The 136,874-nt window shown below is 46.7% G+C and overlaps 1 protein-coding gene across 1 annotated transcript; it reads right to left on the bottom strand.

The window, feature by feature from the left end:
* Positions 1-25,229: 25,229 nt before the first annotated feature.
* Positions 25,230-120,696, bottom strand: PAOX (polyamine oxidase). Its single transcript, XM_068255325.1, has 7 exons — positions 120,367-120,696; positions 98,176-98,659; positions 74,483-74,676; positions 67,997-68,252; positions 67,573-67,685; positions 29,208-29,365; positions 25,230-25,509 (listed from the first exon to the last, which is right to left on the bottom strand). The coding sequence occupies exons 1-7, from the start codon at positions 120,629-120,631 to the stop codon at positions 25,360-25,362; spliced, it is 1,620 nt and encodes a 539-aa protein (XP_068111426.1). The 5' UTR covers positions 120,632-120,696; the 3' UTR covers positions 25,230-25,359.
* Positions 120,697-136,874: the final 16,178 nt, after the last annotated feature.

Raw genomic sequence — 136,874 nt, 5'->3', positions numbered from 1 at the left:
AAACTCGGGTTCATTTCCTGTGTCCATTTTCAAGATACTCTAAATGTGCATGTTTGTGAATCAACTCAAAATTATTTGCTTTTCTCTTACCATCCCTAAATAGTTGTTCTGTCGTTCTCTTTTTCCTACATTTTGTATTGTGCCTGCACTGCCTGGATGGCATAGGCACAGTTAGGGTGAAAGATACATCACTAAGTCTGCCCAAAAATGATATGAAATGATTCTGGCAGTAGAAAATAATCTTCTACTGCCATAAAAGGAGTACTTTTGCAGCAGGAACCATCATTAGTACTACCTGTGGAATATGGGAATCCTGTGCAGTGCTATTATGTATGTTGACACTGTTTTCAGTACATGTGCATACCTCCCAAGTTTTTGAGATGAGAAAGGGACACTTAAGCCACACCCCTTATCACGTCCCCATCACACCCCTAGCCACGCATACCATAAAGATTTCATAAGAAAAATATGTTGTTTTATAATTCAAACCACACTGGTCCTTTCTATCCTGGTTCATTTTCCTTTATATTAACATTTTCAAATTAGTAATATATCAATTTAAAGGATTGGAATAAAGTTTAGAGTCAATCAAACATTTTTAGTAGACAAAATATATATATATATATATTTACATAGAAAGAGGGACAAAAAGTCCTGAAAGAGGGACAAATGAGGAGGAAAGGGGGACAGGGCTCCCAAAGCGGAGAAGTGCTTTTCAGCGCAGGTAGATTTGGGCGCAGCCGGCGCCACCATAGACTAGAATAGGAATTACTTCTATTAGGCTCTCAGTGAGTAACGTCGGCTCCGTCAGAAGACGGAACCGAAGTTGCTTTTAAAACATAATAACTCAGCCTCCAGCAATAGCTGGAAGCCGAATTATATCATTCCCCCACTATCCATGGTGGCCTGGAGGGGGAATAGTAGTTAACACGGCATGGACTTGTGCAGAAGCAGGATCAGCCATATACCGGCTGTATCCTGCGCCCAAGTCTACTGGCGCCGATTTCATATGTATGCCTCCCAAAGAGGAACTGTCCCTCCAAAAAAAGGGACAGTTGGGATCTATACATGTGGGGGCAACCTCTGTGCAATGCCAGTACAGAACCCATATATGTACTCTCACAGCACAAAGAGGTGACCACACGTACTGATACTACAGACACTTTACTGTGTGCTCATTTACATGCGGACACAATTGGGTGCCCTCGTACCGATGTACAGATGCTTTACAGGATGCCCATATACTGCATATATACTACACCCGATGACTACAGTGCAGATGTCTGAATCCTGGATCTGCAAGTGGCAGTATATACATGAGCACCCTGTGTGATATTAGTCTTTATGTGGGCACCCTGTCCAGTGCCAGTATTTCTGTGGGCACCCAGTGAAGTGTCATTACATATGTTGGCAACTGTGCAGTGTAGGTTAATATGTGTGGGAATCTTGTGTAGTGTCACTCAGTATATAAAGTATGTGGGTGCCCTGTGCAATGTCAGTATGTAAGCGAGCACACTCTACAGTGTCAGTATGTATGTTGACTCCCTGAGTGATGTCAGTACATGCATGTGGTTGATAGGAATTAAAGGGGCACTATGGCAAAAAATTGTAAAATTTAAAATATGTGCAAACATAAATAGGAAATACTTTTTTTCAGAGTAATATGAGCCATAAATTACTTTCCTCCTATGTTGCCGTCACTTACAGTAGGTAGTAGAAATCTGACAGAAGCGACAGGTTTTGGACTAGTCCATCTCTTCATGGGGGATTCTCAGGTATTTATTTATTTTCAAAAGCACTTAGTAAATGGCAGTTGCTCTGTCCAACTGCCAAAAAACTGTGTAGCGAGCAGGGAAGCTGGCCAGCATCATTGTTTAAATTCTTTTTAGGGAATATCTTTATAAAGAATAAAAGCCTTGCTGAGAATCCCCTATGAAGAGATGGACTAGTCCAAAATCTGTCACTTCTGTCAGATTTCTACTACCTACTGTTAGTGACAGCAACATAGGAGAAAAGTAATTTATGGCTCATTTTACTCTGGAAAAAATGTGCTTCTTATTTGTCTATGTTTGCACATATTTTACATTTTACAATTTTTTGCCATAGTGCCCCTTTAAGTTATGGTGTTTGTGGATGGTGGCACGGGGAGGGAATAGGGAGTAGGTAAGAATAATGTGGTGGGAGGTAGGTTGGGATAATGTGGTGAAATAGGGGGGAGGAGGTAGGTAGGAATAATGTGGGTGTGATACTGGGGGGGCCATACTTTCTGCCCACCCAGCGCAACAAGGCTAAGCAGCTGGACAATGGAAGAGGCTTCCGATATTGCTACAAATAAGACACAATGGCAGCGCAGTGCGATATTGCGCTGCCTATGGTCTGAGTAACCAGACAAAGAATGAACAGACAGAAAGCTAGCAAGACTAAGCGCTGCCCTAGCGATTGCAAGCATTCAGACTGTTACAAGTACCTCACAGAGGTGCCTGGCTCTTCTACTGACCACATATGCTATTGCTCGGTTGTTATTGCCTGATGAGGCGGGATCAAACCTATTTGGAGTTCATAAATAAAATATATTGACTGTCTTTACTACAGTCGTTGTGTGTCTACTTGGAGGAGGTAAGTCCACCACTACCTCCTCTATTTACCAAGAATTTGGTTTTTAAGCTAATTTAGCTTCCTTTTATCCTTTTGGCGCCTCTGTTCTCCTGCATAATATTGAGTCCACCCTGGGTGGAGGGTTGAACCCCCTTTTTTCTCATCTACAGAGAGCGACTTCTTATTCCTGAGTGGGGTCAGGAAACTCTCCCCACCTGCCTTTACAGTGGTTGCCTAATGGTAACCCTGGTTTGTGAGTATTAATATTTACTCTATCTAGTAACCATTTACCAGTACATATTACACTATTGGGGCTCTTGGTGTTCCTTGTTTTTATCTGATACTGTGGTTGTCCTTGATTGGTTTTGGTGTGGCGTATCAATTGTTATGTATGGAGTGCTTGGGGGCCCCAATGCAAAACTTGCACTGGGGTCCACAGCTTCTTAGCTACGCCACTGGCTCCCAGCACACCCCTAGTCACGCATACCATAAAGATTTCAAAAGAAACATATGTTGTTTTATAATTAAAACCACACTGGTCCTTTCTATCCAGGTTAATTTTCCTTATCCATATCAACATTTGAAAATAAGAAATATATCAATTTAAAGGATGAGCAGTGGCATAGCAATAGGGGATGCAGAGGTTGCGACCGCATTGGGGCCCTCAGAGGGGCCCCCCTTAACTACAATATTAGCTCTCTTTTGGTCCTGCGCTCATAATAATCACTTCTATAGATACGTTGAATAGTGGTAATCATTACCAAGCTGTTCATGCTTAAAAACAAGAAGAGAATCGAGAGCCCAATATGGTGCAGTATTGTCAGGTAAAATGAAGAGTTCAATACAATTGTATATACTCACAAACACGGGTTACCCATAGGCAACCACTTTAAATGCAGGTGGGGAGCATTAGGACCTGACCCCACTCAGGTTAAGAAGTCGCTCTCTGTAGATAGTAGATGGGGATGCACCCCTCCACCCAGGGTGGACTAGAAGATCAGGAAAAACTCGGTATACAGAGGCGCCAGAGTAGAGTAAAACGTTTTAAAAACCACTTAAACGCAGAGGGGATGTTAGGGTGGACTTACCTCCCTCTTACAAAAAAAGAAAACTCACTTAACTCGATAAAACAGAATAGACAAATAATTTATTTAACTCCACAAATGCAACACGTTTCGTGGGAGTGACCCCGCTTCCTCAGGCAAAAATGGGAGCACATCTCAGTGGGTCAAGCAATAGGTTTGAGCGCCTCTGTGATGACAGAGGCACTCAAACCTATTGCTTGACCCACTGAGTTGGACATTTTTGTTTTTTCTTTTTAAAGGGAAGGTTCACGGTCTGTCTTAAAAACAATAAAAATACAAATCCACTTACCTGGGGCTTCCTCCAGCCCGTGGCAGGCAGGAGGTGCCCTCGGCGCCGCTCCACAGCCTCCCGGTCTCCTCCGGCGGTGCACCCGACCTGGCCAGGCCGGCTGCCAGGTCGGGCTTTTTGTGCGCTCCAAAATGTGCCTCACGGCGGCGCGCTGACCTCATCGGACGTCCTCTGGGCTGTACTGCGCAGGTGCAGTAGTTTTTTCCTTTCCCTCTCTTCTGAAGGGAAGCAAACCCCTCACCCACAGAGGAATGTCACACCTGGCTAACCCTCCTGCTGAGACCAGTTGCTGGCACAGCTCATTCTCAAAGAAACCAGATCCAACCAGTAGAGATCCCCCCCCCCCCCCCCCCAAAATCTTAGAATCAAACAAAGAGAACTTTAATGTATTTGTAATTCAAAATAGGCTTGTCACAGAAAGACAAAACATACATTTTCTGATACCCATAAACCGGTTCTATCATCCACCCGAATTGCAATTTTCCAACTGTCATGGGTCAGTCGGGAAACTGCTTTATTCAGCATGCGCAGACCAATAGGCATGTGTAGCCTCATTTGATACAGGGTCGCAGGCCGCTTATGAATATAGTCTTGGATTTGCGATACGCCAATCTGGGGCGGAGTCACACAGATGATTAATAAATATTACATTTTCTGCTCTGAGTTCTGGGGGCGGCAACCTTGCTGATTAGAAGGTAACCCCACCTTAAACACACCTACTTTCCAGGCAAAGACAGCCCAAAACTCAGTTCCTATAAAAGTTCGGGCAGGAACAAACCCGCCCAGTTCTTGATCAAAAGTGAATTGATAGATATGTTGGTTCAACAGATGACCGGTAGTTTTGATCAAAGCGATCATATCAGCCAGAAATGGATCTGAAAAATCTGTGTATCTGTGTAGCCAGTCCAGAAGAGACAGAGAAGTTGGAATCAGTGCTATGATGGAAGAATGTAACATACAAGATATTCCATCACTGCCAAGGCTCAGCAGTTTTAAAGTAATAGGAAGTTTGTGCCTGCTTTTAGGAATGAACCAAAATGCCATCACGCTGTTGGCCTTCCAAACCTGTCACTGCCAACATGAATGAGAATACTTTTAAAGTCTGGGTCTAAAAACTATAGCTAAGCCTATATCATTGGGGCCTTCTAATTTTCATTAAAGAAACTAAACCAGTATAAATGAAAAGAAAAAGGTTATATTTATTGATTTTATCAAAAGGCTATAAAGTAACAGCATTAGCAGATATAAAAAATAAAGAACAACTTCACCAGTTATAGCCAAACACAAGAGGAACATTTTCTCACTCCCAGACAGCACTCTGCCATTAATTTATTCATTAATGGCAAAATGCTGTCGGGAGTGAGCAATTGTTCCTCTTGTGTTTGGCAATAAGCTTGAAGGGTTAGTGTGGGTGAATTTCCTGGTGGTGGCAGCTCCGGGATCGCCAGCACTCCCCCTTTGGTGTTGCATGCGGTTCCCTGTCTGTCCTGGGTGGTGGCAGAGCCAGGGGCCCCCACCTATCATGGGCACCAGTGTTTGTGTGTTTTTCACCAGTTATAGGGCAGCTTAGTTAGTACAGTGGAGATGGAGGGCAGAATTCAGGATTCTAGCACTTAAAGAAAATCTGTAACGAAAAAACGTCCCCTGGGGGGTACGCACCTTGGGTGGGGGAAGCCTCCGGATCATATTGAGACTTCCCCGGTCCTCCTCGGTCCCACGGTGGTGGCGAAAATCCACCCGGAGCGGCGGCGATGTAAATATTTATTTCCATGGCTCCAGCACAGGCGCAGTATCCGCTCTTCCCACGGAGATAGGCGGAAATAGCCGATCACCGTCGGGCTGCTCTACTTCGCAGGCGCAAGTCTCCTGCGCCCGCGCAGTAGAGCGGACCCGACAGAGATTGGCTATTTCCGCCTATCTCCTTCAGAAGAGCTGAAACAGTGTCCCCGCTGGAGCCTGGAAAGGTAAATATTGAACAGGCTGTCAGATTTGTCTCGCCGGCTTTGAAGGGCTGCAGCGAGACCCCCGTGGGACAGAGGAGGACGGGGGAAGCCACATTAGGATCCTGAGGCTTCCCCCTCCCGAGGTGAGTACTACCCAGGGGACGTTTTTCTCGTTAGTGTCTCTTTAAAGGGACTCAGAGCAGTAAATACAATCAAAATCTGAACTTACCTGGGGCTTTCTCCAGCCCACCGTGGGTCGGGAGGTCCCTCGGCGTCCTTCTGGCCGCCTCGCGTCATCACGGCGTCCGGCGTGACAGTACTGCGCATGCACGGTTTAATATGGTGGGCTGGAGAAAGCCCCAGGTAAGTTAAAATTTTGATTGTATTTACTGCTCGGAATCCCTTTAATTGTCATTGAGTAACACAACGACATTATTTTTCATGACAGCCCCACAGTGCATATTGAGAACATAGTGATAGTAACAAAGGTAGACATAGAAAAATTATACAAATATTTCAAATAGAGTATTAAGAGTTTATCAGTTTATGGCAGAAGGAAAAAAGCTGGTTTTCAGTCCGTTTGTGTGTAAGCGGATTGAGCTAAACCGTCTACCTGATGGAAGGAGCCTAAACAAGGCATTTCACATACATTCAAAAAGGGCATTGGGAAAAAAGGGCGCGGGGTGTAAACGATAAGTGGCAATAACGTTTATAAAAAATAATGTGTTGTATTTCGTTTACAATAATGTTTTACAAATGAAAAAACATTAAATAATGTGTATGAGTTCGCAAATTGTAAGATGATAATCTTCCCTATTTTGGAAGTGGAACTTATAATAACATTTGTTAAAAAACGATAATATATGTATAATAATTATAATTGTATAATATTGTGTTTAACCTTCATTTATCGCTTCTTCATGTAATAAAATCTGAAAATATTGTTTGTAACAATGAAAAATAACTGTAGTAAAACATTACTAAATATTACTAAGATTTTACTACATCTAAACCTAACCCTACTCTCACACAGAACCCTTCCTGTACCTATCCTTAACCCCTAGACCCCCCTGGTGGTGCCTAACCCTAACCACCCCCCTGGGGGTGCCTAACCCTAACCACCCCCCTGTTGGTGCCTAACCCTAACCACTCCCTGGTAGTGCCTACCCCTAAGACCCGCCCTGGTGGTGCCTAATCCTAAGACCCGCCCTGGTGGTGCCTAACCCTAAATCTCCCCTGGTGGTGCCTAACCCTAACCACCCCCCTTGTGTTGCCTAACCCCAACCACCCCCCCTGGTGGTGCCTAACCCTAAGACCCCCCCAGGTGGTGCCTAACCCTAAGACCCCCCCCCCTTAGTGATCGCTTTATTGTGTGGATAATGATGTTTTACAAATAGTGACTGTAAAAAAACATTACGATTTACTCACTGACCGCTTTATTATGTGAATAATAATGTTTTACAAACAGTAAGTCATAAAATTTTGAAACAACGTTTTACTTACGTACGATAGATATGTTTAATGTATTTGTAAACGTGATTTGTCACGGGCGTAGTTATAAAACGTTAATAATCTCCAGGCGCAGGTATAAAACGTTAATAAGCTCCGGCGCCCTTTTTTCCTGTTCGGCGCCCATTAAACAATATTTATTATGGGAGTGAACGGCGGCGCCTTTTTTGTCCTCTAGCTGCCGGTGCCCTTTTTTCCTGCTTCCAGGCATTTCCAGGGTGAATGTTGTCCTTGATAAGGTTTTTGGCCCTTCTCATACAGCGAGTCTTATGCAAGAGTTCCTGTGATGGTAGTTCAGTGCCGATAATGACTTCTGCTGTTTTAACAACTCATTGCAGGGCTTCTCTAGCAGCCTTGGTGCAGCTGTTGTTACAGGCCATCATGCCATTGGTCAAAACACTTTCTATAGTGCATCTGTAGAAATTAGCCAGCAGCTTCTGTGGACAGTTAGCGCTCAAAAGAAGCATTGCTGTGCTTTGCCAGTTACACCTAAAGCATTGTCAGCCCAGGACAGGTTCTCTGCGATGGTGACTAGAGATGGCCCGAACCTCCGATTTTCGGTTTGCGAACGGCGAACTTCAGCAAAAGTTCGGTTCGTGCCAACTTTCACGAACTGCAATAGACTTCAATGGGGAGACGAACTTTGAAAACTAGAAACACTTATGCTGGCCAGAAAAGTGATAGAAAAGATGTTTCAAGTGGTCTAACATCTGAGTTTTTGCATGGATGAGTGGGATAGACGCCAAAAGTCCAGGGGAAAAATCTGGATTTGATGCAATGCAGCGTTTTAAGGGCAGAAATCACATTGAATGCTAAATTGCAGGCCTAAAGTGCTTTAAAGAGACACTTAAGCCAAAAAAATGTGTTTTACTCACCTGGGGCTTCTACCAGCCCCCTGCAGCAGTCCTGTGCCCTCGCAGCCACTCATTAATCCTCTAGTCCCCTGCTGCCAGCTAGTTTCGTTTTTGCCGACGAAACTAGCTGGCAGCAGGGGACTAGAGGATTAATGAGTGGCTGCGAGGGCACAGGACTGCTGCAGGGGGCTGGTAGAAGCCCCAGGTGAGTAAAACTCATTTTTTTTCTGGCTTAAGGTTCACTTTAAAACATCTTGCATGTGTATACATCAATCAGGGAGTGTAATTAGAGTACTGTTTCACACTTGACACACCAAACTCACTGTGTAACGCATCGCAAACAGCTGTTTGTGTTGTGACCGCCATGCTGGACTGGTGCGCACCATGGCGAGATTGCTCTTTCTCAGTGATATCAGGTAATGTCTGACTGCCTTATCAACTTTCGATGGTTCTTTCTCTACCATTGTTAAAGCTTACATCTATTTTTTTTTTAAATTACATTTTCTGCTTGCTGTTCAGTACCTTCAACGAGAATCTATTATGGAGGGCAAGTCTGCCATTGTGACCACGGGTAATGGCCGGGGAATCAGGGTTTGATTCCGGTCCGGAGTGGGAGCCTGAGAACCGGCTACCACCACCACACATCCAAGTAAGGACCCATTTGCTGTATAAGTAATGTACCTGCCCTGACCGTGCTTTGCAGACCAGGCATCTGTGATCAGATGGACCCTTGACCCAGCGCAAGACGAACCAAATCGAAAGCATTTGCCAAGAATGTGTTATGGAGGGCAAGTCTGCCATTCATTCAATTGTGTGAAACTTTCGATGGTACTTTCTCAGTACCATGGTGACCACGGGTAATGGCCGGGGAATCCTAGTTCGATTCCGATCCGGAGTGGGAGCCTAAGAAACGGCTACCACCACCACACATCCAAGGAAGGCAGCAAGCACGCTGTGGGCAAAGGAGCAGGATCAGCTATCACCACACATCCAAAAAAGGCAGCAGGCACGCTGTGGGCAAAGGAGCAGGAACGGCTACCACACATCCAAGGAAGGCAGCAGGCATGGCATGCACGTCCCGAGGTAGTGACCAAAAATAACAATACAGGAGGACTTTCGAGGCCCTGCTGTATATGAGATGAATCAACTTTAAAGAGACACTGAAGCGAGACTAAATCTCGCTTCGGCTCTCATATATAACAGCGGCACGTGTGCCCCTGCTAAAACGCCACTATCCCGCGGCTTAACGGGGGTCCCTTCACCCCCAACCCACCCCCCGCAATACTTGGTCGTAAAATGGTCGCTGGCTGTCTCTTCCTGGAGGCAGGGCTAACGGCTGCAGCCCTGCCTCCCAGCGCGTCTATCAGACGCGCATCACCGCCTCTCCCCCGCCCCTCTCAGTGAAGGAAGACTGAGGGGCGGGGGAGAGGCGGAGATACGCGTCTGACAGACGCGCATGGGGCAGGGCTGCGGCGGTTAGCCCTGCCCCAACCAGGAAGCGCTCCCCGGCTGCACGGAGGGGGTTTGGGGGGACAGGGACCCCCGTTAAGCCGCGCTATAGCGGCGTTTTAGCAGGGGCACGCATGCCCCTGCTAGCTATGAGGTCTGAAGCGAGATTTATTCTTGCTTCAGACTCTCTTTAAATCCTTTAACGAGAATCTGTTATGGAGGGCAAGTCTTCCATCCATTCAAGTGAAAGGTATGCACTGACTTGACTAATACGATGTGCAGTCATACAGGTGCAGTTAACAGGTATGCACGGTGTGGTATATCACACTGCGTGCGCTCACGTTGGTAGGTGGGTGCACTGAACACAACAGGTAGGTATATGCAGTGATGGGTATTACAAATGTGCACCTGTCACACACACGTACCGTGAACAGGTACAGTGACTGGTGGTATTAACAATGCGTGCGCTCATGTAGGTAGATAGGTGCACTGAACAGTGAACAGGTGCAGCGATTGGGATGGGATTACAAATCTGCAGCTGCCTGTCACACACACACACACACAAGTAGTCACTGAATGTGCTGGGCCTGGCAGTGGCACAGTAGGAATTACACCAAAGGCCAGCTGCGACTGACTGACAGCGCTGTATATAATGCAAGTGGGCAACACAAAAAAAAAAATAGATCACAATAACAAGATTAGCTCTCAAAAGAGCTGTTGAGGGGTGCTTTTTTAGCAATAAGAATCAGCAAGCAGCAAGCTAACAAGCCTACAAGAGCCTAACTAAGCTTTCCCTATGAGAGTCTGCAGCAGCTCTCCCTTCTCTAATTACTGCAGGCACACGAGTGAGTCCAATGCCTGACGCTGCCTGCCTTTTATAAGGGGTGGGGGGGGGGGCTCCAGGAGGGAGTGTAGCCTGTTTGGCTACAATGTGCCTGCTGACTGTGATGTAGAGCAGTGTTTCTCAACATTTTATTGGTATGTACGCCTTTTAAAACCATGTACTCACTAAGTACCCCCTAGCATAGTAAACATTATCACAAGTACCCCTTGACAAATATATATTTAATCCTAGTACATAATTGGTTCTAAACAATTCCCAAGCATTTACTATTGCTTTTAATTAGCTAAAACACTAAATTGGTGTTTGTTTAAATAAGATTTATAATTTTCTAAAACTCTAAATTTGTTACTCTTGGTTAAGTATATCAAGCCTAAGTACCCCCTAGAACCATCAGAAGTACCCCCTGGGGTACACGTACCACACGTTGAGAACCTAGGATGTAGAGGGTCAAAGTTGACCCTAATGATGCACTATGGGGGCGAATCGAACTTCCGGAAAAGTTTGCGGTTCTCCACGATCGCGAACCACGGAAGTTCGCCCGGAACCATTCGCCGGCGACCGTTCAGGCCATCTCTATTGGTGACTCCCAAAAACTTAAAGCTTGAAACTCTCTCCACAGCCCCTGCATTGACCATTATCAGTATGTGATTGGTCTTATTTGTTATAATTTACATTTATTAAAAAAACAAGCATAATAAAAACAATATTTCAAACGGATGCAGTTAAAGGCAACATCACAGAAGAATAAGCAGACGTGATTGGTCTTTTTGGTATTTCTTTAGTCCAGATTAACTTCTTTGGTCTTTCTTGTATTTAATAACAGGTTTTTAATGTTGCATCATGCAGTCAGGTTTCTAACTTCTTCTCTGTATGCAGCTTCCTCATTGTCTGATATAAGCCCAATGACAGTTGTATCATCTGCCAACTGAACAATTATGTTTGAGGTATGGATAGGCTGGCAGTCATGGGTGAAAAATGCATAGATGAGAGGACTTAGTACACACAGCCCTGTGGCATGCCAGTGCTCGGAGTAAGGGTGGAGGATGTGTGTTATCCTAACCTGACAGCTTGAGGGCAATTTGTAAGAAAGTCCAATAACCAGCTATATATGGAGGGAGCAAGACCTAGTGCATAGAGTTTGTTGATCAGGTACGATGGGAAACCGGTCCGTAACCAAGAATGGAACTTTATCCCAATCAGTAGCTGATACACCCTTTTCCATGAGAAATCGTTTCCTTTTCACAAATAGATCATCAGGGGGCTCTGTATGGCTGCTACTGAGGTGAAACCCCTCCCACAGTGTGATGTCAGGACCATGGTTCTGACATCACACTGTGGGAGCCTTGTTGCATTGTGGGAAATAACCGCTGTTTACTTTTACTGTCTCCTTCCACTGACATCACCTACCAGCAGTAAAAAGGTCACCATGTGATGAATGTCAGAATGTAAATCAGGGAGAGGAAAGAATTTACAACGGGCAAACACTGAATAAATCATTTATACATAATGATTTTAAAAAAGACACACTTTTTTTATTACATTATTTTCACTGGAGTTCCTCTTTAAATGCTGAGCTGTTTTTAACGAAGAGCATCCTTATATAGGTGTTGGGCTTTTCTATGTGTGAGAAGGCAGTATGGAGAGCTACACAGATGGCATCCTCAGTGGATCTATATCTTCGGTAGGCGAACTGGTGTTGATCTAGATTTGCTGGGATGGAGGCTTTGATGGGGCATTCCTCCTTGCCTAGTACTCTGTTGGTGTAAAAACAGTTATTCTTAAAGGAGTTATCAGGCATTTAGTACTAAAAAAAAGTGCTACTTACCCGGGGCTTCGTCCAACCTTAAGCTCCCAGCATGTCCCTCGCCGCATCTCTCCTCGCAGTTGTTCACCACCTATGCCTCCCGGTGTGCGGTGGTGACGTCAGGCCGACCTAGAGGTCGGCCTGTACTGCACCTGCACGAGTGGCGCTGTCAATCACCGCCACGTGGACCGGAGCGTACTGCACTGCATAAGCGCTCAAACCTATTGCTTGACCCACTGAGTTGTGCTCCTATTTTTGCGGGGTCAAGCCAGCAAAATGCGTCGCGTTTGTGGAGTTGAATAAATTATTTGTCAATTCTGTTTTTTAGAGACTCGAGTGAGTTTTCATTTTTTGTAAGAGGGAGGTAAGTCCACCCTAACATCCTTTTAAGCGATTTTTAAAACGTTTACTCTACTCTGGAGCTTCTCTATACCAAGCTTTTGCTGATCTTTTATGAATTGAGGCCATTGTCAGACCTAGGTTGAGTAGTGACTTACAAAACCCCAAACCTTTTGCCTTACTCAAAACAGTATAATTGTGTGTAATATCAAAGACAACAAAAAACATATTTGATAGTAGTGGTATAAAGAGGCACCCAGATGTATATACAATTGGGTTAAAAACCACTAAAATCATAAAGATGGCGTGGCTTACCTCAATAACTACAAGCTCATAAGATAAGAAATTTATTTGCACAGGGCAGTGAAAAAACATTTTTTTCTCTTATGAACTTGTTGTTACTGAGGTAAGCCACCTCATCTTTATGATTTTTGTGTGTTTTTAACCCAATTTTATATACATCTGGGTGCTTCTGTACCCCTTTATATTGCAATCACAACCCCTTATCATATTGAGGTTGGAGGGTTTTTTTCCCCCCGGTCTTGATTGGCCAACACCATTCCAAGAGGCAGTAATTTTTCACAAGAAAAGCAACTGTATCCAGGTCCATCTGGACACCCAAAGTGGAGTTGGGTTTATTGTCTCCCCCTGCTTCCAGTGGTCGGTTACCCCTCTGCAACCCTCTTTTGTAAATAACCACTTGCTTCTTTTCATAAACTCACTCCTGTCAAAAACTTACTATGCTATTTAGGCTCCCTTGAAAGTGCTAGAAATAAGTTGAAAATTTTGGTACATTGGAGGTAGGTAGGTAGTGCTTCGCTAGCAGCGCTCCATTCGATGAGCGACTAAATTGCTCTCACCTGTCCACTGTTCTGTTTACTCCCAAGTCCTGGGCACCTGTAAGACATGCATGCTAGAAGGCAAATACTACAGTTAAGGTACGTGCTATGGTGCTCTCTATAACATATGTCACACAGGCACCCCAGGCTCAGTAGTGAAGAGAGGAAGACGCAGCCAGGCGGGGAGAGAAATGACTAGAACCACACCATAGACAGGTGAGAGAAGCCCCAATGCTCCAACATGCTGCATGTCCAGGAGGCGGGTTGGGAGCTGGAGAACTGGGACCCGTAGGCACTCGGATTTTTGATCGAACTTATGCTGAAATCGATTGAAAATCTGTGTGTAGTATGTGGAGGGAGAGATCTATCTGTTGGCCATATCGAGTATATAGCCACCTTTAAAGGGAACCTTAACTGAAAGGGACATGTATGTTTCCTTTTAACCTCCCTGGCGGCCTATTAAAACCGCCAGGGGGCAGCGCAGCACATTAAATTTATTCTTTTCTTTTTTTAAGTCATGTAGCTAGCCTAGCGCTAGCTACATGATAGCTGCTGTGCAGTGGCACCCCCCCTCCCCTTCCGATCGCCATCAGAGCAAACAGGATATCCCGTTCAGAACGGGATTTCCTGTTTGGCTTTCCCCGTCGCCATGGCGACGATCGGGATGACGTCATCGACATCATTGCGCACGGGGGAGTCCCGATCCACCCCTTAGCGCTGCCTGGTGCTGATAGCCCAGGCTGCGCAAGGGGTAGCGGCGAATCGGCGGCGATCGGTTTGTACACACAGCTAGCAAAGTGCTGTACCAAAAAAAAATATGCAAATCGGCCCACTAGGGCCTGAGAAATCCTCAGCGGCGGCTTAGCCTGAACTCAGTTCAGGCTTACCGATACCGCCAGGGAGGTTAAAGAATACCAGTTGCTTGGCAGTCCTGCTGAACCCTTTAGCTGCAGTAGTGGCCTAATCACACTCCTGAAACAAGCATGCAGCTAATCTAGTCAGAGCACCTGATCTGCATGCTTGTTGAGGGGCTGTGGCTAAAAGTATTAGAGACACAGGTTCAGCAGTAGAGTCAGGCAACTGGTATTATTTTAAAAGGAAAAATCTATATCCTTCTCAGTTTAGGTTCCCTTTAAGCCTGCATTGCCTGGGATTTGTCACAGTGAGATTAGACTTTTGATGTCAAGATCATATTATCACTGATGTCATCACATGCATCATAATGCTATAGTAGTCTACAGTGGATAGCACTTGTCTCACAGCATTATCTGCACAGACTTTGTATGTTCTCCTTGCTTTTGTGTAGGTTTCACTGATAAGTTAATTGGTGATCTCAAAGTGGCCTAGACTATGCCATTGTAAGAGGGTCCCTACATTGTCTTCCTTCCCTCCCCCAGACTCCTCTCTTGTGATCCACTAGTAGTGGTCTCTTATCCTCCTCACCCTGTGCAGAGTAGTGCAATGGTGGTACTGGTATCTTACATTCTTCATCACAGATTGATACTTCCTCTCCAAATGCAGTCACCTACTCTCACTCTGCCTCTGTGTTGGTCTTCTGTATGTTATATGACATAATGTGACAAGCAAGAAGACTCAGGGCTAAGAAGCAGAGTGAGAACAGGAAGCTACAGTAGAAGAGGATGGATTGAACCTATCACTGAAGAAGGTAAAACAACTACACCAGTGTTGAATGGTGAGGATGAGTTTAAGAGACAGCTACGCACCAGGGGGTGCACAGGAGGGGACTGCACTTGTTATGGGAGAGGGTAATGGTGGCTGCACTTGTGTGGAGAATACTATCTTTATGACACCTTAGACAAGAATAACAGGAGACTGATAGTAAAGTAGGTAAGAAGACTTCATCAAAGTTGTGCCTTTTGATTTGTAGTTACACTCCTAATTGTGCTAACAATTGTATGAAGATTTAATCCCTATACACATTAGTTTACTGTAAACCTGCCTTTTTATTTTTCCAAGTGTTTTAATTCAACAATGCTTTTATTCCTGTACAGTCCCAACAGTCTAACCATGTACACATACATATCCTCTACCCTATTGTCCCATTACCACCACCCACCTACCTTTCCATAACCCTACCTCCCTGACTTTTTATGTCATTGTTCCAAACTATTACACCACATACCTTGCATACCCCTCTCTAATAAATACCCTGACAATTATATCCAGATGCTTCCTGGCTCCCATAGGCTTAAGGAGCCAAATAGTTCCATTCTAATTATCCAATCCCAGCATTCCACATGCGACAATCCCATATGAGATCGCTCAGTCAAATGGAGGAGCATACGATCTTACAGTCCCAATCTGCTTTCCCTCCTCAGTCATATGTTACTCCTCATCTCTCTCATCATTACCCAACACCAGCCATTTCAGGTCTCATGGAGCGAGTATGCAACTTTCGTGTCAAATCTCACTGCCCAGGCCCATGTTTCAAAGACACCCTTTTACCATTCCAATCTTTTATTCAACCCTCAATATCCAACAATCCAACAAATTCAGTGACCACCACCAAAATCGCATAGCTCTTCTCATCTTCCTGCACAACCTTACCTCCATCTTTACCTGTAAAATCACACCCCCAATACAGTGACCTGCACAAGCCTAATCCCTTACCAGCCCACAGCTTCTACAGTAATTCTGCCCTACCCATTAGCTTGCTTCCATTTAGGATGCCACCACATCAATGTAACTATGCCACCTAGCATACAGACACAAGCCTCCTACTCACCCACACTACTCTGAGCCCTTGATCGATTGCAATTAATTGCAACCTGTCCCATGCCCATACCAGTTACATTACAGACCTGACCCCTCTCCCCCATTCCCTACTTTGATTGATATCAATCTATGACATGAGCCCCACACTAAAAGATCCCATCCTCAATGCAGCATCTTCCATGCCGACAACACACTCATGACCATTGTGCAAGCTCCGGTCTCACACAACTCAGGCCTCCGGCCTCACACAACTTCCCTTCCAAACCCCGTCCCAGTACAGCTCCACCCCCAGCAGCATATTGCTATACCCAGGTCAAACCCCCCCACTTCTCACACACAAACTCCTTTTAATTTAAGCCATTGAATTAATCTAGTTTTTAAATAAAAACCCAACAACCTCTTACTATGCACAAACATTGGCCAATCAGAAATGTTCCCTAACTTAATACCCACCCCTTCCTCCACACCCAACCAATGGTCAGAGAGGGAGGATTTTTCAAAGTTCTCATGTTTTATTGCTATGTAACCTCTCCTTGAAAAAGTGAGGACGTACTCCTGCGAAAACATGGCATTAAAGACTTACATCACCTTGCCTGGATCCTGCAGCTAACTACCACTGTGTCTCTATTCCACATACTCCATACACAGCCAGCTGGATAAGCTTGTACCGGCCGTGCGCACCATTTTGGCATATAGTCGATTTGTATCCACTGACCAGACAATACCAGCTACTGACAACTGAAGTCAAAATTACAAAAATCCATCAAGAATCACTGCCCCCTGCAGTTTGCCACCAGCCACGTCCCCAGCTTGAGTGAGATACAAGCATATCAGCTGGCAAGCCCATACTGGTCTTTCCAGCACTGATATCTAGATTAGACCTTTCCTCAAATGACACTAGCCCACAGTTCATCTATTATTGGTTACAGAGTGCACTTGTTTTTTCTTATTCTCCCACTCTCGTAATTACAGCACACTTCACACAAGCTTCAGCAAGAAACAGGATAAAAAATGTCACCTACATCAGTTATAAATCCACCTCCAAGGTGATCCAATGTTTCAGAGCAAAGATGATCAAAAAAATCAAACAAAGAAGAAAACAGAACAGTTTACCACTCCTTAAAGCGGAATATAACCCTGCATTTCAACTTTGCTCTAAAACATTATTTACAGTATATTATATGCAACCAGCTTTTTTTTTTACTAGACCAGCATTGGAAGGGTTACACAGGGCTTTAAAGTTCCTGGAGATTTCTGCAGACGCATCCGAAGCTGAAATAGATACATTTTGTTTACATAAATGTATCTAAGTGTTGAATGTGACTCATCTCTCTGACTGAGAAGGAGCTTGGAGGACAGCCAAAGAGTGTCTAACATTTATCAATAGATACATATAACTAAATAGAATGTAACAATCTGAACTTCTGCATCTCTCCACGGAACCTTAAACCTCTGTGTTTAACCCTTCCAATGCTGGTCTAGTAAAAAAAAAATGCTTTTTGCATATAATATGCCGTAAATAATATTTTAGAGCAAAGTTGAAATGCAGGGTTATATTCCGCTTTAATGATAAAATGTAACTTGCATTCTTCAAAAAACAGATGAAAATTAATAGATGCAGAATGTAAACACACATGAAGGCACTCACTGTTCTTTTAGATAGGTCCTAGGTTGACATAAACATTGGCCCTGCACTTCTTCATGCTGTTTGGGAAAGTATAGTAAGTATATGCCTTCATGTGTGCGTACAGCAGGGCCGTTTCTACCCCCGTGCGGGGCGTGCCGCCGCCCGGGGAGCTGTTAGGAGGGGGGCGCTATAATGGAGGGGGGAGCCGGAGCCGCGGGGAGGGCAGCCCGACCTCTCCCTCCCTCTCCCGGGCGCCCTCCGTGCTCCCCCCTCAGATGCAGAGCGAGCAGCTGGGAAGCGCTGTTTGCAACTCACCTGCCTGGCTCCAAGCGCTGCTCTCTCGCCGCTGGTCTGTCTCCTCTCTCTGCATACTGCGGATACACGCGGCTTCCTGTTTAGCCGGAAGCCGCGTGTATCAGCATGTATGCAGAGAGAGGAGACAGACCAGCGGCGAGAGAGCAGCGCTTGGAGCCAGGCAGGTGAGTTGCAAACAGCGCTTCCCGGCTGCTCGCTCTGCATCTGAGGGGGGAGCACGGAGGGCGCCCGGGAGAGGTCGGGCTGTCCTCCCCGCGGCTCCGGCTCCCCCCTCCACTATAGGGGACAGCTAGCTATCTAACCTATCCTGGGGGCACCTACCTAATCTAACCTACGCTGGGGGCACCTACCTAATCTAACCTACGCTGGGGGCACCTACCTAATCTAACCTACGCTGGGGGGCACCTACCTAATCTAACCTACGCTGGGGGGCATCTACCTAATCTAACCTACACTGGGGGGCACCTACCTAATCTAACCTACACTGGGGGGCACCTACCTAATCTAACCTACACTGGGGGGCAGCTACCTATCTAACCTTCACTGGGGGGCAGCTACCTATCTAACCTTCACTGGGGGGAAGCTACCTATCTAACCTACACTGGGGGGCAGCTACCTATCTAACCTACACTGGGGGGCAGCTACCTATCTAACCTACACTGGGGGGCAGCTACCTATCTAACCTACACTGGGGGGCAACTACCTATCTAATCTATACTGGGGGGGCACCTACCTAATCTAACCTACACTGGGGGGGGGGGGGCACCTACCTAATCTAACCTACGCTGGGGGGCAGCTACCTATCTAACCTACACTGGGAGGCAGCTACCTAATCTAACCTACACTGGGGGGCAGCTACCTATCTAACCTATACTGGGGGCACTTATTTAACCTGTATTGGGGGCACCTACCTAGCTAGCCTATACAGGTGGCCACTATATTGGCTACCTATATTGCAGGCACCTACCTAAATAACCTGTACTGGGGCACCTACCTATCTAACTTATACCGGGGGCGCCTGCCTATCTAACCTATACTGGGGGCAACTATACTGGCTACCTATACTGGAGGCACCTACCTGGCTAACCTATAGCGGGGGCAACTATACTGGCTCACCTATGCCTGGCTACCTATACTGGGGTACCTATTCTTGGCTACCTATACTGGGGGGACCTATACTAAGTGCAACTAGACCTGGCTAACCTATACTGCGGGCACCCATACCTTGCTCGCGGGGGGGGGGGCGCAATTTTTACACCCTCGCCCTGGGTGCATTTTAGCCTAGAAACTGCACTGGCGTACAGTTAACATCCTTATATGGATTTTATCTAGCTCCTAAAGATTAAAAGTTAAGATTTATCAACGTGTTCAACTGAAATCTTCTTTGAATGGATTATATATTGAAAGGTTATACCAGTCACTATGATGTCCTAAGAATGATATCGGCTTGTCGTTATATAGATGTAGTCTAACTCTTTTTGGCCTAGAGGCACTTTTTGTGGTTATTATTGACCTGCTGAAGCCGGAAATGTCCGTGAAAAATGTTATCTGATCCTACTTTGTGCAATAAGGAGAGCCACTTTCAGAACACCTTCACAGACCCAAATGGAGGCAGGAAATCCTCTGCAAGCCTTATTAGTGGTTTCAGGATCTTGCAACCTGAAATTTCTGAGTTACACTCCTTTACTTCCATACTTCCTGGTCTTTCGCTCTGTCCCCTTGCTCCACTGATGTCCCCTGCTGACTTTCCATTCCTTCGGTACTCCTCTGTAGGCTTTGGAAGTACTAGCATCCTCTTCCATACTGTGCATGCGTGAGCCTGGAATTGAGCATGCGCAGTATGGCTCTGCTCCTCTTCGGAAATACTCAGAGACACAAGTACTTCTGAAGCCAACATGTAAAGTGCCAGAGGTATTTGCCCTGCAGGTAGAATAACTTCAATCTGCACAGCAGTAGAACAATGGGATAGAGAGAGTATCAGGAAATGTCTATGGGATCCAGAGCCTTCCCTCTACATAGGTAAGTATCTAACCTTTTTTTCTGCCCCACTTAATGTTTACTTTAAAAAAACAAGCGACACCCATGCTAACCTAGTATTTCTACTGTATATGTACTGTATTTCTACTGTAACACATACTGTATATAAATAGATAAATACTAGTTCTACTTACATAACAGATGTATTGTGCTATCCACGTAATATTTCCTGTGAATTTTATAACGGAAAAGCAGAAAATCCTATTCTAGGCAGTGACCATCTTGCTAAGCTAACACTGACATCATATCCTCCCTGACTCTTGTTTCCCCCCTCCCTTCTCTTGCTCATTGTGTATTCATTAGCTGCCACCCTCCCAGAGTCTTCAGACACTCCCACTGAGGTGTATACTAGGAACTGCACTGTCTTTTTTTTTCTTTTCTCCTCCAATCGCTGAGTCACCTCAGCCTTGCTTGTAAACACAAGTGAGCAGAGGATCATGTTTCAGATAGGCTAGGCAGGGAAATAAATGGAAGAGGAGGAATATATTATAGATAAAAAGAACCCCCAGCATTCAACTGTTTGGCACTGACTACTAAAGGGCCAGTGCTCCTAAAGTATGTGATAACTCCAAACCATAACAGCAGAAAAAGTTTTGCAAGTTTTGACTGCAGGATTAGCATCTTTATCACTTAATACACTCAGACCAGTTACTGTTGATTTTTATAGTGACAATACCGCTTTAAAAACACTAAAATTACACAAAAACATGTAGAGCACTGATATACTGTATGTTTGCAGCTATTTGCAACACAAGTTGGGTTTCACTTCCTCATCTCCATACCACAATGTAATCCAAAACACTGACAACTGATATTGCTCCCTGAAATTAATATATTTCACTTTTTCTTAAAATAAGACTTTCTGTTTAAGTTACCTAATTTCACAATATTAAAGTGGCAAAATTCCTCTATAGAGAGCTGCCTAATAAGAATAGCACTTTGTGATGTGCATTAATGCATTATGGTCCTTCTACAGTGGGATGCGAAAATGTGGGCAACCTTGTTTAATCGTCATGATTTTCCTGTATAAATTGTTGGTTGCTACACAGGAGAAAAAAAGAGATGTATGCTCAGACCAGTCAACTCCTGACTAAATACTGGCTGCCTCAAGTCATCTGCCTAATTAAAATAGCAAAGCGTATGCAAATTGCATTCGCCCACCAGAATATGCAGGATCTAACCTGTCCACCTAATTACCACAGGTAAGTAAATTCGCAAAAGTAGGGAAGCTATCCTTTGGGGGGGCAGCATGGGTGGTCCCCCCTGGGCACAGGCCATGTCTGGGGAATGTGCTGGCCATGCTCTCTCGCTCCCCCCTCCCATGGGGGGCGGTTGCGGTGCTCCCGGGCAGTGGATGCCTTGTGGGGGTGTCTGCGCTGCCCTTCATTTCTTTAAAAAAAAGGGGATACAAGGAGGCCTACACGCGTGGGCCAACTCCTGCAGGAAGATTAGGTGGACAGGTTAGATCCTGCATATTCTGGCGGGCGAATGCAATTTGCATACGCTTTGCCATTTTAATTAGTCAGATTAAATTGTTGGTTGTTACGATAAAAAATGTCAGTTAAATATATCATATAGGAGACACACACAGTGATATTTGAGAAGTGAAATAAAGTTTATTGGATTTACAGAAAGTGCACAATAATTGTTTAAATAAAATTAGGCAGGTGCATAAATTTGAGCACTGTTGTCATTTAACTGATTCCAAAACCTTTAGAACTGATTATTGGAACTCAAATTGGCTTGGTAAGCTCAGTGACCCCCTGACCTACATACACAGGTGAATCCAATTATGAGAGAGTATTTTAGGGTGTCAATTGTAAGTTTCCCTCCTCTTCTCTGAGGAGTAGCAACATGGGGGTTTCAAAACATCTCTTAAATGACCTGAAAACAAAGATTATTTACCATCATGGTTTAGGGGAAAGGCCCATACACACGTCTGCTTTTTGCAAACGACGGGTCGTTTGAACGTCCCGTCGTTCAGTCATTCGCCCGCTAAATCGGGCGTGTGTACAGGCTTTCGTTCGCGTGATAAGAGTGAGTTTGAGCGATCCGCCCGCCGGATCGCTCAAACTCACTCTTATCACATGAACGACAGTCTGTACACAAGCCCGATTTAGCGGGTGAACGACTGAACGACGGGTCGTTCAAACGACGCGTCGTTCGAAAAAAAACGGACGTGTGTATGGGCCTGAAGGATACAGAAAGCTGTCTCAGATATTTCAGGTGTCTGCTTCCACAGTTAGGAACATATTGAGGAAATGGGAGACCACAGGCTCAGTTCAAGTTAAAGAGGAACTCCAGTGAAAATAATGTAGTAAAAAAAGTGCTTCATTTTTTACCATAATTATGTATAAATGATTTAGTCAGTGTTTGCTCATTGTAAAATCTTTCCTCTCCCCGATTTACATTCTGACATTTATTACATGGTGACATTTTTACTGTGGGCAGGTTATGTAGCTGCTCCTAGCTGTTTTGGCTGTTAGAGACAGCTGTAAACAGCTAATTCCTGTCTATGAACATTGTTACATTGTGGCAGTTTGCCCAGAGTACCGCGGTACTCAGAGCTTCTTGTGGGAGGGGTTTCAGCACAAAATCAGTCATACAGGGCCCCCTGGTGGTTTGTTTGTGAAAATCATATTTCTCATGTAAAATGGGGGTATCAGCTACTGATTGGGATAAAGTTCAATTCTAGGTTGGAGTTTCTCTTTAAGGCTTGAAGTCGCAGACCAAGAAAAATCTCAGATAGACAGAAGCAACGAATGGTGAGAACAGTCAGAGTCAACCCACAGACCAGCACCAAAGACCTATAACAAAAGACCTATAATATCATCTTGCTTCAGATGGAGTCACTGTGCATCGTTCAAACATTCGGCGTACTTTACAGAAAGAGATGCTGTATGCGAGAGTGATGCAAAGGTAGCCTTTTATCCACCCACAGCGCCGCTTGAGGTATGCTAAAGCACATTTGGACAAGCCAGCTTCATTTTTGGAATAAGGTGCTGTGGACTGATGAAACTAAAATTGAGTTATTTGGGCATAACAAGGGGCATTATGCATGCAGTAAAAACAACACAGCATTCCAAGAAAAACACCTGCTACCTACAGTAAAATATGGTGGTGGTCCCATCATGCTGTGGGGCTGTGTGGCCAGTGCAGGGACTGGAAATCTTGTCAAAGTTGAGGGACGCATGGATTCCACTCAGTATCAGCAGATTCTGGAGACCAATGTCCATGAATCGGTGACAAAGCTGAAGCTGCGCCAGGGCTGGATTTTTCAACAAGACAACGACCCTTAACACTGCTCAAAATCCACTAAGGCATTCATGCAGAGGAACAAGTACAACGTTCTGGGATGGCCATCTCAGTCCCCAGACCTGAGTATAATTGAAAATCTGTGGTGTGAGTTAAAGAGAGCTGTCTATGCTCGGAAGCCATCAAACCTGAATGAACTAGAGATGTTTTGTAAAGAGGAATGGTCAAAAATACCTTCAACCAGAATCAAGACTCTCATTGGAACCTACAGGAAGATGTGTAGAGGCTGTAATTTCTGCAAAAGGAGGATCTACTAAATATTGATTTCATTTTTTTCAAATTTATGCACCTGCCTAATTTTGTTTAAACAATTATTGCACACTTTCTCTAAATCCAATAAACTTAATTTCACTTCTCAAATATCACTGTGTGTGTCTCCTATATGATATATTTGGCTGACATTTGTTTTATCCTAACAACCAACGATTTATACAGGAAAATCATGACAATTAACAAGGTTGCCCAAACTTTCGCATCCCACTGTAAATTAATTTAAAGAAAACCTGAACTGAACATAAAAAGTCAAAATAACCATACACAAGTCATACTTACCTCCTGTGTAGTCTACTCCTCAATCTATTTTTCCTCTCCTGCATCCTGTTTGTTCACTGTGATCAAGGGAATTTTCCGTCCTCCATTTTGAAAATGGCCATTACTTCATAACGGCTTTCTGGTCAGCACACAGTTAAACTGTAACATCGCTCACTTGAGCCATAGGGAAACATGGACACATCAGTTCTCCTCTCAGCTATAACTGACAGCAACTGATATTTTACTGACAGCAACTGATATATTTCAGTTCTGACAAAATATTGTCAGAACTGGAAGGGATTATTGTCAGAAGAAAATGGTGAGCTTCTGAGAGGAACTGATGGCGAGGTAACTATGTAATGTTCATTTGAAGCAACCTCATGTGTTTATTTTAAATAATTTTACTCAGTACAGGTTCTCTTCAAATAAGACACTTGAAAAAAGACACAGAGGGGCTATAACCATTTTACTGAAATTTAATATTTGAAAGTGCATTTTCTTTAAAAAAAAAAAGTTCAAATTAGAGTCATTCAGACACATAAGTAAATAGCTTAGAAAATGTCATCTGGATCTGCCGACAGTAACATGTCTATGAGCACTTCAAATGCATCCACCTGAGAAAGATCTCCTCCTAAAGAGATAAGTGGGCACCAGAAAGTCTTTAGCCAAATTTTTTCCTCCTTCATCCATAGTTTAAAGGGACACTTAAGTCAAACAAAAAAAATGAGTTTTACTCACCTGGGGCTTCCAAAAGCCCCCTGCAGCTGTCCGATGCCCTCGCCGTCTCCCTCCGATCCTCCTGGCCCCGCCGGCAGCCACTTCCTGTTTCGGTGACAGGAGCTGACAGGCTGGGGACGCGAGTGATTCTTTGCGTTCCTGGCCACAATAGCGCCATCTATGCTGCTATAGCATATATCATATACCATATAGCAGCATAAAGGGTGCTAATGTGTCTGGGAACGTGAAGAATCACTCGCGTCCCCAGCCTGTCAACTCCTGTCACCGAAACAGGAAGTGGCTTCCGGCAGGGCCAGGAGGATCGGAAGGAGACGGCGAGGGTACCGGACAGCTGCAGGGGGCTATTGGAAGCCCTAGGTGAGTAAAACTCATTTTTTTTTTTGACTTAAGTGTCCCTTTAAGCTTGTATGCTCAGATAACCTAAACACTCAAGGCTATACAGTAAAGAAAGCAGACACCTCTGGACAGGTGCCTGCACACCAGACCATCTTCTGATGCTTATGGATGACTTTACAGCTTGGCTTTGGTGACAGCAGCTACAGTGTGTGGATATCTGTCAATTAACCGCTGTGCCTCCCTGCGTCCGGACATCAGGGCTCCATGGGTTGTAGAGTAGAAGTTTCTCTCTGTAGCTTCTCCAGCAAAAAGTACCTGCAAAGGCTTAACAGAAAAAAAATATACATGTATCTGTTTATATTATAGGCTGCAGTAAAAAAAATGTTGCCAGGTAGTTGAAATTTTGGTGCAAATAATTCACGTTAAAACAAAAGAAAAATGTCAGTAATATTTGTCATTAATCCCCTGCTCATACATTTATGCAAAAACAACATTTTGGGGTTACAGTTGAGATACACCAATATTTCATTTTCACTGAACATTTATACCATGCTGTGTCCCCGGTTCCTGAACAAGTGTGTGGTAGTTCAAGTTCACATGTAACTTCATTTAATTGGCGCTTTCACAATTAAATAAATTATAGCATTTGTAATTGTATTCAGGTATGATTTGGACACTATATTTATAAGCAAGGCTGTGGAGTCAGTACATAAATTCTTCAGATGGGCAACCCACTTGAATACTCCTATATTACAGTCTCCCACCGGATTCCTGGGGAATAATTGTGTTTTAAATGCTTATATCCAAGCGAGCTGAAATAAATTATTCCATTAAAGTGATTCTGTTGTGAAAAAAAAATACTCACCTATGGAGAGGGAAGGCTCTGGATCTCAAAGAGCCTTCCTGGTTCTCTCTCGGTGTTCCAACGTTGTCAACCCCATTGCAAGTATTCAACCAACTGATCAAATACACCTTCAGGAATCCTCATACGTTTTTGTGAGCACTCATGTTCAGGGCTGTGGAGTTGAGGAGTCAAAGAAATTTTGGGTACCTGGAGTCGGAGTCGGACTCGGTAGTTTCATAAACATTGGAGTCGGAAGTCGGATGATTTTTTTACCAAATGCACAGACCTGGTAAGAATTAGACAAAGTCAGAGCCATTTTGGGTACCTGGAGTCAGAGTTGGATGTTTTATAAACTGCCCCGCTCGTCTCCCCGAGTGCTTCTGAAGACAGGCGGCTCTGCACTGTGCAAGCACGATTTGCGCAGGTGCAGCATGGGACCACTTATCTTCAAAAGCACTTGGGCTAACCAGTACTTCCGAAGCTTTTCGAGGGCTCCCAAATGCAGAAAATTTGAATGGAGGACAGCTGGGGGAACGAGAACACTGAGAAAGGACCAGGAAGGCTCTATGAGTTCAAGACGTGTGCGTGTACTTATTTTTGAATAGGTCTACTAACTTCTACACTGCACGCAATGCTGCATTATTATTAATTATGTGGGTGTGCAAACTCTAATGAATATAATTTTATGAGCGCAAGAACCTTTCCTAATCATAGGTAAATATTTGACTTTTGTATTTGTCGTTTGCTTTAGTATTGCTTTAATCCTTGCAGTTTATAGAAACCTGAGCTGCTCTTTTTGCAGCAGTAGAGTCTAATGCTGGGCATACATGGCAGTGTATTTCCTTATCAATCGAGCCGCTGATGGTTCGAATGATAATTTCCGACAGGTCCGATGACCCCTCTCGATCCCCGCCCGTTCGATCTCTGCGGGCGAACAATGGGCAAAAACGAAGCGGTGATAAGGAAGTGCCCGGGAATCGGTCCGCGCGCACGATGGGATGCGCCGGCATCGAGCCGCTGGCTCGATCCAGCGCATAAAACGCTCCATGTATGCCCAGCATTATTCAAAGGACACCTAAAGTGAGAGGAATATGGAGGGTAATATATTTATTTTAAAATAATGCAAACTGCCTGTCTGCCCTGATGTCCCCCTGCCTCTAACACTTTTAGCCATAGACCCTGAACAAGCAAGCAGATAAGATGTTTGACTGAGGTTTGACTGGATTTCCACATGTTTTATTCAGGTGGTTGATTCGGACAATACTGGCACATGAAAGATCAGGCCAGGGAACAGCTATTGTTTAAAAGGAAATTAATGTGGCAGCCTCAATATCAGTCTCACTTCAGGTGTCCTTTAAAGAGAATCTGTATTGTTAAAATCGCTCAAAAGTAAACATACCAGTGCGTTAGGGGACATCTCCTATTACCCTCTGTCACAATTTTGCCGCTCCTCGCCGCATTAAAAGTGGTTAAAAACAGTTTTAAAAAGTTTGTTTGTAAACAAACAAAATGGCCACCAAAACAGGAAGTAGGTTGATGTACAGTATGTCCACACATAGAAAATACATCCATACATAAGCAGGCTGTATACAGCATTCCTTTTGAATCTCAAGAGATCATTTGTGTGTTTCTTTCCCCCATGTACTGAAGTTTCAGGCTACTCTTTTCTTCTTGCAAACAGCTTTGCCCTTGTTTGTAATTCCTCAGTATGTGAAAGCCCAGCCAGCTCAGAGGACGATTTATCCAGCTGATTAGAGCAGCTTCTCTCTTATCTAAATAACACACAGGCAGTGTGCATAGAGGGGCCAGAAAGGGTGAGTTCATAGCAGAACCACAACACTGAAGAACTTGGCAGCCTTCCAGACACAGGCCGACAAGTCTGACAGGGGAAAGATACATTCATTTATTACAGAGACTGTGATAGCAGAAAGTGCTGCAGTAAGCCAGAACACATTAGAATAGCTTTTGGAACATGTAGGATGATAAAAAACAGGATGCAATTTTTGTTACGGAGTCTCTTTAACACATGTCCAACATATCCTGCACACAATGTAGCAGACACACAGAGTGACCACACTCCATTTCACTGTGTGCCTGGCATTTCTTTGTCAACTACTGGCAAGGAAAGGCAGTTTGGTAATGTTATATTTTTCCCTAGCAACACATACTCATTTTAACCTTTCTGGCGGTAAGCCCGAGCTTATGCCGCGCAGGAGGATTTCTCAGGCCCTGCTGGGCCGATTTGCATAATTTTTTTTTGGTACATGCAGCTAGCACTTTGCTAGCTGCGTGTACTGCCCGATCGCCGTGCCGCCCCCCCCCCCCCCAGACCCAGTGCGCTGCCTAGCCAATCAGTGCCAGGCAGCGCTGAGGAGTGGATCGGGACTCCCTTAGACGTCCGTGACGTCATCCCGCCCCGTCGCCATGGCGACGGGGGAAGCCCTTTAGGAAATCCCGTTCTTTGAACGGGATTTCCTGATCAAAGATCGCCGGAGGCGATCGAAGTGGGCGGGGGGATGCCACTGTACAGCGGCTATCATGTAGCGAGCCCTAGGCTCGCTACATGATTTAAAAAAGAAAAATGTAAAAAGCAGTGCTGCGCTGCCCCCTGGCGGATTCTAATAGACCGCAAGGAGGGTTAACTGATATCCCCAGCTGTATCAACAACCAGTTAGAACTCACACTTTCTTTTTAATTTGGATCTGCCCATCAAATATTTGAAGAGATCAGTCTGAATTATGTGAAATAGAGACTAAGGCCCGGTTCACATTAGCGTTTTTCTGCGGAGCCGGCAGTAAGGATCCGGCCATCAGGATCAGGAAAAACTGTCCGTTTTTACAGCCAGTGTGCTCTAAACTGTCAGTTTTCTATTTGTTACTATGTAGCTGCAAAACCTTCCGTCTCCGTTCCACTGAGCAAAACGGTCCGGAAAATTGGGTCCTGCAGAATTTTTTCGTCTGCTCAGCGGAACGGATCACAGAACTGTACGGCCAGTTCCGTTGGCAAATGCTAATGAGAACCGGGTCTTAGAAAATATAAAAATACAACTAAATTCACTTTTGAAGGCTAAAGAAAAAGGAAAAAAGAAGAAATAGAAACTCAATGGAGTTTTTTTCACTGAGCAGTACTGAAACCAAACTAATATGAATATGTTTGGCTATTGCACTTCATGTTTTACCTTCGCAGCATCTTTGTTTTCAGGTAGAGGCAGTGCGAGATTATCAATATCAATTCCAGAGCTTCCAACTGCCACATTGCTATAGGAACCAGCAGTGTAAGGATGGCTGTGCCACTTGCTTCGCATCATACTGATTGGAGGGGGGAGATTAGGGATACCTATAAAGAGTGAAACAAAAGACCGTAAAGAAACTTTGTTTTTTGTCCTCACCTCTATAAAGTTTCTACATTGTTTAGTTATAATTGGCACAGAGCTGTAGCTACATACCTATCATGTACATAGGAAGAAAATTTGCACTAATTCAGTTATAAATGAACATTTGTGGTTACCCACAATGCACTACCACTAAATATTCAAATTATCCCTTTTCACCCTGAGCTTCTTGGTTACTCTGTTGTACTGGTCCAAGCCCTATTTCATACAGCCTTATCAATCCCTGCCATGTACTGATGAGGACCAAAAGTCCGAAACAGGCTGTCTACATGTGGGTTTGATGTGGCTGTGTAAAACTAAAAGCTATAAGCTTGCTATACACCAGCGGTTCTGGATGCTTGCTTGGCTTACAAGGGCGAAAAGGGATAATTTGCATATTTAGTTGTAGTGCATTGTGGGTAACCACAAATGTTCACTTATAACTGAATTATTGCAAATTTCCTTCTGTTTTAAGAAGGCAATTACACCAAGCTTTGCTTTTTTAGTAGGAGGGCTTTTTGGTTCCTTTTATCCCCCTATACAGGGTCTTCTCAAAAAATTAGCATATTGTGATAAAGTTCATTATTTTCGGTAATGTACTGATAAACATTACACTTTCATATATTTTAGATTCAAATACACACAACTGAAGCAGTTCAAGCCTTTTATTGTTTTAATATTGATGATTTTGGCATACAGCTCATGAAAACCCAAATTTCCTATCTCAAAAAATTAGCATATTTCATCCGACCAATAAAAGAAAAGTGTTTTTAAAACAAAAAAGTCAACCTTCAAATAATTATGTTCAGTTATGCACTTAAGCTCATCCAGAGTGTTGGGTCTTGCGTCTCTCAACTTTCTCTTCACAAAAGCCCACAGATTCTCTATGGGGTTCAGGTCAGGAGAGTTGGCAGGCCAATTGAGCACAGTAATACCATAGTCAGTAAACCATTTACCAGTGGTTTTGGCACTGTGAGCAGGTGCCAGGTCGTGCTGAAAAATAAAATCTTCCTCTCCATAAAGCTTTTCAGCAGATGGAAGCATGAACCCACTTTTGAACCAGAAACAGCGGCAGAAAAGCCTGACCTGGGCTACAGAGAAGCAGCACTGGACTGTTGCTCAGTGTTCCAAAGTACTTTTTTCGGGTGAAAGCAACTTTTACATGTCATTCGGAAATCAAGGTGCCAGAGTCTGGAGGAAGACTGGGGAGAGGGAAATGCCAAAATGCCTGAAGTCCAGTGTCAAGTACCCACAGTCAGTGATGGTCTTGGGTGCCATGTCAGCTGCTGGTGTTGGTTCACTGTGTTTTATCAAGGGCAGGGTCAATGCAGCTAGCTATCAGGAGATTTTGGAGCACTTCATGTTTCCATCTGCTGAAAAGCTTTATGGAGATGAAGATTTAATTTTTCAGTATGACCTGACACCTGCTCACAGTGCCCAAACCACTGGTAAATGGTTTACTGACCATGGTATTACTGTGCTCAATTGGCTTGCCAACTCTCCTGACCTGAACCCCATAGAGAATCTGTGGGATATTGTGAAGAGAAAGTTAAGAGACGCAAGACCCAACACTCTGGATGAGCTTAAGGCCGCTATCGAAGCATCCTGGGCCTCCATAACACCTGAGCAGTGCCACAGGCTGATTGCCTCCATGCCATGCCGCATTGAAGCAGTCATTTCTGCAAAAGTATTGAGTGCATAACTGAACATAATTATTTGAAGGTTGACTTTTTTTTGTTTTAAAAACACTTTATTTTATTGGTCGGATGAAATATGCTAATTTTTTGAGATAGGAATTTTGGGTTTTCATGAGCTGTATGCCAAAATCATCAATATTAAAACAATAAAAGGCTTGAACTACTTCAGTTGTGTGTATTTGAATCTAAAATATATAAAAGTCTAATGTTTATCTGTACATTACAGAAAATAATGAACTTTATCACAATATGCTAATTTTTTGAGAAGATCCTGTACATTCCTAGTAGTTTGGGTCACCCTGAGCTTCTTGGTTACTCTGTTGTAGATAGGAATAACTTTTATTTCTACCAGTAATAGTTATTGTATTTTATCTCTCCCTGCCCTTTAGAAGTTAAATTCTGCCAGGAAAACCTTTGGCTGTAATTTGCTTACCAGTGATTTTTACTATATTTCCGACAAGATGTCGACAAAACAGAAGCTGTCACTTCCATGCCTAGAAATTAACTCTTTTAGACAGCAATATAAAACAAGTAAAACAGCCTAGTTTTTATCATGTTTTGTACGGCGTAGTGCAGTCCCCCCACCCTGGTCACCCGAACCCTGGCACACCTCAACACAGACACCTGAAACAGGTTTGACACAACCAAGAACTATGAATATGCATGTATCATGTTTGGCATGAAGATGAAATGAAAGCAAATCAAGGTGACAGTTGCACGGCTCGTTTTGATGTACTGTATGCATGGGCGTCCGCACATAGAGCCAGGGGGGTGCCGCTGCCTCCCCCTGGCCGCCCGCTGCCCCCCCCCCCCCCCGGGCCGCCGCTCACCCCCTCCTGGCTGCCGCGTCAGACCTCGATCAGGCGGCGACCAATAGTGCGGGCGCTAGGACCCAGCGCCCGCACTGATATGCGGAAGTGACATCACTTCCGCATATGGAGCGGGTGCGTCCGGCACCCGCATTACTGGTCGGGTCGCCGCTGATCAAGGTCTGAAGTTGCTGCAAGGTGAGGGGGGGGAGATCGGTGGCTAGAGAGAGGGGGCACCTGTCACACGCTGCCTAAAGGGGTCCCTGTCGCTCGCTGCCTAAAGGGGGCCCTGTCACTCGCTGCCTTTAGTGGGCCCTGTCACCCGCTGCCTAAAGGGGTCCCTGTCGCTCGCTGCCTAAAGGGGGCCCTGTCACTCGCTGCCTAAAGGGGGCCCTGTCACCCGCTGCCTAAAGGGGGCCCTGTCACCCGCTGCCTAAAGGGGTCCCTGTCACCCGCTGCCTAAAGGGGCTCCCTGTCACCCGCTGCCTAAAGGGGCTCCCTGTCACCCGCTGACTAAAGGGGCTCCCTGTCACCTGCTGCCTAAAGGGGCTCCCTGTCACCCGCTGCCTAAAGGGGCTCCCTGTCACTCGCTGCCTAAAGGGGCTCCCTGTCACTCGCTGCCTAAAGGGGCTCCCTGTCACCCGCTGCCTAAAGGGGCTCCCTGTCACCCGCTGCCTAAAGGGGCTCCCTGTCACCTGCTGCCTAAAGGGGCTTCCTGTAACCCGCTGCCTAAAGGGGCTCCCTGTTACCCGCTGCCTAAAGGGGCTCCCTGTCACTTGCTGCCTAAAGGGGCTCCCTGTCACCCGCTGCCTAAAGGGGCTCCCTGTCACTCACTACCTAACCTGGGGGCTCCCTGTCACCCGCTGCCTAAAGGGGCTCCCTGTCACCCGCTGCCTAAAGGGGCTCCCTGTCACCCGCTGCCTAAAGGGGTCCCTGTCACCCGCTGCCTAAAGGGGTCCCCTGTCACTGCCTAACCTGGGGGTCCCCTGTCACTTCCTAACCTGGGGGTCCCCTGTCACTACCTTACTGGGGGTCCCTGTCACTACTTTACTGGGAGGGGGTCCTTGTCACTTCCTAACCTGGGGGTTACTGGCGCTACCTAAACTAGGGGGCAGCATTTACTTCAACCAGCCAAGCACAGCATCACCGCCAGCCAACCTGGCCACAGCATCACGCAAGGCCTTTCAGCCCGCACGTCATCCCCAATCCAGCCAAAAACAGTATTGCCAGGCACAGCAGCCAGTAGAGGAGAATTGAGAAGCCAGGTGAGAGGTGTCTACCATATTAAGGGGGCATTCTGCCTATTTATGTGAAATGCTGTCTATTTATGTGCCTCATGACTGCTGAATTTGTCTCGTTGGGGGCCTCATGATTGCTGAATTCGTCTTGTTGAAGGCCTCATGATTTTTTGGGGGCCTCAAGATTGCTGAATGTCTTGTTGGGGGCCTCATGATTGCTGAATTTGTCTTGTTGGGGGCATCATGATTGCTGAATTTGTCTTGTTGGGGGCCTCAAGATTGCTGAATGTGTCTTGTTGGGAGCCTGAGGATTTGTTGAGGGCCTCATGATTGCTAAATTTGTCTTGTTGGGGTCCTCTGGGAAAAGCTGAATCATCATCCTATGAGACAATAGCATTAAACCTACTTTTTAGCTTTTTAAAATGGAAAATAAAACTGGGAGGTTCTAAAAAAAGAATACATTTTTCAGGAGTAGGATGAATGAAACTGTTTATCTTCACAGTTTATTTTCAACTTGGATTTTCCATAAAAAACAGAGGCGCTATTCGTGCTACTGACGAGCTACTGTTTGTCCCCTATCTTATAGCCTGATGAAGCGGGCTGTGCCTGCGAAACGCGTTGCATCTTTTGGGGTACCAATAATACATTTATTTGTTTAATTCAGACAGTATTTTGAGTCTGCTTTCCGGAGGTAAGTCCACCACTGCCTCCCAGCAAATTTTAAAATTTTTATCAATTTTTATTACCTTTTATCCTGCTGGCGCCTCTGTTCTCTTACGATAAGGTTTATCTTCACAGTTTATTTTCAACTTGGATTTTCCATAATGTTCATGTATGAGTTAAAACGTTTGTATGAAGTTTAAATTGCTGTTGCCACTTTGCGATAGATAAAGTGACTTTCCGGTTGCAGTTTGGGCACTCGGCCTCAAAGTTTCGCCACCACTGTCCTAATCTAATGTCCCACATTGCTAAGTTAATGAAAATTTGTCACCACCCATGGCCACACCCACATTCTGGTCCATGGCCGCACCCATTTTTCGGCATAACCCTCAGGTTTTTCGGCGAACACATCTTCTCAAAAATTGCGCGCCACTTCTTCCCTACCTTTTTGCCCCCCCCCCCCCCCCCGTAAAATTTTCTGCGGACGCCCATGACTGTATGCATGCTGACTTCTTTCTAGTGATATACACCGGTTGCACGTCCTTTGGCTTTTGTTCATATGCTGCTTCATAGGAGTGCTTTGAGGTGAAGATTGTGCCTTTAGAAGAGACTTATGCAAATGTATTCCTCCACTTGCCCTTTATTCCCTGTCCTACAAAAAATGCCTTCCCACCTTGGCTCTGCTGTTCCTCCCCACCCTCATCACTCCTCCTCTCTGATTGGCTGAAAACAGAGTGACGTGTTATCAGAGAGAGGAAGAGGAGCTGAAGCCAGCGAGACGCTGAGAACTTGGAGCCGCCGCCACTGATGGACCCACCGCCGGAGTGAGAGAAGCTGCTGCCGCCGCCACTGGATCCACCACCGGAGGGGAGCCGCTGCTGGACCCGCTGCCCTGAGGGAGAGAAGCTGCTGCCGCCGCTGCTGTGCCTGCCGCCTGGAGGGAGAGGAGCCGCTACCGGAGGGGGAGGATCCCGTGGAGGCAGTGGACCTGGATGCGTGGAAAGCGGTAATGTACGCATCACCGCTGCACAACATTGCAAGCGGGCACATATATACTGCTGAAACCTACCTGGCTGGTTACACTAGACTTTACACTAGACTTGGGAACCTACTTTCCTATAATTATACTGGGGGAAAATACCTACCTATATTTATCCTTGTGGAACCTAACTGCCTATACTTGTCCTGGGGGAACCTAACTGCCTATACTTATACTTGGGGGACCTACCTGCCTATTGTTATACTGGGGTAACCTAAATGCCTATACTTTTACTGGGTGAACCTACCTGCCTATACTGATACTGGGGGAGACTACCTGCCTATACTTATACTGGATGAACCTAACTGCCTATACTGATACTGGGGGAGACTACCTGCCTATACCTATAATGGGGGGACCTATCTGCCTATAGCTATACTGGGGGAACCTACCTGCCTATATCTATAATGGGGGTACCAACCTGCCTATACTGACATCTGGGGTACCAACCTGCCTATACTGATACCTGGGGTACCAACCTGCCTATACTGACACTGGGGGAACCTACCTGCCTATACTGACACTGGGGGAACCTACCTGCCTATACTGACACTGGGGGAACCTACCTGCCTATACTGATACTGGGGAAACCTACCTGCCTATACTGATACTGGGGGAACCTACCTGTCTATACTGATACTGGGGGAACCTACCTGTCTATACTGATACTGGGGGAACCTACTGCCTATACTGATAATGGGGGAACCTAACTGCATATGCAAATACTGGGAAACCTAACTGCCTATGCATATACTGGGGAAAACTACCTGCCTGCAGTGATACTGAGGCTACCTACCTGCCTATATCTATACTGGAGGAACCTACCTGTCTATACTTATACTGGGGGAACCTACCTGCCTATACTTATACTGGGAGAACGTACCTGCCTATACTGATGCTGGGAGAATGTACTTGCCTATACTGATACTGGGTGAATGTACCTGCCTATACTGATGCTGGGGGAACCTACTGTCTGTTAGAATTTAAGTATTATATGCTTGAATTAGTAGGCCTCAGTTACTTTAACTGAGTTAGTTAAAAGACTTGGGCCCACATGCAATTAATTTTTTCACCTAAGTTATCACCTTGGAGATAATTTTCGTCTTCTCTGTAAATTAAATTTTCAGCATTTTACAACTGAAAGAGTACCAAAAAGTTGGTGAAGTGGTACTATCAAAGTTATTTTTAGCATTTTCTTGCTTGCTGGTGGTTTAAATAGCATTTTATGACAACTTATGATGAAAATATCACCTAGGTGAAAACTCAGGTGAAAAAGTTAATTGCATATGGCCCTTGCTGTGCAGAATCGCCCTTTAAGGAGAATTTCTCTTAGAGATAAATAAAGGCAGTTATGATTTTCAGTAGAACATTGTACTAGAACTCCCAAGGCTGTATCAGAGATATCCAGTGCAGAGGCCAGACCAGCTGGCAACGAACAACATAAACATGAGCCATTGTTATGAAAATATTCTCACAAGAACATTAAACAATGGCCTCCTCAGAACAAGATGACAGTTCCTTGGAAAAGGGAATTGTCAGGGCATGCACAGTAAAGACTGTGTTTGTCACGGGGTCTTATCAGCCAATAGCAGGCGATGAGTTATTGATCCATCCCTGCTCAGATGATGTCACATTTAACTCTTCAGAGGTTAGTATAAGAAGAGCTAACGTGGCTCCCGGGGGGGCTACTTCTGCTGCTTCTGACTTCTGGCTGATGACTTCCACCCTCTACTCTTTTTGTGATGTATTGTCATCTTATCTAACTGTATGCTGTATATAGGCCTAAGTGCAACGTAGCATAGATGTAACATAAGAGAAAGCCTGGTTGCCAGACAATGGAACCAAGAGCTGTAACGCAAAGAGGACTTACTGCAGAACAATTACTTCGCTGTGTAGAGATAAGCATCTGTATATCTGTATCATACCTCCCAACTTTTTGAGATGAGAAAAAGGGACACTTAAGCCACACCCCTGGCCATGCCCTCACCACGCCTCTAGTCACGCATAGCATAAAGATTTCTTAAGAAACATATGTTGTCTTATGCAACCCCACACGCACCCGACGAGTGTCTAATGGTTGACACCCCACGGGAGCAATCGGATACTTTACAGTATCTCCACACTTACTCGAGGAGCTCCGACCTATGGATCATCCTCACCTCTCGATATTTCTACTTTTTCTACTTTCTCCTCCCCCCTCTCATACTTCTTCCTATCCCTTCGTCGTTCTGTTCCCCCCTCATCCATAATAACCACCTCAGGAAAAGACATATACTTTGCTTTCTAACGCCGACCCATGTCTATTAACATATTGTCCCTGAATGTTCAGGGATTTAACTCCCCTGTCAAGCGCTCTAAGGCGTTTGCCTCCTTTCGAACCAAGCACGCTGACATAGTGTGTTTACAGGAAACACACTTCCCATCTAGTCATACTCCTAAATACCTCCACAGCACTTTCCCCCAATTTTATATGGCCAACGCCAAGACAAAACAAAGGGGGGTCCTTATTGCTTTCAGGAGATCAGTCAACTTTATATGTGGTAGGGAAATTAGAGATCCAGACGGAAGGTATCTTATCTTGGTGGGTACCATACAAGATGTGGAAGTCACAATTGCGTCATACTATGCCCCCAACACGGAACAAATACCCTTTTTACGCCACCTAACAGAAGTATTAGGCACCCATACAGTGGGCACCTTGCTTCTATGCGGCGATTCCAATCTTGTCCTGCGGCCCAACCTAGACAGAGATAACCCTGCCCACACGCGATCAACAGCATCAGAGGTCCGTCAAGCTAAACAATATAGAGACTTAATACAAGCACTCTCGTTAGCTGATTGCTGGAGGGAAATGCACCCCAACATAAAAGGGTTTACCTTTTATTCCCACCCGCATAACACACAGTCCCGTATTGACCACTGTTTTGTATACACTAAATCCCTCACCAATCTCACCAAAGCTGAACTTTATCCTATCCCCTGGTCCGACCATAAAGCAATAATCATCTCCCTTTCCTCACTAATTATCAAGCCAACTGAACCTCGATGGTCTCTTAATCGGTCGCTGTTATCCGACCCAGCCACTGCAGCCACAATAGAGTCTCACATAAAGGATTATTTTACGCTCAACCCAAGCGACAAAGAAGTTCCGAATTATATTATCTGGGAAGCACATAAGGCAGTGCTTCGGGGACACCTTATAGCCCTTGCAGCTTACAGAAAAAAGAAGCACACACAAGAACTAGCCTCGCTAGAGCAAACTTATATAGAAGCAGAAGAAAACTTCAGCAGTAATCCCTCCCCCGCAAATAAGCAGGCTAGGTTTAGAGCAGAGGAAGCCTTAAACATTTTCCTTACTAGCAGAGCTGAAAGGCATCTTAGATGGAGCAAATATAGACTGACCGTTAACTGTAATAAGCCATCCTCCATGTTCGCTCGCCGCCTCAAAAGACCAGACCCAACCTATAAGCCAATCAACTTAAACATAGGTAATGGCGCATGCACCTGTAATCCCCAGAACATAGTTGACGTCTTCCATAAGGGCTTAACTAAATTATATAAACAATCCACGATGACCAACTCCACCCTACTCCGTAACACTTTGAACAACCTACCTTTGCCCACTATCGCCGAAAACTTTAAACAAATGCTTGATTTAGCTATTACCCCTAAAGAAGTCCTACACGCCATACGCACCTCCAAAATAAACAAAGCCCCAGGCCCAGATGGCTTCCCCGCCCTATACTATAAAAAATACGCAGATATCCTCGCTGCCCCACTGACCAGGGCGTTTAACAAATTATTACACGAAGAGAGACCCGGTCCAGAGTCATTGCTGGCCAGCATCAGCATGATCCCTAAACCGGACTCGGATCACTCACTATGGACAAATTATAGGCCCATCTCTCTACTAAATAACGATATCAAAATTCTAGCCAAAATATTGGCCACTAGGCTCAGCGAAGGTATCGGAGATTTAATTGGGCGAGATCAAGTGGGGTTCATGCCGCATCGCCAAGCCAGCGATAATATAAGAAGACTTATCCACCTGATATCGTCGGCAGCGACAGCAGGTACTCCCATGATGCTACTGTCACTCGACATACAAAAGGCTTTTGATACGGTGTCATGGGAATACCTATTTGAATTACTGACCATTTGGGGCTTTGGCCCTAATTTCCTCAACTGGCTCGGAGCACTTTACTCCTCTCCCAGCGCCTTTGTTAAATATAATGGATTCAAATCCGCCACATTTCCCATCGGCAGGGGCACCCGCCAAGGCTGCCCCCTATCCCCGCTGCTATTCGCTCTCATTATGGAACCCCTGGCCCTTCTAATAAACCATCATGAAAACATACACGGAGTAGAGTTGGCAGGTAGGTATCACAAGTTATGTATGTATGCCGATGATGTCATCTTAACCCTAACACAGCCTAGCGAATCCTTAAAGGGAACCTTAACTGAACGGGGGGTAAAGAGTTTTACTTACCTGGGGCTATTACCAGCCTCCTGCAGCAGTCCTGTGCCCTCGGCGCCGCTCTGGAATCCTCTGGTCCCCTGCTGTCACTTAGTTTCGTTTTTGACGACTCACCAGTCGCCGGCCGCCATGCGTATTATTGGACGCATTCACCAATGCAATTAGCGCTATTGCGGACCGCAACGCGTACATAAATACGCGTTGCCGCATATCTACGCGTGCGGAATGTGGCAACGCGTATTTTTGTACGCGTTGCGGTCCGCAATAGCGCTAATTGCATTGATGAATGCGTCCAATAATACGCATGGCGGCCGGCGACTGGTGAGTCGTCAAAAACGAAACTAAGTGACAGCGGGGGACCAGAGGATTCCAGAGCGGCGCCGAGGGCACAGGACTGCTGCAGGAGGCTGGTAATAGCCCCAGGTAAGTAAAACTCTTTACCCCCCGTTCAGTTAAGGTTCCCTTTACATTAGCAGACGTCCTACTGACCTTTGAAGACATATCTGGACTGAAAATAAATAGCCTTAAATCCAAAGCGCTAAATATCACACTACCCACGAAAGTCGTACAGGAGTTACAGAACTCCTTTGACTTCAAATGGGAACCTCAAAAACTAAAATACTTGGGGATCTTCCTAACTAAGTCTTACACTACCCTTTTTGAAGCTAACTATCCGGGGCTGCTAGCAGGAGTAACGCAGTTGCTGGAATGTTGGAAGCGATACGCAATCTCGTGGCTGGGTCGGATAACGGCGCTCAAAATGACCATTTTGCCAAAGTTTCTGTATGCATTCAGAGTTCTACCAATCTCTATACCCTCCCTCTTCCTCAAAAGAGCGCAAGCAGCATTGCGAGAATCTATATAGAGTGCGCTCGGATGGTGGCTTAGGAGTACCCAACTTATCAGCCTATTAGAAGGCGGCCCAAATCGCACAATTAACCATGTGGCACGAAGAAAAACATATCCCAATATGGTGCGAAATAGAAAGCTCCCTATGTGCACCTATAGCAACTAATAATTTGCTCTGGCTCACACCCGCTCAATACAAACCCGTCAAGCACCCAATAATTATGCACTCCTTACGCGTCTGGAATCAGGCTAAGACTAGAGACAGGCTCATCTCACCACACCTACCACTGCTATCTTTCTTAGGCCACCCAAGCTTCCTCCCAGGATTACACAGTCCATCCACTTTTAAATGGTGGCGGCTAAAAGGTTTAACGACAACCTATAGCTTAGTGAACGATGCAACCCTTAAGACACTCTCCTCTCTTAAAGAACATAAGCAATTGCCTGATACAGAGCTTTTTCGCTTCCTCCAAATCTCCCATTTTATAAATAAGCACATTAAATCTTGTAAATCGCTTCTTACCAGAACATGGTTTGAACACGTATGCGCAGCCAACCCGGGCTCCCCAGGCCTCATCTCACAACTATATAATAACGCTATATCACCTTACAATTTGCCTAAACCTCAATATATCTTGAAATGGGAAAAAGATCTTAATAATACCTTCGATATAGAAGACCTACGGCAGGTATGGAGAGCCACTCCTAACCTTTCCATAAGCTCCTCCTTAGTAGAGACCCAATATAAAGTACTCCTACGCTGGTATATGACCCCAGATCGTCTCGAAAAATTCTGCCCAACCAACAAAGGGTTATGCTTCAGAGGATGCGGCCAGCGGGGCACCTTTACACACGTGTGGTGGTCTTGCCCGAAAGTTCGCAGGCTCTGGATCAGAGTTTATCAAGTGATCTACACTACCACCCGAGCGCAGGTTCCAAAGCTACCAGAGGTAGCCCTCCTAGGTATTAGACCCCCTGAACTCACAAGATTTCAACATAAACTACTAATGCATATTTGCCTCGCCGCAAAAAGAGTGATAGCGGGCTCCTGGAGGACCCCCGCACTTCCCTTTAGCTCATTTAAAACCAAACTTAGTCATGCTCTCTGTTTCGAGAAAATGAAAGCTATTCTAGATGATTCGCTCTGGCAATTTGAAAAGGTATGGAAACCATACTTCACCCAATATTCACATTGGCTCCCAGCCTCCCTCACTAAAGTGTGACCCCCGCTCCCATGTTGTGGGGAAATGACAGGTGGGATGGTGACGGAGCGGCGGACGGTTTCCCCTTCCCTAAACCTCTTCTTTCCAATCCCCCTCTCTTACTTTCTTCTCTCTATAAATGGTTCTGTCCCATTTACCCAACAGTTCCTGTAGCCCTGTAGCTAGGAGACCAACAGAGTCTGGGACTAATTCCCCTCACTCTGAGCTACCAGTCTAAACAACCCCCAGGCTGTTCACCCAAAATAGGGTACCTTTAGTCGAGTGCTACTAGGCCGCCAAGACTGAATGGCGGCCTCTGTAATATTGTTAGATGTCTAGCTATTTGTAGACTGTCTTGAGGTGTTAGTGATTGATGCCTTGTGCCACTGACACCTATGATAATTTTATGACAAAGATCTGCCGTTGCAGAATAGAATGTACCCTATGTTGTGCACATTTCAATGCAATTGTATATTTCAGATATGTTTATATGGATCTGTTCACTTTTATACTGAAAACAATAAAAAAAATTTGTGACAAAAAAAAAAAAAAAAAAGAAAAAAAAAAGAAACATGTTGTTTTATAATTCAAACCACACTGGTCCTTTCTATCCTGGTTCATTTTCCTTAATAGTAACATTTTACAAATAGTAGCAGTAGGGTATTGTCACATACCACATACCTGAGATATGACAGTTTTCATCCTAAGCACATTAAGAACTCTATAATTTACAGCCAAGCAATAAGGTACAACCGGATTTGTTCTGACAGGATGGACAGAGACAAGCACCTGGATCGCCTTAAGAACACTTTCATTAAACAAGGTTACAGTCCTCCTATGGCTGAGGCCCAAATCAGGAAAGCCAGCAACATCCACAGGACTGAACTCCTGAAATATAAGCAGAACCAGAAAGAGGAACGTGTCCCTTTGGTTGTCACCTACAACCCACACCTGGAAATCTTAAGGAGTATTGCTAAGGAACTACATCCCATATTACACAAGGATCACAGACTGAGAACGATATTCCCTAAACCTCCACTCTTGTCATATCGGCAACCACACAATCTAAAACAGATGATTGTCAGGAGTTCTTTAAATAGGCCTCAACAAAACGGAACATCACCCTGCCGACAAAAAATATGTGGGACCTGCGGACACATTTACTCCACTGACAGGGTAATGATACCAGGTTCACAACAGGAGTACAGAGTACAAGGTACATTTTCCTGTGGTTCCACCAATCTGGTGTATCTGATCATGTGTGCTAAATGCCCCAATGTTATGTACGTGGGAGAAACTGGACAAACTCTGCGCAAACGTATGAATGGATACAGGCACACTATTAAAGATACCAAATCTGGGCTCCCAGTTGCTACACACTTTTGGTCCAACGGACACAGCATGGATGATCTTCGTGTCACTGCCCTGAAGGGTGGCTTAAAAACGTCAAATGATCGATTAATAGCAGAAACAAAATTTATAAATTGGTTCAAGGCTGTGCAGAATGGTTTGAATAAGGACAACAACTTTCTATATTGGTATGAGACTGATGACATTTGAACTTTTCTCAGCCATTATAGCTTAACTTGTGAACTAAGAATTTACGATACCTCTGTGTCAGTCCAACTCCCAGGTATGTGAGCAGGGAGTAAACAAGGATTATTATCTTGGCTTACAACCTCTAACCCCAGGTCGATGGTCTGTGTGAATTAAGGCATCTTAATGACATGTATTTATGCTTGAAAAAAAATATCTGTTTTCCCTTTTGATGTTGCATGTATATAAGCTGTCTGTACCACCAGTTTGCAAACTAACAGGATATAAGCCAGACGAAGGCTGCAAGGCCGAAAGCTTGCTTATTTTATTCATTTTTAGTTAGCCAATAAATGGTATCATCCTGATTTAAAACTTCTTGATTTTACAAATAGTAATACATCAATTTAAAGGTTGGGGATAAAGTTTAGAGTCAATCAAACACATTTTTAGTATAGAAATATATATATATTTACATAGAAAGAGGGACAAAGTCCTGAAAGAGGGACAAATGAGGAGGAAAGAGGGACAGAGGCACAGGGCTCCCAAAGAGGGACTGTCCCTCCGAAAAAGGGACAGTTGGGAGCTATGCTGTATATCTGTTTACTGAACCTTTGAGGACGTCTAAAGGGGCCCATACACCTAAGGATTTTCCCGCCGATATACAGCAGGTCGGGAGTGCGTCGATAGCAGCGTTCGAATGCCCTACGACTGACGCTAGCGGCAATACATTACCTGCTCTGGCCGGCGCCAGTCCCCCTCTGTCCCCGCGGCTTTTTCTCCGCGCTGGGTTCCGGACGGCTGCAGCTTCATTGAACTTCCCATCCCGGCAGGAAGTTTGAACAGTAGAGCGCCTTCAGAACCCAGCGCGGAGAAGCCGCGGGGACAGAGGGGGACTCAAGCTGGCCGGCAGCTTCACAGATTGTGATTGGTTTCATGCTGAAATCGATTCACAATCTGTTTGCAGTAAAGGCAGCCATACGATCTGTCTCTGATCAGATTCGATCAGAGAGGGATCTATCTGTTGGTCGAATCTGATGGCAAATCGACCAGGGTATGGCTACCTTAAGAAGTTCTATCTCCTATGCTGTTGCTGTGATGAGAGTCGAGTTATCACAATTCCTGTGATATGGTCCTGAACGAAGGTGTAGTGTTGTTGCCCATAGCAACCAACGTATAGATTCTTACACTGTCTATACAGATACTGGGGTACCAGCATGCCTGTAGTTACACTGAGGGGAACCTAATTGCCTATACATATACTGGGGATCACTACCTGCCTATACAGATACTATGAGGAATCTACCTCCCTATACTTATACTGGGGGAAACTACCTGGCTACACTTATCCTGGGGAACAGACCTGGCTACACTTATTCTGTTGTAACCTACCTGGCTATACCTATACTGGGGGAACCTATCTATCTGCCTAACACTCACCCCTCTATCCTATGCCTAAAGGTGTGACCCCTTGGGTGCTGTTGCAGGGAGAGACCGTGGACAGCGGAGGAAGAAGAAGCTAAAAGCCTGTGGACGACGCTGTCGGTGTCAGATGATAAGGACCGGATGCAGAGAGAAGACCCCAGTTGGCTGAGGAAACGCAGTAATGTATTTAACTGAATGCACCACCGCTTCACAACTTTGCATGAAAATATATAAGGGGGACAAATGTAACATTTTAAAATAATTGATTTTTATTAAACATTTTACAGCATTTAACCAACATGTAACCTCCTATCCCATGCACCAACTACCCCTCTACTTCCCATAGACAGGTTATGGCTCTTCCTTCCCAAAGGAAACCAGATGAGTGCTATTATGACACATTGACAGGATCTGCTGTCAGGCTGTCAAGCAAGTGCTCCCCTGCCTAACACTCTACCTTTCCAAATACTGACATCCCTTCTCCTCTGCCTAACACTGACCTCCCCTCTCCTTTGCCCGACACTGACCTCCCCTCTCCTTTGCACGACACTGACCTCCCCTCTCCTCTGCCCGACACTGACCTCCTCTCTCCTCTGCCCGACACTGACCTCCCTTCTCCTCTGCCCGACACTGACCTCCCTTCTCCTCTGCCCGACACTGACCTCCCTTCTCCTCTGCCCGACACTGACCTCCCCTCTCCTCTGCCCGACACTGACCTCCCCTCTCCTCTGCCCGACACTGACCTCCCCACTCCTCTGCCTGACACTAACCTCCCCACTCCACTGCCTGACACTCCCCTCTCCTCTACCTGACACTGACCTCCCCTCTCCTCTACCTGACACTGACCTCCCCTCTCCCTGACACTGACCTCCCCTCTCCTCTACCTGACACTGACCTCCCCTCTCCTCTACCTGACACTGACCTCCCCTCTCCTCTGCCTGACACTGACCTCCCCTCTCCTCTACCTGACACTGATCTCCCCTCTCCTCTACCTGACACTGACCTCCCCTCTCCTCTGCCTGACACTGACCTCCCCTCTCCCTGACCTCCCCTCTCCTCTACCTGACACTGACCTCCCCACTCCTCTGCCTGACACTGACCTCCCTTCTCCTCTGCCCGACACTGACCTCCCCACTCCTCTGCCTGACACTGACATCCCTTCTCCTCTGCCTGACACTGACCTCCCCCTCTCCTCGGCCTGACACTGACCTCGCCCTCTCCTCTGCCTGACATTGACCTCCCCCTCTCCTCTGCCTGACACTGACCTCCCCCTCTCCTCTGCCTGACACTGACCTCCCCTCTGCCTGACACTGACCTCCCCACTCCTAACTGACACCTCCCCACTCATCTGCCTGACACTGACCTCCCTTCTCTTCTGCCTGACACTGACCTCCCCCTCTCCTCTGCCTGACACTGACCTCCCCCTCTCCTTTGCCTGACACTGACCTCCCCCTCTCCTCTGCCTGACACTGACCTCCCCCTCTCCTCTGCCTGACACTGACCTCCCCCTCTCCTCTGCCTGACACTGACCTCCCCACTCCTAACTGACACCTCCCCACTCATCTGCCTGACACTGACCTCCCTTCTCTTCTGCCTGACACTGACCTCCCCCTCTCCTCTGCCTGACACTGACCTCCCCCTCTCCTCTGCCTGACACTGACCTCTCCTCTGCCTGACACTGACCTCTCCTCTGCCTGACACCGACCTCCCATCTCCTCTGCCTGACAGTGACCTCCCCACTCCTAACTGACACCTCCCCACTCCTCTGCCTGACACTGACCTCCCCTCTCCTCTGCCCGACACTGACCTCCCTTCTCCTTTGCCCGACACTGACCTCCCCTCTCCTCTGCCCGACACTGACCTCCCCTCTCCTCTGCCCGACACTGACCTCCCCTCTCCTCTGCCCGACACTTACCTCCCCTCTCCTCTGCCCGACACTGACCTCCCCACTCCTCTGCCTGACACTGACCTCCCCACTCCTCTGTCCGACACTGACCTCCATACTCCTCTGCCCGACACTGACCTCCCCTCTCCTCTACCTGACACTGACCTCCCCTCTCCTCTACCTGACACTGACCTCCCCTCTCCTCTACCTGACACTGACCTCCCCTCTCCTCTACCTGACACTGACCTCCCCACTCCTCTGCCTGACACTGACCTCCCCTCTCCTCTACCTGACCTCCCCTCTCCTCTACCTGACACTGACCTCCCCTCTCCTCTACCTGACACTGACCTCCCCTCTCCTCTACCTGACACTGACCTCCCCTCTCCTCTACCTGACACTGACCTCCCCTCTCCTCTACCTGACACTGACCTCCCCTCTCCTCTACCTGACACTGACCTCCCCTCTCCTCTACCTGACACTGACCTCCCCACTCCTCTGCCTGACACTGACCTCCCTTCTCCTATGCCTGACACTGACCTCCCCACTCTTCTGCCCGACACTGACCTCCCCACTCCTCTGCCCGACACTGACCTCCCTTCTCTTCTGTCTGACACTGACCTCCCCCTCTCCTCTGCCTGACACTGACCTCCCCCTCTCCTCTGCCTGACACTGACCTCCCACTCTCCTCTGCCTGACACTGACCTCCCACTCTCCTTTGCCTGACACTGAACTCCCCACTCCTCTGCCTGACACTGACCTCCCCCTCTCCTCTGCCTGACACTGACCTCCCTACTCCTAACTGACACCTCCCCACTCCTCTGCCTGCCACTGACCTCCCTTCTCCTCTGCCTAACACTGACCTCCCCCTCTCCTTTACCTGACACTGACCTCCCCCTCTCCTCTGCCTGACACTGACCTCCCCCTCTCCTCTGCCTGACACTGACCTCCCCCTCTCCTCTGGCTGACACTGACCTCCCCATGCCTAACTGACACCTCCCCACTCCTCTGCCTGACACTGACCTCTCCTCTGCCTGACACTGACCTCCCATCTCCTCTGCCTGACACTGACCTCCCCACTCCTAACTGACACCTCCCCACTCCTCTGCCTGACACTGACCTCCCTTCTCCTCTGCCCGACACTGACCTCCCCTCTCCTTTACCTGACACTGACCTCCCCCTCTCCTCTGCCTGACACTTACCTCCCCCTCTCCTCTGCCTAACACTGACCTCCCCCTCTCCTCTGCCTGACACTGACCTCCCCCTCTCCTCTGCCTGACACTGACCTCCCCCTCTCCTCTGCCTGACACTTACCTCCCCCTCTCCTCTGCCTGACACTGACCTCCCCCTCTCCTCTGCCTGACACTGACCTCCCCACTCCTAACTGACACCTCCCCACTCCTCTGCCTGACACTGACCTCCCTTCTCCTCTGCCTAACACTGACCTCCCCCCTCTCCTCTGCCTGACACTGACCTCCCCATGCCTAACTGACATCTCCCCAATCCTCTGCCTGACACTGACCTCTCCTCTGCCTGACACTGACCTCTCCACTCCTAACTGACACCTCCCCACTTCTCTGCCTGACACTGACCTCCCTTCTCCTCTGCCCGACACTGACCTCCCCTCTCCTTTGCCCGACACTGACCTCCCCTCTCCTCTGCCCGACACTGACCTCCCCTCTCCTCTGCCCGACACTGACCTCCCTTCTCCTCTGCCCGACACTGACCTCCCCTCTCCTCTGCCCGACACTGACCTCCCCTCTCCTCTGCCCGACACTGACCTCCCCTCTCCTCTGCCCGACACTGACCTCCCCACTCCTCTGCCCGACACTGACCTCCCCTCTCCTCTACCTGACACTGACCTCCCCCTCTCCTCTGCCTGACACTGACCTCCCCCTCTCCTCTGGCTGACACTGACCTCCCCATGCCTAACTGACACCTCCCCACTCCTCTGCCTGACACTGACCTCTCCAAATCCAAATCCAAAAAAGCTTTATTGGCAGGACCAAATACATTTAGCATTGCCAAAGCAAAACAAAACAAAACATTAACATGGGGGGGGGGGGGGGGGGTTGTGGGAATAAGGGAAGGATATAGGGAGTTGGGGTATATAGTCCATAGGTGTGTGGATGATGTAAGGGACAGCATGGGGGACTGGGATATACAGTCCATAGGGGGGTATTGGGGGGGAATACAGTCCATGTGGTATCATGTTCCTCTCAGTTGGTGGCAGGCTGTGACATATCGGGCAGCTATTTGCACGGTTGTTTCCTCCTCCCCCAGTAGGATGTAGAGTTTCCGCTCCTCATCTGTGGAGGTAAAATCCTGGTAAAATCTCCTCTGCCTGACACTGACCTCTCCACTGCCTGACACGGACCTCTCCTCTGCCTGACACGGACCTCCCCACTCCTAACTGACACCTCCCCACTCCTCTGCCTGACACTGACCTCCCTTCTCCTCTGCCCGACACTGACCTCCCCTCTCCTTTGCCCGACACTGACCTCCCCTCTCCTTTGCCCGACACTGACCTCCCCTCTCCTCTGCCTAACACTGACCTCCCCCTCTCCTCTGCCTGACACTGACCTCCCCCTCTCCTCTGCCTGACACTGACCTCCCCCTCTCCTCTGCCTGACACTGACCCCCCCCCCTCTCCTCTGCCTGACACTGACCTCCCCCTCTCCTCTGCCTGACACTGACCTCCCCCTCTCCTCTGCCTGACACTGACCTCCCCACTCCTAACTGACACCTCCCCACTCCTCTGCCTGACACTGACCTCCCTTCTCCTCTGCCTAACACTGACCCCCCCCTCTCCTCTGCCTGACACTGACCCCCCCCCCCCTCTCCTCTGCCTGACACTGACCTCCCCCTCTCCTCTGGCTGACACTGACTTCCCATGCCTAACTGACACCTCCCCACTCCTCTGCCTGACACTGACCTCTCCTCTGCCTGACACTGACCTCTCCTCTGCCTGACACTGACCTCCCATCTCCTCTGCCTGACACTGACCTCCCCACTCCTAACTGACACCTCCCCACTCCTCTGCCTGACACTGACCTCCCTTCTCCTCTGCCCGACACTGACCTCCCCACTCTTCTGCCCGACACTGACCTCCCCACTCCTCTGCCCGACACTGACCTCCCTTCTCCTCTGCCCGACACTGACCTCCCCTCTCCTCTGCCCGACACTGACCTCCCCACTCCTCTACCTGACACTGACCTCCCCTCTCCTCCACCTGACACTGACCTCCCCTCTCCTCTACCTGACACTGACCTCCCCACTCCTCTGCCTGACACTGACCTTCCCTCTCCTCTACCTGACACTGACCTCCCCACTCCTCTGCCTGACACTGACCTCCCCTCTCCTCTACCTGACACTGACCTCCCCTCTCCTCTACCTGACACTGACATCCCCTCTCCTCTACCTGACACTGACCTCCCCTCTCCTCTACCTGACACTGACCTCCCACCTCCTCTGCCTGACACTGACCTCCCCACTCCTCTGCCTGACACTGACCTCCCTTCTCCTCTGCCTGACACTGACCTCCCCACTCTTCTGCCCGACACTGACCTCCCCACTCCTCTGCCCGACACTGACCTCCCTTCTCCTCTGCCTGACACTGACCTCCCCCTCTCCTCTGCCTGACACTGACATCCCCACTCCTCTGCCTGACACTGACATCCCTTCTCCTCTGCCTGACACTGACCTCCCCCTCTCCTCTGCCTGACACTGACCTCCCCCTCTCCTCTGCCTGACACTAACCTCCCCCTCTCCTCTGCCTGACACTGACCTTCCCTCTGCCTGACACTGACCTCCCCACTCCTAACTGACACCTCCCCACTCCTCTGCCTGACACTGACCTCCACCTCTCCTCTGCCTGACACTGACCTCCCCCTCTCCTCTGCCTGACACTGACATCCCATCTCCTCTGCCTGACACTGACATCCCTTCTCCTCTGCCTGACACTGACCTCCCTTCTCCTCTGCCTGACACTGACCTCCCCCTCTCCTCTGCCTGACACTGACCTCCCCCTCTCCTCTGCCTGACACTGACCTCCCCCTCTCCTCTGCCTGACACTGACCTTCCCTCTGCCTGACACTGACCTCCCCACTCCTAACTGACACCTCCCCACTCCTCTGCCTGACACTGACCTCCGCCTCTCCTCTGCCTGACACTGACCTCCCCACTCCTCTACCTAATACTGACCTCCCCCTCTCCTCTGCCTGACAGTGACCTCCCCACTCCTAACTGACACCTCCCCACTCCTCTGCCTGACACTGACCTCCGCCTCTCCTCTGCCTGACACTGACCTCCCCACTCCTCTGCCTGACACTGACCTCGCCCTCTCCTCTGCCTGACACTGACCTCCCCACTCCTAACTGACACCTCCCCACTCCTCTGCCTGACACTGACCTCCCTTCTCCTCTGCCTGACACTGACCTCCCCCTCTCCTCTGCCTGACACTAACCTCCCCCTCTCCTCTGCCTGACACTAACCTCCCCCTCTCCTCTGCCTGGCACCTCCCCCTCTCCTCTGCCTGACACTGACCTCCCCACGCCTAACTGACACCTCCCCACTCCTCTGCCCGACACTGACCTCCCTTCTCCTCTGCCTGACACTGACCTCCCTTCTCCTCTGCCTGACACTGACCTCCCTTCTCCTCTGCCTAACACTGACCCCCCCCCCACACACACACACACACTCCTCTGCCTAACACTGACCTCCCCTCTCCTCTGCCTGACACTGACCTCCCCTCTCCTCTGCCTGACACTGACCTCCCTTCTCCTCTGCCTGACACTGACCTCCTTTCTCCTCTGCCTGACACTGACCTCCTTTCTCCTCTGCCTGACACTGACCTCCTTTCTCCTCTGCCTGACACTGACCTCCTTTCTCCTCTGCCTGACACTGACCTCCTTTCTCCTCTGCCTGACACTGACCTCCTTTCTCCTCTGCCTGACACTGACCTCCTTTCTCCTCTGCCTGACACTGACCTCCCTTCCCCTCTGCCTGACACTGACCTCCCTTCTCCTCTGCCTGACACTGACCTCCCTTCTCCTCTGCCTGACACTGACCTCCCTTCTCTTCTGCCTGACACTGACTTCCCCTCTCCTCTGCCTGACACTGACCTCCCTTCTCCTCTGCCTGACACTGACCTCCCCACTCCTCTGCCTGACACTGACCTCCCTTCTCCTCTCTCTAATACTTACCTCCCTTCTCGTTTGGCTACCATGATGACCTGATGGTAAGCGGCCGGCAGAAGAGCGGCAAGATTCTGTGCAGGATCTGGTCTATGTAAGTAGGCCAGAAGAGGAGGGGGGCCGCGTGGACATCACAGGGACTCGTGGAGGGGTCACAGAACCGGACCAGCATAGCCGGCAGCTGTCGGAAGGGGACGGTCTGGCGGCACAGAGGAAGTAAGTGCGCAGGTGCAGATGCTGAGATTCCTGGGCACTGAAGAAAAGACACACCGGTGGACGCAGCCACCTTAAGTTTTGAGAATGAGGATGAAAAAGTGACTTCTTGCTTCATGGGGGATTTTGTGGATACAAACTCTTGTGAGTAAACCTTATATTTTTGTTGAATGTCTCCTTGTTCCCTTGAAAATGTAAATGTTTTGTAATTTTTTTACTTTGTACTTAATGTAAAAACTTTTGTGCTGAAAACATTTTTAATACATTTTATTTCTTACACAACCTGTCTTACACAACCTGTAAAAACAGGAAAACTATGTTATCAATGAACTATAATTAAAATCGGACACTGACTTTGAAAACATACACCGTTGATGTCATGCAACAGTTCAAAGTTTGTTATACAGCAAATGTAGGTGACTATGTGCAGCCAGAGGAATGTTTGGCTGGAATGTATAAAGGGTACAATTTGTCTGGTGATACAACAAGACACCTTTCTTTTATGTTGACAAAATGTGCGGGAAAAATTCCTGCATCTCATATGTCGAATACAGAGAGTCACCCACTTACGCACGCCGTTCGGTATGAGGCAGAGACCAGCAGTGATGTGGGGACTCCCTGTATTGTTGCCTTGTGTCTCCTACATGCCCGTGTTGTGTTTAATTGTAAGGATACCACAGTGATTACAGAGCACCATGGAAAATGACAGACCTGCAGATCTGCATGAGACCCAAGGCAGAGAGCAGCGCAAATTATTGCAGACTTCATATGGGGAAGTGATGTCATGGCACCTCCTGCATTTGAAGTGATGCGTGTGGTTGCTATGTCACCTATGCTTCTGGTCAGGTCTGTCATTCACCTCAGAGTTAGGGAGTCTGTCATTGCCGCAATGATCTGTAGGTCTGAGACAAGGTGATTTCGGAAACCTACTACCTCAACTTGGGGGCACTACTCTAGCTGTACTGGGGGCACCACTCAACCTGTACTGAGGGTGGTAATTTGCCTATACTGGGGCCAGCACTGTAACAATAATGGGAGGGAACTTCTACCTACACTGTGGGCAGGACTATACCTATACTTGGCGCAGCATTCAACCTATACTGGGGGCAATACTCTGCCTATACTGGTGGTGGCACTGTAACTATAATTTGGGAAGGCTTCTACCTGTACTGGGGGCAGAACTGTACCTATACGTGGGGCAGGAGTCTACCTACACTGGATCCAGCATTGTACCTATACAGGGGGCAGGACTCCTACCTATCACGGAGCAATACTTATCCTGTACTGGGGCTAGCACTGTAACTATAATGGAGTGCTTGTACCTACACTGGGGTCAGCGCTCTGCCTATCCTGGGGTGAGGATTCTAGGTATTCTTGTGGCAGCAGGGTACCTACATTGGAGGCAGCAGTGTACCTTGACGGGGAGCAAGACTCTAGGTACACTGTGGCCAGCACTGCACCTAAATGGGGGGCAGCACTGTTCCTATACTGGGGCCTGGACGCTACCTATACTGGGAGCAGTGCTGTAGCTATAATGGTGGCAGCACTGTACCTATACGGGATTCAATACTCTGGCAATGATGGGGGCACTGTGCTTATACAGTGAAAGAAGCATGTACTGTAGTATGGAGAGAGAAGAGAAAGCGGTGTGTAGTGTAGTATGGTGAGGGAAGAGAAAAACAACAACATGTACTGTACTATGGAGAGGGGAGAAAAAAGCAGCAGGTTCTGTACTATGGAGAGGGGAGAAAACAGCAGCATGTAGTGTACTATGGAGAGGGAAGAGAAAAGCAGCATGTACTGTACTATGGAGAGGGGATAGAAAAAGCAGCAGCATGTGCTGTGCTTTGGAGAGGGGATGGAAAATTGGCAGTGCACTGCGCTATGGAGAGGGGAGGGAAAAGCGGAAGCATACTGTGCTATGGAGAGGGGAGGGAAAAGCTGCAGCGAGGCGTGCTATGGAGAGGGGAGGGAAAAGCGGCAGCGCGCTGTGCTATGGAGAGGGGAGGGAAAAGCGGCAGCGCGCGCTGTGCTATGGAAAGGGGAAGGAAAAGCGCAGCGCGCGCTGTGCTATGGAGAGGGAAGGAAAAAGCGGCAGCGCGCGCTGTGCTATGGAGAGGGGAGGGAAAAGCATCAGCGCGCGCTGTGCTATGGAGAGAGGCGGGAAAAGCGGCAGCGCATGCTGTGCTATAGAGAGGGAAGGGAAAAGCGGCAGCGCACACTGTGCTATGGAGAGGGAAGGGAAAAGCGGCAGCGCGCGCTGTGCTATGGAGAGGGGAAGGAAAAGCGACAGCGCACGCTGTGCTATGGAGAGGGAAGGGAAAAGCGGCAACGCGCGCTGTGCTATGAAGAGGGGAGGGAAAAGCGTCAGCGCGCGCTGTGCTATGGAGAGAGGTAGGAAAAGCGGCAGCGCATGCTGTGCTATGGAGAGGAAAGGAAAAGCGGCAGCGCGCGCTGTGCTATGGAGAGGGGAGGGAAAAGCGGCAGCGCATGCTGTGCTAGGGAGAGGGGGAAGGAAAAGTGGCAGTGCGCACTGTGCTATGTAGAGGGGAGGGAAAAGCGGCAGCGCATGCTGTGCTAGAGAGAGGGGGAAGGAAAAGTGGCAGTGCGCACTGTGCTATGTAGAGGGGAGGGAAAAGCGGCAGCGCATGCTGTGCTAGGGAGAGGGGGAAGGAAAAGTGGCAGTGCACGCTGTGCTATGTACAGGGGAGGGAAAAGCGTCTGCGCGTGCTGTGCTATGGAGAGGGGAGGGAAAAGTGGCAGTGCGCACTGTGCTATGGAGAGGAGAGGGAAAAGCGGCAGCGCATGCTGTGCTAGGGAGAGGGGAGGAAAAAGCATCTGCGCGTGCTGTGCTATGGAGAGGGGAAGGAAAAGCAGCAGCGCGCTGTGCAATGGAGAGGGGAGGGAAAAGAGTCAGCGCATGCTGTGCTAGGGAGAGGGGAGGGAAAAGTGGCAGTGTGCGCTGTGCTACGGAGAGGGGAGGGAAAAAACGGCAGCATGTGCTGTGCAATGGAGAGGGAGTTGTGAAATGACACTGCATTGCTTGGTCTGTCTATCATACTCCACACTTCCCTTAGCCTTTAAAAATCCACATCCTGTCACACAGCTCTATAAGGATTCAGCGTGCAGGAAAAAAAAAGTGTAATGACAAGGACAATCAAAAGAACTGCAGTGTTTAGGCTAGGTCACTGCTGCAAAAACATACATGCACAGAAGATAACTGTCATACTTGTGTCAGAAAGCTGAGGAGATTGCTCAGCCCCTGCAGCAATTTCTGACATCTAATCCATACAATTAAACCAGCTCTGCAGAGTCGCACAATGATGATGTATGCGATAGCACTTCCCACTAGAGAGCTGGGTGGGAGTGTCTGAGGGTGGGGGTGAGGGCAGGTAATGCATATTAAATTAGATAGATAAGGGTAAACAGAGTAAGAGTAAGGGAGGAAATTACCTCAGGATTGGCTTCACTCAGGGATCCTAAGATGGCAGCTGCCTGAAACAGTTTTCTCTTTATTTACTATTAGGCATGGGCTTAAATTCGGATTCGGGTGATCCGGATAGTTACTATCCGTATTTCACCCAGTAATGCTGTGCGGGCTGGGCGGGGGGTCAAGCTTACCTATCTGACGTCTTCTTCGCTCGTCCCTCGGCCCCTCCCACAATGCGTTCCAATCCGCTGTCACGTGACTACAAACACTTCCTCCTTTCGGGTTGAAGGAGGAAATGTTTGTAGTCACACGACGGCGGATTGGAACGCATCGTGGGAGGCGCCGAGGGACGAGAGAAGAAGACGTCAGATAGGAAAGCTTGACCCCCCGCCCAGCATTACTGGGTGAAATACGGATAGTAACTATCCGAATCCGAATTTAAGCCCATGCCTGTTTACTATATATGATTCACTGAAGTCACAATGTGGACAGTACAATACATATGTTATGTACATAGAGCCAGTATTTATCTACTTATATATGGGTTTTTGTTTTTTTAGATACCGTAATATAGCTGTTAGCTCCTCTTTAAACAATACCAGTTGCCTGGCTATCTTTCTTATCCTTTGCCTCTAATACTGTTAGCCACAGACCCTGAAGAAGCATGCAGCAGATCAGACATTTCTTATATTATTGTCAGATCTGGCAAGATTAATTTGCGTGCTTGTTTCTGGTGTAATTCAAACACTTCTGCAGCCAAATAGATCAGCAGGGCTGCCAGGCAACTGGTATTGTTTAACCACTTGCCGACCGCCCACTACCTATGGGCGTCGGCAAAGTGGGACACCCAATCACTCGCCCACACCCTCAGATCGCCATCAGACCCCCTCTGATTAACTTGCCAGTGCATTGCTTGTATATATTCTCCCCTGTAATCACATTCTGATCACCTATCAATCACCCGTCACCCCCTGTCATTGCTACCCATCAGATCAGACCCCAATCTACCCCTTGAGGGCACCCAAACTCCTGCCCAAACCCTCAGAGACCCCTCAGCCCCCCCCCCTGATCACCTCCCCAGTGTATTGAATGCATCTATCCTCCCAGAGACACCCATCAATCACCTCCTGTCACCCCCTAGCACTCCTACCCATCAGATCAGGCCCTAATCTGCCACCTGCGGGCTTCTGATCACCTGCCCACAGCCTCAGATCCCCCTCAGAACCCCCCCCCCCCGATCACCCACCTGTCACTATCCTAGTGATCTAAAAACAGTGATCAGTGAAAACTGTCACTTTTTTAGTAACACTACTGTTAACAGTAAGGCCAGTTGGGTAGTTAGCGTCAGTTAGCATCCAGCCCACCACACCGCAGTCACTAATTAGTTGCTGATTAGCATTATCACTGTCGCTAATCAGCATTGCTACTATATAGTATCTGTAAGTGATCATTACTGATCGCAGTCAGATCTATATTAGGGTCACTAGGATACACTAAAAATGCAGCGTTTGACCGATCAGGCCTGTTCATTCGCCTGCACTTGCGTTCAGCCCGCCCCACGGCAGTGACAGAATTTTTTTTCCTGATCACTGCAAAAAACACTGTACAATAGCTGTGGCGCTGTAAAGATCAGTTTTGATTTTTTTTTATCAAAACTTAGTGACCACAGCTTTCTACTTCACAAGTACTCCCTTTTACTAGGTAGGTGCTCTTTTTCCTGGGAAGTCTCAGAGGAACACCCCCTACATTTAGCAGTCCACCATGGCAAAAAAGGGGTATTCCGCTGAAGAGGCCGCTGAGATTCTGGCCCAGTGGGGTGAGTGCGAATGGGAAGCCTCCTCCGGCGAATCATCTGGGTCAGAATATGAACCGGTGAACAGCAGTGGCTCTCTGACCGATAGCAATGACGAGTTTGCGGTCCCGGCTAGAGCCAGGCATACCACACCCCATGTCACTGGACCGCAGGATCAGACTCAAGGGCAGTAGAGTGGTGCTAGCGCTGATCCGAGTTTTCTTGGTGAGGCATGAGGCATGCACCAGCAGCGTAGCATCTCCTGTACCTAGCACTAGTACTACCGTAGACCCTGGTGAAGTGGCGAGCACAAGCATGGTAGTAGAAACTGGTTCGGTGGCACGTGTATTAAGACCCGAGTCGCAGCCACCAGCAAAACGGGCCCGTACTACCCATAGTCTCCCAGAGGTGCTGGCAAATCCCAATTGGCAATCCCCTGGTTCCGCCGCACCCATACTGCCCCCTTTCCCTGCCCAGTCTGGAGTCCAGGTGGAGACAGATAATCTAGGATTGGCCCTAGACTTTTTTCATCTGTTCTGCACCGTGGATCTCTACGAATTAATTGTGGCTGAGACCAACCGTTATGCCACACAATACGCAACCGCCAATCCGAGAAGCAACCATGCCCAGCCTTTTCGGTGGAAACCACTCCCAGTTTCCAAACTTAACATTTTTTTGGGCCTTCTGCTTAGCATGGGTCTAGTCAAAAAGAATGTATTGCGGTCTTATTAGTCTACGCACCCAATACATCACATGCCCATGTTCTCTGCTGCCATATCTAGGTCACGATTTGAGAACATCCTGCGCTTCCTGCACTTCAGTGCCAATACAACCTGTCATCTAAGAGGCCACCCTGCTTATGACCGGTTCCACAAAATTCAGCCCCTCATAGACCACCTGTCATCAACATTTGCAGATGCTTATACCCCTGAACAGTCATTTTGAGGCATTTGGTTTCCAGACTACTCCTCACAGTTTTGGGCCCCTAAAATGCCAGGGCAGTATAGGAACCCCACAAGTGACCCCATTTTAGAGAGAAGACACCCAAGGTATTCCGTTAGGTGTATGATGAGTTCATAGAAGATTTTATTTTTTGTCACACGTTAGTGGAAAATGACACTTTGTGAAAAGAAACAATAAAAATCAATTTCCGCTAACTTGTGACAAAATAAAATCTTCTATGAACTCACCATACTTCTAACAGAATACCTTGGGGTGTTTTCTTTCTAAAATGGGGTCATTTGTGGGGTTCCTAAACTGCCCTGGCATTTTAGAGGCCCTAAACCGTGAGGAGTAGGCTGGAAACCAAATGCCTCAAAATGACCTGTGAAATCCTAATGGTACTCATAGGACTTTGGGCCCCTTAGCGCACTCAGGCTGCAAAAAAGTGTCACACATGTGGTATCGCCGTACTCAGGAGAAGTAGTATAAAGTGTTTTGGGGTGTATTTTTACACATACCCATGCTGGGTGGGAGAAATATCTCTGTAACTGGACAATTGTGTATGAAAAAAATCAAAAAATTCTCATTTACAGAGATATTTCTCCCACCCAGCATGAGTATGTGTAAAAATACACCCCAAAACACATTACACTACTTCTCCTGAGTACGGCGATACCACATGTGTGACACTTTTTTGCAGCCTAGGTGCGCTAAGGGGCCCAACGTCCTATGAATACCTTTAAGATTTCACAGGTCATTTTGAGGCATTTGATTTCCAGACTACTCCTCACGGTTTAGGGTTCCTAAAATTCATAGGACTTTGGGCCCCTTAGCGCACCTAGGTTGCAAAAAAGTGTCACACGTGGTATCGCCGTACTCAGGAGAAGTAGTATAATGTGTTTTGGGGTGTATTTTTACACATACCCATGCTGGGTGGGAGAAATATCCCTGAGTCCGTGGCAGATTTCATTTTTTTTTTGTCACAAGTTAGCAGAAATAAATGGAAACTTTTTTTATTTGTATTTTTTGTCACAAAGTGTCATTTTCCGCTAACTTGTAACAAAAAAATAAAATCTTCAAACTCACCATGCCTCTAAGTGAATACTTTGGGATGTCTTTCCAAAATGGGGTCATTTGGGGGGTATTTATTCTATCCTGGAATTCTAGCACCTCATGAAACATGACAGGTGGCCAGAAAAGTCAGAAATGCTTCAAACTGGGGAAATTCACTTTTTGCACCATAGTTTGTAAACGCTATAACTTTTACCCAAACAAAAAAAAATCCAATAAGTGTCTTTTTATTGATCACATTCTATCTTCAAGTATATCAGCACACCACAATTGTAGAAAATTCACGCTCTTTTATTGAGCCATTATATCCACAAATAGCCGACAATTGTTTCGGGGCCTCACAGGGTCCCCCTTTCTCAAGGCGTATGGTTACCGAGAAAGGTGGACCCTGTGAGGCCCCGAAACAATTGTTGGCTATTTGTGAATATAATGGCTCAATAAAAGAGCGTGAATTTTCTACAATTGTGGTGTGCTGATATACTTGAAGATAGACTTTTACTTTGGTATGCCTAAACCATAATATCAAGCACCCAACTGAAAAGTGGTGGTGTGCCCATCCATAACCCTCAATACATATTTTTTTGATCAAAGACATGTAGCACAATACATTTAGACAAACATTTATATAGAAATTTTACTTTATTTGAAAAATGTCAGCACAGAAAGTTAAAAAAAATAATTTTTTTGACAAAATACATGTCTTTTTTTGATGAATATAATAAAAACTAAAAATCACAGCAGCAATCAAATGGCACCAAAAGAAAGCTGCATTAGTGACAAGATTTTCAAAACAGCTTATATACCATAGCTGAGATTTGAACCCAGAACTCAGTGTGTAGTAGGTATCTGTCTTACCCTCTAGACCATGAACCACACTACATGCTAAAGCTGGCCTAGCATAAAGCATACTACCATTATGATCAATTCGATAGTAAAAGTAGCATGATTAAGGATTTGTACTTTTTGAAAAGCATGCTTATATACCATAGGTGGGATTTTAACCCAGGACTCAGTGTGTAGTAGGTATCTGTCTTACCCCCTAGACCATCAACCACACTACATGGTAGTAGGTATCTGTCTTACCCCCTAGACCATCAACCACACTACATGCTACACAGTAGCATCAATTCAATAGAAAAAGTTTCTATTGAATTGATCATAATGGTAGTATGGTACATGCTAGGCAAGCTTTAGCATGTAGTGTGGTCAGAGGTGGGACAAGGTCCTTCAGCACCCAAGGCTGAGACAGCAAAGTGTGCCCCCCCATCCCTCCCACCCCAGCCGTCACACACTGATTGCTATTACAGTAAGAGGTGCCCCAGGGCCCCCAACCCCCCCAACACCTTAATCTCTACTTATCTGGCTTGCAGTCGCTGCCATGTATCACCTTTTCTTATTTCTTTCTGCTTCAAACACAATTGGGAATGACAGCTGAATGAATTGTGCACCCCCTCCTACACTGCGCCCTGAGGCTGGAGCCTCTCCAGCCTCTGCCTCAGCCTGGCCCTGAGTGTGGTTGATGGTCCAGTGGGTAAGATAGATACCTACTACCATGTAGTGTGGTTCATGGTCTAGAGGGTAAGACAGATACCTACTACACACTGAGTCCTGGGTTCAAATACCAGCTATGGTATATAAGCATGCTTTTCAAAAAGTACAAATCCTTAATCATGCTACTTTTACTATCGAATTGATCATAATGGTAGTATGCTTTATGCTAGGCCAGCTTTAGCATGTAGTGTGTGTGGTTCATGGTCTAGAGGGTAAGACAGATACCTACTACACACTGAGTCCTGGGTTCAAATCCCAGCTATGGTATATAAGCATGCTTTTCAAAAAGTACAAATCCTTAATCATGCTACTTTTACTATCGAATTGATCATAATGGTAGTATGCTTTATGCTAGGCCAGCTTTAGCATGTAGGTAGTGTGGTTCATGGTCTAGAGGGTAAGACAGATACCTACTACACACTGAGTCCTGGGTTCAAATCCCAGCTATGGTATATAAGCATGCTTTTCAAAAAGTACAAATCCTTAATCATGCTACTTTTACTATCGAATTGATCATAATGGTAGTATGCTTTATGCTAGGCCAGCTTTAGCATGTAGTGTGGTTCATGGTCTAGAGGGTAAGACAGATACCTACTACACACTGAGTCCTGGGTTCAAATCCCAACTATTGTATATAAGCTGTTTTGAAAATCTGCAATTCTGTACTGGATGATAGAATGAATGAAAGGGGGAGAGGGAGAGATTTGGTGTTATTGTGGAAAATTCCGCCGGAATTATAAAATTTCAGCGGAATTCCATTTGAGAGGTATAGGAATTCCGTTTTGAATACCAGAATCGGAATTAATCCAATTCCGGCCGGAATCACGGAATTAATAATTCCGCTGAATTTTCCGAGCACCCCTACTTAATAACTTATTTAATGTCCTAACTAGAAGCGATGTGCCTGGTTATATGTGTTTTTTAAAGTAAATATCAGGCTAGCGACAATCTGCATGTCACTAGCCTGGCACTTTTTTTTTAAATGGGGGACAGCAGAGCCCGGAGGGGGGCTGGAGGAACAATGAAAGGACACAGTGGCAGGTCATTGTATACAGAACATGCTTCTGTGTCCTAATATGATTTGTCAAACACACCTAGGGTTCTCTTTAAAGCTACATACTCACCTCACGACCCAGCGACGTCCAACCACAACGAGCGCTCCTCAATCCATCTTCCTGGTGGCAGGTATGTGCGACGGAAGATGACGGGCAGGAATGAGAGTTCAAGCAAAGATCCGATCTGCCGTGATGGTTGTTATTGCCGCATGCCACTAAGCATCATTCGCGTAGTCGCAGAAACAAACTCACCGGTTGTTGGCGAAATCGACGGAAAAAAATCGCATAGTAGGTACGGGCCTTAAAGAGACTCTGAATTCACATTTTTAACTTTTATTAATGTTAAGCATTATAGCTAGTGCTAAACTGCTGCATCCGCGTGGCAAAACAAGGGGTTTACACCCCACAAATCCTGTCTGCTAAATCCTGGGAATGCCTTCTGCTTGAGGCAGAGCTTAGGGTTGTAGCTCTGCCTCTTCGCGCGTCAATCCCCGCTGATAGCCGCCTCTCTCCTCCCCTCTCAATCTTACTTCACTGATAGGGGCAGGGAGAGGCAGAGATCCATGGTCAGATTGACGAGCATGGAGGCAGAGCTGCAGCTCAAAGCTCTGCTTCCATGGGCAGCAAAATCCACGACCAAGAAAGTCGTGGATTTTGCAAAGGGGATTTGGGGTGTGTGAACAAAAAATGCCAGATGCACGAACACAATTTAAGTCTATGAGAACGGACAATGTCTGTTCACACTTGGTTGGTCGTCGAGGTCCAAATACCTACATGTTCCCCTACATCTTCCCCAGTTCCGCTGCTACTGACTCTTCCACTCAGTCCCGGTAAGCAGTTCGGACCTAGGAAAAAGCATGGGGAACCTCAATAGACTGTAAAAGATCAATGGGAATCCACAGCAATAGGGGGGATTTTCATTGGTTATGGTGGACCAATGAAAATTCTTCCTGTTGCTTGTGAGAATTGGTCTTTGTAATCCAAAGAGGAGCCCCATGCTCCTGCCAACCTCTGGTCTGTGAGCTTCGGGACCAAGTGGAGGAGTCAGCAGTGAGTAAATCAGTGATCGAACTCCACAAGCAGCTGTGCAACAGAGCGCAGTACTTTACCATTCAGCACATAGCAGTGGATTCATATACAGGTAATACCCAACTTACAAACACCCAACTTAAGAGACAATATGCCAATATGCACAGAATAAAAAGAAGTCCAGAAAAAATTCAAAAAGACCTTGTAGTTTTTGAGAAAATTGATTTAAAAAAAATTCAAAGAAAAAATGTTTTTTAAACTCGGAAAATTAGATCTTGCTGTGGTACTTTACTATATACAGTGGCTTGCAAAAGTATTCGGCCCCCTTGAAGTTTTCCACATTTTGCCATATTACTGCCACAAACATGAATCAATTTTATTGGAATTCCACATGAAAGACCAATACAAAGTGGTGTACACGTGAGACGTGGAACGAAAATCATACAGGATTCCAAACATTTTTTACATATAAATAACTGCAAAGTGGGGTGTGCATAATTATTCAGCCCTCTATGGTCTGAGTGCAGTCAGTTGCCCATAGACATTGCCGGATGAGTGCTAATGACTAAATAGAGTGCACCTGTGTGTAATCTAATGTCAGTACAAATACAGCTGCTCTGTGACGGCCTCAGAGGTTGTCTAAGAGAATATTGAGAGCAACAACACCATGAAGTCCAAAGAACACACCAGACAGGTCAGGGATGAAGATAGTGAGAAATTTAAAGCAGGCTTAGGCTACAAAAAGATTTCCAAAGCCTTGAACATCCCACGGAGCACTGTTCAAGCGATCATTCAGAAATGGAAGGAGTATGGCACAACTGTAAACCTACCAAGATAAGGCCGTCCACCTAAACTCACAGGCCGAACATGGAGAGCGCTGATCAGAAATGCAGTCAAGAGGCCCATGGTGACTCTGGATAAGCTGCAGAGATCTACAGCTCAGGTGGGGGAATCTGTCCATAGGACAACTATTAGTTGTGCACTGCACAAAGTTGGCCTTTATGGAAGAGTGGCAAGAAGAAAGCCATTGTTAACAGAAAAGCATAAGAAGTCCCGTTTGCAGTTTGCCACAAGCCATGTGGGGGACACAGTAAACATGTGGAAGAAGGTGCTCTGGTCAGATGAGACCAAAATGGAACTTTTTGGCCAAAATGCAAAACGCTATGTGTGGTGGAAAACTAACACTGCACATCACTCTGAACACACCATCCCCACTGTCAAATATGGTGGTGGCAGCATCATGCTCTGGGGGTGCTTCTCTTCACAAGGGACAAGGAAGCTGTTCAGAGTTGATGGGAAGATGGATGGAGCCAAATACAGGGCAATCATGGAAGAAAACCTCTTGGAGTCTGCAAAAGACTTGAGACTGGGGCAGAGGTTCACCTTCCAGCAGGACAACGACTCTAAACATAAGGCCAGGGCAACAATGGAATTGTTTAGAATGGAAGTCCCAACCAGCACCTAAACATATATATGCAAAAGTAAATTTTAAATCAAATGTTGTTCATGGCTCAGAGTGGTCTGGCTATAAATTAGTACAGTGAAAGGAAAAAGCAGAACCCATCTGCGATCCAAAGCACTCAATGAGTCATGTAGTTATCAAAAAATAAGAAAATATTTATTAATTAAAAAACACTAGATCACAAGCATTAATATCCATACATATATGGGCATATAAAAAAGCATGGGTTAATAACGTGGAGGCGTGGCACAGGTACATCGACGACATTTTACTTATTTGGACGGGAGGAGAATCACTCCTGTTGGAATTTGTTGCAAAACTTAACTCAAATTCTCTCAACCTTAGATTGACATGTGAATACAGTGAGAGATCACTGTCTTTTTTGGACCTTTGGATTGAGGTGGGAGAGAATGGTGACCTTAACACCAGACTATACAGGAAACCCACATCTTCTAATACAGTTTTACATGCTGATAGCTTTCATCCCCGACATCTCGTTAAAAGCATCCCTACTAGCCAATTTCTAAGGGCAAGACGTAATTGTTCCTCTCTTGATGCTTTTAAAGCTGAGGCAGTTGAACTGAAACACAGATTTAGGGACAGAGGTTATTCTAGGTCCAACGTTGAGAAGGCCTACAGTAGAGCCCTGAATTCTGATCGTAATACCCTCTTGGGATATCGGAAAAGGAAAGATTCCTTTATGGAAACAGTTCCTATAATTACAACTTATAATAAACAACAAGAACAGTTTCAAAAAATCCTTTCCAGACACTGGCACCTGCTTACTGACGATGTCAAGATACGACAGTGCGTATCAGATAGGCCCAAAATAATTTTTCGAAAGGCTCCCACCATAGCAAATCGAATTGTTAGGAGCCATTACACAGGGAACGCACGTACTGACCCATGTAGGGAAAGAGGTGTATTCCGATGTGGATCATGTAAACAATGCCCTTATGTGACAGTGGGGAGATCTAATACCTTTCCACATGTTGATAGAACGGTGCATCTTAGACATTTTGTCAATTGCTCAATGGAGGGCGTCATATATGTGCTAAAATGCACATGTGACGCCTTCTATATTGGCATGACAACACAAAATTTTCGTAGACGGATTTATGAGCATACACAGGATATCGTGGGGCATAACCTACGTTCTCCTGTGGCTAGACATGTTGTTGCATGCGCACATAATCCACTGAACGCTATTACTTTTAGTGCAGTGGACTGTGTGCATCAACCACTAAGAGGTGGGAACTTCGAGAAATTGGTCTTGCAACGTGAGTGTCGCTGGATATATGATCTCAAGGCCACAGTCCCACCAGGTCTCAATGATGAATTGAAATATTCGCCTTTTTTATAGTTGTCTCCTTGTCTCCCTGGGGTCCATGTAGGGGACCTACCTGTTTGCTGTTTCCGCCGGGGCAACGGTATCGCCGGCTGTCCGCCGTGCGGACCCGGCTGCTCCCCCTCTCGAGGGCCCTATTTCCCTATTTTTGCCTAAGCTGCCCTCTTTTGCGCAGGGACCAGTCTCTGCATAAGTGGGGACATGCTATTTTGATAAATCATATTTTTGATTTTGTGGTTCATTTTTTTCCCTCTATTTACAAATGTAACCATAACTTCAAGTATACTGCATTGAAAAATGTATAACAAAATGATGTTAAAGATTAACTTGTTTTTGTAGGGTTCCCCTTTAAAGCCCGTTAGTGTCGTTCCACCATGGGAGGGACCTAGATGCGCGTATGGCAAGCCAGTATTTTAATTCTTAGTCTTTCCTCATATTTTTTCATACCCCCTTCCTTATCCAGTATTACTTTCTACTCTGTTTTCCTTTTTTCCTCACCCACTTTCTTTTCCCCTGGCCAACTATGCAGGCGCTTCCTTGGTTCCCGCCCCTGGGAGGATACTGACACTGGTGCGCAGACGGGGGGGGGCACTGACTGGTGGCGTAGTACACGCCTACCTGGATTGCCCGCGGTTGACTGTCTGCGCACACGCTCAAGCCTGACTCCTGTGAGGCGCATTGGGCATGCGCCACGCGGAGGATCTTACGCTTAGCACGGGCGCCTGGAACGCATGAAGTCGCGCCTCTACGCAGACGCGGCTGACGCACTTCCGGGAAAAACGCCTTTTATGGCGTGGGGAACGCCAGCAACCATACGGGCATTCATTCTCATGGTCTGGGAGTCCTGAGGAGCCGGATTACCGGCGAAACCGGTCGACTTACAGCCTTCAGTAGCTCTAAGTGTACTGCCTTACGTCTCTTAACCTATGGACTACCATTACTCTCTATCTATGGACGCATGGATGTATCGGAAGCTCAGATAACCCAAGGACTGGTAGCTATAATACAACTTTTTACTTTGTTGGATTCCAAATAAGTTTCGATATGCCCCAACAAGGGACAAGCACCTGGATTGTTGAGACATGGTTCTGATGGATCTTTTAATCCGCTTGCATATGTGATGGTTTCTTATTGAGCATACTTCTTATTTGCACTTGGATGTTGCGATTGGACATCTGTGATCTGCATATAATATTTGATCTCTGGTTTACACTGGCAGCAGGATACTCTGGACTGCACCTGAGTCAATTACCTTATACCTTCCATGATTATCTAGAAACTCTATATACCAACTACTGGAAAATCTGATCCAATACAAACCACAGCTATACATTCACAGTCCTTATGCTTTGGAAGAGATGTAGCTAGATAGCTATTACAGCTAGCACTTTGCTAGCTGCGTGTGCATGACGATCGCCACCGCTGCCCGCCGATTCGCCGCTATCCGCGCCGCCCCCCCCCCCCCCAGACCCCTTTCGCTGCCTGGCCAATTAGTGCCAGGCAGCGCCGAGGGGTGGATCGGAATGCCCGCTGACGTCACGACGTCGATGACGCTGGTGACGTCATCGCGATCGTCGCCATGGCGACGGGGAAGCCCATACAGGGAATCCCGTTCAGAATGGGATTCCCTGCAGGGTAAAGGCGCCGGCAGTGATCGGAGGGGTGGGAGGGATAGCGGAGGGAGGGGGGAAGCATGTAGCTAGCGCTAGGCTAGCTACATGCTTTAAAAAAAAAATTAAAAATTAAAAAAAAGTGCTGCGCTGCCCCCTGGCGGATTTATTGTACCGCCAAGGGAGTTAATACATTCATCTAAAGCAAACGTGTAATCCAGTGCTGGAGCCCTCTGGAAGTTTGCATGGATTATGTAGAATCAATTTAATTTTAAAATCGTAATTATGTATAATCGTAATAGTGACATTTTGTCTAAAATTTTGTGCAAGTATAATTAGCACTTACGATCATCAATAGGACAGAAGGAGGCACAAAGGGGACAGTGGGCAGTGGTGGTTCACAGGGACACAGTGGAGGAAGAGCTGGCAGAGAGGGGGATGCTAAGGGAAAAGGAGGGGGCATAGGTGACACAGTGGGGGAGGGGGGCAGAGGTGGCACAGAGAAGATACAGGGGAGAGATGGCACACTGTTCCTACTTAAGAACGGATTCAGGTTAAGAACTAATTACAGTCCCTATCTTGTTCGTAAACCAGGGACTACCTGTACTTGGATCCAGAACAGGGTTCTTTTACAAAGAAATCAAGTAGTAATTAATTTAATTACCTGTGAACTGTCTCAAAAGAGTGGTCATTGTGGACAGGACTTCTTCATCTGATAAGGTCTCCATATATTCGGACTCCTCACCCGATATAAAACCACAAAGAACATGGCCAAGCCTGGTAAAAGAAAGAATTTAAACACTAGGACTGTTTCTCTGCTTCAATATTAAGAACTAAACATTTACATTTTAAGGTCATTTATTACATCTATATAGACACTAAAGTAGATGAAACCATTACAAGCAGTTAAGAAAAATCATTTAATGGGGAGGCGCAGAGTGCTGCCACCACCCTGGAGCGTAAACGGCACTGGAAATTTGGGTGCAGACAGCGCCACTATAGGTGCAGATGGCGCCGCTATAGGTGTGCTGTCATGATATATAATAGAAAAACTAAATTTTGATCACTGGGAGCGGTGTGTCACTTACTGTTGTGAAGTCTCTAGTACTACAAATCCAGCCAGTTTCTTCATCCAGTTTTTCTGTAAGTCCTTCTCTGGTTCCGCAAGGGGAGAAGTGCCTTCCCATATCAGCTGAATAAATGAAGTGTTTGGTTCCCAGAAGGGTTCTTCTAATTCCAGCAAAATCTTATTGTTCGTTCCAAATCCCAAGCTTTTTATTGCATGTAACTTGCTTGCAGGCAAAGATGGACTAAAGAAGTATTCAGCTCTTTTCTTCAGGAATCCTGATAATATATCAAAAAATATTTGCATATGTTATTCATGTCTGCCTACTTAGCTTGAGTTACGTTTATAACTGTACAATGATGACTATTGATTTTGCATACGTTTCTCTTATACCGGTATATACAGGAGGTTGTCTTGTAAAAACCTTGCTTTGTTTTAGTTTTGTAGTACAGTACAAGTTTATTAATCTGTAAAACATGCAACCTACACATTAACTTGATCACTGTAGTACTGACCATTCTCTTTGTGTCTCCTTTTCTTCACAGTAGTATACACACAAAGCCACCATAGGGCTAAATGTACAAACTTGGTGAAGGTGAAATAAGTACCTGGCAATACGATCGTAAAAGAGATTTTGGGGCAATACTGTAGGATTTAATAAGGAGAGTTTAAATTATCTTTTTGTTATTACTAGTATTTTATTTTATATTTTTTTACATAACACATATTTAAATACAAAATTAAAATAAAACATTTAGCCAGCCATGCAGAGCTGGCATACTTCAGCTTAGTATAACAATTTAACCATATGAGATATATGTTTTTATTTTTGTAGGCTGCATTAGTAACAGGCGCCCTGCTAAGTTTTTATGGCCCATAATACTAGGCAGACAAACCTCTCCCCACCAAAAAAATAAAAAAATTATAATAAAATAAAATACAAATAATTAGGTAGCCACCAAGTATAGGTAAGTGGCCAAGGTTCATCTCCCATTATAGGTGGTCAGCCTCATTATAGGTAGCCAAGATGTCTCCTCAATATTGGTAGCCACCCTAAGTATAGGTAGTCATTATAGGTAGCTACCCCCAGTATGGGTAGCTTATTATTTATTTATTTGTTGTATTTATAAAGCGCCAACATATTACGCAGCGCTGGACATTAATTTAGGTTAATAAGGTGTACCCTCAGTATAGGTAACCACCCCAGTATAGGTAGCTAAGGTGTCCTCCCCATTATAGGTAGCTCAGTATAGGCGACCAAGGTGTCCCATCAGTATATGTAGACATCCTCAGTATAAGTAGCCAAGGTGTCCTCCCCATTATGAGTAGCTCCCCCCAGTACAGGCATCCAAGGTGTCCCTTGTAAAAGATGTTGTCCGGCGGAGGCGACAGAGCTGGGTGGATGGGCAGTGGTGGGAGGTGGTATCGCTGGAGTTACCTGCACTGAGCAACTGGCCCTCCAATTTGCAGATAAGGACATCTATTTACTGACTGCAGCTCCCCTCATTAAAGCCGTAACTAATCTGAAGCAGGTGACCCGGACGCTGGAGGAGTTCAATGTGGAGGAGCAAGCTAGCAGCACTCTGAAGAGACAGTATCCCAACATCAGAGTCATCAATTCCGCAGTGAAGGAGCTACAGGCTGATCAGCAGAGGGTGGTGACAGAAAATGGAAATCAGTACATCTATAAGAAGCTGTGTCTGTGTGCCGGAGCGAAACCCAAACTCATTGAGGATGGCAATCCCTATGTATTAGGGATACGAGACACAGATAGTGCCCAGACCATCCAGAGACATCTTGCCAAGGCCAGACGAGTGGTGGTAGTGGTAACGGAGGCATCGGGCTGGAACTGATCTATAAGATTCAGGGCTGCCAGGTGGTTTGGGCGGTGAAGGATAAATCCATAGGGAACACCTTCTTTGATGCTGGAGCTGCAGAATTTCTCATCCCTCAACTGAGATCTGATAAGCCAGACACCCTCCTGGCCTGCAAGAGAACCAAATACACAACAGAGCCCCCTGCAGCTGTAAAGGTCGTGATTTAAAGTTTGCCACTCTAAGGCTATGCGTTAGACCCACCTGGACTTTGAGGTGGTGTCCATCTTGTGAGCTGTTATATTGGAGGGGTTCCTGTCTTATCACTGAGAGTGGAGCACATTGAATCACTTCTGCACGTTTTGGGTGGCATGTGTGTTGCCTGCAATATGAGACTACAGTAATGCACTATGTGTAGTTTTTTGTTTAGTTGTCAGATATCAAGAGGAGCGCTGTCACAACATCTTTTACAAGTTCACGTGGCTTTGTGGTAGCGAACGCTTATTGTCAGAACTGATTTTTTTGGTGCTTTAATGTCCAGGCAGGCGCGGTTTTTCACTAAGACTATATGTCCAAGGTGTCTCCTCAGTATAGATAGCCATTCCCAGTATAGGTAGTCAAGGTGTCCTCCCCATAATAGGTAGCTACCCCCAGTATGGTTAGTCAAGGTGCCCCCCCCAGTATAGGTAGCCACCTCCAGTATAGGTAGCGAAGATGGTGCTGATCTGAGGTCAGTGTATGAGTGTCAGGGAGGCAGTGGTTTCCACAAGCAGAGTGGCCCTGGCAGCATGATAGGACTTTGCTGGGAGTGAGGGCTCAAGCGGCCGCTTGGCTTGCTTGGGTGAAGCAGCACCCCCTAATTAGCATTAGGGAGCAAGGGGGCCTCTTCTAAAATGCTGTTGTCCATAATCCTCAATAAGCATATACACATATGTATGCTAGTGGATGGGAGGTATGACATACTGACAGAAGGAGCAGAGCTGCTGTCAGATCTCCACTGTGTTAGTCAGATTGCTGGGGAGGAGAGTAGGCCACATCCCCACTACAATATGGAAAACCGTTCTTTAGGGAGGTAAGATAAGAAGGGCAGTGCTTAACTCACACAGTCCTGCTGTCCGTTTAACTATTTGCCCGATAGCCACAGCTGACAAACCTAGCTTCTCATTTAAGTGAGGAAATAGAAGACAACAATAACGAAGAAATGGCCGACAAGAAGTAGAAATGTGAGGAGACTGCACACACAAAAAGGGTCATATCCTATTCAGTTTTCTGAGTTTCCTCCAAGGAGATAGTTTTTCATCTTATCTAAAAAACAATTTTTCGGTACTTAGTAAGAAAGACAATGCTAAAAATAAGGTAATATGTAATATCAATCTCATGCTGAGCATTTTCTTGCTTAGTGGGAGCTTTGAAGGAAAACTTAAGTGTCCTAAAAAAATGACTTGTACTCACCCGGGGCTCCCCTCAGCTGAACGGTGCCCTCGCCGTGTCTCTCCAATGCAGCTGGACTCGCCGGCGGCCACTTCCGGTTTGGCCGTCACCGGCCGACAGGCTGGGGACGCGGCTGATTAGCCGCGTTCCCGGCCGCAATAGCATTAAAGAAGGCGCTATTGCGGCCGGGAACGCAGCTAATCAGCCGCGTTCCCAGCCTGCCGGCCGGTGACTGCCTGGCCGGAAGTGGCCGCCAGCGAGTCCAGCTGCATCGGAGAGACACGGCGAGGGCACCGTTCAGCTGCAGGGGGCTGAGGGGAGCCCCGGGTGAGTACAAGTCATTTTTTTTTAGGACACTTAAGTATTCCTTTAAAGTAAAGTATTTTATTGATAAGGTTTAAAAATATCTACTTTGAGAAAACCCAGGAAAAAGGGTAATAGGATATGGCCCAAAGTGTATTAACCTCCTGAGCGGTATGGACGAGCTCAGCTCGTCCATCACCGCCGGAGGTTGCCGCTCAGGCCCTGCTGGGCCGATTTTCTTCAAATAAAAAGCAGCACACGCAGCCGGCACTTTGCCAGCCGCGTGTGCTGCCTGATCGCCGCCGCAGCGGCGAAAGATGGTCCCCCCAGCCGCCTAAGCCCTGCGCAGCCGGAACAAATAGTTCCGGCCAGCGCTAAGGGCTGGATCGGAGGCGGCTGACGTCAGGACGTCGGCTGACGTCAGGACGTCGGCTGACGTCCATGACGTCACTCCGCTCGTCGCCATGGCGACGAGGAAAGCCAAACAAGGAAGGCTGCTCATTGCGGCCTTCCTTGTTTATTCTGGGCGCCGGAGGCGATCGGAAGAACGCCTCCGGAGCGCCCTCTAGTGGGCTTTCATGCAGCCAACTTTCAGTTGGCTGCATGAAATAGTTTTTTTTTAATTAAAAAAAAAACCCTCCCGCAGCCTCCCTGGCGATCTCAATAGAACGCCGGGGAGGTTAAAGCCCATACATCTATACAGAATTTCATCATTATAGAAGTCATTTTGTGGCTAATTACCATTAATTAGCATATAATCATTTTAGGAAACTTGCTGGACATTATGTCAACTGTATAGATACCCAGAATTATCCTGTTTGTCACATTGGTTCATAAGTCTGTACAAATCAGAAAGTAAAACTTGCTGCATCGGGCAGGATCAGGTGATATGCTCTGTGTACTGCATGGAGTTTGTGTGTTCTAATAAGCTTTAATGTCTTACATTTTTTAATATAACATTTTTTTATATTAAATATTAGGATTTCCAGTCAGGTCATGGGACCACCACTGCTCCTTGTAATCCTTTTTCCTTGGGCCTAGTTCAGGCATTGGCTGTGAAAATGTGTTAATAGGCCTTTAAGTGAAAGGTAAACTCACTAGTCTTCAGAAAAGCCACCAAGCCTTGGCCTTCCTATTCACCTGTTGTCATCAGAAGACGGGAAAAGAGCCAGTCATATAGACAGCACTGCTTTTGCGGGTTTATGTTGTTGCTGTATCCCTTTATTTCAACAAACCAAAGAACTAAAGACAAAGAAGTCAATGTTTCACTGCACTACAGATCCATTCAGTAGTTAGTGAACATCTTTTACTCCAAATCATAAATTGCAGCTGCTTAACCAGTTTACATCCCGCATACAGTATAATCACGTCATTGCAAGTGGCTCCTGAAAGCCACATGACGTGATTATAAGTTGCTGTCATTTAATGAGCACAGCGGGCGTGCTAGCACGCTCCTGGGCTCATTAACCCCCCTCCCCCTAACTACACTACACTAGCATCCCTTCCCGGGTCTCCGATCCTCCCACCCCCCGCCCGATCCTCTGTAATACCCCCCTTCCCCCTCCATGCTGCGATCGGGCAGCATGGAGGATTACAATGTATCAATCTTTACCTGACCTTGTTCCAGCGCCGATCGTGATCCTCTCCCTGTAGTCCCGCTGTCAGCCTCACTATGCTGAGTGAACCGGGACCCGATCCGGTCAGCATAGTGAGGCTGTCAGCGGTACTGCAGGGAGGAGATCATGATCGGCGCTGGAACAAGGTCAGGTGAGAGATTCTTACTCCTAATGCTTCCCTGCGCCTAGCTCTGCAGAGGGGGTGGAGGGGACACCTGGCATTTGGGGAAATAAAATTTCTTAAAGGGCCAACACCTGGCTATCCATGGGGGGGGATACAAATTAAAAGGGGCACACAGCTGGCTATAAATGGGGGAGGGGGAGGCATAAAGGGCATACACCTGGCTATGAATGGGGGGAGGGAGGTAATAAAAAACACATCTGGCTAACTATGGGGGGGGGGGGGGAGATAAACAGGCACGTCTGGTTTACTGAAGTGGGGGGGGGGTTACAGAGGCACATCAGGGGCTGGGGAAGGGTAACGGGGCACATCTGGCCAAGTATGGGGGAGGGGGGTATAAAGGAGCACGTCTTGCTAACCATGGAGCGGGGAGGATTAAAAAGTGCCACAACAATTAAAGAAAAATACAAAGCCGCAAAATGGAAAAAAATGCACCTTTATTTCCAAATAATATATTGTCACCATACATTGTACTAGGATCATACTTTAAACCCTGTAATAACCAGGACAGACGGGGAGATCAAATGTGTAGGTTTAATCTATGGTACCACTTATTATTTTCAAATTATAATTGCTGAAAACTGAGAAATAATTCCTTTTTTCATTTTTTCCCCATTATTACCATTAAAATCTGTTCAAAATTAAATAATTTTAAGCAAAATGTACCACCGAAAAAAAGCCTAATTGGTGGCGAAAAAAACAAGGTATAGATCATGTATGTGTGATAAGTAGTGATAAAGTTATTGGCTAATGAATGGGAAGAGTGTGAAATGTAGAAAACTGTTCTGGTTTTTTAGGGGGAAAACCCCAGGGACGCGAAGTGGTTAAAGGATACATGATGCTAAAAAATAAAATCAGATTTACTTACCTGGGCCTTCCTTCCGCCCCTATGTGTCCCAACTCACTGCAGCTCCGCTCTCAGCCAGTCTCCTGGGGTCCCCTTCATAGGGGCCACGGGCTTGCGCTGAAACCACTGACCTGACCGAGTTGACGGCTGCTACGGAGGGGACCCCAGGAGAGTTGCTGAGAGTGCAGTTGCGGCGAGGGACACATAGCTGTATCCGTTAATGAATGTATACTTTTTTTTTTTACATTAGTACTTATATAATACAGTTTATATACTTTAAGATGTATTTGCACTGCATACTAATTATTGTAGTTACCTAATGGGACAGTGACAATGACATGATCTGCCAGAAACGTGTCTCCGTCCGCGCACTGCACTTCCACATGATACACATTAGCGTCACTGTCCATGAAGGAACCATTCCACCTAATTCTGTTCACTGCTTTGTTCAATATCACAGTATCATTCCGTAGATTTTGTTTGATCTCGTTCACAAGACTTTCATATCCCCTGTAAATAAAAATAAAACGTAGCTTTTATAAGTACCTTAACCATTGCTACATCAAAATGATGCCCTGTGGAACATTTCACATTTTTGTTTATGGATAGTCCTCCTTTGCTGTGTAGATGTCACACGTGAAATTCAACAATGAAGTTTTTACTTCCGTTGTCCTTTTAATATAACTGACAGAATATGATATAGTGTAAAAGGACCCTAATCTGTGTAGTATTTAGGTGTTAAGTCAATGGTGTCCTGAACTAAAAGTGTGCAGAGATGGGCAAGCTACACAGATCCTGGCATCTTTCAACAGTAAGCAAAAGATGCATGAAAAAACAGCACACTGAAAATGTAAACAAAGACACAATATAAAATATCACAAATATCACACAGCCAAGTTTGATATTCTAATAATAGAATAGAATTTGGTTCAGCCTGTGCATATATCGTAACTGCAGATCTGGACACATACTGCGCCTTTTAGTATTAAAACTTTTTTTTATTGAGTAAACATTTTTTTATTGAGAAAACAAAAATCGAATCGCGGTAGCTGCTCCCCCGATTTTTGGCGTCAGCCTGACAAAGGCTATCACTGAAACTTGAGTGGGGACAGCAGCTACCACGATTATGATGTGCTAATAAAAAAGTAGTAGCAGTAGGGTATTGTACCGTGTTAACCATCAGTAAAAGCAAGAAGTTTTAAAGGGACTCCGAGCTCACCCAAAAAAAGAAAGTTGTACTCACCAGTAGAGTTGGGCGAACTGTTAGCGCAACAGCAGCCGAACTGTTCGGCTGCCCAACCTGTCATGTGGCTGTGTCTCTTACTACTTCCGGGTCGCAATGACCCGGAGTAGTACGTCTGCGCTGGCCCGGCGGAGCGCGTCCTAGATCGCGCTCCCGTTGCCGGGCACGCTCTGCGCATGTGTGTGACGTCACTCATGACGTCACACACATGCGCAGAGAGTGCCCGGCAACGGGAGCGTGATCTAGGACGCGCTCCGCCGGGCCAGCGCAGACGTACTACTCCGGGTCATTGCGACCCGGAAGTAGTAAGAGCCACAGCCACATGACAGGTTGGGCAGCCGAACAGTTCGGCTGCAGTTGCGCTAACAGTTCGCCCAACTCTACTCACCAGGGGCTTTCTCCAGCCCAGTGCTGGTCGGGAGGTCCCACACCGGCGTCCTGGCTCCTCTCCTTCTCCCCGCTCCGGAATGGCTGACAGGCTGCAGCCCGGGCGACACTCGGCAGAGTGTCGGGCTGCTCCTTCCGCGTATGACGCGGCTGACGTCACACGCCGGCCGCCACCTCGCGTCGTCACGGCGGCCGGCGTGAAAGTACTGCGCATGCGCGATAAAGCGCGCATGCGCAGTACTTTCACGCCGGCCGCCGTGATGACGCGAGGCGGCCGGCGTGTGACGTCAGCCGCGTCATACGCGGAAGGAGCAGCCCGACACTCTGCCGAGTGTCGCCCGGGCTGCGGCCTGTCAGCCATTCCTGAGCGGGGAGAAGGAGAGGAGCCAGGACGCCGGCGTGGGACCTCCCGACCAGCACTGGGCTGGAGAAAGCCCCTGGTGAGTACAACTTTCTTTTTTTGGGTGAGCTCGGAGTCCCTTTAAATCAGGATGATACCATTTATTGGCTAACTAAAAATGAATAAAAATAAGCAAGCTTTCGGCCTTGCAGCCTTCGTCGGGCTTATATCCTGTTAGTTTGCAAGCTGGTGGTACAGACAGCTATATACATGCAACATCAAAAGGGAAATATCTGTTTTACCTTTTGATGTTGCATGTGTATAGCTGTCTGTACCACCAGCTTGCAAACTAACAGGATATACATTTCATACTCCAACTACCCATAAATCTAAATCCTACCCTATCCTCCGCTCTCTCTGCCTCCTATTACTCCTTGCTGCAGGTGACGTTTCACCAAACCCCGGACCCTCTCTGCCGGCTCGCTCCTCACTCTTGCACTCTAATCACACTGCAAACAGCCAACCACATGCACACCGAAACTGCCACAACCTTATTAATATTCCTCTTCTCCCCCCTCCTCCCCCACCTATCTCTGCTGCTCTCTGGAATGCACGCTCAGTCTGCAACAAACTTCCTTTCATCCATGACCTTTTCAATTCCAATGCCTTCACCTTCTTTGGGGTCACAGAAACATGGCTGACGCCTTCTGACACGGTCTCACCTGCCGCCCTCTCTTATGGGGGATTCCACTTTAGTCACACGCCTAGAAGTGGGAATAAACATGGCGGTGGTGTGGGCATTCTATTCTCTGATAGATGCTCCTTCAAGCCACTCACCCCCATTCCTTCTCTTTCTCTACCTTCCTTTGAAGTCCATGCAGTCCGTCTATACTCTCCCTCTAACCTCCAGATCGCAATAATCTACCGCCCTCCTGGCCCTGCTTCCTTCTTCCTAGATCACTTCTCTGCATGGCTCCTCCAGTTCCTGTCCACCGATATCCCTACCATCATTATGGGCGACTTTAACATTCATGTTGACACCAACAATTCTGCCGCCACTAAACTTCTTCACAAACTATGTCCCAACAAGGACCTAACCTATATGTACAAAATAAGTGACATGAGGAGTCACTGGTCAATCAGCTGGATTGTAGTCTTGTAAACCAGTGATCAACAGGTCTCCAAAAAACATATATACAAGTATGGGGAGAGACTTGACACAAGTGTCATAACTGTCAGTCTCACTTAAGTACTGATACACATATATATGCACGAAAGAAATAAAAATACGTTGCTGTGAGGTGCGAGGTCTTTGCTGATCCCCCCCAGTGCTGGCAATCAGTCAGAGGATACTGGGGTGTAGCTAGTCCCACCACGGCAAAGTACTGTTAAAAGTAATTGCAAAAGCACATGGCAAAATAGGAGTATGGTAACATAACTGTGATGGAGGCTAAGTGTGAGACTGCCATCAATCACAGAGAGACCTGTATGCTCCTACACAGTAGTATTATAGCCATGAAACAAATGCCTTCACAGAAGGTATAGAGCTGGGGTAGAGATGGGTGATATATACAATTTACAGTGCTAGTGTCATTCAACTAGGACTAGTTTCACTCTATAAAACAAGAGCTTCGTCAGGAAATAGAACACACAGTGTACAAATCCTAAAAAGTATCCCCCCCACCACAAGAAGTCCCACAGCAATATAGCCCAAGACAGAGCTGGAGCGCCTGCTACTCTTTGCTCTTATATACAAGCACTAATGGCTGTATCAGCCTCACCTGTGTGTGCATCCACCCACATCAAGTTCTGTCTCATCCATGTTTCAGGCAGAAGAAACCATCCCCAGGTTTAACCCTCTAAACATCAGGGCCAGGCAAACAGCATGGAGTTATACAGCCTCCTCTCCATGCTGTAGCTGTATCATAGTGGAGGAAGTGATGTCAGCAGGGGGAGTCCCGCCTAGTGTTTCACTGATTGGTTTGCAGGGACTGAGTGCTGCCATAGCAACGCTCCAAACACTCACAGCCCTGTGTAATGTGAAGAGGGCTGGATAGAGTACTGGTCAAGAGCTCTGCCTTTGACATGGGAGACCAGGGTTCAAACCCTGGCTAGGTCAAGCACCTATTCAGCAAGGAGTTCAAGGCAAGACCCCCCCAACACTGCAGGGTGGCCTCCTGGGCGCCTTGAGTCCAACAGGAGAAAAGGGCCACACAAATGTTCTGACTATTATTATTATTATCATAACAGCCTGTCCAAGCCTCCTGATTGATCACACCAGCGCTCTGCCATTTGTTTGTAAACAGAGTACAAACTGCAGCCCTATGTATACATTGCCCACATAGCAGTGCCTCAGTAAAGCTACACAAATGAGCAGGGAAAGCAGCAGCTCCCATATAGCACAAGTTGTGCAGTGTAACACATCTTTGTGCAGATGGTGAAGCTGATGCATAAGCCCAGCCTGCATAATAGAGTATATCTCTCAAGAGAGCAAGGGAAGCTACAGTTCCAATTATACACAGAATATGTGCATCCCAAAGATGTATTGGGGACCAATAAAAACATATTTGTGTGGACAGATAGAGTCACTGCGAAGAAACCCCCCGCCTGTATGCCACTGCATAAATACACCTCACAAAGAGGTGGGGAAACAGTAGCTCTAGTGATACATGTAGCAGGGCATCTGGGAATGGGCTCCTTAAGGTATCTGGCAGGGCAAAGAAAGGTGGAAAATTGAGACATGGAAACTTGGGTGGGACATGTATGGACATGGTGGTGCGTGCACAGATGATCATTGTCGTATGACGAAAACAGAAAGAACACACATAGATCACAGGCATGTAAATAAGAAATGCTTAATGATTAAAAGTAATTGACAGGATGTGTCAGGGCCTATCTCCACTACCCCGCGATTTGTGACCTGACCATGACCGCAAATCGCAAGGGACATAAACCCATGGAAACCGCGGCAGCACTCTCCATTAGTGTGATTCGATTGCGATGCGACTTTAGTCAAAACGCGATCGCCATCCTGCCGCGTTTTGGATGCGACTGAGCTATACTAAACTGAGTACAGCAGCTCAATCGCATGGTGGAAATGCGATCGCAACCGCGATCGCACCTCATAGTGGAAAGCGCCCCCACACTGCCCACACAGGAGGTACGTATGTGGGTACAAATGCATGTGTGGTTACTTTTGTATTGCTAGAGGAAACTTGACAGAGCAAAATCTTCATTAAGACCACTTGGTGCCAGGGTCTCTAATCTATAGATCCAACCTGCCTCAAGTTGGTGCAACTTCTTGTCCAAATCCCCACCTCGTAACCCCATGGACCACTTTTGGACCCCCCAGAATTTAATTTCAAAAGGTCTACTTTGATGTACACTATTCATGTGTCGTGCCACAGATGTGTCATTCTTGTTTTTTATGTCCCCAATGTGCTCCAGGACCCGTTGTTTCAAAGGTCTAGTTGTTAATCCTACATACATCAGATTGCAATTGCACTTGCAGGCATACACAAGGCCTGGAGTGTTACAGTTGATAAACGAGAGGACAGAAAATGTTCTCCCATTTTTACTCGATGTGAAAGTTGTTGTTTTTGGCATAAATGGGCAAGCCTTACAGTGGCCACATTTGTAGGATCCATTTGGTTTGGGGGGTAACCATGTTGGTCGTGCCTGCGTCTGTTCACAGAAGGTACTGTGAACGAGTATGTCCCTCAGATTTTTTGTGCGGCGATATGTAACTGATGGCCTCGTGGGTAAATATTTAGTCAACTCTTTATCCTGATGTAAAATGGGCCAATATCTTTCCAAGATATTAAAAATCTTATGGGACTGTTTCGAAAAAGAACCAATAAGCCTAGGGGCATTTCTGGTGGTCATTGGTCATTGTTTAGTGATCAATGTGTCTGGACGTGGGGTGGTCTTGGCTCTGTCATATGCCCTATCCACAACATGTCTAGGGAAACCTCTCTGTGCAAACCTGTTACGTAAAAGGCCGCATTCCTCCTCAAAGGTGTTTTCAGAGGAACAGTTCCTGCGAGCCCGCAGGAACTGACCTGTTGGTATGCCAGCTTTTAGAGATTTCGGATGGGCACTACTCCAATGTAACAGAGCATTTGTAGCTGTTGGTTTTCGAAATATTTCTGTTTGGAGTGCACCATCCTCATCTTTACTAATCCGCAGGTCAAGAAAGGAGATAATTTTTTCCTGAACCTCGAAAGTAAAGTGCATACCAATTTGGTTTGTATTGAGGACCTCTACGAATCCCTCAAAAAGGTCCCTGGGGCCGTCCCATAATATTAGCACATCGTCAATAAAACGGCCCCAGAAAACCACATGTGACGTAAAGAAGGAGAGGTCCTCGTTGAAGACCAGTGTATCCTCCCACCAACCCAGGAAGAGATTGGCGTAAGATGGCGCACACGCCGTGCCCATCGCACTTCCTCTGAGTTGGTGGTAGCACTGGCCCCCAAACATAAACACATTGTGGCGTAGTATGAAGTCAAGGGCATCCAAGATAAAGTTGGTATTCTCTGACAAGTGTGTACCCCTTGCTGCTAAGAAGTATTTCACCGCCTGGATGCCCAAATCGTGTCTGATATTACTGTACAACGATTCGACATCGAGGCTAGCAAGGAGGACATCTTGAGATAGTACAATGTCCTGTAATCTGCATAGCACATCCTTTGTATCCCTGATATAAGAGGGAAGAGACTCTACAAATGGCCTTAAAAATGTGTCCACATACTGGCTTAAAGTATCTGTCAGATTTTCACTCCCAGACACAATCGGTCTTCCGGGAGGATCTTTAAGTCTTTTGTGGATCTTTGGTAGCGCATAGAACACTGATAAAACAGGGTGTTTGCTTGACTTAAGCAGAATATCAAAGTCTGTTTTTTCTAGAGCACCATTCATTGAACCTGATCGCAACAAAGTTTCTAGGTCTCTTTTATGCTGCTTAGTGGGATTGGATTTTAATCTTTCATACTGGGAGGTGTCATTCAGTATATCCATACACATTTTGACATACCCATCTTTGTTCATAATAACCACATTTCCTCCTTTATCAGCGGGTTTGATTATTATTTCAGTGTTTTTACTCAAAGAGTCCAATGCTTGTCTTTCTGCAGCAGATGTCAGGTTATCATAATCGGTGTCTTTACATTGGTAGACCTGTTTTTCTAGTGCTCTAAGATCTCTTACTACCATATTAACAAACGTTTGTACGTGAGTGTATTGTGCTATGGAGGGGCAGTATGTGCTCTGATTCTTGAGGTTGCTCTTGGGTGCCATCGGATTAACCCCCTGTTCATTTTCTTGTAATAGTTCATTTAGGGTGGCTCAAGCCTCTCTGTCAGATATCCCAATTCGTCTATCTTTGGCCTCTTGAGTTTCGTATGTTTTTATCAGGGCTAGTTTCCTAGCAAATAAATGTACATCTTTGGTCCACTCAAAAGCGGAAAAATTTGTTGTTGGTACAAATGTGAGCCCTTTTTGTAAAACATTGATCTGATCCAGAGACAGGTCAAAATCAGAGAGATTTATCACTTTTAAAGTCGTATTTTGAGTTTGGTCAGGTATACCCATGAGTTCAGATCCAGTTAGTCTCACCACTGATGATTGGCTCTGCCCCTTCTCCTGCCCGTATACCCCCATTCTACCCGATTCCTCAGGTGTGGTGTCTGAGGTGTCACCCTTCCCTGCGGGTCTTTTCCCTGAACCTCTGGGGTTTGTGCTAAAAAAACGTCCTTTGGATGAGGTTTAGAGGGCCCTTGAGGATTTTTTGGGGGGTGTGGGTTCTTATGTTTGGGGGCTTTGGGTTTAGGATTCCTAGAAAAACAGGTCTACCAATGTAAAGACACCGATTATGATAACCTGACATCTGCAGAAAGACAAGCAGTGGACTCTTTGAGTAAAAACACTGAAATAATAATCAAACTCGCTGATAAAGGAGGAAATATGGTCATTATGAACAAAGATGGGTATGTCAAAATGTGTATGGATATACTGAATGACACCTCCCAGTATGAAAGATTAAAATCCAATCCCACTAAGCAGCATAAAAGAGACCTAGAAACTTTGTTGCGATCAGGTTCAATGAATGGTGCTCTAGAAAAAACAGACTTTGATATTCTGCTTAAGTCAAGCAAACACCCTGTTTTATCAGTGTTCTATGCGCTACCAAAGATCCACAAAAGACTTAAAGATCCTCCCGGAAGACCGTTTGTGTCTGGGAGTGAAAATCTGACAGATACTTTAAGCCAGTATGTGGACACATTTTTAAGGCCATTTGTAGAGTCTCTTCCCTCTTATATCAGGGATACAAAGGATGTGCTATGCAGATTACAGGACATTGTACTATCTCAAGACGTCCTCCTTGCTAGCCTCGATGTCGAATCGCTGTACAGTAATATCAGACACGATTTGGGCATCCAGGCGGTGAAATAATTCTTAGCAGCAAGGGGTACACACTTGTCAGAGAATACCAACTTTATCTTGGATGCCCATGACTTCATACTATGCCACAATGTGTTTATGTTTGGGGGCCAGTGCTACCGCCAACTCAGAGGAAGTGCGATGGGCACGGCGTGTGCGCCATCTTACGCCAATCTCTTCCTGGGTTGGTGGGAGGATACACTGGTCTTCAACGAGGACCTCTCCTTCTTTACGTCACATGTGGTTTTCTGGGGCCGTTTTATTGACGATGTGCTAATATTATGGGACGGCCCCAGGGACCTTTTTGAGGGATTCGTAGAGGTCCTCAATACAAACCAAATTGGTATGCACTTTACTTTCGAGGTTCAGGAAAAAATTATCTCCTTTCTTGACCTGCGGATTAGTAAAGATGAGGATGGTGCACTCCAAACAGAAATATTTCGAAAACCAACAGCTACAAATGCTCTGTTACATTGGAGTAGTGCCCATCCGAAATCTCTAAAAGCTGGCATACCAACAGGTCAGTTCCTGCGGGCTCGCAGGAACTGTTCCTCTGAAAACACCTTTGAGGAGGAATGCGGCCTTTTACGTAACAGGTTTGCACAGAGAGGTTTCCCTAGACATGTTGTGGATAGGGCATATGACAGAGCCAAGACCACCCCACGTCCAGACACATTGATCACTAAACAACGACCAATGACCACCAGAAATGCCCCTAGGCTTATTGGTTCTTTTTCGAAACAGTCCCATAAGATTTTTAATATCTTGGAAAGATATTGGCCCATTTTACATCAGGATAAAGAGTTGACTAAATATTTACCCACGAGGCCATCAGTTACATATCGCCGCACAAAAAATCTGAGGGACATACTCGTTCACAGTACCTTCTGTGAACAGACGCAGGCACGACCAACATGGTTACCCCCCAAACCAAATGGATCCTACAAATGTGGCCACTGTAAGGCTTGCCCATTTATGCCAAAAACAACAACTTTCACATCGAGTAAAAATGGGAGAACATTTTCTGTCCTCTCGTTTATCAACTGTAACACTCCAGGCCTTGTGTATGCCTGCAAGTGCAATTGCAATCTGATGTATGTAGGATTAACAACTAGACCTTTGAAACAACGGGTCCTGGAGCACATTGGGGACATAAAAAACAAGAATGACACATCTGTGGCACGACACATGAATAGTGTACATCAAAGTAGACCTTTTGAAATTAAATTCTGGGGGGTCCAAAAGTGGTCCATGGGGTTACGAGGTGGGGATTTGGACAAGAAGTTGCACCAACTTGAGGCAGGTTGGATCTATAGATTAGAGACCCTGGCACCAAGTGGTCTTAATGAAGATTTTGCTCTGTCAAGTTTCCTCTAGCAATACAAAAGTAACCACACATGCATTTGTACCCACATACGTACCTCCTGTGTGGGCAGTGTGGGGGCGCTTTCCACTATGAGGTGCGATCGCGGTTGCGATCGCATTTCCACCATGCGATTGAGCTGCTGTACTCAGTTTAGTATAGCTCAGTCGCATCCAAAACGCGGCAGGATGGCGATCGCGTTTTGACTAAAGTCGCATCGCAATCGAATCACACTAATGGAGAGTGCTGCCGCGGTTTCCATGGGTTTATGTCCCTTGCGATTTGCGGTCATGGTCAGGTCACAAATCGCGGGGTAGTGGAGATAGGCCCTGACACATCCTGTCAATTACTTTTAATCATTAAGCATTTCTTATTTACATGCCTGTGATCTATGTGTGTTCTTTCTGTTTTCGTCATACGACAATGATCATCTGTGCACGCACCACCATGTCCATACATGTCCCACCCAAGTTTCCATGTCTCAATTTTCCACCTTTCTTTGCCCTGCCAGATACCTTAAGGAGCCCATTCCCAGATGCCCTGCTACATGTATCACTAGAGCTACTGTTTCCCCACCTCTTTGTGAGGTGTATTTATGCAGTGGCATACAGGCGGGGGGTTTCTTCGCAGTGACTCTATCTGTCCACACAAATATGTTTTTATTGGTCCCCAATACATCTTTGGGATGCACATATTCTGTGTATAATTGGAACTGTAGCTTCCCTTGCTCTCTTGAGAGATATACTCTATTATGCAGGCTGGGCTTATGCATCAGCTTCACCATCTGCACAAAGATGTGTTACACTGCACAACTTGTGCTATATGGGAGCTGCTGCTTTCCCTGCTCATTTGTGTAGCTTTACTGAGGCACTGCTATGTGGGCAATGTATACATAGGGCTGCAGTTTGTACTCTGTTTACAAACAAATGGCAGAGCGCTGGTGTGATCAATCAGGAGGCTTGGACAGGCTGTTATGATAATAATAATAATAGTCAGAACATTTGTGTGGCCCTTTTCTCCTGTTGGACTCAAGGCGCCCAGGAGGCCACCCTGCAGTGTTGGGGGGGTCTTGCCTTGAACTCCTTGCTGAATAGGTGCTTGACCTAGCCAGGGTTTGAACCCTGGTCTCCCATGTCAAAGGCAGAGCTCTTGACCAGTACTCTATCCAGCCCTCTTCACATTACACAGGGCTGTGAGTGTTTGGAGCGTTGCTATGGCAGCACTCAGTCCCTGCAAACCAATCAGTGAAACACTAGGCGGGACTCCCCCTGCTGACATCACTTCCTCCACTATGATACAGCTACAGCATGGAGAGGAGGCTGTATAACTCCATGCTGTTTGCCTGGCCCTGATGTTTAGAGGGTTAAACCTGGGGATGGTTTCTTCTGCCTGAAACATGGATGAGACAGAACTTGATGTGGGTGGATGCACACACAGGTGAGGCTGATACAGCCATTAGTGCTTGTATATAAGAGCAAAGAGTAGCAGGCGCTCCAGCTCTGTCTTGGGCTATATTGCTGTGGGACTTCTTGTGGTGGGGGGGATACTTTTTAGGATTTGTACACTGTGTGTTCTATTTCCTGACGAAGCTCTTGTTTTATAGAGTGAAACTAGTCCTAGTTGAATGACACTAGCACTGTAAATTGTATATATCACCCATCTCTACCCCAGCTCTATACCTTCTGTGAAGGCATTTGTTTCATGGCTATAATACTACTGTGTAGGAGCATACAGGTCTCTCTGTGATTGATGGCAGTCTCACACTTAGCCTCCATCACAGTTATGTTACCATACTCCTATTTTGCCATGTGCTTTTGCAATTACTTTTAACAGTACTTTGCCGTGGTGGGACTAGCTACACCCCAGTATCCTCTGACTGATTGCCAGCACTGGGGGGGATCAGCAAAGACCTCGCACCTCACAGCAACGTATTTTTATTTCTTTCGTGCATATATATGTGTATCAGTACTTAAGTGAGACTGACAGTTATGACACTTGTGTCAAGTCTCTCCCCATACTTGTATATATGTTTTTTGGAGACCTGTTGATCACTGGTTTACAAGACTACAATCCAGCTGATTGACCAGTGACTCCTCATGTCACTTATTTTGTACATATAGGTTAGGTCCTTGTTGGGACATAGTTTGTGAATAAATATTACCTGTACTCCCATTCGGTTTGTTTATGCCACTAAACTTCTGTCACTTACTTCCTCCTACGGCCTGTCTCAGTGGTCCACTGCTCCAACTCACTCTAATGGTCATACACTTGACCTCATATTCACTCGTCTCTGTTCTATCACTGATTTCACTAATTCTCCTCTCCCGCTCTCTGATCATAACCTACTAAACTTCTCTCTCTCCTCCTCTCTTCCTACCACCCTGCCTCAAGCACGCTCATATACACGCCGGAACTACCGCAACATAGACATGCAATCTGTCTCTGATGCCTTGGCACCTCTCCTCACACAACCATTCACTGACCCTGACTCAGCAGCTGCACACTATCACTGCTCAATCACGCAAGTCATGGATGAAATCGCACCCCTCACCAATGTCCGCCCGCACCGTGTCAGTCGCCAACCCTGGCTGACCAAAGCTACTAAACAGCTAAAGGGGTGCTCTAGGGTAGCTGAACGCCGTTGTAGAAAAACTTATACTAATGAGGATTTCATTACTTACAAAAAAAAGAGTTGAACAAGTTTAAAACCGCTCTCTCTTCTGCAAAACAATTATACTTCTCCTCCCTCATATCCTCCCACTTGCACAATCCAAGCGCCTGTTCAGTACTTTCAACTCCCTTCTCCGTCCACCCCCTCCTCCTCCTTCTTCATGCTTATCAGCTGAAGAATTTGCAACATACTTTACAGATAAAATTGCAAAAATCCGTAGTGTGTTTTCCACGCAGACATCAAACTCCATCTCCACTCCTCTTGTTCACTGCTCTTTCCAGTTTCTCTCCACTCTCCGAACATTCGCTCTCTTCCCTTATCTCCAAATCGCATCTAACTACCTGTTCTTTGGATCCTATCCCATCACATCTCATTCCACAGCTATCCACATCCCTCATCCCTGCCCTAACATCGCTGTTTAACCTATCCCTCTCCACAGGAATTTTTCCATCCTCACTCAAGAGGGCTGTTGTAACACCACTACTTAAAAAAAACATCTCTAGACCCCACCGAACTTGCTAACTACCGCCCAGTGTCACTTCTTCCATTTGCATCTAAATTACTTGAACGCCACATTCATGCTGAACTAAGTCAGTATTTATCTGCAAATTCCTTGCTCGATCAGTTCCAATCTGGCTTCCGGCCAAACCACTCCACAGAAACAGCTCTCACCAAAGTAGCTAATGATCTCCTCACAGCTAAATCCAAAGGCTATTATTCCATACTCATCCTTCTAGATCTGTCATCAGCGTTCGACACTGTCGACCACACTCTACTCATACAGATCCTTTCATCTATAGGAATAAAGGACCTCTCTCTCTCCTGGATATCTTCCTACCTGTCTGGAAGGTCTTTCACCGTTTCTTATTCAGATCAGTCCTCCTCTTCACATCCTCTGTCTGTAGGGGTACCTCAATCTACATCTCCATCTACATGCACGGTCTTGGTAACTTAATCAGCTCATTTGGTTTCCAATACCACCTATATGCAGACGATACACAACTGTACCTCTCGGCCCCAGACCTTAACTCCCTCCTCACACGGGTTCCCGACAGCCTGTCCGCTATTTCCTCTTTCATGTCCTCTCGCTTCTTAAAACTTAATATGAACAAAACTGAACTAATAGTCTTTCCACCATCCCTGTCCACCCCTTTGCCTGATATTACAATAAATGTTAACAACACGTCTATAACATCGGTTCCCAAACCACGGTGCTTGGGGGTAATATTTGATTCTTCTCTCTCATTTACTCCTCACATTAACTCCCTAACCAGCTCCTGCCATTTCCAACTGAAAAACATAGCACGTATCCGACCTTTTCTCTCCCATGACACAACCAAAATGTTAGTACATGCTCTTATTATATCTCGATTGGACTATTGCAATATATTGCTTGGTGGACTTCCAACTAACCGACTAACACCGCTTAATTCTGTACTGAACTCTGCTGCTCGACTCATTCATCTCTCCTCTCGCTCTTCCTCTGCTGACCCTCTCTGTCAAGCTCTTCACTGGCTACCAATTAATGAGAGGATTCAGTTCAAACTCTTAACCATAACCTACAAAGCTCTCCACAATCTCTCTCCCCTGTACATCTCACTAGTCTCCAGATACCAACCCAACCGCAATCTCAGATCTGCACACGAGCTTCTTCTATCCTCTTCTACAATTACCTCCTCACATTCACGTGTACAAGACTTCTCACGTGCCTCACCCTTCCTTTGGAATGCCCTTCCACAACACATCCGCCACTCTCCCACCTTTGAAATCTTTAAACGCTCCCTCAAAACCCACCTTTTCCGACAAGCATATTCTCTAGCTTAGGCCATGCACCCACTAAATAACCTAATTACGCACTGCCTGTACATATACTGTATACTTCCCCCACCTCTTGTTTCCACCCCATTCCTTTAGATTGTAAGCTCGCAAGGGCAGGGCTCTCACCCTTTTGTGTCATGGAATGTTATTAATTCAATTGCTTGCACACTGTTAGACATTTATACATTTTAGTCATCATGTTAAATCAAGTTGTAATCAGCAGTGCTGTATCTTGTATCAGTGTTCATATTTGATGTATATCATTGTCTGTATCATTATGTATCCCTTGTTTGTTTTCTTACATTGTACAGCGCCACGGATTACGTTGGCGCTTTATAAATAAATAATAATAATAATAATATAAGCCCGACGAAGGCTGCAAGGCCGAAAGCTTGCTTATTTTTATTCATTTTTAGTTAGCCAATAAATGGTATCATCCTGATTTAAAACTTCTTGCTAATAAAAAAGAGGATTACAGTGTGTGTGTGTGTGTGCAGTTCTTTGATACACCGCAGTGTGCACTTATTCTATTTTTATTTATTAGTAGCACAGCCACTAGATAGCACAACGTTTCGGCACTCAGGCCTTTATCAAAGGTTACTAATAAATCAAGTTATAATTGCATAAACCCAGGTCGAGACCAGTCGTTTGTTCTTTTCATATTGGATTTTGACATCTGTTGCTGGGATCCGGGTGTTGGCTGGTTGACTCCCTGGTTGAGAAAAGATTTGTGTTATGAGCGATTGGGTAAATCGTTTTTTTCTGTGTGCAATATTCTATCTTTACCATCCTCTAGTCGCTTAGAGTGACAGCCAGCCCTCTATTGGCGAGGAGATGATACGGGCGGTGGAACGCATAGGACCACTGAGAGGAAGTTGGAAGCCACGTGACCAGCAAGTGCGCGTAGCGCTACATCTGGCTGTGCCAATCGTCTTTCTGCAGACTATTGCCCTGTGAGTGGTGGACTGCTCAGGATTTCAGGATAACAGCAAGTTTTCGACACCACCAGGACCCCACCACTAAATTGGTAAACCTGCCTATATGTTGGTTTGACGGTAGGAAGAGATACTGTACTATACGTTACATTTATTTTTATTTATTTATTCTATTTATAAAGCGCCAACATATTACGCAGCGCTGGACATTAGTTTAGGTTACAGACAATATTTAGGGGTAACATACAGCAAAATGACAATACCTGAATTCAGGAAAGACCAGATCATGCAGCACAGTATGAGTACAAGGTAATTTTTAGTCACTGGAGGGGAGCATGGAGATTAGGCACGTTAGGTTCACTCAGATGCATTGCATGGGTTCACAGTAATGGAGCTGCATGATCAAGCAGGACACAAAAGGAGGAGGACCCTGCCCAAAGGCTTACAAACTAGAGGGAGAGGTAAGGACACGAAAGGTAGGGGACCAGAGTTCAGCTGTGGGTTTAGAGCACTTGTGAGGGGTAGTAGGCCAGAGTGAAAAGGTGAGTTTTGAGGGCCTTCTTGAAGATGTTGAAGGAGGGGGCTGCCCTAATGGGTGGAGGTAGGGAGTTCCATAGTGTTGGAGCAGCTCTTGAGAAGTCCTAGAGGCGTGCATGGGACTGGGTGATGCGGGGGGCGGTTAGGCGAAGTTCATTGGAGGAGCAGAGTAAGCAGCTAGGTGTGTACCTCTGAGTAAGATCGGAAATGTAAGTTGGACAGGTTTTGTGGACAGATTTTTAGGTCAGACACAGCATCTTGAATCTGATTCTGGACTGTATAGGAAGCCAGTGGAGGGATTCAAGGAGGGGATCCGCTGTGGTGGAGCGATGGGAGCAGTGGATAATTCTGGCTGCCGCATTCATGATGGACTGCAGTGGGGCTGTTCGGGTCATAGGGAGACCAGACAGAAGGGCATTGCAGTAGTCAAGGCAGGAAATTATGAGGGCATGGATGAGGAGTTTGGTGGTGGCAGAGGTCAGGAAAGGGCGAATCTTACAAATGTTACGAACGTGGAAGTTGCAGGACTTTGTGAGGTTTTGGATGTGGGGAGTGAAGGAGAGTGCGGAGTCCAGGGTGACACCCAGACAGCGGGCTTGAGAGTTAGGGCGAATGGTAGTGTGGTTAACAGTGACATGCACATCTGGGAGGTTCATGGATGGCCGGGGTGGGAAGATCATAAATTCCGTTTTGTCTAGATTTAGTTTCAGGAACCTAGCGGACATCCAGGAGGAGACCTTGATGATAGTTAAAACCCATGGAGGAGATAACCTTGCCAATGGAGGATGTGTATAGGGTGAACAGTAGGGGGCCAAGGACCGAGCCTTGGGGGACTCCCACCAAGAGGTGGTTGGGGGTGGACGAGGACTCATTAAAGGTGGTCGTGAAGGAGCGGTTGGAAAGGTAGGATGAAAGCCAGGTCAGGGCGAGATCGTGAATACCCATGGACTGGAGGGACTGGAGGAGTAGGGGATGATCTACTGTGTCAAAAGCTGCTGACAGGTCAAGGAGGAGGAGATGGAGTATTTACCTTCAGCTTTAGCTAAGGCAAGGTCATTGACCACTTTGGTGAGAGCAGTTTTGGTTGAGTGGGCAGGCCGAAATCCAGATTGCAGTGGGTCTAACAGTGAGTTGACATTAAGGTACTGGGTCAGGCGTTTGTAAACCAGACGATCAAGGAGTTTTGAGGCAAAGGGGAGGAGGGAGATAGGGCGGTAGTTGGAGGGTAGCGAGGGGTCGAGGGAGGGTTTCTTGAGCAGGGGTAGTACAGTGGCCTGCTTGAAGTCTGAGGGGAAGGTGCCTGTGGATAGAGAGAGGTTGAACACAGGGATGCTCGGATGTGCCTCATCCACGAATTCGTCAATCCGCGTGGTTGCAAAAAAAAAATCCGCATTCGGCCCCGCCGCATGCGGATTTTCGTCCGCGTCCACGCAACCATGCGGATTTTTTGCCGTGAATGGCGTAATCACGCGTGGATTCCCGCCCGGAGGCGGATTTTCTTTTAACGTTAATAACAAAGCCCCCATACATGCTACAATCCCCCAAATTGCATGGATTATCGAGGTGATAAGGGGCAACATAACTTCAACATAAATTCCCAAAATTTTTTTTTTCTAGAGAAAATGGATTTTAAAGTGAAATCAACACTTTAAATGGGGCTATTAATTGGTAATAAGTGGTTTTAAAAAGGGATATATGCGTTAAGCAATCAAAGAGGTGAAGGCGAGTTCCAATGGCACTTGGCGGCGAAGGTACCGCTGGAGGAGGATGAGTGGCTGACGCCAAAAAGGCCCCAGAGAGGTTTTTGTAATTTTTTTTTTATTTTTTTTTTGCAGCAATTAGCAATGACATCGCAGCAGAGTTGTCAGTGGACACGGGCAGTGTGAACGCAGAGTGCAGTGGTGGTAGCGACTGAGTCAGGAGAAGGACTATGCGGGCGGTCAGTTCAGCAGCACAGAAGGACCATGGCAACATACTGGTGGTAGTAGTAGCAGCACAGCGTCATAGTGCTGGCCAAAAAATTAAATGCACCCGGTGACCCGGGCAGTGATAACGCAGACAGAGTGCATTGGTGGAAGCGATTGAGTCAGGAGGAGGAGGACAATGCTGGCGGTCAGTTCAGCAGCACAGAACAGAAGGACCATGGCAACATACTGGTCTGGTGGTAGTAGTAGCAGCACAGCGTCATAGTGCTGGCCAAAAAATTAAATGCACCCGGTGACCCGGGCAGTGTGAACGCAGACAGAGTACATTGGTGGAAGCGACTGAGTCAGGAGGAGGAGGACAATGCGGGCGGACGTGGAGCAGTCCCAGAAGTGGCTGAGGCAATTGAACTCCCTTTCCTCTCACCCCGCGAAACCGTGCCAGACATGTTGCTAGTAATGAATCACTGGATGCAGTGGGCACAGTACAAGGTCACTGAAGGATGCACCAGGCACAGTACAACGGCACTGAAGGATGCAGTGGGCACAGTACAAGGTCACTGAAGGATGCAGTGGGCACAGCAGTGGGCACTGGATATACAACTAGGTCACTGAAGATGCAGTGGGCACAGTACAAGGTCACTGAAGGATGCAGTGGGCACAGCAGTGGGCACTGGATATACAACTAGGTCACTGAAGGATGCAGTGGGCACAGTACAAAGTCACTGAAGGATGCAGTGGGCACAGCAGTGGGCACTGGATATACAACTAGGTCACTGAAGGATGCAGTGGGCACAGCAGTGGGCACTGGATATACAACTAGGTCACTGAAGGATGCAGTGGGCACAGTACAAGGTCACTGAAGGATGCAGTGGGCACAGCAGTGGGCACTGGATATACAACTAGGTCACTGAAGGATGCAGTGGGCACAGCAGTGGGCACTGGATATACAACTAGGTCACTGAAGGATGCAGTGGGCACAGTACAAGGTCACTGAAGGATGCAGTGGGCACTGGATATACAACTAGGTCACTGAAGGATGCAGTGGGCACACAAGGATGTCACACTGTGTAATGAGATGCTTATATGCCAGCGAGCGAGCAGTGGGCACTGGGCAAGGCACAAGGTCACTGACAGAATGAATGAACAGCGCTGGCAGAGAGTGGCGGCGCCGGCGGTGTGACTGGCTGCCTGCAAATAGTACAAGTGTATAACTGTCACTGGAATATACAAGTGAACACTGCAGCTGCACTAACCTGCCTGCCTGCACTACACACAGATAATCCCCACTCCCACTACACTGACTACACTGCAGCACTGAACCTGCCTGCACTATACACAGTTAAATAATCACTAGACTCCCACACTCCCACTACACTACACTGACTACAACTAACTACAGCAATCACTCACTGACTAGCTAACTGTGTACAGTATAAGAGCAGTGTTAGCAAAAAAAAAAGCTTTGTTTTTAACACAATAAATGCACTTGCTCAAACAACAATGGCCTGGAGATAATCCTCTCAGCACCACAGTCTAGCAAGGACAGAGCTTTTCCATCATGGCTGCCGCTTTATATTCAGGAGGGGAGGGCATAGCTTCCCTCCTGTGATTGGTTGCTAGGGCCTGACTGGGGCCCTCTGATTGGCCTGCAATGTGTCACTTCCGCATAGTTTGACGCATTTCCGCTAACCACGACTTCAGCGCCGGGTTTCACGAGCGTGAATACGGATTTCTGTCCGCATTCACGCGAAGCCGAAGCAGATTTTCGTGGTTGAAAATCTATTCACGGCTTAGCGTGTCCGAGGCGGAATGCATCAAAATGGTCGTGAATCCACACGTAAGCGTGATCACGACCTGGCGGTGAGCACCACTGGTTGAACAGGGTAGTGATGACTGGGGCCAATTACGTGAAGTGAAGCTGGAGTAAATCAGAAAGGATGGGGTCAAGGGGGGAGGTAGTGGTATGGGAAGTCTGCAGTAGGTGCTTGACTTCCTCAGTGGTATTAGGAGTGAAGGAGGTGAAGGAAGGATAGGGTGGAGGAGGAGTTGGTGGGGAGGGGGTGGGAGGTGAAGATTGAAGATTCGATATTTCCTGACAGATGGATACTATTTTGTTGGTGAAGTGGGTGGCTAAATCTGTGGCAGAGAGGGAGGAAATGGAGGGTGGGGAGTGGGTTTAAGCAGGGAGTTGAAAGTGGCAAAAAGACGCCAGGGATTGGAAGATTGTGCTCCGATGAGCTTGGTAAAGTATTCCTGCTTCGCTTGAGCAAGGGCAGTGTGGAACTGCAGCAGGTTAGTCTTGTACTGTAGGAAACCTGGTTAAGTTGAGTTTTCCTCCATTTCCATTCAGTGGCACGGGATTCCCTCCGGAGGTTGCGAGTATGGGTAGTGCGCCAGGGCTGGGGGTTGGGGGGGGGGCGGTTGCGGCGGAATATTGGTGGAGAAGCTTTCTCTAGGGCTGATGAGAGAGATTGGTGATACTGAGCTGCAGCAAGATTAGGACAGGTTAGGGTGGGGAGAGTGGAGGAGAGGGCATGGAGGGGGTCAGCAAGGACGAAAGGGTTGAGCTTGCGTAGGTCACGCTGCCATTGACCAGGTGGGTGGGCAGGTAGGTTGGAGGTGCCTTCCGTGAGGAGGTTGAAGGTGAGAAGGTGATGGTCTGAGGGTGGAAATGATGCAATGTTGAGGTCTGCAATTGTGGTGGATTTAGTGAATATAAGGTCGAGAGTGTGACCTGCAGTGTGAGTGGGGGCGTTGGTGTGTTGTACTAGGCCAAGTGAGTTGGCTATGGGGAGTAGCCGGGTCGCGACAGAGTCGCGGAGTTCATCGATGGGAATATTGAAATCCCCGAGGATGATGGTGGGGAGGTCAGAGAAGAGGATGTGTGGGAGCCAGGAGGCAAGGTTGTCGAGAAATTGTGGTGTGGAGCCTGGAGGGCGGTATAAGACCGCAACAATGGCTGGGAGGAGATTGTAGAGGCAGATAGTGTGGGCCTCAAATGATGTGAATTGTAGGGAGGGAGGTGGAGTGAGGACACAGAATGTTCAGGATGGGGAGAGGAGCAGACCCACCCCTCCCCCAGTCCTGTTGTCTGGTCTGGAGGTGTAACTGAGGTAAAGCCCACCATACAAGAGGGCAGCCTCTGCGGCAGAGTCAGAGGGGGTGAGCCATGTTTCAGTGAGTGCAAGGATGGTGAAGGATTTGGAGAAGAAGAGGTCGTGGACCGCTGTAAGTTTATTGCGGACGGATCTGGCATTCCAGAGACCACAGGGTAGGGGGAGCATGTGTTTGTGGGTGGGATGGATGGAAATAAGGTTGGGGCGAGGATGGATGTTGAGGTTATTTGTGGACAGGGGGCTGTGAAGTGTGTGAAGCAGGTCAGCAGGGGATGCTTGTCCGGCAGCAGGCTGTGGCCCGGGGATAGGCGATATATCACCAGCTGCAAGTAAGAGCAGGAGGGAGAGAGTAAGCAAATGTGAATGGGATTTAAATGTTTGTGAGGTTTTTAAGCTCCTGGGGGGAGAGAGAGATTTCAGGAGAGCTAGCAGTTCATGAGAAGCTAAATAAGGTGAGGAAAGCAGAACAGGTGAAATTGATATGGAGTGTGGTACACTGGGAGGATGCATGCAGCAATGCAACTTGTAGATGTTTGGAGACAGGCAGAACATAAGAAAAAGTGCAGTAAACATGGTAAGTATCTCTGATTATCACCAGGAAATTTCCAACCAGTAAACAGTTTATATGAATATGCAGTTAGTGCAAGCAAACCTGTGTGAATAAAGAAGCAGAGTCTACTTGGCTATGCAACATATATCCAGCAGTGGCACTTTTAGCAAAGGCATTGGAGGATGCAGAATAGTTGTTTCCAGCAAAGTCCTGTGGCTGTTGAATCCTGTTTGAATTCCCGGGTGAATTCTTGGTAAATTCTTGGTAAGTTGTAAAGCACTTTGTAATAAATGGCACTTAGGAATGAAATGGCACGAGTGACCAGGCCACGAGTGACCTCACTCCAGCATTTAAATAGGTATGATAGCTGCCATGGTTGAAATGGAAGTGATTCTCAATACAGTAGGTTCCAAAAGCTCAGTACACACACGCAGAAGCATCCTATATCGTATGGCTCAAGTTAACGAGAAGTTGATAATATATGGACTTTAATTTTATGCACTTCAGATGACCAATGCTTAACTATGTTGTGAGATACTATTTTATTTGAATGAATACAACTGTGTAATTAAGCTCTATGTAATTTGAATGTATTCTTTGTTTATGAATACTAAAAACAATTGTATATAAAAAGATTCTGGTACAGGACCCGGCTTGCAGGAGGAAGTGCGCGTAGTGAGGCTTGCAACGCGTCCAATAGGACGCGTACAAGCTATTTGGGGTGCAGGCAGGACGGTGGAATTGTGGGTAAATAACCCCTTATCATCCAGCCGCACAGCTGTGGCAAATAAAGCGGAATATAACCTAGCATTTCTTCTTTGCTCTAAAAAAGTATTTACAGCATATTATATGCAAACAGCATTTTTTTTTACTAGACCAGCATTGGAAGGGTTACACACAGAGCTTGAAAGTTCAGTGCATTGAAATCTGGACATCCGAAGTTGTAGATATTGTTATCTTGTGTTTACTTAAATGTATCAAGTGAGGAATGTGACACATTCTCTGACTGTGCAGAAGCAGCTGGAGACAGAGAGACACTGAAAGCATGTCTGATTTCAATACATAATGAATAAAACCAGTTATTAATAAAATGCAAAGTCTGCTCACAAAGCAAAAAAACTGTACTTTTGGGAACCTATAATTTCTAAATGAATAATAATACTTAAGCACAAATGCAAATTTGCTAGCTGCGTGTGCATTCCGATCACCGCCGCTCCGTATTCGATCGCCGCCGCTCCACGCTCGATTGCCGCTGTTCGCCTCGGGCCCCCCCTTTTCCCCAGACCCCGTGCACTGCCTGGCCAATCAGTGCCAGGCAGCGCTAAGGAGTGGATCGGGACTCCCTTAGACGTCACGACGTCAATGACGTCGGGGACGTCATCCCGCCCCGTCGCCATGGCGACGGGGAAGCCCTTCAGGAAATCAAGTTTCTTTGAACGGGATTTCCTGATCAAAGATCGCCGGAGGCGATCGAAGCGGGCGGGGGGATGCCGCTATACAGCGGCTATCATGTAGCAAGCCCTAGGCTCGCTACATGATTTAAAAAACATTTTTATACATTTTTTAAAAATAGTGCTGCGCTGCCCCTGGCAGTTTCTAATAGACCACCAGGGAGGTTAAGGCTCATTTTAATTATGAATTTGAGTCCTTATGGACTCGTGATTACTTGTGAGCCCATCCCTACTTTACGCTCATCTGGCCTAGAGCACACTCACATGGCCTAGAGCGCGCTCCCGGCCACAGAAGAGCGCGTATGCGCTCGTGCAGGTGCAGAAGTTGCCAACCTGATGAGGTTGGCATCTGTAGCGGAAGGGACCCGGGGATGCCAGCTGGGAATGGATTTGCGGCGAGGGCCAAATAGGCTGCCAGGGGCTGGAGGAATCCCCAGGTGAGATTTTTTTTTTAACCTCTGACCTGTCCTTTAATTGAGTTTAGTATTCTCCACAGTTGTTTTACCTAATTTATAAAGGCAGTAACAGACTTACGCTGATTTTCATGTTTTAATGCAATGTTGGTACCATCTGATGTGTTAGGTAACCACAGCTGACTACTAACAAGGGAACATTTTGCAGTCAGCTCATAGATGACCTTGTTCTTAGTGAATTGACACCTTAAAGAGAACACGAGGTGGTTTCTAAGAATGATATCCGCATACAGAGGCTGGGTCTGCTTAGATTGCCCAGCCTCTGTTGCTATCTCAATCCCCCCTAAATTCCCCCTGCGCTCTGCTAAGCCCCCATAAATCACAGCCACGCTGTCGACAAGCAGCGGGCTGTGTTTACCTATGTAGTGTCAGTCTCGGAGCTCCCCCCGCCTCCTGCATAGCTCCGGTCACCGCCCGCGTCCCTTCCCTCCAATCAGCGGGGAGGGAAGGGACGCGGGCGGGGACCGGAGCTATGCAGGAGGCGGGGGGAGCGCCGAGACTCGCACTACATAGGTAAATACATAGGTAAACACAGCCCGCTGCGACACGCTGCATGTCGACGGCGCGGCTGTGATTTATGGGGTATAGCAGAGCGCAGGGGGAACTTAGGGGGGATTGAGATAGCAACAGAGGCTGGGCAATATAAGCAGACCCAGCCTCTGTATGCGGATATCATTCTTAGAAACCGCCACGGGTTCTCTTTAAATGTTGTTTCCCAACACTCAATTATATTACATACTAAAGCTTACTTGTACTTACCTGGGAAATGTGCAATCCAGTCCTGGCAAAGTTGTATATTCTCCATAGGAACAAAGTGCTATATGATCCATTGAATGAGTTCCACTTATACAAGTCTCAACATTGATAATTCCCTTCAGAAATGCCATATAAGAGCTAACCATTGTTTTATCCCATTCCCGAGAACTGTGTATAATCTCTTCTCGCAGGAAACTTCCCACACTGGCATCTGATCTGCAGTTTTCTTTCGTGAAATTTGTTGCTTTTTCAAGCCATTCCATGTACATAGACAGAACATTCATGAATACATCTGGGCTCATTTTCTTTCCAGAACTACTATAGATAACTGGTATGCCAGGAGGGTGGTTTTTCACATCAATTTTTTGGTTCTCCTCAAGCAGAACCTCAGGCTGTAGAAGATTGTGGTGGGATGCCAGCTCAAAAACTGGGTTATGTGGAGATGGTCCATGTATCCATTGTGCACCAACCTCAGCAAGACCCTTTGCTAAAAGACAAAAAGATAAGGTCATGGCACAAACCAGCATGAACATTAGATATTTACCTACCTGGTTGCAATAGACCTACAGCAAACTAATTGGTTACTAGGTATGTTGTTGCTCTATAAATGCATTTATCTTCAAGATGCACTGTAGTGACATATAGTAGAATGCATTAATTTATTCAGAATACCTATTTTAATGGTAATTTCCCTGGTTTCAGTATCAGAAACCCTCCCTTTATCTATATATTGCGGTTTCCCTGGCAACTCCATGGCAGCATAACATATGGGCAGTTCTCCGCCTCCAACTGCCAGATAGGACCACCCTCAGTATAAGTTTGACTCCACCCAATAGTCAGCATTCCTTTTTTATGTCCTCGCAGCCGATAGGATCTGTTTTTCTCTCTGAGTGTTTACCTCATTATATTTTTAAACATAGTTTTTCCATTGCCCTTACCTCCGCGCATTTGCGGGTCCAGACAGGTTGCCTCGCCTCTCTGATGTCCTGTCTCCTAGGTTCCTAAACGGGCCGATAGGAGCAGATGTTTGCTGGGTGGTCTCCAGCCTGGCCATTGCAATCCATCTAAAGGATGGTATTGGCGCCTCCATGTCCGCGCTGCATGTGCACTTTTTCGCCGATAATATCGGCTTTTTCCCCGCAGGTCTGCAATTTCGCTCGTCACTTCTGGTTTGGCGGCCATGTTTCTGGTGGCAGGGGGATCGGCCAGAAGTGCGGCGGCGGCCATTTTGCGTATGGGCAAGGCTGCCTGCGACACTGATTTAAACAGCGCCGGATGTCCGCTCGGCGTCTAAGCTCTGTGCGGCGTCCTGAGCGTCTGGCGGACATTGGATGGTGTGACTGGGAGCAAACTTTTGCCCAAAAAGGTGGGTCTTTGTACGCATTACTTACTTTTCTACCTACATGCTCCGCAATGTACGCTCTCAGTTTCACCCCTTCCCTGCTGTTTTAATACAAGCGTTGTCTGCTTGTTTTCAGCTGCTCTGTGATATCATGGGGAAATCATCCAAAAAAGACCAAAATAAACATAGGTAAGGAGGGTGAGTTTATTTATTTAAAGAGGTATACTCTCTAGATTGAGAGTAGTTTTACATTATATTTATTTCTCGGTCTTTTAGGCATTCTAAAGACAAATCCTCACATGGACATTACCATGACAAGCCTTCAGGCTCTGCATCTTCCAGAAGATTTAGTCAGGAAAAGGAGGAATATGAGAAGGATTGCTTCTACTTCTCCTGAGGTGGATCAACCTTGATCCTCTACACCCAGGAAATGTTTCAAGAAGACGGACAGACCATCAGAGGATCAGTGCTGGCTATGTGGGGCACCACGATTACAGGATAAATTAGTCTGTGGCTCTTGCTTCGGAGAGATTTCTGGAGAGAATCAGGATTTATCTTCAGTCATTAAGCAAACTGTCCGCGATGCCGTGGCTGAAATGCGGAAGGATTTCATTCCTGGGAGACGTTCTTCTTCGAAGTCAAAACAGGAAGATATAAGTGGTGATTCAGATTGCAGTTCATCCTCATCAGAGGATTCATAGTCGACAATAGATTTCTCATCCATTCCTAACTTTGTCGCTCAGGTAAAAGAGTCTATAGGTTGGAAAGACCCTAGTTCAAGTAAGCAAGACAGGAAAAAAACATACTTTAAAGGAAAGGTTCAGGGAGGGTGGGCAAAAAATAAAAATAAAATTCCACTTACCTGGGGCTTCCTCCAGCCCGTGGCAGGCAGGAGGTGCCCTCGCCGCTGCTCCGCAGGCTCCCGGTGGTCTCCGGTGGCCGACCCGACCTGGCCAGGCCGGCTGCCAGGTCGGGCTCTTCTGCGCTCCAAGGCCCGGAACTTCTGCGTCCCACGCCGGCGCTCTGACGTCATCGGACGTCCTCCGTGCTTTACTGCGCATGCGCAGTAAAGCACGGAGGACGTCCGATGACGTCAGAGCGCCGGCGTGGGACGCAGAAGTTCCGGGCCTTGGAGCGCAGAAGAGCCCGACCTGGCAGCCGGCCTGGCCAGGTCGGGCGCGCCACCGGAGACCACCGGGAGCCTGCGGAGCGGCGGCGAGGGCACCTCCTGCCTGCCACGGGCTGGAGGAAGCCCCAGGTAAGTGGAATTTGATTTTTATTTTTTACCCACCCTCCCTGAACCTTCCCTTTAAGCAATTGGAGAAGTTGCAAGAGTCTTTTCCTCTTGTGGAGGAAGTTAAAGGGAACCTTAACTGAACGGGGGGTAAAGAGTTTTACTTACCTGGGGCTATTACCAGCCCCCTGCAGCAGTCCTGTGCCCTCGGCGCCGCTCTGAAATCCTCTGGTCCCCCGCTGTCACTTAGTTTCGTTTTTGACGACTCACCAGTCGCCGGCCGCCATGCGTATTATTGGACGCATTCACCAATGCAATTAGCGCTATTGCGGACCGCAACGCGTACAAAAGTATGCGATGCCGCATATCTACGCGTGCGGAATGCGGCAACGCGTATTTTTGTACGCGTTGCGGTCCACAATAGCGCTAATTGCATTGGTGAATGCGTCCAATAATACGCATGGCGGCCGGCGACTGGTGAGTCGTCAAAAACGAAACTAAGTGACAGCGGGGAACCAGAGGATTCCAGAGCGGTGCCGAGGGCACAGGACTGCTGCAGGGGGCTGGTAATAGCCCCAGGTAAGTAAAACTCTTTACCCCCCGTTCAGTTAAGGTTCCCTTTAAAGGTATCAATTTTGATGAGTGTAATAAAACCGTCAAGAAGCCCCCAGTGAAGAATAGACTCAAGAAAATGTACCCTCTTTCTGAGGAAGATGGTTCCTTGGTGGATAGTTATCCTGTGGTGGACGCCTTTGTGGCTAGATTGGCCAAGAATGTCACCTTACCATCAGAAGATGTTACATCATTCAAAGATCCACTGGAAAGGCAGATCGACCAAGACCTCAAAAGATCATATATGTCGGCTGGAGACGCGGCCAGACCCGCAGTGGCCTTGACTTCTATATCCAAGGCCATGAAGGTTTGGTCTAATTCTCTAATAGAGGCTATAGAAAATGGGGCTGATAAAGAAACTCTGATTTCTTGGATTAACGACATGAAGTTCACTTCGGATTTTGTGGGAGAGGCTTCCCTTGATGTGATAAGAAATTCAAATAGGTCCATGCTCTTTTCAATAATGGCCAAGAAGAGAGCTCTTTGGCTTAGGCCTTGGATAGCAGATCCCTCTTCAAAGGCAACATGGACTAGAATTCCTTATGATGGAAAGAATCTTTTTGGCCCCAAGATGGACTCCGCGATATCCCGTGTTACCGGAGGAAAATCGGGCTTACTTCCCCAAGACAGAAAATTTAGAGCTAGGAAATGGGGTCAGCAAAGACAGCAAACATCACAAAGGTTTAGAGATTCTAAATCTTACAAGCACATTAGAAAGTTTGAGGGTAACTGGAGACCTTCTCAGTCAACTTTTTTCAGAGCGCCAAAAATAAGTCATCGACCATGGCAGGAGGCGCCGCAAAATCTTTTTGATATGAGGCCCGCCCAGGTGGAAATAGTAGGGGCAAGACTAAAACAATACTTTCCTGTCTGGGCGGAAAAGGTATCAGATCCGTGGATCAGAAATGTGGTATCAGTCGGACATGCCTGGTCCTTCATCAAAAAGCCAATTTTGCCTCGTGTAATGGAAACTACAATTCCGAAATCTCCTCAAAAAAAGAAAATACTATTGGACTATGTGACCTCCCTGGTGTCGCAAAGAACGGTGATTCCAGTACCAAACGACGAAAGATATCTCGGCTACTATTCACCAGTCTTCCTAGTGAAGAAAAAGTCAGGCGAATGGAGGCCAGTATTAGACTTAAAGTCTTTGAACGCATTCATCAAAATTCAGAAGTTCAAGATGGAATCTTTGCAGACGGTCATAAAGACAGTAAGAGCTGAGGATTGGATGGCCTCCCTCGACTTAAAGGATGCGTATTTTCACATCCCGATAGCTCCTTCACATCAAAAGTACTTACGTTTTCTCGTGGGAGGCGTCCATCTTCAGTTCTGCTGTCTGCCCTTCGGTCTGTCCACCTCCCCAAGGACATTTACCAAAGTACTGCTGGCAGTAGTGGCTATTCTCAGACTGCGGGGAATAAGGTTACTACACTACCTAGACGATGTGCTTATACTAGCAAGATCAAGGGAAACGTTGATCAATCATCGAGATATGGTGATAGATACCTTCATAGAATTCGGATGGCTACTCAACCTGAAAAAAAGCCAGCTGGAGCCGACTCAAAATCTTGTTTTTCTGGGTGCTCTTTTCTCAACCGATCGAGATACTGTGTTGCTGCCCCAGGACAAAATCGAATCATTGATACAAAAAGTAAGCCGGATTTGGAGCAACTTGGTCCTGTCCGCAAGGCAGTGTATGAGGATACTGGGGCTAATGTCTTCCACGATCCCTCTAGTAAGATGGGCACATTGGAATCTTCGGAAGTTTCAAATGAATTTCTTGCGTCGGGGGAAGAATCGGAGTCTGAACGATCCAATTTTAATTCCACACGAAGTATGGAAAAGTCTACTATGGTGGAAATCTCAGACAAATCTCAGCAACAGCTACTCGATCAGGCCCCCTCTGTGGGAGGTGGTAACATCGGACGCAAGTGCCTTAGGCTGGGGAGCAAAATACAGGAGCTGGGCGGTGCAAAGGACTTGGGCATCTCCAAATACCCAGTTGGTTTCCAACATCATCGAGCTCAGAGCTGCCCACCAAGCTTTGAAAGCCTTTTTACCGCTTCTGAAGGGATGCTCGGTACTGTTCAGACTCGACAACAAGGCTGCAGTGTCCTACATCAGGAGGAAGGAGGGAAACACACAGCAGTTTGTTACTAAGGGAGGCCACTCCTATCTTGACTCTGGCTCAAAAGAATTTGATGGACATTACGGCAGTATACCTTCCGGCTGCGGAGAATGTTCAGGCGGACATGCTATCAAGATGCTCCCTTTCCAACAACGAGTGGTCCCTGAATCCTTAAGTGTTTCTGTCTGCAGTAGAGAAATGGTGTTATCCACAAGTGGATCTATTCGCGAGTCAGAACAACAAGGTACCGATCTTCTTTTCTCGCTTTCCGATGAATGGAGCTGCAGGAGTGGATGCTCTAATACAGAAGTGGACTTTCAAAAAAGGCTATGCCTTTCCCCCTTTTCCATTAATTCTGAGGTTTTTACAGAAGGTTTTGCTATCCAAAGTGGAGATTCTGGCAATCATACCAGACTGGCCGAGGAGGCCTTGGTACACACTGCTCAAGAGCCTACTTGTAGACCGTCCTTTTCGCCTACCACTAATCCCGGACCTTCTGTCTCAGAACGGATTTCTGCATCCGAACCTCAGCAGGCTAAAGTTGACGGCATGGAGGTTGAGAAACACAGACTGTTGACCCAGGGCTGTCCTCAGATTGTTGTTCGAACTTTCTTGGCAGCAAGGAAACCAACTACAACTGCCATTTATAATAGAGTTTGGGATAAGTTTGTTTCCTTTGCTCAATCAGCCTCTTTTGACCCCTTGCATCCACAGGTTGCCCATGTACTTCTCTTCCTTCAGAGGGGATTGGAGTTAGGCTTGGCCTACAATACGTTAAAATCTCAGATGTCCGCAATCTCGGCAGTATTGGGCTTTCCATGGTCATCTAACGTCTTGATTAGGCAATTCTTCAGAGCAGCCTTGAAAATTAGGCCACCGAGAAAGCCAAGATATCCGTAGTGGGATCTCCCTTTAGTGCTGGAATATTTGGCTGGCTCCCCTTTTATGCCAATAGACAAGTGTTCTCTCTTCAATCTAACCTTGAAGACAGTCTTCATCATAGCCATCACTTCCGGGAGAAGAGTATCGGAAATACAGGCGCTAAGCTGTAAAGAGCCATTCATGTCCTTTTTTGGAGATCGTGTCGTCTTAAACCCAGTGAAAGCTTTTGTGCCAAAGGTATCGTCTTATTACCATTTTAATCAGGAGTGGATGTTGCCTGCCTTCACGGATCCTTTGGATTCCTCTAAAGTTCACCCCTTGGATCTGGTTTCAACTATAAAAGTGTACCTGAGGGCCCTTTTCCACCTGCAGTCGCTAGCGTTCACGCTGAACGCTAGCGATTGCTGAATCGCAAAACCGGCGATTCCCCGACGTTTTGCGGCCGCGATTTTGCTATGCTATGCACTGCAGAGCAAAATCGCAACAAATATCGCTCCGCCGCGCATTCGCGTTAGGGTAAAAAACGAATCGCGGTAGTGGAAATGACCTACCGCGATTCCTATGTTAAAAAGCAAACCGTAGCGATTGTAAAATCGCTAGCGGTTTGCGACTTTGCGATTCAGCGCTGGTGGAAAAGGGCCCTTAAAGCCACTGAGCCATTCAGAGCAACAGACAGACTATTCGTGCTACCTTGGGGGCCAAACAAGGGTAAAGCAGCTACAGTAAGGACAATTTCAAAGTGGATTGTTATGATCATCGGGAAATCATACAAGGCAAAGAATCTGTCTCCTCCTCAAGTACTGTCTGCCCATTCAACCAGAGGCATGTCAGCTTCTTGGGCGTCAGTAGGGAGAGTTTCACTTGAAACTATCTGTATAGCGGCTAATTGGGCATCGAGTCACACCTTTATTAGGCACTATAAAATAGAGCCGGCGACTCTGTCTACTTCAGCATTTGGAAAGGAAGTTCTTTCTTTAGCTGCTAATCAATTATGTTGATTTATACTTCTGTTTGACTTATTTCATTAAATACACTTTTTTTGTTCAGCATACCCTCCCTTGTTGGCTTGAATTTTTTTCTCTAGTTATTAGCCCATATGTTATGCTGCCCTGGAGTTGCCAGGGAAAACGGAAAATTGAATACTTACCTTCGAAAGCAATTTTCCTTTCTTGGCAATACTCCATGGCAGCATACATTCCCACCCATTTTTGGCATTCGGCGGCTCGTCCGTCAAGTGGAATGCTGACTATTGGGTGGAGTCAAACGTATACTGAGGGTGGTCCTATCTGGCAGTTGGAGGCGGAGAACTGCCCATATGTTATGCTGCCATGGAGTGTTGCCAGGAAAGGAAAATTACTTTGGAAGGTAAGTATTCAATTTTCCGTTATATTGAATGCAGCCCTGCCCTTCCAGTGTTAGAGTGGACCTAAACTCTTGCACAGGACACAAGGAAAACATAACAGAAATGCACCCTTTGTGTATTTAAAGAGTGTAGCCTATGTAATTACCCCTCATTTGTGTCTAATCACTAGTTGTAATTTGATCTCCCCCTTGTGTCTCATGACTGTCTATGGCAGATAAGCACATCTGAAAGTACAGACTGTAAACAATATGTCTGCTTCCATGAATCAGGAAGTAGAAACTGTGCAGATTTTTTAGGATTTTGTATCGGCTTTTTACAGAGACATGTTTTTTGTTTAACCACTTGAGGACCACAGTCTTTCTATCCCTTAGGGACCAGAGCCTTTTTCTCCATTCAGACCACTGCAGCTTTCACGGTTTATTGTATATACAACCTACCACCTAAATGAATTTTACCTCCTTTTCTTGTCACTAATACAGCTTTCTTTTGGTGCTATTTGATTGCTGCTGCAAGTTTTAGTTTTTATTATATTCATCAAAAAATACATGAATTTTGTCAAAAAAATTACTTTTTTAACTTTCTGTGCTGACATTTTTCAAATAAAGTAAAATTTTCTATACATTTGAGCGCGAAAGTTATTCTGCTACATGTCTTTGATAAAAAAAAAAAACCATTCAGTGTATATTTATTGGATTGGGTAAAAGTTATAGCGTTTACAAACTATGGTGCCAAAAGTGAATTTTCCCATTTTGGAGCATCACTGACTTTTCTGACCACCTGTCATGTTTCATGAGGTGCTAAAATTCCAGGATAGTATAAATACCCCCCAAATGACCCCATTTTGAAAAGAAGACATCCTAAAGCGGAAAATGACACTTTGTGACCAAAAAAAAAAATTGGAAAAAAGTTTCCATCTCTTCTAACTTGCGACAAAAAAAAAAAATGAAATCTGCCACGGACTCACTATGCTCCTCTCTGAATACCTTGAAGGGTCTACTTTCCAAGATGGGGTCATTTGTGGGGTGTGTTTACTGTCCTGGCATTTTGGGGGGTGCTAAATTGTAAGCACCCCTGTAAAGCCTAAAGGTACTCATTGGACTTTGGGCCTCTTAGCGCACTTAGGGTGCAAAAAAGTGCCACACATGTGGTACCGCTGTACTCAGGAGAAGTAGTATAATGTGTTTTGTGGTGTATTTTTACACATACCCATGCTGGGTGGGAGAAATATCTCTGTAAATGACAATTTTTTGATTTTTTTTACACACAATTGTCCATTTACAGAGAGATTTCTCCCACCCAGTATGGGTATGTGTAAAAATACACCCCAAAACACATTATACTACTTCTCCTGAGTACGGCGATATGACATGTGTGACACTTTTTTGCAGCCTAAGTGCGCTAAGGGGCCCATCATCCTATTCACAGGTCATTTTAAGGCATTTGTTTTCTAGACTACTCCTCACGGTTTAGGGCCCCTAAAATGCCAGGGCAGTATAGGAATCCCACAAGTGACCCCATTTTAGAAAGAAGACACCCCAAGGTATTCCATTAGGTGTATGGTGAGTTCATAGAAGATTTTATTTTTTGTCACAAGTTAGTGAAAAATGACACTTTGTGAAAAAACTATAAAAATCAATTTCCGCTAACTTCTGACAAAAAATAAAATCTTCTATGAACTCGTCATACATCTAACAGAATACCTTGGGGTGTCTTTTTTCTAAAAAGGGGTCACTTGTGGGGTTCCTATACTGCCCTGGCATTTTACGGGCCCCAAACCGTGAGTAGTCTGGAAACCAAATGTCTCAAAATGACTGTTCTGGGGTATAAGCATCTGCAAATTTTGATGACAGGTGGTCTATGAGGGGGCGAATTTTGTGGAACCGGTCATAAGCAGGGTGGCCTTTTAGATATCAGGCTGTATTGGGCCTGATCTGATGGATAGGAGTGCTAGGGGGTGACAGGAGGTGATTGATGGGTGTCTCAGGGGGTGGTTAGAGGGGAAAATAGATGCAATCAATGCACTGGGGAGGTGATCGGAAGGGGGTCTGAGGGTTTGGCCGAGTGATCAGGAGCCCATACAGGGCAAATTAGGGCCTGATCTGATGGGTAGGTGTGCTAGGGGGTGACAGGTGGTGACAGGAGGTGATTGATGGGTGTCTCAAGGTGTGATTAGTGGGGGGAATAGATGCAAGCAATGCACTGGCGAGGTGATCAGGGCTGGGGTCTGAGGGTGTGGGCGGGTAATTGGGTGCCCTAGGGGCACATAGGGGTCTAATCTGATGGGTAGCAGTGACAGGTGGTGACAGGGGGTGATTGATGGGTAATTAGTGGGTGTTTAGAGGAGAGAACAGATGCAATGCACTTGGGAGGTGATCTGACGTCGAATCTGCGGGTGATCTATTGGTGTGTGTGGGTGATCAGATTGCCCGCAAGGGGCAGGTTAGGGGCTGATTGATGGGTGGCAGTGACAGGGGGTGATTGATGGGTGGCAGTGACAGGGGGTGATTGATGGGTGATTGACAGGTGATCAGTGGGTTATTACAGGGAAGAACAGATGTAAATAATGCACTGGCGAATTGATAAGTGGGGGTCTGAGGGCAATCTGAGTGTGTGGGCGGGTGATTGGGTGCCCGCAAGGGGCAGATTAGGGTCTGATCTGATAGGTAACAGTGACAGGTGGTGATTGACGGGTGATTGACGGGTAATTAGTGGGTGTTTAGAGAAGAGAACAGATGTAAACAATACACTTGGGAGGCGATTTGACGGCGGGTTTGCAGGCAATCTAATGGTGTGGGTGGGTGATCAGATTGCCCACAAGGGGCAGGTTAGGGGCTGATTGATGGGTGGCAGTGACAGGGGGTGATTGATGGGATATTGATGGGTGATTGACGGGTGATTGACAGGTGATCAGGGGGGATAGATGCATACAGTACACGGGGGGGGGGGGGGGGAGTCTGGGGGGGTTCTGGGGAGAATCTGAGGGGTGGGGGGGGGTGATCAGGAGTCCCCAGGGGGCAGTTTAGGGATTTTTAAAAAAATAGCGTTGACAGATAGTGACAGGGAGTGATTAATGGGTTATTAGGGGGGTGATTGGGTGCAAACAGTGGTTTGGGGGGTGGGCAGGAGGGGGGGGTCTGAGGGGTGCTGTGGGCGATCAGGGGGCGGGGGGGGGGGGCAGATCAGTGTGTTTAGGTGCACACTAGGGTGGCTGCAGCCTGCCCTGGTGGTCCCTTGGACACTGGGACCACCAGGGCAGGAGGCAGCCTGTATAATACACTTTGTATACATTACAAAGTGTATTATACACTCTGTAGCGGCGATCGCGGGGTTAACAACCCGCCGGCGCTTCCGAACGGCCGGCGGGTTGTCGTCGCGGGTGGGCGGAGCCAGTTGCCAGGGGAAGCTCGCGTCATCAATGACGCGATCGCTCCCCCGGCATGCCGAAAGGACGCAACGCCCTTGGGCGTATTGCGGTCCTTTCGGCGTCCACTTTGCCGCCGCCCATCGGCTGTGGGCGGTCGGCAAGTGGTTAAAGGTTATTATTCTGTTGTGTATCTTTTAGAGCAGAGAGGAGTTCTGAGTTCAGGTCCACTTTCATTTAGGCTGAATAGCTTTGCAGAATTCTCTCTCGCCTCTTTCCCCCCTATTTTGTACTGGCTTCTTCAGAACTCTCAGCAATCAAACATTCTGAAGAGATTACCTGACAGGACTAAAGACGTTGCCACCTGTAATACATTTCAGAATGTAAAACAGGTAGAGTGAAAATTTTACAATGGGCAAACACCGACTAAATAATTTATAAATAAATATTGTAAACAAATAAGCAATTTTATTAATTATGCTATTTTCACTACAGTTCCTCTTTCATCTCACCACTTTTTCCCTCCTGCTGCCATTCTGACAGTGTTCTCATCAGGCTATTATTGGAAACAACAATACAGTAGTAAAGCAATACAAACAGCTCTATAAAGGTCCCCACTACTCAATATTTTATAAACAGTTTCAATATAAATGTCAAATTTAATGAAAATCTATCAAAACTATGGTATTTTCCATTGATATTATGAACAAAACATTTTATTAACTCTATCTTTATCAGTGTTTCAATAGCTTTGTACTGCATTAAGCATCCATGGAATCCGTGGCGCTCCTGGATAGTGCTAATGTGGCATGAACTAATTCCTGCAGGGCAAACGCTTTGCGGTATTCGTTTTTTGACCCTGCATAGTTTGGCGTGCGAAAGCAAATGCATATTTGCATGGGCATTGCCTCATGAATAGCCAATTGAGCCAGATTTGCAGAGCCAGACTTGCTAGGGTAAAACTTGGTGTTAGATCACACATACATTTTCCTCAGGTAAGCATAATTCACATGTATGTTTTAGTTACCCATTTTCCTAGCATTTACCATAATTGCTGCTTAAAGTTCTGCATCTAGGACCCTTCCTGACAGAACTTTTTTTTTAATGCATATGTGTGCTATTGTGGAAACCAGCTGGTCGAAATACATTTGGGGAGGGGGGTGGGGTCTGATGACAATTGGATTGCATATTTGGTGGACAGCAGGCATTCTGAATGCACTATAGCCACTGTACATGTATTTAAACTTATAATAGTACTATGCTGCTCAATGGGAACTGTTACTGTCCTTCAGCAAATACACTGCACAACTGTACCAAATTTTACCGATTTGTTTTTTCACTTCCTGACGCAAGACAGGAAGTGAACTATTTGACCTGGAAAAGAATAAATTATTATTATTATTATTTAGTATTTATATAGCGCCGACATGTTACGCAGCGCTGTACAGTGTGTGTATATATATATATATCTTGGCACTAACTGTCCCTCAAAGGAGCTCACAATCTAATCCCTACCATTGCCATATGTCTATATTATGTAGTGTAAGTACTGTAGTCTAGGGCCAATTTTAGGCGGAGCCAATTAACTTATCCGTATGTTTTTGGAGTGTGGGAGGAAACCGGAGTGCCCGGAGGAAACCCACGCAGACACAGAGAGAACATACAAACTCTTTGCAGATAGTGCCCTGGCTGGGATTCGAACCAGGGACCCAGCGCTGCAAGGCGAGAGAGCTAACCACTACGCCACCGTGCTGCCCAATAAATACAATGTATTTGTTCTTAAAAGCGCTAACGCAATCGCCGCACAAAGCGATTTTGTGAGCGTTTTGTGCTTTTCCTATACCTTCCATTGTAGCAAAATCGCCCTAAAAATGGTACATGCAGCGTTTTGCTGAGAGGAAAGCTGACCAAACGCTCAGATATAAACTATCCCATAAGGATTCCTTGCACTAGCGATCTTTTAAAATCGCCGGCGCTAAAAAAACCCGCAAAACGCCCTAGGTGTGAACAAGCCCTTATTCCATTACTTTGCCAGTTTCTGCTTTGCATGTTTATGGCTGGTCATGGTTCAGCTACTTTCTCTCAAATACCACAGTAATAATTTCACATCCCAGTCAGGATTGTCAGTCCCAAATTACAGTATTGCCCTTTTATAACAAAAGTCAATTGAATGTACTCACTTCCCTTTGTCTGAAATGCAACAACATGATGCATTACTTCAAGACAGTGACTAACCACTTGCCTTTGCGAGTTAGGCATGCATCAAGGGACAATGATTTACAGGCCTCAATTACACATAGTCATTAAAGCCCTAGTTCGCTCTCCTGGATTTTTAATTGTTAATAATGATGAAAAGGGGACTGTAGCATTACTCATATAATTTTCATATTTGAGGCAGCCAAATAACTAAAATAATTGCACAAAGTATGCTGAAAGCAGAGTGGGTGTTGCTTACCTTGCACTAAGCCCTCACTTGACATTACAATACTCACCTCCTCCCTCCGCTCCATTCTGTGGAGCAAAGCGAAAAGTTTGGCAGGGCCAGCTCTATGCTCAAAACTTTGTGTATTGCAAATGATAATATGTTGTACATGATATGCATTAAAAACAAGACCATCAAGTAGCAGTTTACAGAGAACCCGAGGTGGATCTTCGGGAGGCAGATGGGACACAGAGCCATGTTCTCTGCCTAATGATATGGCTCTGTGTCCCCCAACCGCTGCGTTCCCCCCCCCCCACGCTATAGCCCCCCCCGAGTTTAGCGACAAGATTTGTTGCTAACTCGGAGGTAAACAGAGGGGAGAGGAATTCCCTGTTTAAGATGCCTGCCAGGGGCGTTCTTACAGGGTTTCCTGAGCTGCCATTGGGCAGCTCTCTCCCCTGGCAGCGCCTCCTGCCGCTCCCCCGCCTCCCTGCAAGTTATGAGAGACAACACAGTCTCTCAGCGCAGCGTCGTGACCCAGAGGTCACGCAAGTGAAAGTGGGTCATTGCGGCCTACCTGATCCGCTCAGCCCTGGGGATCAGGTAGCCTACTTTTTTTTTGAGCCCACCTCGGGCTCTCTTTAAAGCAGAACTCTAGCCAGGCCATTTTCTAAGTTGCAGATTTTTGTGTAAGAATACAGGCATATGAAAAAGTTTGGGAACCCCTCTCAGCTTAAAGGTGGCCACACACCATACAATTATTAAAATGTATTTTCAATTCAAGAATTGCAATACATTTTTTTGACTGATTGTAACATGTCAAATATCTGACCAATAGAAATCCAAACAAGGACCGGCACCACAGCAGAGTATTTATAGCTCAAATACTTTAATTAATCATCAGAAGATAGCAACAAATCCCTATCTTCTGATACTTGATTAAAGTATTTGAGCTATAAATACTCTGCTGTGGTGCCAGTCCTTGTTTGGATTTCTGCTGCTGAGACCCCTTGGTACGGGGGTGGGACCTTGGCACACATTATTTTTTGGGCCACTATCGGTGCTCCTGGGCCTTCTTGAATACAATATCTGACGAATGTAACACGCACGCACGCACGCACACACACACACACCAGAATTTTTTTTTTATTTTTCTGGAAATCAGATCATTTTTATTGAATTGCTGTCAAATCGGATATAATCGGATCATTTTATTTTATCGTTACTTGACAGCCAAAACATCCAGTGCTCATCTCCTCACCAAGAGGAGTCCCATAGGTCCTTTTCCACAGGTGTGAAATTCACAGTGAAATCAATATGCTACCGTATGTTTCACGTGGATGGTGCAAAAGATCGGATGGAATGCTGCAGTTTTCTGCACCAAACATGTGAATCCCTATAGCCATGCATGGCACAAGTAGAAGGATTCACATGCATATCACAAAGTAAAAGGTCCTTTTTACTTTGGCAATGGCACCAATGTGATAGTGGTAAAGGTCCTGTAACCACATTTTGTAAAACCTCATACACACGCCTGACTTAAAGTAAACCTGAGATAAAGAAAAAATATACATACCGGGGGATTCCGCCAGCACCATTCAGGCTAATCCCTCCCTTGTCATCCTCCTCTGCTGCCTGGATCTTCTGCTACGGGTCCTGGTACTTCAGGCAGTTAGGGCGTAGTGTGCATGCGCGGCCCGGCCATGCCACATTGTGCTCCCGTTGTTAGGAGCGTTCTGCGCCTGCGCCAACTGCCCGAAGCACCAGGACCCATAGAGGAAGATCCAAGTGGTGGAGGAGGATGGTGTCACAGGAGCCCTGGTGGCTGGAACGTGAAATGCCTTCCCAAATGGTTTCAGCACATAAATCGTGCAAACTGTGGTCGCAGTGGATGCGAAGAAACCGTTGGGAATTGGCCGCAGACAAACCAGAAGGGAGCCTGTGAGGTACGGTAATTACAACTTTACACACTATTTCAGGGTATAACTGCCACCACTTCTGCTTTCCTGGGCCAGAAGCACCCACGGACTAGCGATTTCTAGACCTGCAAATAAACGGTTAAACACACTCTATTCTGTCTAGCTAACAACAAAAGTAGCGTCTCTTCAGAGACCTGGGATCAGTTTCTGTGTATGGCTGAATAGCAGGGTAGCTGAATAAACAAAGGACGTTTGAATGTCGTTTATTAATGCAAGATAAATAATTAATATATACAGACAATCATTAAAATCAACAATTATTGAGACATTAATAGCACAGTATGAAAAGAAAAAGATAAAATACTTAGGTTCATGGAAAGATGTCCGTTTGTGGGAAAACTTGTAGAGTTCTTTGTTTCAGTTCAGAGCAAGATGGCCGAACAAGATGGCCGCTAACCATGTGTCCTCTGGCTAGCAGCAGACAGCTCTTAAGCTCAACACACACCATACAATCTTGGTTGTACAGATTTACCAAATCTATGTAGTATAAGGGCCAACAGATTGAAAATACCTTGAATGATTGATTGGATAAGCTCTTATACTACATGAAAGTGGTAAGACTGAACAACCTAGATTGTATGGTGTGTGTTGAGCCTTATACAGATGGAATTTGGAGGACTGAGTTCCGCCTGCCGGCCATGTGCTTTTGATGAAGCTGGTTTGGGGGTGTGGCAATGCCGGCCCCCTCTGAGTTACCAACCAATGACAGTTCATTTCCTCTGAGAGATTTTAGGGCTAAACTTATAAAATGCCATAACTCATGAACGATACATGTCATATTTAGGTGGATAGCAGATTCATACTTGTCGGATGTAATGGATTGCGGAGATTCCGCCGCGCAGTCTGACAATGAGGCGGCTGGTGCCGTGTTCAGACCGGCGGTTTCTCCGCAACAACATGCGCCTGGTTTGTCTGAACCTAGTAGTGCACACAGATGGAGAGCTACATGCGCGCCAACAGGCAAGCTCTTTATGCCAATAGGAGAAGGATCAGCTGATCTGGACGATCAGCTGATCCCGGAACAGCGGGTGATTGGCTGCCTGGGACTGGGTGGTGTTGAGGAGCACTTTGCTATATATACTTCCTCCCTGTCAGTTGCCAATGCTTATGTGTTAGCACTCAGACCTTAGTCAGATCCTCCAGTGTGGTGGAACCAGGTGGACCTGGGAATCCACACTTAGCCAGAATACTGTGTTATTATTGTGTTATACTTAAGACTAGTTCCAGGGTGTTGAGACCATGGACCTCACACCCAAGACTAGGGATACTGTATCATTATTGTGTATATCTTAGACCAGTCCTTGGGTGTGGAGACCACGGACCTCACACTCTAGACTAGGCATCTGTTTGATATCTGTTATGACCTATTGCTGTCCTGACCTTCCTTCTGCTCTCTGATTCGGTACCTACGCCTTTCTGATTTCTTGTTGCCAACCCTGCCTGTCCCTGGTTACCGAATCAGCCTTCTGTCTCTGTACTTTATCTGCTCGTGTGTTGCCGACCCGGCCTGGCCGACCTTTCTAACTGATACCCCCCTCCTGGGGTGTCCAGTAGCTGCAGAGACTCCCTATCTTCCAAAGGGACCTCTCTGCAATTCAGTCAGGGACTCCATCTCAAAGGAGTCCTTTGACTGCAGTAGAGTCTGATTCCCAACAGTCAGGAAATCACTGGCTCATATACTGTCGCTTACACTTGTCAGGTGTCCAGAGGTTAGTTATACTTAGATTATCGGTGATTCTGCAGATCATCAATAATCAGGTATATATCTGTATTATTGGTGATACTGCAGATCACCAATAATCAGATTCTTTCTGTGTGTTGACACCGATCGTTAAGCCCCATCTACACGATACGATTCTTTATACGATTCAATTCTGATTCTATTTACGATCTGATTAAATCCAACATGTCCGATCGGAATTCGATTCGATTCAATTTGATTTGCCATTGTTTTGCAATGGTAAATCGAATTGAATCGAATTGAATCCCAATCGGACATGTTGGATTTAATCGGATCGTAAATAGAATCGTAATTGAATCGTATAAAGAATCGTATCGTGTAGATGGGGCTTTACATCGGAAAATACCGATTAATATGACATCAGACATGGCTAGGGCACCGGGTCAGGTTCCTGAGAAGATTCATACCCGGGTTATAGGGGCCCCGGGCCCCTCTCGACTGGTATCAAGAGATTCAGCATGACCCTACAGATCCAATGATACCGCTCTCATAACTACCCTATTTACTGTATTCTGTAAATAGGCAAAACATTATATAATACATTCATTTCTTCCTGGTAATGCTGCAGCCAGGCTGTCTGGTGTCAAGCTGTAACTAGCTTTCTGGAATCTCCCTGTATGAAAAGGCCCTTTTGGTTTCTTCAATTAACATCTGAATGTGAGATCAGCTTGGACAAACTGAGTTTACCCCTCTAGCTAACAAGGCACAGGCACCAGGCTTCATGAAAAGAACTCTGCTGCTCTTATGAAGACAGCAGAGACCCCCCCCCCAGGCTTGACTGCAGATGCCCCTACACAACCAATCTAGATTCTAGCACGGCAATGGCAATCGGTGCAGTAAACCGATTGCGTTCTCGTTTCTCACGGCTGTTCCGTGACAGATGGGGAAGGTCCAATTGGCCTGAAGGGGGCTGGGGGAAGCCCCAGGTATGTATAATTTTTGGTTTATCTCAGGTACACTTTAAGTCAGCTGAGGCGGCCGATAACAACCACCTCAGCTGACAATCAGCAAGTGTACAGCACCCAATGTCCCATGACGCTCAACCCGTGAGCGATCCACTGGATGGATGTACTCTACCCTAGCGACGATTCCATTGTTCATGCTGCTCCCCCACCTGCAGCGTGTCACACATGCGCTGCTCATAATTACCCCCCCCCCTCGCATGGCAACACAGCACATCGTTAGCTACGCAAGAGTGTGCAGCCCACGCCAGCGATCTCACCCAAAGGGATCAGGTTCTGATCTCCTTCGGGTGACATAAGTAGACAGTGTGTACACGGCCTAAGATACCCATCAGTTCTGCTCCTTTTAATTTGCAGTACCATGGTAAGAATGAAAGGAGCGGGGATGACCCTTGGCTGATAAAGCCACCACCGCCACCTACTTATTAAATCATGACTGAAACACCTGTGGGGTGGATGGACATTGAAATATGGAAGACTTGCTGAAGACCACTGCTGTGCTGACAAGGATGGTCTTGGAAACTAAGGTGGGCAGGACTGGGTAACGGAGGAAACCTTTCTGGGGTTACAGGAGTAATGAATTCTCCTTACAGCTCATGGGAATTGAAAAAAAAAAAAATCAAATACTTACCTAAGGAGAGGGAAGGCTCTGGGTCCTTTTGAGCCTTCCAGCTCCTCTCACGGTCCCAGAGTTCCAGTGCTGTCACCTCCGGTAGCAGTATTTGACCAATCAGTTGTATACTGCTCTCTGCCACCACAGGAGGCTTTGGACATTTTCGGAGGCCTGAGTGCTACTGAAGATGGGCAGCTACAGTGTGCCTGTGCGAGCGCCCTCTCTTGAGCGCTCGTGCATGCGCAGCAAAGATCCACTCCCAAAGACTTCCGAAGCCTCCCGCGTCGGGGGTTTCAAATGGTGACATCGCTCGAACATGGGGAAGGCTCTATAGGACCCAGAGCCTTCTCCTTAGGTAAGTACCGTATCTGTTTGATTTTTTTTTTATTCCCATTAGCTTTAAAAAAAAATCTTTGGAGAAAGGTTGTAGATTATAGAGTGCTGGAAATCCTAGAATCACCAGGAATTATGTGCAGTATTGGAATGCGAAAAATAGCTTAATGGACATCTACTGTAGTGAGAAGACTAATGAAGGATTACGGCTGCAATCAGTGAGCGCAATTGCGTTTCCCAATGTGGAATTGCAAAAAAAAAGACGAGAGAAGCTTTTTCAATAGTAGATCACATAGCAAATCACATAGCACTGCGTTTGCTATGCGATTTGCATGCTCTCTCATTGTTTTGACCTAATCAGAAATGCAGGCAAACTGCAGCATACAGTCCTTTTGGGGTTGGGTAGAAAATTGATCACACCACTTTCTACAGGGCACCACGATTACCATGTGAATCATGGTGCTCCTTGTGATCTGCAAACGCATGCACTTTGAAAAATCGGACGCAGTGTGGAAGGGTCCTTACTCAAAATGAAAAATAAAACCATTTAGTGCATGGGAGTTTAGCAATTACTGCATTTATGAACAAGCTCTGCAATGATCAGCGCAACTGACAAAGGTAAAGGCATCTGTAAACTTTATAGTGCTCATTAAAACCTTATCCTGGTGATATGGATTCATGATTTCTTTATACAATCTTAGCATCAGGTAATTCAAGGAACACACTTGACTGATTTCGTACGTGTTTTCTGCACAGAAAAACTTAGAACTCATGTTAATTAACCCATTCAGGTTACGTCGTTTTCACGTGAAAAATGTTCACCTCCCATTCAATAGCCTATAACTTTATCACTACTTATCACAATGCACTGATCTATATCTTGTTTTTTCCGCCACCAATTAGGCTTTCTTTGGGGGTGTACATTTTGCTAAGAGCCACTTTACTGTAAATGCATTTAAACAGGAAGAATAAGAAAAAAATGGAAACATGCATTATTTCTCATTTTTCAGCCATTATAGTTTTAAAATAATACATGCCTCCATAATTAAAACTCACGTATTGTATTTGCCCATATGTCCCGGGTATTACACCGTTAAAATTATGTCCCTATCACAATGTATGGCGACAATATTTTATTTGGAAATAAAGAAGCATTTTTTCCCATTTTGCATCTATCACTATTTACAAGTTTAAAATAAAAAAAAAATATAGAAATATTTCATCTTTACATTGATTTTTAAAAAGTTTAGACCCTTAGGTAAATATTTACATGTTTTTTTATAGTAAACATTTTATTTGGGTACTTTTGGGAGGGTGGGAGGTAAACAATAGATTTATAATGTAAATGTGTGTTCTTTTTTTTTTTCAGGTGTAGTATTACTTTTTGGCCACAAGATGGCGGCCATGAGTTTGTTTACATGACGTCACTCTAAGCGTAGCACGCGCTTAGAGTGACACATCGGGAAGGGAACGGCCAGAAAAGGCGCAGCTTCCGAGAGAAGCTGTCGCTTTTTCAGCGGGGGAGAGGAATCAGTGATCGGGCTCCATAGCCCGATACATTGATTCCTTGGCTACCGAATCCGCGGCCGGGAGTGCGCGTCCACACGCACGATCGGCCGCAGAAGCGCGCGGTAGCGCGCATGGTTCCTGGACGTAGAAACTACGTCCAGGAACCAAAATAGGTTAATGGGCTAGTTCACACTAAGGGCTTATTCATACTTGAAAGGGCAAAACGCTGGTGATTTTTGCCGGCGTTTTGCGGGAGTGATTTTTCCGCGATTTCAAGCGGAAAAATTATTGGACAGTGCAGCGATTTCTCCGCGATCGCGTTTAGCGCTTCTATAGCACTGAAACGCGATCGCCGGGAAATCGCCTGAAAATGGTGCAGGCTACGTGTTTGTGTTTTTGGGCGATTTGTGGTGATAACCGCAAATCGCCTAAGTAAGAATGGGCCCATAGGGTTTTATTACACTAGCGCTTTCAAAAGCGCTAGTGTTTGAGCGTTTTGTCGAAATCACCGGCAAAACGCTCAAGTGTGAGTGGGCCCTTAGGGCTTGATTCACTAAAGCGTGATAACTGCTATCACATCAGTTAGCACGAGATCTGCCGCGCGCAACGCTTTGCGACCGTAAAAGGTTACTCCGCATGATAAACAAACGTAATCGCGCGAAAACGGTCGTTTATCACGCAGAGTAATCTTTTGCACGCGCAAAGTGCTGCGCACGGCAGATCGTGTGATAACTGCTGCGATAGCAGTTATCATATCAAGCCCTTAACGTGGTTTTCGCGTGCAGAAAAAAAACATCATGATTCTGGACATTTTGTACGTTTTTTGTATCAATTACATTAGCTGCAGTGAAAACAGCGTGCGTTTTCCTGCATAAAAACACACTTGGTGTGCGGAAAACTTACGCAGAAAAAAGCGTGCAGAAAACTGAAAGACAAGTGTGTCCCCTGCCTTAGGGCTGGTTCAGACGGACACTTGCGGAGCGTTTACCGCAAGCGTTCGGAGCGTCGCGGTAAGCGCTCCCATTCAAGTGAATGGGAGCGCTTACACCGAGCTTTTGTGCGCGTTTACACGATCGCGGCGTTCGGGTCCCGATTTTCGCTAGCTCCCCTAGGGGAAGAAGAAACGTGACCGCATCGGAACGCGACGCAAAGGCTACTGAAAGCCTGACCGCACAGCCGCCGCAACGCCTCCAAACGTGACGCCACGCAGACGTCCGTCTGAACCAGCCCGTACACAATTGTAGCACAAGGCATCTGTGACAGGTAGAATCACCTGAACGCTTTTTTTTAAAAAATGTTTTATAACCTAAATTGCAGGTGGCACCCATAGCCCTGGGGTACTTGAACTGGCCACAGTAAATGACAGTGAGTTTGAGATTAAAAGATTATGATAAATCACATACAAATAATCCTTAGTTATAGTTTATTTAAAGCATAAAGGAATGTTTGTAATACTCTGCAAAACAATCTTGTTGTCATTCGGAGTTCATTCAATATTTGTATCATCCCGAATATTTGTTTATTCAGTGCTAAAGATAAACACCAGTTTTCTTTCGTTTTCAGAACTAAGCACATGATTAACTCACTGTGATTGACAAAAGCACATCTTGGACTGTCGTAAGGTGACAGTGACCACTGACTGGGCTGGCATAGCGACAGTAATGCATGTTATAAGCAGTTGAATAAAGTTGTTTATATCAGTTTTCTTACCAAACTTCTGTGTCCATATGCGGCCTCCTGTCCTCCCTGTAGCCTCCAGGATCCTGACATTGTGGAAGCCATTCTGGCACAGCTTGTCAGCAGCTCCAATACCAGAAATGCCAGCACCAATGATGAGGATTGCTGGCCTGCCTGAGCCCATCTCTTCTTCCTGCTCTGCACTTTGCATTTGCACGACAGAGCCGAGAACCAGCTGATCTGGGCAGAGAGCAATCAGGAGGAGGAGGAGCTTCACTCCTGACCTGCTGATTTGCATATCCTTCTCTGTACAGTATATCGCTTTCCTCAGATGAAAAGCTGCAGGGTAAAGTTCTATGCAGAAGGCTGCGTGCTCTGCTTTCTGTAGTTCTCTGCTCTGGCATACAGTTTAGACTGGAAACACGCTAGCTGATTGCATAACCCAGAACTTGCAGATATGCTGCGTGATTGTGAAACTTATGACACTATTATAAAAGATTGTATTTCCAGTTTCTTATAGATTGCAGACTAAATGGGAAAACTTTTTTTTTTGCAGCCTGCCATTTGCCAAATCCCCTTTTCCCACCATTATTCCAACTTTATATTAAAGATGATCCCAACTTTGTGTTCTTGTCTGGTAGATTTTTCCACATATTTAAAAAAAAGAATAATTATGTGCAAATTTAATTTATCTGAGGCACTTGATAAACACCACCTCAGGTGAGTATCTAACATGTACAGTTGTTTTCAAAATGGTACTTATCCGTTAGCCGGGCGCATCCGGCAGGTGGCGCTGTTGTAGCGAATTTCATTCATGCTTAGTTAACGTTAGTGCTGTGTGAATGGAAGCGCCGCAGGTGGCGCTAATTACATTGATACGGCACATAACAATAACAGTGTTAATGGGAACTAATATGTATTTCAAGTGGCCGGAACTGTTACTTAATGCAATTAAAATGAAGGCGGCGGCAATGTAACAGATGAAGCCGCCGCCTTCGTCTGTTCTTCGTCTTCTTCTCCCCCTTTGCCCTCCTCTGGCTTTTATACAATGCTGGCAGCTGGGGGGGGACATGCGTCTCCCCCCAGAGTCGTTCGTCGCAAGAAAACAAACAGGATTCCCTTCCGCGACGAACGACTCTGGGGGGAGACGCATGTCCCCGCAGGCTGCCAGCATTGTATAGAAGCCAGAGGAGGGCAAAGTGGGAGAAGAAGACGAAGAACAGACGAAGGCGGCGGCTTCATCTGTTAAATTGCCACCGCCTTCATTTTAATTGCATTAAGTAACAGTTCCGGCCACTTGAAATACATATTAGTTCCCATTAACGCTGTTATTGTTATGTGCCGTATCAATGTAATTAGCGCCACCTGCGGCGCTTCCATTCACACAGCACTAACGTTAACTAAGCATGAATGAAATTCGCTACAACAGCGCCACCTGCCGGATGCGCCCGGCTAACGGATAAGTACCTTCAAAATTAATCAACCCCCAATGCTGTAAAGGGGTTTAGGGAATTTAGGCCTCTTTCCCACCAGGACGTTGCGCTTTAGGGGACGTTTTAGGTCGCATAACGTGCCCCTAATGCAACGGCTGGTGGTGTTGGAGGAGGACGCTACCTAGAGCTGCGTTATGCAGCTCTTGGTGCGCCTTTTCTGTCCTATGCGCTGTGGAGACCACGTGATCGGAACACTCCGCATCACGTGGTCCCGCCAGCCAATCAGCGGCCGCTCCAGCAAGAAAACACTGCAAGTGCAGTGAATATTAATTAGCCATGTGGCTAAGTATGAAAGCGGACTCTCCGCTCCTCCTCTCCTGTAAAAAAAAAAAAAAAAACATTACTGAGCATGTGCACACAGTCTAACGTAGAACGCACAGCATGCTGTACTTTCCCAGAACGTCTAGCGTTACACTGTAACGCAACGTGGGCACCGTGAACAGGCCATTGATTTTTCATTGCTGTGAGTTGGGCTGCGTTACAGGCTGCTGTAACGTTAGCCTGTAACGTCCCACTGTGAAAGCAGCCTAAGGCCTCATTCACATCTAGCAACGCAGATGGCTGTGCGACCTGCACGCAGCGCATCCGATCGCCAGCCATCTGCGCCGCTACCCGCTGCGCTGCCGATCCCATCCATTGACAGTGATGGGATCAGCTCTGCGCTTGCGGGCAAAATGCAGACAGCAGTGCGCAAGCGCTTCCCAGCGCATCATACTGCTGCGCAGCGCAGTAGATGTGAATGGTAGAAGGGCAGTCTATGCCCTTCTGCCGTTCCTGCGCTTCAGCACATTATACGCGCTTCCATATCGGCACGGAAGCGCGTATGATGTGAACGAGGCCTAAAGTGTACATTTGTAATTGTGTTCAGAATTAAATCTTACAAGGACTTTTTAAAGAACCAAATGCAACTAAAATGACACAAATTGTTTTTGTAATACAGTATTAAATGTTTTTTTTTGTGATTTCTTCATTGACACAATTATTCAACGTATACGTGAGTCTAAAATCTTTTCCACTTCATACTCAGGTTGGTCATCCACCATCACAGGGGGAGGAGGAGTGGAATCTACATGCACTGCTGGCTTAAAGGGAAGGTTCAAGCAAAAAAAAAAAATGAGATTCACTTACCTGGGGCTTCTACCAGCCCCATGTAGCCATCCTGTGCCCTTGTTGTCACTCACTGCTGCTCCAGTCCCCCGCTGGCAGCTTTCTGACCTCGGAGGTCAGGGCCACATTGCATACATTTTCACGCATTCCAGCTAGTGCAGGAACAAAAATGTACGCGTTTCACCACTAACGCGTAAAAATGTATGTGTTAATGATCCTGCACTAGCGGGAATGTGTAAAAATGTACGCAATTTGGCCCTGACCTCCGAGGTCAGAAAGCTGCCAGCGGGTGACTGGAGCAGCAGTGAGTGACTACGAGGGCACAGGATGGCTGCATGGGGCTGGTAGAAGCCCCAGGTAAGTGAATCTCATTTTTTTTTTTTTGCTTGGACCTTCCCTTTAAGCAGGGATACATGGAACGATCTCACACCACGCATGCTGGCAGGAAGATCAATGGCATAAGTAACATTGTTGATTTTCCTGGTTACTGGGAAAGGACCCACAAATCTGGGTCCTAGCTTGGGTGAAGGCTGTTTTAGAGCCAAATGACGAGTGGACACCCAGACCAAGTCTCCTGGCCGGAACTTCCACTCTATGGAACGTTTCTTGTCAGCTTGTCCTTTCTGACTCTGAAAAGCCTTCTCTAGATTCTTTTTCACAATTCCCCAAATGTTTTTAAATGACTTTTGCCAAGCCTCCAGAGCTGGAAATGGAGTAGAAGCTACTGGCAATGGGGAGAACCTAGGCAACCTTCCTGTTACCACCTGGAATGGAGAGAATCCAGAAGAAGAGCTTTTCAAATTATTGTGTGCAAATTCTGCAAACGGCAAGAACTTGACCCAATCAGTCTGTGCATCCGCAACATAACACCTTAGAAACTGTTCCAGAGATTGATTAATTCTCTCGGTCTGATCATTGGTCTGTGGGTGGTAGCCAGACGAAAACGAAAGTTCCATGCCCAACTGATGACAGAATGCCCTCCAAAATTTAGAAACAAATTGGACTCCCCGATCTGACACTATATTTTCCGGAATGCCATGTAGCCGGAAGATATGCATGATGAAGAGATCGGCCAACTCCTGGGCCGAGGGGAGTCCTTTCAGGGGCACGAAATGGGCCATTTTACTGAATCTGTCGACTACCACCCAAATGACCGACATGCCCTCAGACTTCGGGAGTTCGCCCACAAAATCCATGGACAAATGGGTCCAGGGTTCACTCGGGGTGGGTAAAGGCTGCAATGTTCCCACAGGTGCTTGACGGGAGGGTTTACTTCTTGCACACACTGCACATTCTCTCACATACTCCTTGCAGTCAGTTGCCAATGAAGGCCACCAGGCACACCTAGCAACAAGGTCCTGTGTTCTGGTGGCACCAGGATGTCCAGCATTTTTGTGGGAGAGGAACATCTGCAATATCTGGAGGCGAAATGGCAACGGTACAAACATGACCCCTTCAGGCTTTCCTTCCGGGACATCCTGCTGGAAGGGACTTAAAGTTTCAGTCCAGTTCCTCCAGGTCTCTGTGGCTGTCAACACCACTTTCTGTGGGAGAATAATCTCTGGGTCTGAGGGCTGTGCTGTCTCTGGCTCGAAACATCTGGATAAGGCATCTGCTTTAATATTTTTACTACCCGGGGTATACGTGATTATAAATCTGAATCTCGAGAAAAACAGTGACCACCGAGCCTGACGGGGACTCAATCTCTTAGCCCCCTCGATGTATTCCAAATTTTTGTGATCAGTGTAAACTGTAATCGTATGTTCTGCACCCTCTAGCCAATGACGCCATTCTTCAAAGGCCAATTTAATGGCTAGGAGCTCCCTGTTGCCTATATCGTAGTTTTTTTCTGCGGGTGAAAATCTACGAGAGAAATAGGCACACGGGTGTAACCTTCCCTGCAACCCAGAACGCTGAGACAGCACAGCCCCTACCCCAACCTCTGAGGCATCTACCTCCACAATAAAGGGATAGGAGATGTCAACGTGTCTTAAAATGGGTGCAGTACAAAACAATTCCTTCAGGGTGGAGAAAGCAGCAAGGGCCTCGGATGACCAGTGGTTATTATCTGCCCCTTTCTTTGTGAGACTGGTAAAGGGTGCGATGACTGTGGAGTACCCCTTTATGAACCTTCTATAGTAGTTAGCAAACCCTAAGAATCTCTGGAGAGCCTTCAGACCCACAGGCTGAGGCCACTCCAGAACAGCAGAGACCTTGGCAGGGTCCATAGAAAGGCCCGAGGTAGAAATAATGTACCCAGGGCCGGATTTACCATAAGGCACACTAGGCATGTGCCTACAGGCGCCTGATTGGCCAAGGGGCGGGTTTAAATCATGTCCCTTTAAGATGGGAAGCCAGAAAAAGCAACACTAATACCAGCGCCGCCCGCCTCCTTCCCTTTGTATCACGATCCACCGGCCGTCTATGCTGCCACAACTACAGTGAGGGGCGGGCGGCCAGTGACACACACATTCAGTCCTACGTGCCGCTCTCCCCACCCACTGGCTGCCGTATTCATGCCTGCACGCAGCGCTGCAACTTGACAGCAGCTGCGTGCATAGGTGGCGGGGGGCGGCGCGATTGTCAGTATCTGCTGCTGCCCGCTGGAGCCGTCTCCTGAGGCTCTGACTGATGTAAACCACGTGGGCGGCGGCATGATCGGCGACCGGCCGGCGAAATTATCCTGCCTGCGCCGGTGTGATCAGGGGGACAGAGAGGAGGACAACTCGTGCAGGTGCAGCACAGGTAGGAAGAAGCTCCGCCCCACCGACACCTCTCTTGTAGTTGTCCATTAAGGCAGGCAGCCGCTCGGCATGTATTTTGAAGTGACAGGCGGGGAGGGGGCGGAGGACACATCCCTGTAGGTAGGACTCAGGAGATAGCCCTGCACTGTCTCAGTCTGTCTGTAGTTACAACTCCGCCCCGCCCCCTGTATATACTATTGGGGTCTTGAAGCTGTCTGCACACGTGCGTGACAGACAGAGACGGCGGTATGGTGAAGAAACTTTTTTTTTTTTTTCCACTGCTACCTGCTTCTATGTGGTGTTGGGGGGTGGGTTAGGGTGGAGCACCGAGGGTGTCTGTGACCGTTAGTGGTATGGGGGGGAAGGAAACCATCCTGTTCCTTTGTGTCTGTTGGTGTTATTGGGGGTGGGGGTCTGTGTGTTTATTGAGGGGAGGCTACCATCCTGTGCCTCAGTGTGTGTGTTGGTGGTGTGGGGTTATAAGTGGGAGGAGAAGTCTGTGTGTTGGTGGGGGGGGGAGAAGAGTCTAATGCTGGGCATACACAGCTCGATCAGCTGCCGGATCGACTCCCGCCGCGTCCCCGCAGCTGTCTGGATTGATTCCCGCTTGTCCCCGCAAGCACTTCCTTATCTTCCGCTCAATTCCCCGCTATTGTCCGCCCGCGGGGATCGAGCCGGGAATCGATCCGTCGGGTCATCGGAAATTTTCAATCGAGCCATCAGCGATTGATAAAAAAAAAAAACGTGTATGCCCGGCATAAGTCTGTGTGTTGGTTGGGTGGGTTTATGTGGGGTGGGGTGGGGTGGGGTGGGGGAGAGATAAGGGTCTATCACCCTAATTCATGAAGCTGTGGAGCTACATGATAGCAGCCGAGCTAAAATCAGGGCTGCACGCTACGCGCAGTCGTGCTGTATAACGTGCCTTCTTTAGTTACGCGCCTGTTTATATAGTAATCTGCGCTCCTAGGTGTTGTACTTCACTAACGCAGCCACTACTATGTTTAATAAACATCGAAGTATGAAGTATCGCAACCACTTCACAGCACCCAGGAACGTGCATTACTATGTAAACAGGGCACGTAATTAAGGAAGGCCGCTACACAGCACGACCGCCAATAGCATGCAGTCCAGTATTTAGCCGCGCTGCTGTCGTGTAGCTCATGCTGCTATAGCAGCGCAGCTTCATGAATTAAGTCCTATGTCTGCATGTTGGTGGTGTGGGTTTATTGGGGGGGGGGGGGGGGGGGGGAAGGGTTTGTGCCTGTGTGTTAGTGGTGTGGGTCAATATTGTAAGTCTTTTAAACTACAAACATTTATACTTATCTAGGGCTTCTGTTCCGTCCTCTAGGGCTTGTCCATTCCTCCCCTGTCTTGCCCAGTTAAAGCCACAATTGGGCTTAGTCGCTCACCATTGCACATGTGTGAGTCGGACACGTGCGGCCACAGCTGTGCATGAGTAGTAGTCCCAAACTACTGGACTGGAGAGTGAAGGAACGGACAGGACCAGGAGGACGCAATGGAGCCCGTGGCCTGCCAAGGGCTGGAGGAAGCCCCATGTACGTATAAATGCTTATAGTTAGAAATTCTAAATTTTTCCTTTAACCTCCTTAGCGGTAACACAGGGTCAGGCTCGGGATGGAAATCCGCAGTTCAGAGCAGTAATCCCAAGTTGGATCCATTTGAGGTGTGGAATGTGGAGGGCTCCTGCAGATTTATCAAGCGGTATGATTTTTAGGGTCTGAAAGCTTGTAAAAAAATTGCACCTCTTTTGGAAAAAAAAAACTGGAAATAATCATACCGCCAGGGAGGTTAATGTGTACCCCCCATAAATCATGCCATTTAAAGGAAACCAGAGACGATTTATGCTGCAGATTTGATACTTACCCGGGGCTTCCTCCATCCCCATAAGCACGTCCGAGTCCCTCCCGTGGTCTGCTGTTCAGCCGCAATCAGCACCGTTAAAGGGGAACTGAAGTAAGAGGTATACTGAGGCTGCCATATTTATTTCCTTTTAATCAATACCAGTTGCCTGGCAGCCCTGCTGGTCTATTTCTCTGCAGTAGTATCTGAATAACACCAGAAACAAGCATGCAGCTAGTCTTGTCAGATCTGACTTTAAAGAGAATCTGTATTGTTAAAATCGCACAAAAGTAAACATACCAGTGCGTTAGGGGACATCTCCTATTACCCTCTGTCACAATTTCGCCGCTCCCCGCCGCATTAAAAGTGGTTAAAAACAGTTTTAAAAAGTTTGTTTATAAACAAACAAAATGGCCACCAAAACAGGAAGTAGGTTGATGTACAGTATGTCCACACATAGAAAATACATCCATACACAAGCAGGCTGTATACAGCATTCCTTTTGAATCTCAAGAGATCATTTGTGTGTTTCTTTCCCCCCTGAGGGGGGAGTTCATAGCAGAACCACAACACTGAAGAACTTGGCAGCCTTCCAGACACAGGCTGACAAGTCTGACAAGGGACAGATACATTGATTTATTACAGAGACTGTGATAGTACAAAGTGCTGCAGTAAGCCAGAACACATTAGAATAGCTTTTGGAACTTGTAGGATGATAAAAAACAGGATGCAATTTTTGTTACGGAGTCTCTTTAAAGTCAGAAACACCTGATCTGCTGCATGCTTGTTCAGGGGATATGGCTAATAGTATTAGAGGCAGAGGATCAGCAGGGCTGCCAGGCAACTGGTATTGCTTAAAAGGAAATACATATGGCAGCCTCCGTATGCCTCTTACTTCAGTTCCCCTTTAACTGGCGTAGTCGCATCACTCTGGGTCTTCTGCGCATACCGAGGCTGATTGTGTGAACGGGAGGACAGCAAGGGACGTGCTTATGGGACTGGAGGAAGCCCCAGGTAAGTATCAAATCTGCAATATAAATCCTCTCTGGTTTCCTTTAAATAGCATGGTTTATTGGGTAGGGGAGGGGGGCGGGGGATATAGAATGATTATTGTCCAGGCCACTGTCTGCCTGGGGGGAGGGTACCTAGGCCAGGGTCTGCTTAGGACCAGTGATCTAGGGAAGAAGGAAGGTCCCACAGGAAGTGAGCTTTATGAGAGAGGGGTTCTTGTCTAGGCTGCAAGCAGACAGGGTGGCACACAAAGGACTGATCCTGCTACCTGCCATTAGCATGTGTTTACGGGCAGACGCTGGCTGGCCCCCATATGCTCCTTGCTCAATCTATGTTGATTGTGCCCTCTCCAGCTTTATTAAAGCCTGTGTCGCCTATCTTTGCTGCTGTATGGGTAACGCTCTCATACACAAATTAAGGCGACACAGGCTTCAATAAAGCGGGAGAGGACACACACAGTTGGGATAGAGCAAGAGGTGCATATGGACAGTCCAGCTAGCGTTTTCCTGGATATTTGCGCTCATGACAGGCAGCTGGGCCGGTCTTTTGTGCACCACCCTGTACTGTATAAAGGCAGGGGAGGAGGTTGTTGTCTAGGCCACAGTAAAATTTGCATCAACTGACCATCCATATTGCCTACCACCACCTTTCTATCACTAGAATCTACCTATCTCTAAAATCTACTTATTATTACCTGCCTGTGATTAGAAACTATTTGTCACAATTGTGATTTGTATTATTTTCTGCTTGTTGGTAATATTGGCCTGTATTTGGTAAATTATGTGTGTCATTAGTAATATTTACATATTGTTGGTATTCTTTACTTGTTTTTGGTAATATCTGTATTACTTTGTGTGATTTTATTTGATAAGAAAAGGGGTGTGGTCTGGGCATGGTCTATACAGAGGGGCGTGGTTTAGGGCGCCAGAACTTCTGTGCCTATAGGCTCCTGAGCTGTAAATCTGGCCCTGAATGTACCCCAGAAAGGTGACAGATGTTACCTCAAAAATGCATTTCTCCAATTTGGCGTATAACATGTTTTGTCTTAGCTTGTGCAACACAAACCTGACATGATCCCTATGCTCCGAGAGGTTGGCTGAGAAGATTAGTATATCATCCAAATATACCAGGACAAATTTGCCCAAAACCTCTCTGAACACCTCATTACACAACCCGAAGGGCATCACCAGGTACTCGTAGTGCCCATCGGGGGTGTTAAAGGCCGTCTTCCATTCATCGCCCTCTCTGATCCGTACCAGGTTGTATGCACCCCGCAAATCCAATTTTGAGAAAATCTTAGCATTGGTGACCTGAGTAAATAAATCGTCTATCAAAGACAATGGATAGCGATTTTTTACTGTGATCTCATTCAGGTCCCGATAATCAATGCACGGCCGAAGGCCTCCGTCTTTTTTCTTAACAAAAAAGAAACCTGCACCAGCAGGCGACCGGGAAGGGAGAATGAACCCTTTAGCTAAGTTTTCACGGATGTATTCCTGCATGGCCAACTTTTCGGGCCCAGATAAATTGTAGAGATGACCTCTAGAGGGCATACAACCAGACCGGAGATCAGTCGGACAATCGAAAGGGCGGTGTGGAGGAAGTTTATCGGCCGATTTAGGACAAAACACGTCCGCAAACTCAGAATACTGATCTGGCAATCCTTCCACATGAATCTTGGTCTCACCTAAGGTTACCTTCGCTAAACAATGATGAAAACAATGGGAAGACCAGCTCGTTAGCTGACCAGTGGCCCAATTAATCTGAGGTGAGTGAAGTTGTAACCAAGGCATGCCAAGAATGATTGTGGAGGTTGTCAAAAGTAACACAAAAAAAAAAACAAATTTTCCCTATGCAACACCCCGATAGCGACCCCTACTTCTGGAGTCTGTGACAGAGGACTGTTACTCTGCAGAGGGGAATCATCTACTGCAGTAACCTGTATCTGTGGTTCTACCGGGGTGACCGGAATACCCAATTTTTTTGCAAATTCAAAATCCATAAAATTTGCTGCTGAGCCTGAGTCAATGAAGGCTTCAGTGACTTCAGACCTATCTCCCCATGAAATGGTACAGGGAAGAAGCAAACGTTTATCATCTAGGGGTAACAATTGCTTGCCTAGGGTATTACCCCCGACTACACCTAGGCAGTAGCGTTTCCCGACTTCTTAGGGCAATTCTGTACTCTATGACCTACTTCTGCACAATAAAGACAGAGACGCTCTGAGATCCTGCGGTTCCACTCCACTTGAGACAACTTTGACCAACCAATCTGCATTGGCTCCGGTGGAGGTGAAGCGGGTGGAGGTGGAGTCACTGGGGGTGCAGCGTGGGACACCATTCTTACATGATTTTTACCCCGGGTCTGTCTCTGATATCGCAACCGGCGATCTATCCTGATGGCCGATGAAATAGCTTCATCGATGGACTTAGGTTCCGGCTGACCTAACATAAGATCGGAGACCTCGTCTGACAACCCTGATAAAAAACAATCTAAAAGGGCAAATGTGTCCCACCTGGCCGATACTGACCATCTCCTAAATTCAGCAGCATAATCTTCAACCAGACTCTTGCCTTGACGTAAAAGTTTGAGCTTCCGTTCAGAAGTCGAGGCAATGTCTGGATCGTCGTAAATTATAGCCTTAGCTTTAAAAAATTCCTCTACAGAGGTCAGGGCCTGGTGACTGGTGGGAAGGCTATACGCCCAGGTCTGAGAATTGCCAGATAACAAGGTTTTAATAAAGGTAACCCTTTGGGCCACAGTTCCTGAAGAATTAGGTCTTAACTCAAAGTATGATAACACTCTACTTGTAAAATTTCGGAAGTCAGATCTGTGACCAGAACATTTTTCAGGTACAGGCATACGTATGTCTGTGCTAAGAGGAGATCGCACATCCTTCACAGCCGTCTGGAGGGTTTGTAAAGATCCAGACAAAGCGTCCATTACCGTCTGGTGACTGCCCAGCACAAAATTGAGGTTTTCCACAGAAGTTGTAAGTGTGCCCAGACGGCTGGTGAGTGCGGCCATTTGCATCTTTTGGTCTGCCGTTCTGTAACGATTGGTGTAACACAGAGAGGGTCTAATTATTGGTGATCTGCAGTATCACCAAGAATACAGATATATACCAGATTATTGACGATCTGCAGTATCACCAATAATCAGATATATTACTAACCTCTGGACACCTGAGAAATATGAGTGTTTGGTGCAACAGTAATACTTTGAGAACAATATCAGGAAGACAGGTACAAAGGCAGTAAGGAATACTGCTAGAGTATGAGTACCTTTCAGCAGCCTGAGAACCTCCTGCAGGGAGGAGTCAGACTGGGAGAGGAAGGACCAGAGCGTGAGTGACACCAATAGGAGGATGTCACTGACTGGTCTGTGAACTATCTCTTAACTGAGGAGATAGCTCTCAAGGTCGGACAAGCCAGGTCGGCAACACACGGACATACAAAGTACAAAGACAGGAGGCTGATTCGGTAATCCTAAGGCAAGCAGGGTTTGGCAACAGAGTATCAGATATAGCGAAGTACCAAATCAGTGAACAGAAGAGTGGTCAGGAAAGCAGAAGGTCATAACAGATAATAAACAATGCCCAGTCTTGGGTGTGAGCTCCGTGATCATCAACACTCTGGAACTAGTCTGAAGTATAACAGAATGGTAACACAAGTCCCTAATCTTTGGGTGTGAGGTCCTTGATCATCAACACCCTGGAACTAGTCTGAGGTATTACAGAATGATAATACAGATTCCTAATCTTTGGGTGTGAGGTCCTTGATCATCAACACCCTGGGACTAGTCTGAGGTATAACAGAATGATAACACAGATTCTGACAATAAGGTCTGAGTGCTTCCACGTAGTGATCGCAACGGCAGACCACCAGAGAATGACCAGCACCCAGTATATATAGCCCAGCGCTCTCCAGCGCCTCCCCTAAGTGCTGGACCAATGGGAACTGGTACAATCGTCAGCTGACCGGCTTGGTCAGCTGACTCCCTTCTGGCTGTCATAAAAGTTCTGCCTCTCAACGCGCGCGTGCGTCCTTCTGAACCTGTGTGGACTATCAGTCCCAGCCACACCAGACATGTCTTGCGTACCCCCCGCCGCGCTGGACGCGGAAACCGCCGCACCGCTATCAAGGCATGCGTCGGTTTCTCCGCGTTCGGCCATACTAGCAGATGTAGGTCCACGCGTGCAGACCGCCGCGTTGGACGCGGAAACAGCCGCCTTACTCTGAGCGCACGCGGCGGCTTTTCCGCGTTTTCTTACACCTTTTTTTTAGGTCGGGGAACTAGGCACGGGTGCCCTTTATCACCCCTGCTCTATGCTTTAGCCGTAGAACCCCTAGCCTGTCGCATTAGAGCCAATCCCATGATACATGGATTCCGTACAGAACACTCAGAAGAAAAGGTCAGTCTATACGCTGATGACCCAATTTTATTTTTGGAGGACACGGACACCTCTCTTGTGGCTGCATTGGACACAATAGAGGAATCCGGCTATTACTCCAGTCTTAGGCTGAATAAATCCAAATCGGTCCTGATGTACCTGGATGCCCCCTCTATGCCTCAGTCCCAGATGTCTACTCCATTACAAGTAGTGCAGTCCTTCAAATACTTTGTAATGCTAATACACTCGAACCCTAAACAATACATGGTGTCGGAAATACTACCCCTCATTAACTTTGTACAGATAAAATGCAAGGTCTGGTCCAAACTCTACTTATCGGTAGTGGGTAGAATAAACCTGGTTAAAATGGTAATACTCCCTAAGCTTCTATATGTCCTTCACCATTCCCCTATCTACATACCGCTCTCAATTTTTAAGAAATTTAGGGTCATTATCCTATATTTTGTGTGGAATTATAAGAGACCTCGTGTTAAGCACTCTCTCTTGATAAACCCAAATGGCCTGGGTGGCCTAGCCCTTCCATCTATTCAGCATTATTACTTTGCTGCACAGATTCAGCACATAGCTACATGGTTCTCCACCGAAAATGTATACAACCCTGAAGCCCTGGGATATGATAATGACCTAACAAAAGAGAGTGTCGCCCTGGATATTCTACGTGAATGTATTCCCTCAAAAAAATCACACAACACAAATCACACAACACAACACCGTTTGGAGGAGTGTGGGAGGTCTTTATTGCTCCACTAAAAACATGACTTTCACACCCCTCTCTGGCACAACCCACGGTTTCCTGAGTTCAACTCCATCCCGGACCCAATTTTTTGGGAAAGGGCTGGAGTTGTATTCTTAGGCCACATAGTGAGTGGACAGAACTTTACTACATTTGACGCCCTGATAGAACGCCACCCCACAATTGCATCTCACCACTTTCGATACCTGCAGCTAAAACACGCTTTCCAGGCGCAATTTTAAAACTTACCTATATACATAGAGCCTAGTGTTGGGCGAACAGTGTTCGCCACTGTTCGGGTTCTGCAGAACATCACCCTGTTCGGGTGATGTTCGAGTTCGGCCGAACACCTGATGGTGTTCGGCCAAACCGTTCGGCCGCATGGCCAAACTAAGAGCGCATGGCCGAACGTTCCCCGAACGTTCGGCTAGCGCTGTGATTGGCCGAACGGGTCACGTGGTTCGGACCCGAACACGCTCTGATTGGCCGAACTGTCACGTGGTTCGGGTAAATAAATACCCGAACCACGTCATATTTCCGCCATTTGTCTGTGGGTTTAGCTTTGGGTAGGCAGGCAGGGTAGTTCGCGCTCCAGCCACGCTAGCCAGGGTCCCCCCAGTCATTGTGTCGCTGCTGGGAATAGTAGTACACCGCTCGCTCAGCATTCTGTTTACTGCCACTCTGTGTACCTCGCTCAGCCACACTATATAGCATTCTGTTTACTGTTCTGTGTCTGCTGGGAATAGTAGTACACCGCTCGCTCAGCCACACTATATAGCATTCTGTTTACTGCCACTCTGTGTCTTCTGGGAATAGTGGTACACCGCTCACCCGCCACTGTATAGCATTGTGCTCTGTGTCGCTGCTGGGAATAGTGGTACACCGCTCACCCGCCACTGTATAGCATTGTGCTCTGTGTCGCTGCTGGGAATAGTGGTACACCGCTCACCCGCCACTGTATAGCATTGTGCTCTGTGTCGCTGCTGGGAATAGTGGTACACCGCTCAGCCACACTATATAGCATTCTGTTTACTGTTCTGTGTCTGCTGGGAATAGTAGTACACCGCTCGCTCAGCCACACTATATAGCATTCTGTTTACTGCCACTCTGTGTACCTCGCTCAGCCACACTATATAGCATTCTGTTTACTGCCACTCTGTGTCTTCTGGGAATAGTAGTACACCGCTCACCCGCCACTGTATAGCATTGTGCTCTGTGTCGCTGCTGGGAATAGTGGTACACCGCTCACCCGCCACTGTATAGCATTGTGCTGTGTGTCGCTGCTGGGAATAGTGGTACACCGCTCATCCACACTATATAGCATTCTGTTTACTGTTCTGTGTCTGCTGGGAATAGTAGTACACCGCTCGCTCAGCCACACTATATAGCATTCTGTTTACTGCCACTCTGTGTACCTCGCTCAGCCACACTATATAGCATTCTGTTTACTGCCACTCTGTGTCTGCTGGGAATAGTAGTACACCGCTCGCTCAGCCACACTATATAGCATTCTGTTTACTGCCACTCTGTGTCTTCTGGGAATTGTAGTACACCGCTCACCCGCCACTGTATAGCATTGTGCTCTGTGTCGCTGCTGGGAATAGTGGTACACCGCTCACCCGCCACTGTATAGCATTGTGCTGTGTGTCGCTGCTGGGAATAGTGGTACACCGCTCAGCCACACTATATAGCATTCTGTTTACTGTTCTGTGTCTGCTGGGAATAGTAGTACACCGCTCGCTCAGCCACACTATATAGCATTCTGTTTACTGCCACTCTGTGTACCTCGCTCAGCCACACTATATAGCATTCTGTTTACTGCCACTCTGTGTCTTCTGGGAATAGTAGTACACCGCTCACCCGCCACTGTATAGCATTGTGCTCTGTGTCGCTGCTGGGAATAGTGGTACACCGCTCACCCGCCACTGTATAGCATTGTGCTGTGTGTCGCTGCTGGGAATAGTGGTACACCGCTCATCCACACTATATAGCATTCTGTTTACTGTTCTGTGTCTGCTGGGAATAGTAGTACACTGCTCGCTCAGCCACACTATATAGCATTCTGTTTACTGCCACTTTGTGTACCTCGCTCAGCCACACTATATAGCATTCTGTTTACTGTTCTGTGTCTGCTGGGAATAGTAGTACACCGCTCGCTCAGCCACACTATATAGCATTCTGTTTACTGCCACTCTGTGTACCTCGCTCAGCCACACTATATAGCATTCTGTTTACTGTTCTGTGTCTGCTGGGAATAGTAGTACACCGCTCGCTCAGCCACACTATATAGCATTCTGTTTACTGCCACTCTGTGTACCTCGCTCAGCCACACTATATAGCATTCTGTTTACTGCCACTCTGTGTCTGCTGGGAATAGTAGTACACCGCTCACCCGCCACTGTATAGCATTGTGCTCTGTGTCGCTGCTGGGAATAGTGGTACACCGCTCACCCGCCACTGTATAGCATTGTGCTCTGTGTCGCTGCTGGGAATAGTGGTACACCGCTCACCCGCCACTGTATAGCATTGTGCTCTGTGTCGCTGCTGGGAATAGTGGTACACCGCTCACCCGCCACTGTATAGCATTGTGCTCTGTGTCGCTGCTGGGAATAGTGGTACTGTATAGCATTTCTGTACTGCCACTGTACTGCTGCCAGTCAGCGTGTACTGTAAGGATAAGTGAAATGAGGAAGAAATCCGGTGAAAGAGGGAGGGGCAAGGGAAGAGGTGTTTCCCCTGACGGTTCACGTACAGGCCACAGGGGAGCACCCAAGAAAACCCACTCAATACCGCCCATGTTGTCCAGGACAACAACCCTCACAAATCCAAAAGAACAGGACCAGATAATTACTTGGATGACCTCTCAAGCGTCCAGCAGTGGGTTAAGCAGCACCAGCACATCACGCACGAGGTCCGAGTCCTCAGCCAGTTACAAGGAGCCAGTGGGCACAAAGCTGACACAACCGGCAGCGACACCACGCACACAACTGCCAGATAACCAGTCCGATGAATTACCTCAGGACACAATGGGGTATTCGCAGGAGCTATTCCCAGCCCAACAAACTTCCACCTTTCAAAGGTCAATGGAGGAACAGCCAGAAATGTTGTGCCCGGATTCACAACCATTAACTGTGGGAAATGCACCGTGCACTGAAATACAAGGCGAGTCCGAGGAGGAC

The sequence above is a fragment of the Hyperolius riggenbachi genome, chromosome 10 (assembly GCF_040937935.1).
Source record: "Hyperolius riggenbachi isolate aHypRig1 chromosome 10, aHypRig1.pri, whole genome shotgun sequence".
Classification (NCBI taxonomy): domain Eukaryota; kingdom Metazoa; phylum Chordata; class Amphibia; order Anura; family Hyperoliidae; genus Hyperolius; species Hyperolius riggenbachi.
The sequence above is the reverse complement of the archived record's forward strand: the minus strand, read 5'-3'. Positions and strand labels throughout refer to the sequence as shown.

Excerpts from the sequence above, each read along its gene's own strand:
- PAOX (XM_068255325.1), bottom strand. The coding sequence starts at position 120,631 with ATGCAAATCAGCAGGTCAGGAGTGAAGCTCCTCCTCCTCCTGATTGCT. Across the intron at positions 74,677-98,175 it reads CTGGATTGCACATTTCCCAG|GGGATATGAAAGTCTTGTGA; the intron begins GTAAGTACAAGT and ends TTTTATTTACAG. Across the intron at positions 25,510-29,207 it reads AAAACAAAGATGCTGCGAAG|CCTTTGCAGGTACTTTTTGC; the intron begins GTAAAACATGAA and ends TTTTCTGTTAAG.